Source organism: Engystomops pustulosus, chromosome 7, assembly GCF_040894005.1.
Source record: "Engystomops pustulosus chromosome 7, aEngPut4.maternal, whole genome shotgun sequence".
Lineage (NCBI taxonomy): Eukaryota > Metazoa > Chordata > Amphibia > Anura > Leptodactylidae > Engystomops > Engystomops pustulosus.
Genome location: NC_092417.1, coordinates 119,208,906 through 119,353,084, shown reverse-complemented (window position 1 = coordinate 119,353,084; position 144,179 = coordinate 119,208,906). Strand labels below are relative to the sequence as shown.

The following is a 144,179-nucleotide window of genomic DNA, read 5'->3' as shown; positions in this document are numbered from 1 at the left end:
GATTTTGGTCCACTCTTCTTCCATTCTCTTCCACAGTTCTGTGACCGTTGTTGGTTTTCTGGTCTTAACTTTGTCACTGGAATTCTGGGATGACCATTTAATTGTTTAATTGTCCTCAATGTTTCTGTTTCATGGAACTGTTTTACCGGTTTTGCTGTGTAAAATCATTTGATGAGTGAAGAATGCATGAAACCACGTGTTGTTGAAGAAGGTTCTGATACACACTTGCATTCACTATCCCATGTAGATGTTTGAGAGGTCTAACACCCAAATCATGTCATTTTCTCAATCCCCTTTTACAGACTTCTTTAAACACGTGGGTTCAGTCTTTCCTTGGTTGTCAACTAACATAAGTGCCCACATTTATCAAAGGCAGTGTGCCTCACTAAAGTGTAGAAGTCTTCATTAATCTGGCAAACCCTGCACCACTTTTTGTTGGTGCTTCTTTAACATAGAACACAATTCTGTCAAGTCACTATATTAAATGAGGCACACTGTCCGAATTGGCACTGGTATGCCCCTTTGGGTGCAGAATTTTGTGGCACGGTGGACACAGTACAGCCACGCCACCATACTGGCGCAGACTTTATAACCACATGTGCAAGCACTTTGCATGTTCTTTTCAATGCAAAGAAGGACAGAATACTGGTGCGAACACAACAATAAATGTGGGCCAATGTTTCCCAGTATAGATTTTTGTTTATTTCTGCTAATGAGAGGTCTGGTTGCTGCAGAATGAGCTTTCAGTCCAAATGCTCTTAAATGTTGAGACACTTACTACCAGGACAGATCCTCTTCAGTGTTGAAACAACTACTTACGGGGATTCTCTGCATTATCCTGTCCTCTCTCAGGGGTAACCAGCCTTCTTGGGTACTTGAATGAGTGTGTGATGTTGTATACATGCAATATTCTAGAAACTTGTAATGATCAACTTGTCTTGCTATGGCTTTTAGGGTCACCCCTTTGTCCGTCATCTAAACAATATGCTGCTGGAGAGTTTTTAGTCACTTCTGAATGGCACATCATTTTTCAATATCAGTGAAAACTGGAAAGTTAGGCTGCCAGTTAATTAGGGTTTGTTCTCGAATTTTGATAAGTGTTCTGTACAATTATCTCACTTGGAATATTCTGTACTTGCAATTTATAAAATAAGTGTAACATACTGCTATTTTATGCATGTTAGTATTAATTGACATAGAACTACACAATAAACTTGATATTTAGTTAATTGGGTGTTGTTCTCCAGCGTGTATATATATATTATATTGTGGGAGTTTTGGCCCAGTAGAGTCCGTGGTAGTGGAGATTTGTGATGCAGTTGAAGAACAGTCCAAAACAGGTCTTGCTTGCATTTATTCAAGTAGCAGGTATAAAATAAAACAGCCTTCACATTCAGGCATCAAACATAAACAACATCCTACCCATCTGGGTACCAGCTAAACGGAGTTCCCCTAACTCAACACTAACATATAAAGTCACCTGCAAGGCCAACGCTTGTTCCAAGCATAGAAGTCAGACCTCCTTTCAGAGGTATCAGTACATATCAGTAAATGTAAGCGAGTATAAGGGGCAAATGTAAGTACAATGTCGGTCTAATAAGACTAGGCACTAAACAAGACACATATAGTTGTAATGTCAACCCCATAAGGCCATACAGTGTTGTACCTGTGATTACCCTCATATTATCTATGAGAATGCTCCTAAGGAACTAGGTAAGCCCTTGGATACCCTAAAGCCAAATGGTGTAAATGTGGAATGACTTACCTGGTCATTTAGGACACCCACGCTTTTCCCTTCCCTAACCAAATTCTTTAGTAAAATAGCAATAGACTTTGTTGGGCCATTTTTAATGTCAATGTATATTTGTCTAAAAATTTTGTTGTGAGGTTAACATATAACGCCGAATCCAGGAAGACCACTGAAGCACCCTTACATGAGCCACAAACTAATGTACTCAATGTACTCAATTACAGCATGTTGCTAAGGTCCAAGGCTGTTTTTGGAGCAAAGTACTGTTTACTGCATGGGAAAATACAGTGACAAAGCAGGGTAACTGTCTCATAAAGTGTCTTAAACAATACATTGTTCACATCTTTAATACTCTGTTGAGTTTCCAAAGTCATCTCTCCAAACTCAAGGATTGCCAAAGAATTTACTTTGCTGAAACAAAGGAAGGCAAGAGGGTAAAAAAACAAAATACCAATATGTACTTGAGGACCCATGAGATAAACCTTACATATATAACCATTTCTGATGGACAGTGCACATAAGCGTCTAAATATGTATACAATTTGGTCATTTGTCTGCCAGTTCTAACAATATCTCACTTTGTACAGTAATTCATTTAGGAAAAAAGTGGAAATAGTTAAGAGAAAAGCTGATCATTCTTCATGAAGCTGATATGTTCAACCAAAGGAATAAAATGTCTTTTAGACACTAAGTGAAACTCTTCTTTTTTCTTTGTTTCATTTTATTATTTATGCTGTTACTTAAGAATGGTGAGAACATTTTGCAGACTTGTAAGAAAGAGATGCGGCTCTACTATTTCCCGTCTCCATAGTGGTTAATTAGTTTCTAATGACACCCGATACTTCTGTAAATGCAGGAGTGGGATTTTTGGTTTTCATTTTAGTGGATGCGTCAAACAAACAATGAGAAATAAGGCAAATTTTAAGTGGCTTATTAAAGGTTTGCATGGAAAATAAATGGAAATACATTATCCTGTTGAAGAAAATGAAATCTAAATGTTTAAAGCTTTTTACAACCAGTAAGCCTGGGAGGTCAAGTGTTGTTCTGTCTGCTTGTAAGAGGTTGACTAAAGCTTAGCATATAATTGTTACATTTTGTTCTAATGGTACATGATACTCTCCTTAATGTGCTCCACAGGCTTAGTTTAGGGCTGTCCTGTCCTACAATCTAGTCCTTACATGTAAATACAGTAAATAATCTTCTAAAGAGGGCCACACATTAAGATATTCAATATGTTCCTGATCTTTAGTGCATATATCTTATAATTATGGTAAAATACATTCATGAATGTTTAAATTTCTGCAATAAATTTTAAACTATCCAATTGCACTGATCATTTTTAATGGGTTCTTAAATATATATATATATATATATATATATATATATATATATATATATTTAAATTCAACATGATCACAGTCATCCATCTTATTGGATTTTGTGAACTGTAATTGCATTATTTTATGTTATGATTTTATAATTTTTTTCCAGTTTTGCTACTTGTTTATCAATTGTCTAATTGTAGACTATTATAAATTATTAGATTATCTATCATTTTGTTACATTCATTTCAACTATTACTTCTCATTACATTCAGAATACATATCATAAATACAAAACTGCATATGTATAAAAAAGAGGTATTAAATATACAAAGAATTGCAAAACAGCACCTACTTTAAGGGGAGTATTGCATTCCCCACAACACTTCAAAATTAAGGGATTGTAAAGACTGCTTATAATATTTAAAGGGAATCTACCATCAGAATCCTGTAATATAAACCAAAGACACTTGCAAAATAAGGCCATAAGAAATAAAAATATGTCTCCAAATTATTCACATCCCTTTGCAGGGTTTACTGCCCACCTGCCAAGAGTGCAAAGGGGTGTGATTATTTACATAATAATAATATATATATATATATATATATATATATATATATATATATATATATATACACAAAATACGCTAGGCATCCCTATTAAGGTAGATCCGGTGGTAGGTGTTTTTTAATCTTTAATTGTGGTAATATACTAATTTACCAAAGAGCCTACTCCACACCGCAGTAGCCTCCTTGATCCTCCTACACAGATATCTTCAGCGCGCAGCTAAGAGGAGCTGCGCGCCTTCGTACGCAAAGATGGCGTTCTGGGCATGTACAGAATGCAGGCCACCTGCGTTGTCTTGGGTCTAAAGCCATAGCTACTGCGCATGTGCAGAATGCCGGCTTCATGGACGACGGCATGCAGCTACGAGGAGCTGAAGATATCTGGGTAGGAGGATCAAGGAGGCTACTGGGGCATGGAGTAGCCTTGCTACTGTGTAGGAGCCTCGGCTCCAGGAACTCCATTCCCCAGTAGCCTCTTTGGTAAATTAGCCTATTATCACAATTAAAGATTAGAATAGATAAAAAGGGCTATCCTTACATACATTAGAGGCACCTACCACCTGATGGATAGGTAGATCCATGGTGTTGGGTTTCCTTTAAAGGGGTATTCCCACGAAGACTAGTTTCTTGAATATACTCAGCATAACATAGGCTCGAGGAAGCCATCTTGGATTTTTGTGCGATGGCCGTGCAGCTGAGATTTTTTTATATAAGGGGGAAAAGCACAGGAGATCTCATAGTGGGAGAACAGATGTGTAGCAGGGCTTACAGTGTGTAATAGGCATCTAATGGATCTCATCATCTCTCATCTCTGATCTTTCTCATCTCTCTATGTGTCAGATACTAGTGAATGTTCAGAAGGTAAATGAAATTGTATATAAACCTGTACCCTGTAAACCAACCACATTGTCAGCACACAGAACTATATGGATCATGAAGTGTTTAGAGAGTCCCCGTAAACACTCCAGAATCTTACACTGACCATCACATTATGGAGCTATTAACATCTGCAATCATATTTGAAACTTTTAGGGTGCATTGGCAGAATTGTGCAAAAATCTTTTTCACCTACCAAGCAAGTTTACCATGACTGGGTTTTCCAGTGTTGTGCAACTTTATTAAGCATCAACATTTGGATTCCATAGATAAATCAGGCGCATTTTAGCGCAACTGCTTCAACTAATTCCAAAATTTTATTTAAAAACTTTACTCCTCTACTCAAGGGCATAACTAGGAGATACTGGACCCAATAGCAAACTTCTGAATGGGGACACCACTCCTCCCTTAAAAAATATAGATATTTGTACAATTACCAAAATTTTATACTTGTGTACATACATATACAGTTCTTTGCTCATACACAGTTATACAATCTTACACACATTTATATACTCATGTGCACAGATACATACACTTATACATGAAGTATATATACAACTTATACACACGTATACTATATATACTTCTTCTACACACCTACAGTATATAAACTTCAAATGCACCATACAGTATAGTATACATATATACACATATATACACACAAAGCAGTACTATATTACTATATACAAACATACAACATCACCCTCCTAGATAAATCAAACAAGGCCAAAACCGTGAAAAAATACACATTTCCAGTAAATTTCTCATCTAAAGATTAATAACACCGAGAGAGTCAGGCACAAAATCTGCTCCTGATTCTCCAATGCTTAGCATGCTCTTTTTGTCACCGTTTACTCTCTACTTTATTGTTTTGAAGAGACTTATATCTATAACTAATAACTAGTTGATCAGAATCTAGAAGCAATGTGAATCCAATCAAGTTAGGAGCCATAATAACTCATTCCGCTACAAGGCTATATTATACCTTTAAATGACTCTAATTTCATTTATAAGACATGGGGGGTCATTTATCTTTTATCTTCATTTTGTTTCCTGTTTTTTCTTTTTTTTCTTTTTTAGAAATTGTTTGGTACATTGCAATTTTTGCGTCTTTTTGGAGACATTTATTTTTCGTCAGTAAGACACATTTATCTTCTATTCCAGATGTGCTAAATGTCGTAAATTACATTTATCATTTCAAATTGTCTAAAATTTGCAACATTTTTTGGTGCAAAAAAACTCCAGACAAAACCCTACTTAAGGAAAAATGACTCACGACATTTGTGCAACATTTCTGCGACATTTGTAACAAATGTCTCAAAAAGAAATCTGAAAAAAAAAACATTTAACACAAGGAAAAAGTGAGATAAATTACCAAGGTAGCAGATGGATAAAAGATGGGCAAAAACTAGCCAAAACAAACAGAGATAAGATAAATGACCCCCATGTAGTTGTTTTTGTTACTCTTTTTAGAAAGGAAAACTTGAGCGATTCTTGATGAGGGGTCACATTACAGAGGAATTCAAGAGGTGGAAACCTGCGAAACCTGGCCAGGTAAAGGTAATTTATGGTGCATATGATCATTTTGTTGTATTGCAGCGGAAAATTGTCAATTACCACAGTATTGCAACAATTTATAACAAACATATTATTTATTGAACATTTAAAGTAAATAGTAGCTTGGTTGTTCAATCAGATTTCTATTCTGATTTGCCAACAATTAGCATAGGTAGAGTTGGTTAAAACCCACAACAAATTGCAGTTAAGATATTTGTGTGGTTGAATGATAAAAAATAAGGGCAATCAGAATAATTGTGAAAGTCTTGTTTCATATAACAAAAACCTGGTTGGTAGTTACCTAGAAATATAAAAATCTGACTTGCATCCAGTATAAAAAAAATCCAACTTTACAACAAGCACAGAAAATCATTGAGAGCAATCACCTATAATGCTTAACATATGTAGGCAGCTCCATTTCCTACTAAGCGTTTAGTTTTCTACTTCCAGAGAGCCTCATTTTTACATTAATGTTGAGGCGCACATGTCCCAGAATACTTTTACATCACTTCATGGGATATGTTAAGGGTCAACACAAATGTGAAAAGAGTTATGTTGCAAAGACAGCCTCCACATGGCAATTATAGGGCTTGCTTGTTTCATCCCCACAGTTTTCACCTTTCTGGCAGTAATTCTGGAGCACCTAGAAATACCAAAGTCAGTGTATAAGGATTAGCGCTAATATAAAAGAAGTGAAGGTATGCTTATTAAGTTGATCTTGCCACAGGTGATGCCTTGTTTCACTGGGAGGTTCATGTAGCACAGCGCTAATTCAATACCAGTGTGTCTAGGTCTATAGAGGATACAGGTGGGAAGTAAAGTCCTGTCATAATATATCAATATTATGCAGTCAATAAAATGCACCAATGGTGCACAGAAATGTATTTAACTTTTGTGCATTAACTGTATATTCTCTTATTTAGTTTATGCACTTTGCTTTGAATATTATTAAATTGTCTAAATTATAAATATTCTTTTATCGTCAAAATAATACTTAGTAAAAAAAAAAAGCCCCATAGAGTTTCTGACAAAGGGTCCCACAGCCACATTTCCGTCGGGTTTTCCAACTTTTAGGTGATTGCGCACCGGGACAGGGATTTAGAATTTGGGGGCAGGCCATATGACGATCTGATGGATTCAGACAAACCACGGGATTTAACTGCAAAATTGTGATGCAAGCAAAGCACTAACATGCACCGGGAAGAAGATGGTGAACTCCAGCAGACCTGAGCAGGGAAACGACACATGCAGGGAATCGGGCTCACGATTTCAGTGAATCTCGGCAGCTGTGCATTCTCGTTGGGGAACACACCTCGGGAAACGTGCATGGACGGGTAAGTAAATGTGCCCCAATATGTTGGAGACAATGGGGCACATTTACTAAGAACAGTGCAAACTGCACTAAATGCAGTTTAACTGTGTATAGTGTAGAGTGCATCAGATTCAGGATTACTGTTGCATGTTCTGCATGAATCTGGCGCTCAATGCATTGCCCTGACAGAGTGCACCACTTTTCTTGGTGCACCTTTACATAGGGGGTGCAAAAAATTTCTGTGAAACTTTGCATGTCAAATCTGGAGCATGGCCCGACTGAGCAATGGATCGCCCCCTTCAGTGAATAAATTTGTGTTGAATGAAGCATAATGCAACTATGCCACCAAACGGTTGCATGCAACACAACTTGTGCAAGCAGTTTGCACCTAAAAGAATGTGCAGAGTCCGACAGAAAACTGGTACACGGCCCTTATTAAATGTGCCCCTATAGCTACAAATTCTGATATAATCTAAATGTGTCCATCCAGTTGAAGAAAGGTTCTAGATCCACGTTTTCTCTGCGCCAACGGTTTACAGATTAAGACTAGCATGCAAAACGCCAGTCTTAATAAATTCTGTGATGGCTGAAGAAAAAAAGTATAATGGAATGAGGCAAGCGGCACCTATTAATTGGTGGTTGGTAGATTTAAATTGGGTACCAGATAGTAAGCAACCAGAATAGGATAACAGTAGCTTTTTAAAAAATATATATTGTAGCAAAAAATACCATATCAAGTATTTAAAATACAATGTCTGTACATTTATTTTATCTACAGTGGCCCAGTTTGCCTCACGTACAGTTTGCCTCAATAATCTACACCAGGCGACACATTCATGAAGACCAGTGCACGCGCCAAAGTACATATTTTTTCTGGTGCACTCAGTTCAAGGGGCATGTGTCCCATTTATTTCAGACTTGCAAACATAAATGTGGTGGCCGATGCAAATACTCACCTGAATGGCCCTTTCAGTGCAAAGGATAGTGTTGCGGCGTGCATAGTGCATAGATTGGTGGGCAGGACATATACTATAAGAGCAGGATTACACATCTAGACATCATTACACACAGGAGACAGCCAGGGAGAGTTGCTTATCATTATAGGTTCAATAAGATAGACAGAGACTTGTGAAACAGCAGCAATTGCCTTTGTCAGGGCACTGGGGTATATAGAAAAGACTACTATTATTATGGAAAGGGGGAAATCTGAAATAATTGCTGTTATAACAGCACTCTAAAGAATTGCATGAGTGTGGGGATAACCTTACTATGATGAAACACAACTGTGGCTTGTGCAGATGTAGAAGGGGAGCAGCAGTAGATTTGGTGGTGGAAAAGCAAGGGGTGTTGATGAGGTTCTAGACCCTAAATGGATAGATGACAGTTATAATTCAAATAAAGAGGTGGTGGCCAAGAAGCTACAAGAAGCCAGCAGAACATTTGAAAGGAGGCCAAGGCACAGCGGTCAAGCAAAAAACATGTTGTCACCTGCTACTGCATAACCAGAAAACAAAGACCATCTCGCAGGGTGTCTGCAGTGTGGCATTCCCGAAACTTCAACTTCCAATTTTTCAGGTCTGCATTTCTGAAACGTCAACTTCACATTTTTAAGTTCCACATTCCCAGGACTTCAAATTCAATTCCTTTTCTATTCCGGATTAAAGGAACTTCAAGTTAAATTTTTCAGTTATGGATTAATGGAAATTCAATTCAATTATTTTTCAATTGCAGAATAATGGAACTTCAAATTAAATTTGTTTTCAATTCCGTATTAATGGAATTTCATAAATTTTTCAATTCTGCATTCAAGTAACTGGTTCTGAACACCTTGCTTCTTTTAATGCAGAGAAAATGACTTAATCGATCTGGACACTCAGAGGACCTTCAACCGCAGTGAGAGGAAGGGTGTGTGGTTTTTCCACTGCCAATTATAGGTTTTTTTTCGATGAAACAATTTAGGTCCTGTACACTGGATAGGGCCTAACTTGTTAATTGGTGGGGGTTTCAGTGATCCCCCCCCCCCCCACAGATCAGGGGTCCAAGGCAGCTCTGTCAAACCCCTCTTTGCTTTGCGAAATGAGCAGAGCCAGCTCTATGGAGCTTGTTGGACCCCATTGGACCCTCCGTTATTGTGATCTTTGGGGGTCTCATCACTGAGAACTCCGCTTATCAGCAAGTTAGACCCTATCCTGTGAATAGGGCCTAACTTGTTTTGTCAGAAAAAAACCTTTAAATCCTCAATATAAATATAAAAATTATTTCTTTGTTTAATTTTAAAGGTTATATGCACAGTACTTAGCCCATCGTGGGTAGAGCAGCTGTCCTGATATTCCAACCATTACTCAGCCCTCTAGCCCCTACTAGTCCTATTTTTTAGCCATTTTTGAGTGTTAAAATGGTGGTCCCAATTGACTTCAATGTTCAGGTCAAAGTTGCCCAAAGATGGGTCCTTGACCAAATTCTGAGGGGTTTGTTAGCGATGCTATCCTGTAGTATCTCACTGTAAATAACCATGCATTAGCAAGGGTTTATAATGGATTGGTTCTGTCAGACTTATTTGGTCGGCTTCTATGAGGAGCTAATTTCTAGACTGGACCTGGGGGAGGCTGTGGATGTTGTGTATCTGGAGGCATTTTGTACAGTGCCACACAGAAAGTTGGTACATAAAATGAGGCATATCGCACTAAGGGAAAATCGTGTACTTTGTTAAGCTTAAGCTTGTACTTCGTGATAGAAAAGAGAGGGTCTTAATGGCACATTCTCAGATTGGGCAAAGTTACGAGTGGGGTGTCACAGAAGTTAGTATTGTGCTCCCTTCTTTTTAATATTTTTATTAGTGACCGCATAGAGGGTTTATACAACAGAGTTGTATAAAGTTCTGTAAAGTAATTAATACCTAGGCTGATTGTAGAACACTACAGAGTGATTTGTGGAAGCTTGAGGATTCAGTGGAGAATTGGCTGATGAGGTTTAATTTAAAAAAAATGTAAAGTTATGCACTTGGACCATGGAAACAAAAAGTATAATTATGTTCTAAAGAGTCAATTGCTTGGTAAAACTAGAGCTAAAAAAGACTTGCAGGTATTGTTGATGGTAAACTTAATTTTAGTGATCAGAGCCTAGCAGCTGCTAATAAAGTAAACTAAATTATGGGATGTATCAAGCGAAGAATAGATTCTCATGATAAAGACATAGTTTTGCCCTTAGCAAATTACAGGTCAGACCGCACATGAAATATCGTGTACAGTTTTGGGCATCAATGTGGCATAGTAAACATATGTGACTATAATATACTAGTGGTATATAGTAGAACTGCAACAGGTGCAGAGAAGAGGAACCAGCTTATTAATGGAATGGGGGGACTAGAATAAAATGATAGATAACTAAACCTCAGGTTATTCATCTTAAAAAAAAGGGGGGAGATATCATTACAATGCACAAATACCTAAATGGTCATTGCAGAGGTCTCTTCAGAGAGCTTTTTTATACCTGGGCCTCTGATCAAAACAGGAGGGCATCCTCTATGCCTAGAGGTAGAGGCTGTTCTACCATTGCCATAGACAGGGATTCTTTACTCCAAGAACAGTGAGACTGTGGAACTTTGTGCCAGATTCTTTGTACAAGTTCTACAGAGGCCTGATTGCCTTTCTTGAGAGCAAAAATATCACAAGTTCTGGGGAAAAAAAAACATTTCTTTAATTCTTATTGGTTGAACATTGTTGGACCTTCGTTTTTTCCAACCTTACATGCTATGATAATATGTTCTTACATACTATGATACTATGCATTCTCTATATTTGCTTTGCATTGCAGTTATGCCTGCATACGAATCTCTCTCTCTGTATATATACATATATATTTACATTTTTAGGAGGAGTTTTCTTACTTTGCTTATACATATATTATATGTATATGTGTGTGTGTGTGTGTAGTATATCACTGATTTACTCAGTGAAAGACAATCTGATCAAGTGATAATGTAAGCACTACCCCACAAGCGCTAATGGTTTTACTGGTAATCCTTTGTGAAAGTAAGAAATGAATATTCAATATTTTCCATTTCAGGCTCTTGACACTCTATTGATTAACTTTATTTTCCCAACAATTTTCAGACGGCTTAGTCGCTGTGGATTACATTTTTGTTTGATATCTATCTGGAGATTGGCTTTGAAAATCATGTAGAAAACCTTTGAAGATTATTTTTGTCAATTGCTTCAGAATGAAAGAGTCTTTTGTTATTTTTTTCTAAAGTAATGATGGCTTCACATCTTTTGAATTAAAATTATTTGATGTCTTTACTGTAAATCCTCCTGGCAGGGTAAATCATAGTGCTAAAAGCAACTAATGTGAAGGTGAGAAAATAATATAAATTTCGATCAGAAATGCTTATTGATTAAAAGACAGATATGTATTGTATAAACCAGTAATTCTGTAACCTCTTCCCTGCTGGGTCCCATATATACCAATATTTCATTTGTAGGAACATATGAAATATCTTCAATTAATGGGTACTTCTTTGTTAAGTTAAATGGTTTTCTAAACTGGAATTATGTTCAAATGTATGGGATTTTCAAGAGATTTCAAAACTTCCCCCTGCATTTATATAAACATTTGGATTTGGAATAGAAAATAGTATATGAGTTTTAGAAAAAAATAGAAAATCTCCTTTTAATCTGATTGAAACTTGCAGAAATACATGTGCTTGCCACTAAACCATCCACATTAGATGAATGCAACTGATTTTCAGTTGCTGATATTTCAGTGAAAGATGTACCTGTGTGTGAAGGTGTCTTGAGAAACAACTACTTACAAGCATGAGCTGTTCAGAAACAGACTGGAACCAGGAACTATGCACGAGTGAGCTTCCTAAAATGAACATTGAACAAGCATATGAAGAAACTTTTGGATAATATAACATCTTGACATTACTTAGCAGTTACTGGTACATCTATAACTATTTGTTGATAAATTAATCGTAGGAGTGTTGTTTTTTTTTTATATTTTACATAGCATAATAATTCTACATTCCACTTTATTTGATAACACAATAAAAAATTTCAGAGGTGATAAACTCATATTCATGGGGGGAGGGGGGGGGCATATCTCACAATTAACCCTCTTGGTAGTAACAATTTCTTCTGAACCTCTACCCCTGCTACCAGAGCATTTACACTCTGTTTCTCAGGGAAAAGCCCCAAATGGCTTTGGTGATTACTAGAGATGAGCGAGCACTAAAATGCTCGGGTGCTCGTTATTCGAGACGAACTTTTCCAGATGCTCGAGTGCTCGTCTCGAATAACGAGCCCCATTGAAGTCAATGGGAGACCCGAGCATTTTTTTAATAAAACTGAACAGTAAAAGAACAGTGCAAAAAAAAAATTCCAGATGTTTGCAGATGTTTTACTTGTAAGAACACATTGAAATAACACTATTCTTCACTTTGCAGGTGTTCGCGCGTGTCTCCCGCTAAGTTAGGAGATGTGCACAAACATCTGGAATGTGAAGAATAGCGTTCTTTCAATGTGTTCTGCACTTAAATGGTCCTGTGTTCTCTGTGTTCACTGTTTTTAATGTTTTAATTCTATTCTTCACATTGCAGGTGTGCGCGCGTGTCTCCCGATAGGTTCGGAGATACGCGCGCACAGCTGCAAAGTGAAGAATAGAATTAAAACATTAAAAACAGTGAACACAGGACCATTTAAGTGCAGAACACATTGAAAGAACACTATTCTTCACATTCCAGATGTTCGTGCACATCTCCTAACTTAGCGGGAGACACGCGCAAACACCTGGAAAGTGAAGAATAGTGTTATTTCAATGTGTTCTTACAAGTAAAACATCTGCAAACATGTGTAATATTTTTTTTTTACAATAAAAATACTTTTATTCAATTTATTTTATTAATTTAACGCTCAAACTCGAGCCGGCGAGATACTCGTCCGAGTAACGAGCCGGTCCGAGTATGCTAATACTCGACCGAGCAGTATACTCGGACGAGTATACTCGCTCATCTCTAGTGATTACATAAAATAAGACAGTGGGCCACATTTGTAATTGCCATTTATAAAATAATCAGTAAGAATTATCTATGGCAAAATATACTAAGATTTTTCTGGCAGAGAAGTCACATAAATTTACCCCTCTGTTTTGCTTTTCCCGATTTTCACACCACTTTGGAAAGCGAAGCGCAGGGCAGCCCCAGCCACATTTACTATAGTAGACTATAGTAAATAACCAGAGTTTAGCAAAGAATGCTGCCAGTTTAAACCTGAGCCCCAACAAAGTATTAAGAGCCAATTTGGTCAACATTTCTGTGTTTAAAAATGATTTATTCAGTTGGTCTTATATATAACTGTATTATCATTTATTGAGATATAGATATATTAAAACCAATGAACTTTACCATTGAATGTCCCTTAAAAACCACAATTTCCATACACATCTTATAAAGTACAAAAAATCACAAAACCCCCCACATAATTGGTATTCCCACATCCGTATAAATCTGAACAATAAATCAGAAGCATTATTGGACCTGCTCGGTGAGCGCTGTAAAAAAAAATCCTAAAAAGCCCATTGAATCCCTTTACAAAAAAAATTCTAAAAAGTGATCAAAAAAGTTAAGATCAACAAAATGGTACCACTAAAAATATCAACTTGTCACACAAAAAATAAACTGTCAACTAGCTTTGTCAACCAAAAAATATTAAAGTTATGCCTTAGATATGTTATACAGCACCTTTCAATACCATGTTCTGAGAGACTAGGCACCAGGAACCTGGGAGTGGCTGTAGAGGAGCAGGGGGTGTCGCTAAGCCAGATGAGGGGTGTTTCATATATTTGAAAAGGACACACCGATGTGCGGTTTGAAACTGCTCCTCTATAGAACCTCCCAGGGGACAAGTGCCTAGGCAGAGAGCACATGCCATTGAAAGGTATGATATAACATATCTTTATTTCTGTGAAACCTTTTTTTATACAAAAACTCTTTGTACTATGCTTTGTGGGGACTGAGGGGGTACTAAATTATTTTAACTTCTGGCGCTAATAACTTTTTTATACTTTGTGCCCAAAGCTGTGGGTGAAGTCATTTTTTGCATCTTTTGACAACATTTTCAATGCTACCATTTTTAGGACCTTTTGATCACTTTTTTTTGCATTTTTTTAATTTTTTAAAATGGCAAGAAAGTGCCATTTTCAACTTTGGGTGCTATTTTCCGTTATGGGGTTAAACGCAGTGAAAAAACATTATTGTATTTAGACGCAGCCATACCTAATGTGTTTATGATTTTTACTGTTTATTTATATTTATATCAGTTCTAAAGAAAGGAGGGAGATTTGATTTTTTATTATATATATATTTTTTCCTTTTTTTTTCCATTTTTATTATTTTTCAGACTCACTAGAGTACTTTAACCCTAGGTTGTCTGATCAATCCTATCATATACTGCCATACTACAGTATGGCAATATATGGGGATTTTCCTACTCATTCATTACAATGTGCTGATCGCACATTGTAATGAAAGGGTTAAAACGAGACAGCCTCTGGTCTTTGGAAGTCCGATTGCCGCTCCTCAATGATGTCACGGGGAGCGAAGATCCTCGCCAAGATGGCGGTGCCCAGCAATATGCAGCAAAGACTTACCGGCTATGAGCCCTCTCCATGCACCTGCACCCAGCATGTGACGTACTATGATGTCACATGTCGGTAAGGGGTTAACAAAAAATTATCAAAACGTTATACAGTCCCCAAAATGGTAGCAATATAAGCATCATCACATCCTGCAAAAAAAATTAGACCTTATAAAGGTCTGTATGCTGAATGCGTATTTTTCTACAATTTCATTTCATTTGGAATTTTTTTCACCTTCCCAGTCACCAGCATGGAATATGAAATGTTGTCACTAGGAAGTACAGTTTGTTGCACAGAAAACAAACATCTCTGTAAATGAAAAAATAAAAATTATATGGATTCTTAAAGATGGAGAGTGAAATATAGAAACTCAAAAAAAGAAAATAGCTTGTTCCTTAAAGAGAAGACAACTGCACTGAAACAACAAAGGTATGCAAAAAATGTTTGAATTATGGCTTTAGAAAATGTAATGTTTTTCTATTCTTTAAAAAATGCATTAAATAATAGCATTTTACATAATCTGATAAAAATATAAGGTTCTAACTTTTGTACCCCACCTTCCAGCCAATTTTGCCTAGTTTGTTCCAGCACATGTTGCTCTGTGTTGACTTCTGGGGCTCCTGTTGATTTGGTAAAATTTAATGAGCCACACAGGGCAGATCAGTAGCATAGATGAGGGTGTCTGGAAATATGGATTTCAGGTTGTTATCTTTCTGTAAAATAAAGGGTAATTTGCATTTAATTCCTCTTAGCATTTCATAATGAATTTTCCATTTCATTGTCCTGTATTTGGATAATAAAGCCAGAAAATTTATTTTGGTGAATGAATGCTGTAGTTTAGGGTTAGATTGATGGTGGAATGGAACTCATAAAACCTAATTAGCTGATGGTCAGAATGGATTTATGTCCGTTTATGACCCAGCAACTTCATGAGCCAACTAATATCTAAAGGAGGGGCTAGTATAGTTCTTGCTAAGTGAAAGTTTAGAGAAATACCGTATATAATTATGTATAAGCGGAGTTTTTCAGCACAAAAAATGTGCTGAAAAACGTCCCCTCGGCTTATACACGAGTCTATTACAAAAAAAAATTACCCACTTAAAAAAAATAAACTTAAAAACTCACTCTCTGAGGTCGGCGCAGCTCCCCGATGTCCCTGGTGTCGGTGCGTCCCGTCTTCTTTCTTCTCTGTGGCTCCTCTTCTCTCTTCTTTCTTCTGTCATGGACGCAGCCATGTTTTCTTCGCGTCTTAGTATGCGCCTGCTAGAAGAAAACATGGCCGCGTCCATGCCGGAAAAAAGAAGAGAGAAGAAGAGCCGCGGAAGAAGAAAGAAGACGGGACGCGCAGACACGGGGACATCGGGGAGCCGCGTTGACGTCAGAGGGTGAGTATTTAAGTTTATTTTTTAAAGGGCCATGGGGGCAAGCTGGCTGTATACTACTAGGGGCTTGCTGTATACTACTAGGAGCTTGCTGTATACCACTAGGGGCTGCTGTATACTACTAGGGGCTTGCTGTATACTACTAGGGGCTGCTAAATCCTACATGGGGGCTGGCAGGCTGTATACTAATGGGGGCTGATAGGCTGTATACTAATGGGGGCTGATAGGCTGTATACTACTGGGGGCTGGCAGGCTGTATACTACTGGGGGCTGGCAGGCTGTATACTAATGGGGGCTGATAGGCTGTATACTAATGGGGGCTGATAGGCTGTATACTACTGGGGGCTGGCAGGCTGTATACTACTGGGGGCTGGCAGGCTGTATACTAATGGGGGCTGACAGGCTGTATACTACTAGGGGCTGGCAGGCTGTATACTACTGGGGGCTGGCAGGCTGTATACTACTGGGGAGGTTTGACCAATGCATTTCCCACCCTTGACTTATACTCGAGTCAGTAGTTTTTCCCAGTTTTTGGTGGTAAAATTAGGGGTCTCGGCTTATACTCGGGTCGGCTTATACTCGAGTATATACGGTATGTTTGTAATCTCTGTTCTGTGCCTCTATGGAGACTTCTCAATTTGTCCAATCCCATAATACATAGCTGACATTTTTATATATTCTTTACATACAGTAAAGGCCCTGCAATAATGATGAGCCTTTATCGTCACATTTTTCTAAGTAGCAATGTAACCTTGTCTTGTTACTATAACTAGTTTATTATAGAGTGTTTTTTATCTCTCTCTGAGACATCACACAAAGCTATGAAAATGCAGGCACCATTTACACTTCTTATCAAATATTGATATCTTCACTTATATATAAGTAATTCATTACATGCAGTTTCTGGGGCAGAATTTCTAATTAAATTTCTGTAAACTGGCTTCCAGTTTCACAGACGTGACAGATAGCACTTCAGAATGTTTCACTTTGTCTGTGAAATGCTTTGCAAATATGTTCTGTGCAATAGAGCTGTGAAAGGGTGATATTTTTTTTTACGCTCCATATATCATTAAAACCCAAGTTATATCAAATGTTTATTAGTTATATCTGAATCTAAATGGGTATAACTCTGTGTGCTCATCTTGCTGTTACAGATTGCTATTAAGCCTATGCACTATAATAATATTCCATGCAGCGATAAGGTTGTAAATAAACAAAGAACATAGAAAAAGAAATAAACAAAGAAAATAAATAAAAATACATTTTTCAGTCTTTAATTGTGTCCTCTCAAGTCAAACTTTATAACATTATTTTCATGTATTTCTATAAAGCTAGTGGTCTGTCAGCACTTTCTTGTGGGTGCTTCTTTATATCTTGTATATGGTGTTGTCTCTTCCTTGTGTCTTCAAAGGGTATAGTTTATGGGGGGCAAATGGTCTGGTACAAATAAAAATGGAGACTGACTGCCACTGTAAGGTTTACTGGGCCTTTGCAACATTTTTGCATGTTTGTCATTTCGACTTAGATACATAAGGAATAAATACCAGATGCAGCAGAAAAAAACCATAGCTGTAAATTAATGGATAATTCCTCCCTCTCTAAAAATTTTGAAGCAATGTATATACAGTATTCTGACCTGGACATGTAATATGATGTGAAGATGTCATTAACACTTGTAGGTGTGTGAAGTGGCTGGTGTGACAAATTAAATTTATTAGAAGAATAAAATCACTTCAGCTAACCACCGGTATAGACAAAAAACATGAAAATGTCCAGAAGTTAACTAACCACTTCACCTCAGTCATCTGTATATGTATTTCCTCAATTCTTGTAAATGAGGAAATATTATATGCTTAAGTCTGGTGAAGTCTCATTACATGGGCCAAAACATATTGCTCTCACCAATAAATATTTACATTGCTATGATATGATAGTATTGCCTATTATCTTCAATAGAATCAGAGATTCTTCAGATGATTCAGATGGACACAGATGGCTATATTATATAGTGTTTAACTCATTACCTATTGAACTTAGGTGACTGTTTACTTTGATTCCATGTAATCATCAGTCCATAGACTTGTAAAAAGTATGTAACCCCGCTGCACAGGCACTGGTGGATTTATCTGTCCCATATACTTCTGACCCGATTATACAGAATAGCAAATATCACCACAAAAGTTTCTCAAACCCAAATAAAGGCTAATGGAAGAAAGGCAAGACAACTATTGACATCCCTAATTTTAGATTATTAGTGGGTACAACTATACTCAATAAATCCCTTGCATAGGTACTGAAGTTCTGAGTGTCCTAAATAAATCAAATTATAAAGTGTTGATTTTATACTGCAGTGATTAGAGATGAGCGAGTATACTCGTCCGAGCTTGATGCTCGTTCGAGTATTAAGGTACTCGAAATGGCTCGTTGCTCGGACGAGTATTTCCCCTGCTCGAGATCGAGCATTTAATTAAAAAAACACAGTGAAGAACAATGAAGAATAGAATAAAAACAGTGAACACAGTGAACACAGGATCATTTAAGTGAAAAAGACAGTGAAGAACACAGTGAAGAATAGATTACAGATGTTCGGCACATCTGCTTACTTGTCGGAAGATACGCGCGGAACGGCAGCAGGGAGGCATCAAGCAGCAGGGAGACATCAAGCAGCACTAGGAGACATCGGGCAGCGGGGAGACATCGGACAGCACGGGGGAGACATCGGGCAGCACGGGGAGACATCGGGCAGCACGGGGGAGACATCGGGCAGCACGGGGGAGACATCAAGCAGCAGGGAGACATCGGGCAGCGGGGAGACATCGGGCAGCACGGGGGAGACATCGGGCAGCGGGGAGACATCGGACAGCACGGGGGAGACATCGGGCAGCACGGGGGAGACATCGGGCAGCACGGGGGAGACATCGGGCAGCACGGGGAGACATCGGGCAGCACGGGGGAGACATCGGGCAGCACGGGGGAGACATCAAGCAGCAGGGAGACATCAAGCAGCACTAGGAGACATCGGGCAGCGGGGAGACATCGGGCAGCACGGGGGAGACATCGGGCAGCACGGGGGAGACATCGGGCAGCACGGGGAGACATCGGGCAGCACGGGGGAGACATCGGGCAGCACGGGGGAGACATCGGGCAGCACGGGGGAGACATCGGCCAGCACGGGGGAGACATCGGGCAGCATGGGGAGACATCGGGCAGCACGGGGGAGACATCGGGCAGCACGGGGGAGACATCGGGCAGCACGGGGGAGACATCAAGCAGCAGGGAGACATCAAGCAGCACTAGGAGACATCGGGCAGCGGGGAGACATCGGGCAGCACGGGGGAGACATCGGGCAGCACGGGGGAGACATCGGGCAGCACGGGGAGACATCGGGCAGCACGGGGGAGACATCGGGCAGCACGGGGGAGACATCAAGCAGCAGGGAGACATCAAGCAGCACTAGGAGACATCGGGCAGCGGGGAGACATCGGGCAGCACGGGGAGACATCGGGCAGCACGGGGGAGACATCGGGCAGCACGGGGAGACATCGGGCAGCACGGGGGAGACATCGGGCAGCACGGGGAGACATCGGGCAGCACGGGGGAGACATCGGGCAGCACGGGGGAGACATCGGGCAGCACGGGGGAGACATCGGCCAGCACGGGGGAGACATCGGCCAGCACGGGGGAGACATCGGGCAGCATGGGGAGACATCGGGCAGCACGGGGGAGACATCGGGCAGCACGGGGGAGACATCGGGCAGCACGGGGGAGACATCGGGCAGCACGGGGGAGACATCAAGCAGCAGGGAGACATCAAGCAGCACTAGGAGACATCGGGCAGCGGGGAGACATCGGGCAGCACGGGGGAGACATCGGGCAGCACGGGGGAGACATCGGGCAGCACGGGGAGACATCGGGCAGCACGGGGGAGACATCGGGCAGCACGGGGGAGACATCAAGCAGCAGGGAGACATCAAGCAGCACTAGGAGACATCGGGCAGCGGGGAGACATCGGGCAGCACGGGGGAGACATCGGGCAGCGGGGAGACATCGGGCAGCGGGGAGACATCGGACAGCACGGGGGAGACATCGGGCAGCACGGGGGAGACATCGGGCAGCACGGGGGAGACATCGGGCAGCACGGGGAGACATCGGGCAGCACGGGGGAGACATCGGGCAGCACGGGGGAGACATCAAGCAGCAGGGAGACATCAAACAGCACTAGGAGACATCGGGCAGCGGGGAGACATCGGGCAGCACGGGGGAGACATCGGGCAGCACGGGGGAGACATCGGGCAGCACGGGGAGACATCGGGCAGCACGGGGGAGACATCGGGCAGCACGGGGGAGACATCGGGCAGCACGGGGGAGACATCGGGCAGCACGGGGGAGACATCGGGCAGCACGGGGGAGACATCGGGCAGCACGGGGGAGACATCGGGCAGCACGGGGAGACATCGGGCAGCACGGGGAGACTTCAGTGGAAGAAGAGGAGCGATCCCGGGACAGCGTATCACCCCGACAAGTAAGCAGATGTGCCGAACATCTGTAATCTATTCTTCACTGTGTTTTTCACTGCGTTTTTCACTTAAATGATCCTGTGTTCACTGTGTTCACTGTTTTTATTCTATTCTTCACTGTTCTTCACATCTGTTAACTTGTCGGGAGATAATATACGCGCGGAACAGTGAAGAATAGATTGCAGATGTTTGCATACATCTGCTAACTTATCAGAAGACATTCTTTTTCAATTAAATAACACATTTTATTCCTGAACCATGGTCCCTTTGAAAAATGCTCGGGTCTCCCATTGACTTCAATGGGGCTCGTTATTCGAGACGAGCACTCGAGCATCTGGAAAAGTTCGTCTCGAATAACGAGCACCCGAGCATTTTAGTGCTCGCTCATCTCTAGCAGTGATCATTTCTGAAGAACCTTCAAAAAGGCTACTGCTAAAGGAAAGCGATCATTCTAAGTAGTGCATATAAAAGTAATGAAGAAGTGGCCAGCATGACTCACAGCACCACACTTACCCACAACCCTGAAAGACTGACACCATTTTTACTTGCCTCAGTGAAACACAACTCAGTCAGCCAGTAGCCTACCACCAGCTCTTGTTAGATATACTATAAGCCCAGTCCATGGCAGGTTTATATTAGGAAAGAACCCAAACCAGGTAACATATATATAAATCGATATCACAGAGATGTTAATTCATAAGAGATTATAGGTTCCTATAGATTCTAGCTAACTTAGAGGTTCCTTCTGTGTGTGATACCCAGGAGGGTGCTAGCTCCCCTCTCAATGGGGTCCAGTTTCTGTAACTTTAGAACCCAAGAGGAGTCAACACTTCTTAATGAAAGAGCATAGAGCAATCGTACTGCCTTCGGTTTTGAAATTTGGACCATTCTAGTGTTTCGGTGCACTTTGAATAGCAAATATGACCCATTGAGATTTCTGCATATGACCTCATTAGAGGGCTTTTGAACTTACTGGGGCAGATTTACTTACCCGGCCCATTCGCGATCCAGCGGCGCCTTCTCTGCACAGGATTCGGGTCCGGCTGGGATTTAAGAAGGTAGTTCCTCCGCCGTCCACCAGGTGGCGCTGCTGTGCCGAAAATAATCTTAACGCCCCGGAATGCACCATCCCATAGCAGGTGAAGGTGAGCGCTTCCCAAGCGACACATTTCGGTTTTTAAATGCGGCGGTTTTTCCGAATACGTCGGGTTTTCGTTCGGCCACGCCCCCCCGATTTCTGTCGCGCGCATGCCGGCCCCGATGCGCCACAATCCGATCGCGTGCGCCAAAAACCCGGGGCAATTCATGTACAAGCGGCGCAAATCAGAAATATTCGGGTAACACGTCGGGAAAACGCGAATCGGGCCGTTAGTAAATGACCCCCACTGACTCATGAGGACCTTTTTTCTGCTCCCTACATTCAAGAGATGTACCCATTAACATCATAACTCTCTTATGAATTCTGTCTCTTTGGGTAGCTTGTTGCCAGACAGCCTTTCAGACCTTCCCCCTTTTGGTTAAATGGTTAAACAGCTTGCAAATAAGAAAATATAGGTGGATAGGGTTGTCTTGTGTGTGATGCTCACGTAAACCTAACATGTGACTCCCCGCCCCCACCCCCTCCCCTGCCTTGCTTTATTCTGTGGCAAGGCGCATGCCCAGCCTTCCAATTCACCCATTAGTGAGAATGGGATCCATAATTGCATTTCCCTAAATGCTGTGGAATCCCTTCTCATGGGATCCCTACTGTCAGACCCTCACTGAATAGAAACTTATCTTTTCAAGTTGATGTAACCCTTTTTATAACACTCACCGGCCACTTTATTAGGTACACCTGTCCAACTGCTCGTTAACACTTAATTTCTAATCAGCCAATCACATGGCGGCAACTCAGTGCATTTAGGCATGTAGACATGATCAAGACAATCTCCTGCAGTTCAAACCGAGCATCAGTATGGGGAAGGAAGGTGATTTGAGTGCCTTTGAACATGGCATGGTTGTTGGTGCCAGAAGGGCTGGTCTGAGTATTTCAGAAACTGCTGATCTACTGGGATTTTCACACACAACCATCTCTAAGGTTTAGAGAGAATGGTCCGAAAAAGAAAAAACATCCAGTGAGCAGTAGTTCTGTCGGCGGAAATGCCTTGTTGATGCCAGAGGTCAGAGGAGAATGGGCAGACTGGTTCGAGCTGATAGAAAGGCAACAGTGGCTAAAATCACCATCCGTTACAACCAAGGTAGGCAGAAGAGCATCTCTGAACGCACAGTACGTCGAACTTTGAGGCAGATGGGCTACAGCAGCAGAAGACCACACCGGGTGCCACTCCTTTCAGCTAAGAGCAGGAAACTGAGGCTACAATTTGCACAAGCTCGTCGAAATTGGACAGTAGAAGATTGGAAAAACGTTGCCTGGTCTGATGAGTCTCGATTTCTGCTGCGACATTCGGATGGTAGGGTCAGAATTTGGCTTCAACAACATGAAAGCATGGATCCATCCTGCCTTGTATCAACGGTTCAGGCTGGTGGTGGTGCTGTCATGGTGTGGGGAATATTTTCTTGCCACTCTTTGGGCCCCTTGGTACCAATTGAGCATCGTTGCAACGCCACAGCCTACCTGAGTATTGTTGCTGACCATGTCCATCCCTTTATGACCACAATGTACCCAACATCTGATGGCTACTTTCAGCAGGATAATGCGCCATGTGATAAAGCTGGAATCATCTCAGACTGGTTTCTTGAACATGACAATGAGTTCACTGTACTCAAATGGCCTCCTCAGTCACCAGATCTCAATCCAATAGAGCATCTTTGGGATGTTGTGGAACGGGAGATTCGCATCATGGACGTGCAGCCGACAAATCTGCGGCAACTGTGTGATGCCATCATGTCAATATGGACCAAAATCTCTGAGGAATGCTTCCAGCACCTTGTTGAATCTATGCCATGAAGAATTGAGGCAGTTCTGAAGGCAAAAGGGGGTCCAACCCATTACTAGCATGGTGTACCTAATAAAGTGGCCGGTGAGTGTATAGTGTAAATGCGTTACCATTTGAACCAGCAATTTCCTTCTAGACCAGCAGTACAGATAGCTTACGACTTGAAAATCTCTATCAATATTTACATCCTTTGGTCTCATTTCAATCTCTAGCATCATGCAACCAATTAAAATGGTGATGACTAATTAGTATAGTATAAGTATACCAGTACATGAGACTGTGGATGAGGGTGAGTGGTATAAATGGAATTGTGAAGGTAATGGGCAATTATTGCAATGACTGTCACAGAGTGGAGTCAACCATGTTGCATCTTGGATTCATAAACAAATCTTGCTGCCATGTTTGGAATAGAATACAATGCAATTCAACTTTATTGATCCTTGGGAGTGGAGAAATTATTTTCTACATTGTGCCCAGCATAAAGTTACATACATTTGACAATACCATACATTTATACAACAGATATTTCCAAATTACTAGGCTTACTTACTACTTTGTTAAGATTCCTCCTTACTAGAGATGAGCGAGCACTAAAATGCTCGGGTACTCGTTATTCGAGACGAACTTTTCCCGATGCTCGAGTGCTCGTCTCGAATAACGAACCCCATTGAAGTCAATGGGAGACTCGAGCATTTTTCAAGGGGACCAAGGCTCTGCACAGGGAAGCTTGGCCAAACACCTGGGAACCTCAGAAAAGGATGGAAACACCACGGAAATGGACAGGAAACAGCAGGGGCAGCATGCATGGATGCCTCTGAGGCTGCATAATCGCACCATTATGCGAAAATTATGGGCAACAGCATGGCCATGACAGAGTGACAGAATGAAGCTAGATAGCATCTAAAACATGCAATAATTGACCCTGACACTATAGGGGACGGCATGCAGAGGCAGCGGCAGCAGGCTAGAGAGTGGCATGGCGACATACCCTAAATGGACTCAGGTCCGACTGATGGCGCCATGCCCACGGATGGTAATTCGGAGGAGGAGGAGGGTTGGGAGGAGGTATAGTAGGCCTTTGAGACCTGGACCGAGGTAGGCCCCGCAATTCTCTGCGTCGGCAGTATATGACCAGCCCCAGGGTCAGACTCGGTCCCAGCCTGCACCAAGTTAAGTGTAGTAGCGTTCTTATAAGTTTGGGATATGGCGGGTGAGGGGAATGTAAACAGATGCGCAAGAAGCGGCTGATGCGCATGGAGCTGGCGCTCCGCTGCCAGGCGAGCTTTCGCCAATCCAAGCCCCTGTCTCTAGGCTACTCCCTAAACAGCACTTCTAAGAACCTTTTGTATAAGATCAAGTGTAGTAGCGTTCTTATAAGTTTAGGATATGCCGGGTGAGGTTAATGTAAACAGATGCGCAAGAAGCGCTGAAATAATATTGGTAAATGATAAAAGTTTGCCAGTATATTTTGTGGATAACACAGCAGGGTGGCGACAAAGTTAACAACTTTAATGTGGAATCCATGAAAACAACCCAAATTTCTGCCTGACACACCTCGTTTGATAAAGGGACGATGTATGGAGGCAGCTATATGGAGGACTTTTGGAGGTAGCAATGGAGACAACGTGTGGAGGCTGCTATGGAGACAATTTAATTTGGATAGTGCCTGTATGTGGCAGTCCCCAAAATTTTTCAAACCAGAGGAGCAGGTAGGTGGCCCTCCAGTAAAATGGAATAGATTGAGTGCCTGTATGTGGCAGTCCAAAAAAATTTTCAAACCAGAGGAGCAGGTAGGTGGCCCTCCAGAAAAATTGAATAGATTGAGTGCCTGTATGTGGCACTCCCAAAAATTGTTTAAAACAGAGGACCGGGTAGGTGGCCCTCCAGAAAAATTGAATAGATTGAGTGCCTGTATGTGGCACTCCCAAAAATTGTTTAAAACAGAGGACCGGGTAGGTGGCCCTCCAGAAAAATTAAATGCATAAAGTACTATAGCTAGAGCCAGTGGGCCCTGTCAAAAAATAGCCAGTTTCCTCTGCTTTACTGTACAAAGAGGAGGAGAAGGAGGAAAATGAGGAGGAGGAGGAGTGGATCAATTATTCAGGTTGAGCTTCCTTCACCTGGTGGAGATGGGAAATTATGAGAAATCCAGGCTTTATTCATCTTAATAAGCGTCAGCCTGTCAGCGCTGTCAGTCGACAGGCGTGTACGCTTATCGGTGATGATGCCACCAGCTGCACTGAAAACCCGCTCGGACAAGACGCTAGCGGCAGGGCAGGCAAGAACCTCCAAGGCGTACAGCGCCAGTTCGTGCCACATGTCCAGCTTTGAAACCCAGTAGTTGTAGGGAGCTGTGTGATCATTTAGGACGATGGTATGGTCAGCTACGTACTCCCTCACCATCTTTCTGTAAAGATCAGCCCTACTCTGCCGAGACTGGGGACAGGTGACAGTGTCTTGCTGGGGTGACATAAAGCTGGCAAAAGCCTTGTAAAGCGTACCCTTGCCAGTGCTGGACAAGCTGCCTGCTCGCCTACTCTCCCTCGCTACTTGTCCCGCTGAACTACGCACTCTGCCGCTAGCGCTGTCAGAAGGGAAATACTGTTTCAGCTTGTGCACCAGGGCCTGCTGGTATTCATGCATTCTCACACTCCTTTCCTCTGCAGGGATGAGAGTGGAAAGATTTTGCTTGTACCGTGGGTCCAGGAGAGTGAACACCCAGTAATCGGTGCTGGAATAAATTCTTTGAACGCGAGGGTCACGGGATAGGCAGCCTAGCATGAAATCTGCCATATGCGCCAGAGTACCAACGCGTAAGAATTCACTCCCCTCACTGGCCTGACTGTCCATTTCCTCCTCCTCAAACTCCTCCAACTCCTCTTCTTCTGCCCATACACGCTGAACAGTGAAGGACTCAACAATGGTCCCCTCTTGTGTCTCGCCAACATTCTCCTCCTCTTCCTCCTCATCCTCCTCCACCTCCACCTCCTCCGATATGCGCTGAGAAACAGACCTGAGGGTGCTTTGGCTATCAACAAGGGAATCTTCTCCCCCCGTCTCTTGTGACGAGCGCAAAGCTTCCGACTTCATGCTGATCAGAGAGTTTTTCAACAGGCCAAGCAGCGGGATGGTGAGGCTGATGATGGCGGCATCGCCACTGACCATCTGTGTTGACTCCTCAAAGTTACTCAGCACCTGACAGATATCAGACATCCACGTCCACTCCTCATTGTAGACTTGAGGAAGCTGACTGACCTGACTACCAGTTCTGGTGGAAGTTGACATCTGGCAGTGTACAATCGCTCGGCGCTGCTGGTAAACTCTGGATAACATGGTCAGTGTTGAATTCCACCTCGTGGGCACGTCGCACAACAGTCGGTGAGCGGGCAGTTGGAGGCGGCGCTGCGCTGCCCTGAGAGTGGCAGCATCTGTGCTGGACTTCCTGAAATGCGCACAGATGCGGCGCACCTTCGTGAGCAAATCAGACAGATTGGGGTATGTCTTGAGGAAACGCTGAACTATCAGATTTAACACATGGGCCAGGCATGGCACATGTGTCAGTCTGCCGAGTTGCAGAGCCGCCACCAGGTTACGGCCGTTGTCACACACAACCATGCCTGGCTTCAGGTTCAGCGGTGCCAGCCACAGATCAGTCTGCGCCGTGATGCCCTGTAATAGCTCTTGGGCGGTGTGCCTTTTATCGCCTAGGCTCAGCAGTTTGAGCACCGCCTGCTGTCGCTTAGCGACGGCACTGCTGCTGTGCCTAGAGCTACCGACTGATGGCGCCGTGCCCACGGATGGTAGTTCGGAGGAGGAGGTGGAGGAGGGGTGGGAGGAGGAGGAGGCATAGTAGGCCTGAAACACCTGGACCGAGGTAGGCACCGCAATCCTCGGCGTCGGCAGTATATGACCAGCCGCAGGGTCAGACTCGCTCCCAGCCTCCACCAAGTTAACCCAATGTGCCGTCAGCGATATATAGTGGCCCTGCCCGGCAGCACTCGTCCACGTGTCCGTGGTCAGGTGGACCTTGTCAGAAACGGCGTTGGTCAGGGCACGGATGATGTTGTCTGACACGTGCTGGTGCAGGGCTGGGACGGCACATCGGGAAAAGTAGTGGCGGCTGGGGACCGAATACCGAGGGGCGGCCGCCGCCATGAGGTTGCGAAAGGCCTCGGTCTCTACTAGCCTGTAGGGCAGCATCTCCAGGCTAAGCAATCTGGAGATGTGCACATTAAGGGCTTGGGCGTGCGGGTGGGTTGCACTATATTTGCGTTTCCGCTCCAGCGTCTGGGGTATGGAGAGCTGAACGCTGGTGGATGCTGTGGAGGATCGTGGAGGCGACGATGGGGTTTTTGTGGCAGGGTCCTGGGCAGGGGGCTGACTATCAGCTGACACAGGGGAAGGAGCAGTGGTGTGCACGGCCGGAGGTGAACGGGCTTGTTGCCACTGAGTGGGGTGTTTAGCATTCATATGCCTGCGCATACTGGTGGTAGTTAAACTAGTAGTGGTGGAACCCCTGCTGAGCCTGGTTTGGCAAATGTTGCACACCACAGTCCGTCGATCATCCGGTGTTTCCTTAAAGAACCTCCAGACTTCTGAAGATCTACCCCTCGCCGCAAGAGCCCTCGCCACGGGAGCTTCACTAGTTGACACATTTGGCGCTGATGCACCAGCTCTGGCCCTGCCTCTCCGTCTGGCCCCACCACTGCCTCTTCCAACCTGTTCTGGTCGAGGACTCTCCTCCGTCTCAGAAGCACTGTGTTCACCCGGCCTCTCAACCCAGCTTGGGTCTGTCACCTCATCATCCTCCGATCCCTCAGTCTGCTCCCCCCTCGGACTTCCTGCCCTGACAACAACTTCCCCACTGTCTGACAACCGTGTCTCCTCATCGTCGGACACCTCTTTACACACTTCCACTACGTCAAGAAGGTCATCATCACCCACAGACTGTGACTGGTGGAAAACCTGGGCATCGGAAAATTGCTCAGCAGCAACCGGACAAGTGGTTTGTGACTGTGGGAAGGGTCCAGAAAACAGTTCCTCAGAGTATGCCGGTTCAAATGCCAAATTTTCCTGGGAGGGGGCAGACTGGGGGGGAGGAGGCTGAGGTGCAGGAGCTGGAGGAGTGGCGATTTCGGTGACATGGGTGGACTGCGTGGAAGACTGACTGGTGGACAAATTGCTCGAAGCATTGTCAGCAATCCACGACATCACCTGTTCGCACTGTTCTGGCCTCAACAGTGCTCTACCACGAGTCCCAGTAACTTCAGACATGAACCTAGGGAGTGTAGCTCTGCGGCGTTCCCCTGCTCCCTCATAAGCAGGTGGTGTCTCACCCCGGCCAGGACCACGGCCTCTGACCCCTGCAGTAGTTGGACGCCCACGTCCCCGCCCTCGTCCTCTACCCCTAGCCCTCGGGTTAAACATTTTTAAAATGAGAGTTATAGCTTTAATTTTTTTTTAACTTTTTTTTGTGTTTTTTTTTTTTTTTTGTGTTTTTGAGTTTTTAAAACCAAACGATGCTATCCTATTGCTATGTCTATTTTCTAGCCAAGTATGAAAGCACACTACTATGCCAGATGAGATGACACTGAGTTATTAAACAAAATAAACGTAAAATAAAAAAGGACAAATGGCAGACTGTGCCTAATTGAAATCCAACCCCTACTAAATTTTCCCACTTCGGTCTTTGCAATGGATATGTGCGTCACTAAGCGCAAAACACAGCGGTCGCAAGTCTCACTACAAATTGCTCACAATTGGCTAGTAGATGCACTGCAGCAAGTACAGCCACCAGCAGATCAACCAGAAATCAAATATATAACGCTACTGTAGGCGTAAGTAAGCCGTTTGGATTCTCCTATGGCTATTTTCTAGCCAAGTATGAAAGCACACTACTATGCCAGATGAGATGACGCTGAGTTATTAAACAAAATAAACGTAAAATAAAAAAGGACAAATGGCAGACTGTGCCTAATTGAAATCCAACCCCTACTAAATTTTCCCACTTCGGTCTTTGCAATGGATATGTGCGTCACTAAGCGCAAAACACAGCGGTCGCAAGTCTCACTACAAATTGCTCACAATTGGCTAGTAGATACACTGCAGCAAGTACAGCCACCAGCAGATCAACCAGAAATCAAATATATAACGCTACTGTAGGCGTAAGTAAGCCGTTTGGATTCTCCTATGGCTATTTTCTAGCCAAGTATGAAAGCACACTACTATGCCAGATGAGATGACGCTGAGTTATTAAACAAAATAAACGTAAAATAAAAAAGGACAAATGGCAGACTGTGCCTAATTGAAATCCAACCCCTACTAAATTTTCCCACTTCGGTCTTTGCAATGGATATGTGCGTCACTAAGCGCAAAACACAGCGGTCGCAAGTCTCACTACAAATTGCTCACAATTGGCTAGTAGATGCACTGCAGCAAGTACAGCCACCAGCAGATCAACCAGAAATCAAATATATAACGCTACTGTAGGCGTAAGTAAGCCGTTTGGATTCTCCTATGGCTATTTTCTAGCCAAGTATGAAAGCACACTACTATGCCAGATGAGATGACGCTGAGTTATTAAACAAAATAAACGTAAAATAAAAAAGGACAAATGGCAGACTGTGCCTAATTGAAATCCAACCCCTACTAAATTTTCCCACTTCGGTCTTTGCAATGGATATGTGCGTCACTAAGCGCAAAACACAGCGGTCGCAAGTCTCACTACAAATTGCTCACAATTGGCTAGTAGATGCACTGCAGCAAGTACAGCCACCAGCAGATCAACCAGAAAAAATGGCAGACTGTGCCTAATTGAAATCCAACCCCTACTAAATTTTCCCACTTTGGTGTTTGAGGTGGATATGTGTGCCACTAAGAGCTAAACACAACGGTAGCAAGTCCCCCTGCTAATTCCTCACAAAATGGTACTAGATGCAAATAAAAAAAAAAAAGTAGAATGTTATTGTAGCCCTAAGAAGGGCTGTTGGGTTCTTGGAGAATCACTCCTGCCTAACAGTAAGCTAATAGAACACCCTAACGCTTTCCCTGACCAGCAGCAGCTCTCTCCCTAGCGGCATCCAGACACAGAATGATCCGAGCAGCGCGGGCAGCAGCTAGTCTATCCCAGGGTCACCTGATCTGGCCAGCCAACCACTGCTATCGACGTGTAAGGGTACCACGTCATGCTGGGTGGAGTGCAGAGTCTCCTGGCTTGTGATTGGCTCTGTTTCTGGCCGCCAAAAAGCAAAACGGCGGGAGCTGCCATTTTCTCGAGCGGGCGAAGTATTCGTCCGAGCAACGAGCAGTTTCGAGTACGCTAATGCTCGAACGAGCATCAAGCTCGGACGAGCATGTTCGCTCATCTCTACTCCTTACGTGATGCTTGTTACTAAAAATACATACAAACATACAAGAATTACACAATACAGGGTTTCATACATATGTACAGGATACATCCAGTTTACAAGTTGACAAAAACACAGTAGACACATAGGGTAATATAGGATATGCCAGTTACTTCAGGTATAGATGGTGGTGTTGGTGTTTGCATCGGCAAGGCCAGGGGCAAATGGATTGCAGGGCCTGGTGGAGGGCCCTGGTAGGTCTTGGGACCTGCTATGTTGCTCAATCTGGTTGGTCACTGGCCCTGGTGGAAAGGGCCTGGAAGATCAGAGTAGAGGGGCCTGTCTGGTCACAGGGGTTGGTAGGATAGGCCATGTGGGTCACAGGGCCTTGTGGAAGTCCCTATATATCACCTATGTTACATGTCACCTATGTTTTGCCGTAATGCAGGGCTGATTTTACATGCACAATTAAAAAGTTGGGTATCATCATCATAGAGATGCTACTGAAAACCAAATTTCTTTATGGTTTGTTTGGAGGTATAAATGGGAAAGAGCAGAGCAGCTAGGACTGAGCCCTGAGGAAACTTCAATTGACAACGATATACTGAAAGTTCAGTCAGACAACTATAAATAAAGCCAAAGGGGCACAATGTCCATCAGACCTATGGAAAGAAGTATCCAAAGGAGAATCTGGGGTACCACAGTGTCAAATGCTGCAGAGATCCAGCAGAATGAAAAAAAAGTCAACTTAGGATAGGGACGCAGGAGCTATAAATGATTTTTAAGGATACCCAGGTACTAACCTTTTGTGCCGCTTAGGCGTGTTCACATGTTGTATACTGGGAGTATAGTATATAGATTTGTTTGATGGGGGTAAGAGTCATATTGCTGAAATAACGATTGTGATGGGAACAATAGTGTTTGGACACAATAGGGCAGATTTATCAAGCAGTCTGAAAGTCAGAATATTTCCAATTGCCCATGGCAACCAATCACAGCTCCCCTTTAAAATATTCATGAGCACTGGTGAAATGAAAGCTGAGCTGTGATTGGTTGCCATGGGCAACTGGAAATATTCTGACTTTCAGACTGCTTGATAAATCTGCCCCAATATGTAGTTTGAGCCCAGTCTTGATTTTTTTTCAATGGGTGTTCATTCTTTCTCGAAGTGTATGGGATGTCCCACCTATGTACTGTAGGGAGCATGGCATTCCATAAGGTAAATTACATACTCAGATGCACAGTCCATAAATGTGCTGATTTTAAAACTCTCTCCTGTAGAGGTGGAGGTGAATTGAGAAGTCCAGTGTTGGATTATTGTGCAGGTAAGACAATGACTGCTATTGCATCGGAATGCGTTGTCTGCCCACTGTTGAAAAATAAAAATCATCATACAAACAAAACAGAATAACGAGTTCATATATTCCTGTTATTTTCTTTTGCTTCTTATACTCTTTTATCCGGATCCTTTGGATTCCAACCACCAGTGGACCCTGCAACTCCGGAAAATAATATTTGATATTTCTATTATCTTTATATATATAATTTTTTTACTAATTGTATTTATCGCATTGTATTATTTGACAAATAACTGTGGTGTGACATTTTTTATATGCTGCATCTATGGTTGATAGGGTCAGTCCTTTGGCCTTTATCTGGACAACCTGCTTCTGGAGTGTTTCAGTCAGTTTGGATGGGCACACCATTTTGCAAAGTCAGTGAAAACTGAAAAGTTAGGCTGCAGTTAAATAAGGTTTGTCAGATAATTAAGGAAATGAGCACCAGGTGCAGATTTACACCAAAAAATAGCAGGTATTTGAAAGTGTTTTCTAATTTTGATGTGTTCTTTTTCAAATATTTTTTTTAAATAAGCTTGATCTCCAGTATACTATGTATACAGTATGGGTATATGGGGGAGGCATCCTGCCAGGTGTCTTACTCTGCTCTTTTCTTTCAAAATGAAGGCTATCTATCAATAAAGAAAGTTGCAACGAGCAATCTTCCCAGTTAAATGACCATCTTTTCACCATGTTTGATATTATAGAAAACCGGAAGCGTACAGGTTAAATCTTTGTCTGCCAAGTGACATGACAACAAATTGTCAGTGGTCAGTGTCAGTAGACATCTGCCTAAATTGTATAAGTCATATAATAAAAATGCTAGGATCTACATTATTATTTTACATGTGATATGTAACACTGAGAATATCTTAATTGGATAACATTTGGGGCCTTTGTTTTCTTATATTGCTGGCACTAAACCTTCATTACATACAACTGACCACAAATGAGGCAATTTGCTCAATAATTTATGTGTGAACTCATTTCTTGTATCTTGGATCATACCCAAGATTAGGCTCATCAAGAGGGATTGTGTTACCGTTGACTAAAGGTACAGTTGTGGCTGTGAGTGTTCTTGTGAGCAGTTACCTGGAGAGGTTGTGAGGACACTTATGGCTTCTAGCTAAGCAGAGAAAATTGAAACAGTCTGAGAATTAAACCGAAGTAGAACTTTATCAGTGTAATCACGGTTACTTTAACATCTTATTATAAAGTGTAGCTACATTTTTTCAACTAAATGGGTATTAAATACCAAAAAGGCTTATATCTTCTCAAGGTCAAACAATAGTTGAACAATAGTTGAATCAGACAGCATCTGAAAGGAATCCTCCTGACCATTGTAACCAATGAAAAGTCCTTCAACCAATACTTATTTATAAGGCGCTATGCAATATGATGGCGCTATATAAATAAAGACTGTTACCGTATTTTTTGGACTATAAGACGCACTTTTTAGCAAGAAAAAAGCTTGCTAAAAAGTGCCTGCGTCTTATAGAGCAAAGGTCAGGAGGATCCAGTACTGGCAGACCCTCCTGACTGCTGTAATGGAGATCGGGTGATGCCCTGACATAGAGCTGCACCCGATCTCCCAGAGAGGAGAGGCTCCATACTGCTCTCTTCCTACAGGTACAGTACCTGTGGTGATGTCAGAATCATGTGACTGATTACATGATTCTTACATTACCACATGTTGCTAAGAATGAGGACATGCTGCCCTGGGACAGGGTAAGAAGAAGGGGAAGAGGTAAATAGGGGAAGTGTGTGTGTGTGTGCTGAGCTGTGTGTTCTGTGTGTATAGCTGAGCTGTGTGTGTGTTCTGTGTATAGCTGAGCTGTGTGTGTGTGTTCTGTGTGTATAGCTGAGCTGTGTGTGTGTATAACTGTATGGATGGAGCAGATCTTTGTGTGCTTTGCTTTAGTGCGACCAACAGGGATATTTTAATTGGTGTAAAATATATTTTTCTTGTTTTGGAAGCCTAAATCTGGGGTGCGTCTTATATTAAGAAGTGTCTTATAGTCTGAAAAATACGGTATTGAATACAACAAAAGGGCCATGTTTTGAGTACCCCCTCCTCCCCCTGAATACTAGATTGTTTCTATTACCTGAACCATGTTACAAGAAACCTCACATGAGTGGAACTTGTGGGTCTGGAATCCCCAAAACATGTCACAAGAGGACACAAACAGACAACTCGCACTGACCTGGATAAACAACTGTCTTTCCCACTAAGTAGACTATGAGCTAACAGAAGGTAATCAGTTCTGTGCAACAATAACCACTATTGCTTGTAAACTACTACAGCAACAAATTAACTGACAATACACAGATCTCAAAGAGATTCAGTATTTAAAATAGTTATTTATGGACCAACAAATCCCAGCAGAACAAATGACTGGGTGTCAATAAGATCCAAATAGTCTTCCCAGTGACTTCTACCTATATATTTTGGAGACCAATCATTTGTGTTCATATTTTGCAACTTGATGAAGCAATTTTTTTGTTACCAGTAACATAAGTCACAGTTGACTTAACACCACAGGAGATAGCCAGGCTCTGATATATAAAACTCTGGTGGGAAGTAGAGGTGGAGCTGAGCTGGTAACAGTGTCCTCCGTCTCCCCCTTCATCTGGGTCTTTCCAGTATCTAGTAGCTGTTTGAAAGTGTTGTTAATATGCAGACTCAGCCTCTGACTCTCAAAGACTGTGTACTCTTGTACAGTGCTATATCTCTTTTTACCCATTAAAAAGATTTGCCCATGAAAAAAGGTCTCAAATTTTAATCCTCTAGCAATATTTACATGATAAAGATAATTTTTAACCCCTTACATTACAATTTTACTCATAATTGTTCTGTGCTATTGTGTGCTGACATTGTGTGCTGACAATGTGCTTAGATTATCAGTTTACATGTTTATGTACACTTTTATTTAGCTTATGAGAATTGTACCAGTATCTGACACATAGAAAAAGAGAGATGAAACTGATCAAAGATGAGATGAATCCAAAAGATGAATATAACACACAATGACACACTGTTAGTACTGCTACATGTCAGCTACACACACACAATCAGCCCTGCTACAACTTCTTCCTCTGCTATAAACATCTTATCTGTCTTTAGCTTGTAGATTAAGTCTCTTCACATTTCTGCTTGCCGCTAGGAAGTGTCTGTGAGTTTGCCTGTGTGTGAGCTCGTCTTGGAATGCAGAAGGGCTAGGCGTAGCAAAGGCACTGCAGCCATCAGAAACTATTCATAAGAAGAATCTGCCATGCCAGATTACAGTCGGATCCTGGGGCAACCAGTATTGTATACACCAGGATTGATAGAGACAAGTTGGAATTATATCTGTGAAATGCTGTATTTTTTGTTAATAACAATGAAATAAAGAATTTGTTATTTTGTTATCCTAAATATATTTAAGAATCTTGTCATTAAATATACTGTTGCAATGATACAGTAACAAATACAGATACACTATATGACAAAGGAGGAGGGATTTCTAATGTTTAGTGTAAGTTACTTTTCAAACTGTCCTACATAATTTTATTGTAATGGATTGATGTTGTCAGCATTCCGAAAAATTAAAAATAAAACATTCCTCCGACTTTGCTGATATGTTTCTGCTCCTTTTTAAGCCATATCCAAAAGTAATAAGATAAAGAATGGCTGCACCTCTCTTGTGAATCCATTGCTATCAAAGAGTGTATCCCAGTTATAGATGCAAATTTCAGTTTCCGAAAATGCTTGTCTAGATTAATGAAGCAAAATGGCAGTATGAAGTAACCTACTATATGTAAGAATAGATATTATGAGATTGCAATTTCTAGAGGTAAAATACTGTAGTTTATTAAGCAAATCAATAATTCTTAAAGATTGAGAAGATTGAAAAATATTCTAAACTATTCCTAGACTTGATAAAAGTAAAGTTGAGGTCACAATATCAATGTTATTTTTTTTTTTATATATTGTTTGTTTATACTCGATGACAACTAAAAAAGATGATGGAACTTGATGGAAATATCCATGGATTTTAAATAGGATACAATTTGATAAAAGAATATAAATTTGAATCTGTAATTCAACCAGAATGCTTGTGAAGAGGATTAAAAAAAAATCTAAGATCAGTTTAGACCTTTTTCACATTACATGTAGCAAAAAGACTCTGGTATGAGCAGCACTGAAAACTGCTTGAAAAACTAAACACGTGCCATAGGGATGGAGTCAGGGGCAGACAGGAATGCAGAGTTCAATGTCGTGAAACATTCTACTCAATAGCTGTGTGTTGTAGTCACTGAAATCATTTGCAGTGTGTTAAGGGTGAAATATTCTTCAAAATAATTAAAAAAATAAAATAAAAATATTTTTAGGACCTTCAAAAGTGTATTAATAGGATTGGTAAAAAAAAAGATAAAATAATAATAATTATTATTGTATGGATTGAAACAAATTTGCTCTGAATATTAACCATTTGACACTGCGGAACATTATTTCTTTTTATAATTGCAAAGTAAATGCTTTTCCATATGTGACTATAATAAAGCTATTATTTTGTGATATGGAGCTAATGGTAACTATTATTACCATTTGCACTTAAAAAAGTGTGTATTTTTAAAATGCAGTACTTTTATCTTTTTACCCTTTCAGGACTGAATATTGAAAATCTCTATGCATCATCATATCATCTGTGTTTGATCTGTATTGCAATAGTAATATCTTATTAATATTTCATACTAATTGGGTCAGTTTCTTTTTTTGTAGTTGTCTAATGTGTTTTTCCCTAAATAACAGTCTATCAGTATTAATGGTCTGTAAGAATAATGCAGTACTAAAGCTGTACAGATAACAGAACTGAAGCAATGTAATTATATGTAATATATCTGGTATTCTAGACATTAACCAGTATAAGCTTAGAACTGAAATGTCTTAGTTTTTTAAGTTCATTTAAGAAACCTTACTATATGATTTCACGGTATTCCTATAACCCATCAGGACTCTCTTGCTGGAAAAGTTATCCAAATTCTGGTGGTTGTTAGTACCCTCCTGACGTTATTGATATGGACACAACAATGCAATTTTGTTTTCAGGGTACAGTAGGCTGAATTTCCTCAGGCAAAGACTATGACCAAAATGTCCCTCTGGGGGTTCAGTTGGCTGTCATATCCTCCTTTACAGTATTATAGCAAAGAAATATAAGGTGTCCTTTCTACTTAACATTGCACCCAACCAACATCTCACTGAGTCACATAGTTGAGTTTAAAGCCAAGGAAGCAGTTCAGTGGCTTATCCAGATGTAGAAAGCAGCAGGAAAATCTGGACAGTAGCAAATACTAAAGCCTTGCTTTTAGAGGACAGACCAGCAGATGGCGCTGTGCTGCATCTTATCAAGTACATATCAGGAAGGATATTATCAGCTCCTAAAAGTTTTTCTGTGCACCAATTCTTGAGCTGAAACAAATGTTTGTTGAATTAAGTACTGATTTCCTTCAGTCTCGAGACTGTTTTACAGGCTGTGTTTTCAGACTGTTTGCATATGCCAACATGTACCCCAACCACATCCAACCGTTAAACCCTCCTACACTTGCTGTTTAACTGTTTGCATGTTCCTTAAAGATTTAGCAACACGCCTTTCCTTAGTTTGCTAAAAATGCTAGAGAAGACACAGAAGCCCTGAAAATGTAAGTAAATCTGTTTGCTTGCTATTTTGCCACAATAAATAATTTAGAGAATTTTCATCACCCATTACAAATATAACAAATCAAAGCTGAGCCAACACAGAAAACAAATAAAACTATCAACACTTAAGCTAAATAAACTGTTTGCATGATGTCTCTTGCTGTCTGATCAGATATAGGCAGGGGACATATAGTGTTACTCAAGTAGTTAATGAAGGCAACGCATAGAACAGATCACAAGTGCTGGACAATATGAGTGTGTATATTCAAGACCGAGACTAGGATTTCTATTCAAATTATGGCAAAAGCTGTCATTCCCAGCGTAGCTGCTCAATAGATGCATGCGATTGCAATGTGCCTTATTCTGAATTTAACCTCTGCTTGCCTTATACAAACAGCCAATACATTCAGTCATCATCTTTTAATATGTAATATAGGGGCTTCTAATTGGACTGTTAAACTAAGCAGATCAGGACTGTCAGTTTTTATTTTCTTTTTCTCCCTTCCAAGTGCTTTATTTTATATATTTGTTAAACCTCTTTTATACAATCTATAAAAGTTTTATTAATGGGGCTAATTTGGAACGCACTTTTCATGCTACTTTATTAAAAGATCACTATGATTTGCATGGAACCTTTTTTTATATTTGCTAGTTTTAAAATAAACGTAATATATATATATATATATATATATATATATATATATATATATATATATATATAACAATACAGCTTTTATGTATTTAAATATAAAATTCAAGAAATGAAGATTAAAAAATCTAAAATGATAGCAATGTTGCAGTAATCTGCCTGCTCTTACTATGTGGACTTTTCATGCTGATAATGTTGCATGTATTTGTAGAATAGGTGCGTTATTAGTTCTCATTAGCAGTCAAATGTTTTGTGATGGATCTTAATTAAAGGGGAAAGACTCTTGTTATACAGAGCTGGGATGAACTTGGGCTGCTGGCTTTTAGAGGAGAGAACACAAGGAAACCCAATCTAAACAAACAGTGAAGGGCAGTGCTGCAGATAAACTATCATGTTTGGACAGACTTGATGCTGCATTTTACTGCAAATAGAAACAAAACGCATCATTATTTTTACCAGTACAAGATAGAATTAAGGGCAGAGAAATGGATTGTCAAAATGCGTTTTGGGCTTCAAATGTTTTTAAATATTTAAGAGAAAATTTCTTATGGCATAAAAATATAAAGAGAATTATAAGTTATTTCATAAAAACGTTTTGGGGACAGGTACCTGTTATGATCTACATATATTTTATTTTACATACAATATATTACATCAAACAAATATACCTTATATATAATAATGTACAGTGTACAAATAATAATAATTATTATTTATACAGTGTGCACAGATTACGCAGCGCTGCACAGAGCTTGCCAAATATAACTATGTACATAATATGTACCTATCGAACATACTGGTTATTATTATTATTCTCTATATTATTTTATATAATCGTGATTTTTTATTATATCCATATAAAGTATCATACATACTCTATTACTTTATATATGTAACAAACCGCAAACCTATTTTAGTGCACGCACTGTATTTAACAAATTGTTCATTGATATGAATGAATAAGAAGGTTGATAGTCTGCAGATTATAATTCACATATGTACAATACATACTGTATTTATTCTTCATATCTAAGCATGATTTGTCTTATTTACTTAAAATACTAAATATGTATTTAGTATAAGTGACTGAGTGAAATTTAGTAAATTATATCATGTGTAGTTATAGAAGCTATACATTTTCTCATAGTCCGTGTATTGGAATGTAATGTTTACTGACGTAAATTCAGGCCTGTGCAGTCACACTTTCATTATCAATGTTTAATGATACAGCGCCATCACTGTCTGTGTCATTGAGCTTATGGATACTAGATGTTCCCTGCACAAAGAACATTGGATGTAAAATGTCAAAACTTCAGTAAATTTACATTAGATGTGGGGCAATGTGAATATATACAATATTCAATATTCTGACTGTGGAAATTTATTAAATAAAACAATAAAACCCATTATTCTTGAGAAAGCAAGGGAAAAAAAATGTCTGTACGTATTTTATAGGCCACTCTTGGCATGAGTTATCTATCTGTGGTTTGCAGTTTACAAAAAGCAAGGCCAAAATTCACCAAATATAGCATCTCTTATTTTTTCAGTATGTATATTGTCCAATTACATATTGAGGTATCTTAGTATATTGAATATTATATATATATATATATATATATATATATATATATATGAGAATCAGTAAACGTATTCACTTCTATACAGTAATTCAGTAGAGTATATATAGTAGTACTGTTAATTTCCCCATGAATCCTATTGACATAAAATAACTGTGCATTGCTGATTGTGAATCTAAATATATGCTGTAGAGGTGTGTACAATTTGTGTTACTTCTGAACAAAGATAACATGCAGAGCCTCAAGATTGAAGTATTTATTAAGTCAAATACCCCCTCCCCCACACACACACATAAAATGGGGGGCTGCTTTCACCACACTGTGGAAACGTCTAATTTTGTCACATGATTTCCTGCCATATTATGGTCTGTCAGTAAATTAATTCCCTAACTTCTAAATATGGTGGACAGCTTTATATGTTCACTGAGACTTGGGTAAAACTGGCCTGGGTCTGCAGAAAACATTAATCATGGCATCTCTCAATAAAACACTTTCAAGGTTTTCAGCATTGTTTCATATATTTAATAAATTGCTTGTTAAATAGAAGAACATTAGCATTTAATTAACAGACAGGATAAAAGAAAATTTAATGCAAATCTAAATCATTTTAAACTGCAGCTTTTACATTCTAAATGGACCATGGCTGATACTAGAAGATAGAGATAGATAGATAGATAGATAGATAGATAGATAGATAGATAGATAGATAGATAGATACTGTGGATAATTTGATGCCAAGTCTTAAAAATAATAAAACAATACAATAAACATTGGTTAAATGATAAATAGATAAATAATAGAGAATCAAATCAAACATGTTTTCCATTGTCATAAATAAAATTGTTTTCAGTATTAAGAATTAATGTCACTGGAAAAAAACATAAATATTCATTGCAATATAATGCCATACTACTAATAATAATTATGTCATAAAATATAATACCTGCAGCTTATTTTTTTATTCAGAAAATATGAGTGAATTCATAAAACCCAGATGGTTATCTAGCAGACAGCAATGGAATAATAAGCACAGGCTCCATGACAAGATGCTTCAGATTTCACAGGTAGGGGACGCGGCGTTGTAATGTTTTTTCTGTGTCACGTAACCTTCTGGCAAGCCCTTGCAGCCTATGTAACATCCTCACACACGTCTCGCGCACCTTCCCAATCATTCTGTCTATTTTTAATTTAAGTGGATTACTTTCCTAGCCCTATCCATCCGCAGCACTCCCTCGGATGCTCTATATTATTAGGTACAATAAGTTCAGCTTCACAAATCTGTTAATACAGAATATAATCCTCTTATGTTTAAACCAGGTTAGAAGGAAGACATAAGATTTATATTTGATCATGCAGAAGTGCCCTTAATCAGATTTACTTATTTCTCTGCGTTAGTGTTTTTGCAATTATGATAATTGTTGTTCTAAATATGTTTGTCTTAATGTCTGACTTTGGGTATAATCTTCTCCCTACAAGCTGTCTTCATTGCAGCCACAGAAATTCCTGTACAAAAAGACCTAATTAATATTAACATGGCGTCTCTAATGCTTTTACAAGCAGCTGAGCTGACTGTAACGTTTCAAGCACACAGCCCTGTAGTGATCAAGAATCCTCTCTCACAGACACACAACTCAATAATCTCTTTCTCAGAAAGTCAAAATTCCCTGAGAGATAAGGAGAAAATCAAAGCTGTACATCAGAAGGAAAATGACTGTCTCGGCCTCTCTATTAAAATGCAAAAGTTATGGATTTTTGGAAGGGTGATGGGAACCTTTGCTGTTCCATTGATTACATTTTATAGTTTTGTGATTTCCTTAAGATCCGCTTAAGAAGAAAGACATTTTATAATACAATTACCAAAACTGAAATCCAAAAAATGCAGGGGTGATAGCAGTTGGTTGCAATATGTCACTGCATTCTACTGTCTCCTGTGGTATCCTATAACTGAAAGAATTAAGGATTTCCATTGTCTTCCACATGGAGTAAGGTTTTAGAAAGTTTAGTAAAGTGTGGTTTAGAAAAGCCCATTTTTAATATTCTAAGGCCTCATTTGATAACTAGACAGGAGAGCGCTCAAAGAGGTCTGTACTGGAGGAACTAACCTGCACATAAACTCATTGGGGCACATGTATCAAAGTTTTTCGCCTGCCACTTTTTCAAGTTTCCTGAAGTTGGCCTACTTAATCGTTGCAATGTATCTTAAGTTTTTTCCCTTTGTGATACAGTTGATGAGTTACCCGTTTAGTCTCACTTTTGTAACTTTTTTGTGGTGAGCACCTTTTTAGTTCCAAAAAGAAGCTCCCTCAAGTAAGTCTGGATATAGTATGCTTTGTTTTGGGATGTATTAGGTGCAAGAATGGGACAATTTCAGAGCCCAAAAGCCTCACAAGTTGAACAAACATCTGGGCTATAAAGATAAATATGTGCAATGCCCTTTCCAACGCAGAGGCAAGGTGATTGTTGCGAATAGCTGCCTCTCCATGTCAGGAGCTGTTAGGAAGACTAATCACCTCTATAGGAGGTCTCTAAGTACTGGAGAACTTAGCAGCTGTAGCCACTGCCTGGTAATTCTAGAGTTAACAATGCTAAATGATTATAGAGTGCTACCACCAGAGCAAGGTAGCATATAAACCCCTGGTGGGCGGGAGCACATGGTCAGAGAGAGGCCTCAGCAGGAGAGTGAGAGACTCCATCTGGGAGCACATGTCAGTGCTGCCACAGCCAGTGAATCTGCTGCTATTGTTTGGCCATTGCCTGCTGTTGAATAAACTATAAGTTGATTTGCACAATGTTGCCTTCATCTAATACCTGGATAAGGCAGCTTACCATCACAGGATCCCCATCCATCACCCAGGGATTTCTCCTACAGACACCTCAGTGGTTGCTCCAGGGAGAACCAGTACATCAGCCTCTCCCTTCATATTTCTTGCACACACCACCTGCTGGAGACCTGCTAGACTGTAGGCCAGTCCTCTGGTCACCATTTCAAGCACAGCGTGCCCAAGGCCACATAAGCTAACCACTCCGGTATTATTGGCCCCGGCTGCCTCCAAGCCACAAGAAAAGGCAATTCCCCGGTGGGGGATGTTGCATACGGCACACTGCACTAAATCCTTGAGGCAGCTAACTTTGGTATGCTGCTTGATTCCGCACCTAACAATTCTCAAAATGTGAAAAGTCTCACAAAAAGTTGCACAAAAAAAGAAAAAGAAAGCAATAGGAGTGATACATGTCCCCTCATTTAGACAAATGTAATACTTAATTTCTCCTTATGGGGCACAGATTAAAGAGCAATAAAACGCCAACAGGCAATTTTTAGCTCCAACAACGTATCTTTACCTTGAGAAGGGAGAGCACGGATCCTCATTCCATGTTGAGGGCTTCAAACAATATAAGCAGTACGTTTCCAACGGATTAAAGATCATTGATTAGGCTCCCATCTGCAGGATTCCTAACTATCCACTTTGGATTTCAAGTAAAGTGCAACAACTCTAGTTCAGGGGTTGCATACTCTGAAATCCAGATTAAAAGGGCAGATTTAAAAGAATAAGCAACTGTTCACACAAAAAGTTAAATATTATATATCCCTCTTGAATTATCAGTTGTGATTGAGAAGGTGGGTTGAGACAAACTACAGTCACAATTCGCCCATTATCACCGACTACATGTAATTTGATATTGAAACCTTTGAAGTAAACATTTCAAATATTTTTTTTAATTGTAGAAATTAATAGAGCAGGTGATAATTGTAAACTGTTCTCTATGCTTCATTAGGTAAAAGTTTTGCTGTGACTTTTTTCTGCTCCTTTTTCTTGCAGGGAACAGAGGATCTGAAGTTTAATTCATAGCAGGAGTAAGGAAAACAGGTTAAAGATTATTTCACGCCATATCTAGAAAATATTTCCATTGATGTATGTAATGAGATAATGATGTTATGTAATTATATAAGACTATCTAATGACTTTTTGTAAAGCGTTAAGTCATCAGGTTGCATCATCTCTCAGTTGTCAGTGAGTATGGGACAAAAAGCTGATTTACACAAAATTCCTAAATAAGTATGTAACAAAGTATTTAGGGATCTATAGAGCATGTCAAGGGGTGTGGCCTGATGTCATGTGACCAGGGTGATATCACAGGTCATTTACCCTCTTAACATGAGCAAACTGTACCCCATGCACATATCTGACCACATAGAAAATCACAGCATGTCGGCATGCCTGTATAGATTTTTTCTCCTCTTCTTGCAGGCTGCTGTGATTTCATGTGAAGTAATATGCTGTGATTTCATGAGATACATGCTTGATGTACAGTTCCCTGTTCCCTGTTAGAAGGATAAAGGACCTATGATGATGTCATCCTGGTAACATGACATTACTGCTACATGCAGAGAAAGCATGGGGAGAGTTGCTATATTCAGCCCGAGGATGACACGCCACCTCAACTTGCTATAGGCATCCTTACATACCAGGTAAAATAATAAAGTTAATTATATGGAAATCTGTGGGGAACAAGTTTTAGCTAAAATAGGAGTGTCAGTTAGTTACTAGGGCTCTATGGGAACCTGTTACTAGCTGTATTTATGAAAAATGTGGTGACAAGTTGACTGGTCACAACCAAAGCAGATTTAAAAGAGATTTTAGAGTGAATGAAGGGTTGGATAGAGGGGAATAAAAGTCAGATAAGAAGCATTTCACTGTAAATTTATACTACAGATTTTTTAATAGTTATTTTCACTATTTATACTGTATATGCAAAGTAATAGATAATCACTCTCTGAGTATAATATGGCATATAAGCCTACTGTTATTGATGTAGAACAATTTAGCCATTGTCTAATTTACGTAGACATCAAGAAGATTTTTCTTTTTATTATTATTTATAATGTGGTCATCATGAAAAAAAAACCTTTTGATCCGTAGCTAAAATGGTTATGAAAAAAAATTATAGGGTTGTTAAGCACTTGATCGGCCGTACCGCTTATAACTGTCAGTGTTTGATTGTATACAGAGCCTAGCAGTCACGTGGCAGTGACAAATGTAGCAGTCATGTGATTGCTACAAAAGTAGATACAGGCTGTAGTAGGCGCATGGCTGTCAAAGTGACATCACAGCCAACCTATGTGAATGGAAGAGCTTGACATGGTGAGTATCAGCATTTTATTATTTTCTTAACCCCTGCAGCCATGTATCAAGCTTTTTTATTAAATCTTTATTAACTTTATTAATCTTTATTATTCTTTATTAAGAAATTGATGCTTCCCTAAAAGGGAATTTGTACATTTTTGCTTACATTTAAAAGGGTGAACTAGGTGGTTCTTGCTCTGTGCTCTCTGCTTATGTCTAACATCATTGGAGCAAGGGTTAGGTTTTGAACTCTCAATAGTCAGATATTGATGGCCTATACTGTGGACAGATCATCATTTAGAATTCTTGGCTAATCCCTTTAAGAGAGCTGTGCATAAAGGGATGACCAAAAACTTCACTAAAATAAAGAAATATTGTAAAGATGAAAAGTCCAAACAGCTGTCTTACTCATTCTTCCAATATATAAGATGTGTCAGCAATATCTACACTTCCAGACATCCCCACTCCACACGTCTGATGTACACCACCTATATTACTACCTAGACCTCTCAGATACCTTGTCGATTAGCCAAGTGATAGAGAGTCTTTTTCGCATCTCCTCAGGAAGATATGTAATGACAATTGTTCACAGAGCTTTGTTGTGCAACACCAGATATATAATGTATAGTTGTAATTTTTTCTCCTACTGTACAACTACTTATATTTCTAAATAAAACTTTTTTGAAAACTAAAAAAAAAAGAAAAGTCCAAACAGATAGAGGAGATCCCTCACTAGTAACCCACAACTAGAAGCAAGTCTGGGAGAAATTGGTACGACAGGGCAGGTGTATACTAACAAGCAGCAATTACTGAAATTAGAGAATTTGGACCCAAAATGAGCAGTTGATCAACATTTCTTTAAGGGCTTGTCTTTATGGATTCATCTATTTTTATATTGTACAGGAGAGATGTAAAGTAGAAAAGAATAGAAAGAGTTGCACTCATAGGGTTAGTTAATTTGATTGTTTTTGTTAAATGTACAAATATTTTTACTCACCGTTGGTAATTATGCCTAGTGCTGCAGGCCTTCTGCAATTCCTGGAACCTTGTATGGGTCAGTTGCTTCCATATAGTTTGTACCTCAAACAAGCTTTCACCAATTGCAATTCTATTTTCTTCCAGGTTTATAAAAAATATTGTGATGAATCCCAACTTTCATATCATGTCACAGGGTCCACTTATGCTAGAGAGTCTCAAAATGAAGTACATAAAGCCAAGCCCACCTACTCAAGATGACACCTTACTTTCTAAGCTCTAACACCCACTCAAACCTTCACTGCCACCAGCTATACTTCTCATTTTAATTTATAGTAAATAAGGAAATTGGTGGCTGTCTACATAAATCACTTAATAATTTTGAAACCCACATTACAGATTGCTCAGTTAGGTAGTTGAATGTCATGTATCTCTGTGAGACCCATCTTAAAGCAAATCATCCACAGGGATTTAGTGGTTGGAGACTCAAAATGTTTGACCGCTGTAACACACTTGTGCTGTCTGACTAAGATGATAGTGCGCTGCATCTGCATAAACTACAGCAGCGCTACATATGATGCCTCCTCATTCTGACACTTGGTATTGATTGGCATTGGAGATATAAGAATGTGCGGTATGTGAGATCACTTGCTGTTTGCAGGTATAGATGCTAATACTATCCCTCAATTAGATGTCCCTCAACTATGACTATTAATAACAAAGTAGTGTCCCAACACGTGTTTCGCCAGGTCACCCTGGCTTTTTCGAGGGGTGGGGGTGGCTGGGTTCGGCCACTTTTTTATGTGGTAATCATAGATTAACAGCTTCACTGGCCAATTGGAATTCACCAACAATATGGTGATAGAAAACAATGTAACCAGAGTGTATGGAATGTTTGTAAATACCAAAGGACAATTTACTTAATATCACTAGCTTTAGCTATCATTAGCTGTATAATAATTCCCAGTGAGAAAGCTGTATAAATCTGTATTTTTTAATAACAAGCAAAGGCAAATGGACGGTTCCAAAAATAAAACAGCAAAAATCTATATATGTCATTTTTCAATACACTGTGACCCATCTTAACCATTCTCCACCAATCTGACAATACTGTTATGACATACAACTAGTCGTTGTATAGAAAATACTAAGTGGGCACATTGTTCAATGAAGGAAAAAGGAGGTACTTTAATCAGTGAACAGAATAAAATAGGTTACAGGAAACAACCAAATCCAAAGTTATCATTATATTATCATTAGTTATCAAAAGTTTTTAAGTGCAATTAAAAAAATATTTAAAGATTGAAAGTCCCCTGAAGTCCCATCCATATAAAAATCAAATACATAAAAAGTAATAAAATCACCCAAAACACTACATATTGAGTATCACCATGTCCGTAACAACCTGCACAATAAAATAAAATTGTCACTTAACCCATATGGTGAACCCCGTAAAAAAAAACACAAAAAAATCTCACAAAGGAATAACAGCACAAAAAGTGATCTCCGACATGATACGAAAAAAAAATTGAGCTTGTCCTGCACAAAACATGCCCCAAAACAGCTCTGTTAACAAAAAATAAAAATGTTATGCTTATTAATACATGGTGATGCAAAAGCAAGCAAATTTTTCACAAAATTAGTTCTATATTCTGTAAAACAAGTTACCGTATATACTCGAGTATAAGCCGACCCGAGTATAAGCCGAGACCCCTAATTTTACCACCGAAAACTCGGAAAACCTGTAGTACACAGTAGTATACAGCTTGCCCCCAGTAGTATACAGCCTACCCCCAGTAGTATACAGCCTGCCCCCAGTAGTATACAGCCTGCCCCCAGTAGTATACAGCACAGCCCCCAGTGGTATACAGCACAGCCCCCAGTAGTATACAGCACAGCCTCCAGCAGTATACAGCACAGCCCCCAGCAGTATACAGCACAGCCCCCAGTAGTATACAGCACAGCCCCCAGCAGTATACAGCACAGCCCCCAGCAGTATACAGCACAGCCCCCAGTAGTATACAGCACAGCCCCCAGTAGTATACAGCACAGCCCCCAGTAGTATACAGCAGCCCCTATACAGATAAAGAAATAAACTTAATACTCACCCTCCATTGTCCCGATGTTCGTCGCGGCTCCCGATCCCCATCGCGGCTCCCGGCGGCTTCTTCACTCTTCTCTGGCCGGGAGATCGCGCTGGCCGTCGCACACTGTGATGCCGCGCTGTCGCCGCTGATGACGTCATCCGCGGCGACAGCGTCGCATCACAGTGTGTGACGGCCAGCACGATCTCCCGGCCAGTGAAGAGTGAAGAAGCCGCCGGGAGCCGCGACAGGGTTTGGGAGCTGCCGGGAGCCGCGAGGAACATCGGGGACACCGGAGGGTGAGTATTAATGTATTTATTTTTATCACTGACTCGTGTATAAGCTTATACACGAGTATATACGGTAACCATAAAAAGCTGTATAAATAGGGCATAGCTGTATCGATGTAATCATGATTAACCATGATCGTGATGACCCATAGAATAAACTGAACACATTATTTATATGGTATGAACAGCAGGGAAAAAAATGCTAAAAGCCATAAAATTAAATAATTTTTTTTAACTACCACCAAGAAAGTCAATAAAATCTCATTATTAGCTATTGGACCACCCTTCCCCCATAAACGATGTACCTGAAAAGTGGATCTCATCTTGCAAAAAAAACCAATCCCCCACTGTCCAAATTACAAAGAATTAAACATTTTATGACCTGTAAATTGTGACATTGCAAACCTGTTCTGAATGGCACTCCTTCCCTCCTATGCCCGGCAGTGTGCACTTGCAGCAGTTAACCAACAAATGGGGGATCCTCATTCTCGGTAGAAATTGGGTATCAAACTTTGTCTTTTTCGTTTTTCATCATTTAATACTTTGTGAAGGTTTAATTTTTGGCCAAAATGAATGTATTGTCTAAAAAAAAATTACAGCTTGTAAATTACACCTCCATTTTGTTTTAACCCCTGTTAAACATTTTCATACATTGATGGGTTTAGTTTTTAAATTGGCATAATTCACTGGGTTTTTCTGTCATTAAGGCCTCTCAAAATCACTTAAAGCTGATCAGGTGCCTCTATATAAGGGTTTAGGCGATTTTCATGAAAAAGAGAAAAGTTGCACCCAAAACTCAAAAGCTCCTAACAACCTAGTAAAGAGAGAGGATGCATAAAAACCCATGCTAATATAAAGAAGACATTTGGGAATGTTAGTTATAAAGTTACTTGGGTTCTATGGCTATCTGTCTGAAAAGCAAAACATTTTGAACTTTGAAAATTAATACATTTTTAGATTTTTTGCCAAAAGATATTATAAAAATTAATTTGAAGTATAATTTTTAAAGAGAAAACAATCTCAAAATATCCTGGATATGTTAGTGTTACAAATGTATAACCTCCTAGAATGACACAGAGCAAATTTTAAAAATCCTACTTGGTCCTAAAGCCCTAAAATGGCTTAGACACAAAGGGGTTAATAATAATAATTCTAATTCAATATGAAATATAAAATATGTACTGTATCTCAAATGTTAACCTTTTTAACTGGTGAGATGCAATCACTAAATATGTAGAAGTAACATGTTAAGTTTAACTAAAATGTGAAACGACAAGGTAGGAGTCAACATATAAAGGTGATACAATACTGTACCAGACATATCTGTATTATGTGGGGCTGTTTGAACTCTGTGAGAATTCCTCAATAGTAATTATTATGCCAAGCGCCCCATTGGTACAATTACACTAAACCCCTAATTAACATCCACGAGATTAGATTCCCCACATGTTAAGTCTGTAGGAGCAAGGTTGAGTGAAGCATTTTAAACAGTTTCACAACATTGTATTGTCTTCATTACAATCTTTATACATCAGTAAAGATGGGTTTTGGATAAAATGCACTTAAAATAATCCAGCAGTGTCACTAAATATAGGAGTGAGAAGGTAATTGTAGTGTCTTTGTGAGATGAAACCTAGGTTATTTTTTTTTCGAGGTGACATTAGACAGTTAACATAAGAAGACTGTACATTTGACTAATCCATTATGTAACCTAAGTCTGTTTCTTCAGTGTATTTTTACAAGGATGGTGCTAATTCAATGTTTCTGAATATGTTTTCAAGGGGCTTGCGAGGATAACCCCTTGTCATATATACCCTGGATTGCCCTTTATAATATTTTACCCCAAGGTATATTTATGTAATATGATATCTAATGGTCAATATAAAAGGAATCATTAACAACAGTTGCATCTGTTCAATAAATATGCATGGGCTGGATTACAACAGAATCACCCTCAAGTAACCGTGTAGACTCCTACTGTATTTTATCTCAAAGCAACTAAAGTCATATACTACACCATGTTAAAATGTATTCTGATTTTATTTACGTATCTTAAAATGTCCAATTGACAAACACATAATATAAAATGATGATTCCAGACTTATTGCATGGTATGAACTAGACAAAATACACAAAAGGGCATAATGAATGCACAGTGAAATATACACTCACCGGCCACTTTATTAGGTACACCATGCTAGTAACGGGCTGGACCCCCTTTTGCCTTCAGAACTGCCTCAATTCTTCGTGGCATAAATTCAACAAGGTGCTGGAAGCATTCCTCAGAGATTTTGGTCCATATTGACATGATGGCATCACACAGTTGCCGCAGATTTGTCGGCTGCACATCCATGATGCGAATCTCCCGTTCCACCACATCCCAAAGATGCTCTATTGGATTGGGATCTGGTGACTGTGGAGGCCATTTGAGTACAGTGACCTCATTGTCTTGTTCAAGAAACCAGTCTGAGATGATTCCAGCTTTATGACATGGCGCATTATCCTGCTGAAAGTAGCCATCAGATGTTGGGTACATTGTGGTCATAATGGGATGGACATGGTCAGCATCAATACTCAGGTAGGCTGTGGCGTTGCAACGATGCTCAATTGGTACCAAGGGGCCCAAAGAGTGCCAAGAAAATGTTCCCCACACCATGACACCACCACCACCAGCCTGAACCGTTGATACAAGGCAGGATGGATCCATGCTTTCATGTTGTTGACGCCAAATTCTGACCCCACCATCCGAATGTCGCAGCAGAAATCGAGACTCATCAGACCAGGCAATGTTTTTCCAATTTTCTACTGTCCAATTTCGATGAGCTTGTGCAAATTGTAGCCTCAGTTTCCTGTTCTTAGCTGAAAGGAGTGGCACCCGGTGTGGTCTTCTGCTGCTGTAGCCCATCTGCCTCAAAGTTCGACGTACTGTGTGTTCAGAGATGATCTTCTGCCTACCTTGGTTGTAACGGGTGGCGATTTGAGTCACTGTTGCCTTTCTATCAGCTCGAACTAGTCTGCCCATTCTCCTCTGACCTCTGGCATCAACAAGGCATTTCCGCCCACAGAACTGCCGCTCACTGGATGTTTTTTCTTTTTCGGACCATTCTCTGTAAATTCTAGAGATGTTTGTGCGTGAAAATCCCAGTATATTAGCAGTTTCTGAAATACTCAGACCAGCCCTTCTGGCACCAACAACCATGCCACATTGAAAGGCACTCAAATCACCTTTCTTCCCCATACTGATGCTCGGTTTGAACTGCAGGAGATTGTCTTGACCATGTCTACATGCCTAAATGCACTGAGTTGCCGCCATGTGATTGGCTGATTAGAAGTTAAGTGTTAACGAGCAGTTGGACAGGTGTATCTAATAAAGTGGCCGGTGAGTGTATATATATATATATATATATATGTATATATATATATATATATATATATGATATATATAACAGGAAACTCCACTATTATATCCAAGATACCTATCTAATTGTATGAATCATGTATATCAAGTTTCCCCTATAATTAGCCACAATAGTCGTAGTAATGCTCTTATACCTTACCCATAGTGTATGGTGTGTAACCGGCTTCCTGACACACGTTTCTCAGGGGGTAGATTGCTTCCTCAGAGGGTATGGTTGCATTAGTCCAGCTCAGTCTTATATAGTACTTGGCGTCTGATGACATAAGCAAGTGCCAAAGCACCATTGTGAAGCCGCACCAGAAGTGGAGTATTACAATGCCTCAACTAAGGTGGAGATGCCACAGGAAGTTGTGAAAGCGCAGATCCAGCCGCACATGGCGGGCACGAATCCCCCACGTGTACGAGGATACAGACCAACCCACGTGCGCAATGCCAGACTGGGCCACCCAAAACCCCGCCCCCAGCAGCGGTGCAAGAAAATATGGGTGGTGATGGAAAATAATAATTGGAAAAAGTGACATGTGGGTCTGAAACCAGTACCAGACTTGACCTAAGGAGTCTATAAAGTGACAGTGTTATATAATTGTATATTCCCTAATTCTCCAGTTCTATATGATGTAGAAGAAACACCATTATTTACATAAATACATCCCACTGTATGAGCAACACTATAATATTCTAACAATATGGCAATACATTATTTTACAATCCCAATTTGTGTTTAACTCTTCTCGGACTGCTCGCTGACTTTAGACTTCAGTGGGTGGAGGTCCGGACTTTAGCAGGAGCAGGTCTTTAGACATGGCTGCAGTTTTTTGCTGCTCCTGAACTAGCCAAGACCCTAGGGAGAAGGTAGATGCAGTTAGTTACCGCTTCTCCCTTCTTCGCTCCTCACAGCAGCGTGCTTAAGAAGCGTTATGCATGGAGGAGCAGAGCCAGCACGGCTGCAGGCTCCATAGACTCTATAGACTGGGTCAAATCTGTTCAGTATCCCCAGTGACATTTCCCCTGTAACTGTGGCTTTATAGATGCCTCAGTTACAGGGGGAACCTTGTAAAAGAAAATAAATTAAATTAAAAGAAAAAAAAGTGAAAATTTCCACCAGGGGTCTTTTATGACCTCATGGGAGACATATAAAGTAAATGACAAACAATGACATCTCCCCATATATAAAAAAAAAAAAATCCCCCGCTACACTACAAAAAGCATATATACATATTATATATCAAATGACGGAAACAAAATTCATAATAACAACCAGAGGCCATACTCCACAAGTCCAGTGTGGTACTGGTTGGAATTATGGTTGTTTAGTTGGAATTATGGTTGTTTAGTTGTGATGGTTCGGCACTCGGTCACCTGCGCCTTGTGCTCGTGGACAAATTGTGCTTATAAATAGACAAGGAAAATCCCGGCACTTCGAGGTAGGTGAAAATCAAATATTCTTCTTTTATTTAACATAAATAAATCAAGTATAACATGCAAGGAAAACACGTTTTTTTGGCTCCACCTGAGCCTTCATCAGCTGGCGTCTTCCTGAACAGTGGTGTTTCTTAAGCAGATCAGCGTCCAATGAATGCGTTGCGAATCATTCTGCTGCGTCATCAATCATGTGATCACATCACGTGATCTAACATTAACCATGTGACCGATCACGTGATCAGTTTAAATGAAAAACAAACACTAGTGGATGCTATCGTCTTGCAGGGAGATGCAATCGAACAAAACATAAGGTATGTACGTAATAAAGGAACATTCATATAATAACCATTTTGGACATTACTGTTTTTAAGCATAGTTTAAATCATGTTTTATATTCAAAAAACAATTTAAGTACCAAATTCTCAAAATCGCTACATTGTAACATCTATTGTTAGTAGTATTTCGTATAATTAAAAGGAGAATTAGTGACGTCAATCTCCTATCTGGAGACAAAATAAATTTTTCACAGATGTTAGTATAAGGAAAAAAAAAGGTTAGTATTAAGAATAGAAAAATAATGGGTTTTGTTCTATACCATGTCTTCTCTCCCATTGTCAGTTGTACTCATGGGTTCTGTGTCTGTAAAAAGATAATGAAAGGGTCAGACTAGAGTTGGCCAACTTCATAGTCCCTATTTAAACCATGCGGTTCCAATGTTTTCAGTTCATGTATCCAAAAGGCTTCTTTTCGTAATAACAATTTGGTGACAACCCCCCCCCCGTCTAGGTTGATCCACTTTGTCAATAACTTGAAATTTCAATTGTGGTAATGAATGGTTGTATTTTTTAAAATGTGCAGGACCCCCTTCCCCGCTCACCTCTCCGTTCGCTCCGTCTCCGCTCTGCCACGCTCTGCCACGCCCCCGGAACTCCGCCACGACCCCGGCCACCCTGCGCCTTATAGTCCGATGCGCCTTATATATGGAATAATTCCATATATAAGGCACATCAGACTGATGCGCCTTATATTCCGGTGCGCCTAATGGCCTGGAAAATACGGTATGCTGAAAAACAGTATTGCCCAAAATGGTTATTATGTTCCATTATTATGCACATATCTTTATGTACATACCTTATGTTTTGTATGATTGCATCTCCCTGCAAGACTATAGCATCCGCTAGTGTTTGTTTTTCATTTAAACTGATCACGTGACATGATCACGTGATTGGTCACATTGTTAATGTTAGATCACGTGATGTGATCACATGATTGATGACGCAGCGGAATGATGACGTGTTCCGGTAAGGAACACCACTGTTCAGGAAGACGCCAAGTGATGAAGGCTCAGGTGGAGCCGAGAAAATGCGTTTTCCTTGCGTGTTATACTTGATTTATGATGTCTTGTTAAATAAAAGAAGAATATTTGATTTTCACCTACTTCGAAGTGCCAGGATTTTCCTGGTATTATGGTTGTGTCATAACTGGATCAAAATAATTTGGGGCGATTTAGTGTAGTGGACTAGACTATGCATATTTAACCTTTTGTGTTCCCCTAAAATGTTTAACCCCTTCCCGCTCTGCGTCCGATATATCGGACACTGAGTGTAGTGAATTAGCACCCACCGTCTGATATATTGGACGCAGAGCCGATGCCGGTTTAGCTCAAGATCTGAGCCGAACCGGCATTGGTGCCGGCTGTAACATATAGCGGGCACCAAAGTGTAACACCTGCGATTGGAATGTGCTCCGATCGCGGGTGTTTAACCCGTTAAATGCAATCGCCCACTCCCCAAACTGTTTTCGGGGGAAGCCGATCGTTCTTATGGCAGTGCTGGGGTCTGATCCGGTCCCCAGCACTGCCTGCAAGAACTGCCGGTAAGATGGCGTCTATGACCAGCCTATATAAGTGCATACTTTGAAACTGCTAATACCCTGCAATACATGAGTATTGCAGAGTACTATCATGAACAAGCAATCAGATGATTGCTTGTTCATGTCCCATGCTGGAAAAAGTGAAAAAAAAGTTATTCAATAAAAAATAAAGAAAGAAATCAATAAAATTGCCCAAAAGCCCCAAAACATATAAAGAGACATATAACGCAATAAAAGTCTAAATCATAACACAAACCCCACTTATATATTATCACCGCGTCCATAACAACCCGTAGAATAACAGTAAATAAATATTGAACCCACAAGATAAACGCCGTAAAAAAAACTGTTATAAACCCTCCAAAAATTATGATTTTTACCTACTTAATTACACAAAAAATGCTATAAAAGTAATCAAAAAAACATATCTACTCCAGAATGATACTGGTGCAAAGTACAACATGTCCCGCAAAAAAACAAGCCATCAACCTGCTCTGTAGCCAAAAAAGTTAAAATTTTTCCCATATTAGGGTTTTATTTGACAAATTTTGTAAAACGTAAGAAACAATATTCATGTCTGGTATCCCTGTAATTGTATCGACCCATTAAATAAAAATAACATGATTGTTAGGCTAAACGGTGAACACCAAAAAAAAATAAAAACAAGTAAAAAATCCAGTACAGATTTGATGCTTCTCTACTCTTGCCCTAAAAAAAAAGTTCCTAAACTTACTACAATAGGGGATACCAACCCCAAAATGGTAATACTGGATAAAGCATCTCATCCCGCAAAAAAAAATGCCACCACATGGCCCCAATAACGAAAAAGCAAAAATGTTATGGCCTACAAAAGGATCCAATGAGGAAACTAAAATCCTGGCAGCTGCAGGGCGTTCCTTCCCTTCTGCACCTCACTGTGCGCCCATAAATCAAGTCACGGCCACATGTTGGGGGTCTTTCTACTTGGAAGAAATTATAGAACAAATTTTATGGTGGGTTTTCTCTTTTTATCTTTTGGAAATGTGTACATTTTAGGGCTAAATGAACGTATATTTGAACAATCTAAATTTCACCTCCATTTTGATTCAATTACTATAAAGATCACAAGGGGTTAACAATCTTCTTAAAAGCTGTTTCTGATAGTTTGAGGAGGGCAGATTTGAAAATGGGTTGGTCATATAGGGGGTTTTGATGCTAAATATGTAAAATGTTATTCAAAACAGTATTTATCCCCAAAATAGTCAATTCTGAAAATCTGGAGAAGTGATATTCGATTTGTAAGCCGCGTGACATCAAAATAAATTATCCAGACATTTCAAAAATTATGAAAATGTAAATCCTTTTTATTTGCAAATAAATGCAAAACTTATCAGGCAAAATTTACCACTAAAATGAAGTTTAACATGTGGGGTAAAAACAATCTCAGAATCATTTTGATAAGTGACAAAAAAATCGGGCTGAGCCTTAAGCTACAAAATGGTTGCGTCCTTAAAGGGTTAATTGCTGCTGAGATATTTATGATGTGTTATTAGGACCTTGTTACAGATTTGGTATATGATAACTCCCAGTCCCAGTATCACACTGTTTGTTGTTTTTTTTTTTATATGTATCTCTTTTAATGGGGTGTTTTTAAATACATCAGTCGTACACAATGACCTGAAAAAAGTGATGAATAAAGATTTATTATGTGTACCATGTGAATTATTGGCTACACTACTTATTCAGTGCTATTTAGTTTTTTTTTTGTTAAACATATCTTGTTTAATCCCTGAGCTGAGTGGTTTTGCTGAAAAAATAATAATAAAATTATGATAATGTAAGAGGAAAAGTGCTGGATCAAGGGACAGAAGCAAAAGAGCTTCATTAAGAATGCACTGCTCCAGAGAATGATGGAGTTGTTGTGCCTGACAGGCAGGAGTAATCGCTGTACCATCCCCCAGCTGCTGTGTATGAGTGATCCAGGTCAGGTTTATTAGTCTGACTGTTTATTAGTCTTGACTGTTCAGAAAGCTCTATGTAATGTGTTTATCAAAGGCAAGCTACGACAATCCAGCTTTCCAAAGGTCCTAAATGCTATGATAGTTATAATTAAATAGTTAAAATGTTATAACTTTTCAGCAAAACAACTCAGCTCAAGGATTAAACAAGATATTCTTCGGCATTACTGTAGCTACAGCTACAGGGTATGTTTGGTTCATGATGCATGAAATCAATTGGTAGATTTGGATAAATAAATGTGGCCCATAGTTTCTGCACTTTTCAGTGCTCCTGTATAGTTGAATGGATAGTGACCACCATGTGTAATTTGATGACAACTGAAGATGAGCTTCAAAAGACATGTTGATAAGCTTTTTAAAAATAAAAGGAGACATTTTATTGCATATATCTCACTGATTACATCAAAAGATCCATTGAAAGTTCCAGAAGAAATACAAACAAAATGCTTAAAATAGACTGCAGGGGAAGAAGAGTGGCGGGTAGCAGGATACAGTTTTTGGATTACTTATAGGGTGTGAACACTTCACACAAAAGAGCAGACAGTGATGGCACTTATGGTTATAGGGAGGGAATTTTCCAATATTTGACTTCACCTGCTAATGTGCTTCCTGCCGATTCAATAAATTTATGATGGCCTTATAATTAATAATAGAAAAATGCACCAGCCTGATTTCTGTAACTTTAAGGCTGCATGCACACGAATGTGTGCCCACATGGCTACAGGCAGACACGGTGGCCATGGCACAGTACGGTGAGTACACGTTGTGCTAATCATACAGATTACAGGTGCCATAAACAACTATGGGGGATGTATATGCGGCCGTATATACGTCCCCCATACATTCATGTGAATGCAGCTTTAAGGTAGTTTGAAAATGTCTACAGTAATATGAATGCACTTGCACAAAATGAACAAAAACACTAGTATGATGTTTTCATTCAAGCATTCATAAACATAGAATATGGGAAAGGTAGGAGGAGATGGAAGAATCTCTTTGTACTTTCATTGGATAATTAATTGGATCTAAAAGAACAAAGTCAGATCAAGTGCTTAAACTTAGGAGCCTATTTAATTGATTTCAAAGCAATTGAAAACAAGGGAACACAGGCTTGGATCCATAAACAAATATATTAATGAGAAAGCAAGTCAGCAGGTTTACTTTATTTATAGATTGCTTACATTTGCAATAACACGCTGTAGCAAGTGTCCAAGTGGCGCAAATACACATCCATGTAAAGTTCCACCTATGATACTGTTATAATGCAGTCAACTTGTAGCATAGTCATAAAAACATTTAGTAATCTTTGTTGTACCTTCATTCTAACAATATGGTTATTTAATACAAACTTATTTACTGTCCTAGTATTATCTGTGTGTACAACAGATTTCAAAAAACCTATAGTAGTCAGCAGTCACATGTCTGGCGTTCCCCATGGATCACAAGCAAAGCTTGCAGTGTGCAGTATTCAGTGTGCTGTTCAGTTTGCATCCAAGACTTTAAGACCATGGATCTGTTGTTTTACAGTGGGTACAGAAATTATTCAGACCCCTTTAAATTTTACAGTGAGTACAAAAAGCAATTAGACCCCTTTAAATTTTACAGTGGGTACAGAAAGTATTCAGACCCCTTTAAATGTTTCACTCTTTGTTTCATTACAGTCATCAGGTAAGATTACAAATGTTTTTTTGGCTCATTTATATACACTCTGCACTATATCTTGACAAAAAAAAACTGAAATGTAGATATTTTTGCTAATTTATTAAACAAGAAAAACTGAAATATCATATGCTCATAAGTATTCAAACCCTTGCTCAGTATTGAGTAGAAACACTCTTTGAGCTAGTACACCATGAATCTTCTTGAGAAAAATGCAATAAGTGTTTTTACTCCAATGAAGGAGTAGAACCATCTTAAGTAGAAACAGAAGGAACGGGACAACATGTGAGTTAAATATGAGTGTCACTGGAAAGGGTCTGAATACTTATGGGCATGTTTAATAACAAAAAATATTTACATTTCTGTTTTTTTCTGTCAAGATGGGGTGCAGAGTGTACGTTTTTGACAAACACTGCATGAATACAGGTACAGTTTGCACATTGTTTTCGGTGCAAAGTCAGACAGAATACTGGCACAAACACTTTAATAAAAGTGGACTGTAGTGTTGAATGAGCACAATGTAGTGAATAGAGGAGGCGGCAGTACCACTGCTTTTCAAAATCCGGTGGTCATTTAATTGTTGGGTGTGAAAGAGGAAATTTGGGTCTCTTCAAACTTTGTGACACAGATTTCTGCCCACAGAGAGGGTAATTTCCCCCTGTAGCTGGGGCCCAGTTACAGTGGAAAAAAACGGAAAATGCAAATGTCTACAGCAGTGATGACGAACGTTTTAGAGGCCGAGTGCCCAAACTACAACCGCAAACCTGCTTACATATTGAAAAGTGCCAATACGGAAATTTAACCCAGAAAGGTCCTAAACTCATACATTCGGGAATGAGCACAACTTGTTTAGCATTGTTTGCATAAAGAACATGTGGTTCTTGTTTACGATTGGGTGTAGTTCCTCCCCATTGCGTTTGAATTCTGTTTAGACGCAACATCTAAACGCGGCCTAATACAGGCAGTCCCCAGGTTACGTACAAGATAGGGTCCAGAGGTTTGTTCTTAAGTTTTATTTGTATGTAAGTCAAAACTGTATATTTTATAATTGTAGATCCAGACAAAAAAAATTTGGCCTCAGTGACAATTGGAGTTAAAACATTTTTTTCTGTATTGGGACCAAGGATTATCTAGAAAGCTTCATTACAGACACCTTACAGCTGATTATTGCAATCTGGGACTATAGTAATGCATCCAGAAGCTTCACCAGAGGTCAGAGGGGTCTGTCTGTAACTATGGGTTGTCTGTTAGCCGGGTGTCCTTAAGTAGGGAAACGCCTGTATTGCCATTATGGATAACTAGAAAACCTGCAGTAGTCCTGTGTTATTAAAAAATAAATAGGGAGCAGTCCTGTTGAGCAGTCCTGTTTAAGTTTACACTAGACTGCTGCAAGTCCTATATAACAAAAGACAGGTGTCTAGCTGTAGCAGTCCTGTGTAAAATATGGTGCAATAGGATGAAGAAGTCGTTTTTTAGTTACTCACAGGGGTTTCCCGCCATGCCACCCTATATTCTACACAAGGTTGCTGCAGCTTGCTTGCTTCCTTTCTTACTGCTGTTGTGTTTCCCTCCATGTGACAGGACAGCCTGATATTTATGGGGGGAGAGGCAGCAGTCTTATTTAAGTCAGTGACTTAGGATTGCTGTGTTTTACACAGGACTGTCTGCTATGGCTTGGATTGCAGCAGTCTTGTGCAGATTGAGTGACTAATGACCAGGGATGTTAATGATGTTCAGGAGAGACCAAGAGGCATGGGGATGAGCAGCAGTTAAAGCTCACCAGTTCAGTTCTTCTGACGGCCAGCTTCATCTCTGTCTGCAGTTCGTTCCTACAACATGTGGAAAGGAATCAGGGGCTGAATGAGCAGACGCTGTGATTGCGTCGTACAACAGGGATTCCACCCACACTTAACATTTGACCTAAGGCTGGACGGTGTTCCTTGCTGAAGTTCTTGTGACTGTAAAGCTGGCAGCAGCCAGGTAGATCAAGAGCAGTAGGCTTTGCTAGCTGCACGCTCCAGGATCAGGAGCAGGACACATTGCAATGCTGAAGGTGGCTTCGGCCACTAAGCGCGTGCCGACAGAAAAGGCCCTGCGTGCCCATCCTGGCACGCATGCCATAGGTTCGCCACCGCTGTCCTACAGGGTTCTTTTATGACCTCTTGGGGGACATATATAAAAATACATATACATATAATATCAATACACATATCAATAAATATATGGAGATACATATTCTTATCTCCCAAAAAAACTTTGAAAGAGGTCCCTGTAGTTTACCCAAAACCACACATATTGGCCCACACTTACTAAGGTTGTTGCGCCAGTTTACTGAGCAGATCACATGATTAGATCACGTGATTAAGGAAATGGTCATGTGATCGGGGGATGTGTGATCGGTGTAATACATTGCAACTGTCCTACGGAGGAACGAATACAGGATCATGGATGGTAAGTATATAAAAACTGGGAAAAGATTAATGTGCCAAAGGGATCACATAATGGTTTCAGATACTTCATTGAGTCCGTTTGGGCTCAAGGTTTGCAAATAAAATGGTGCAGTGCAGAGGGCGCCAGATTAATGAAGAATGTGCACCACAAATCCTGAATCTGGTGCACCTTGAAGAGTTTCACCTATATTCTAGATAGTGAGAAAACAAAATGATTAGGAGGGGTGCAGAATGAACTGTATATTTGTGGTGGGAGTGTCATAGGTGGGTACACAAAACATTTGAGGGAAGCAAATATTGTATACATAGCATGTGCCATGAGTATGTTTTTTTATTGTCTCTAGCTATCTTCCACAATTATGCAGCTTCCCGTTACTTACATTGTGATAACTCCTAACTTACAATATTATGTCACCTAAATAATATATATCACTCACACAACCACTGACCATGTTGTGCTCCCAAAATGTATTATAGTTAATAAGGAGCGGAGCAGACATAGGACATTGGACTCAAAACCTCCCAAGTAACACCAGCAATTGGGATTGATCGCATGTATTAACTCTTTAAATGCCACTGGATTTGAACTGGCAAAGCTCAAGACAAATCACAATAAGAGTAAAAATAAGTGCTTGATTTAGTGTATTGTATGACATAGTCACAAAGAGTAAATTACCCTACTAGCACTGGCCGACTACATAGACCTGCTGCGCATGCGGCACTTGAGTGCACATTGCGAGAGCTGAGGTTGGCACATGTGCAGTATGCATGTAAAGCCAGCCTGCACTAGCAGGGTACGTGCAAGACCAATATTAAACTCACATGCAAACTGCACGAGGATAATGCTGAGGAGGACCGTGACATCTGGAAAGGGGACAGGGTTACGAGTTTAAACAGCCGGGTGGAGGTGGGGTAGCTCTTAAAGGTGCAAGGTTCAGCTTTTCCACTTCCTTGACTGTATCTCAAGAGAGGACATTAATAAAGGTAATTTTGAAAGAAATTCTTCAGTCATACAAGATATGAAGACCCCTAAGACTTGCATACTAGTCTATAAGGCACTGCTAGGAGTTTGTGGGTATTTCTGATGTGACAGCTTCTCTTTAAATCTTGAATGATTAGCTCATCTCTTACTGTGGGGCTCCATTAAGGAGACTGTAAAATCATGTGAGCTCACTTCTGCATTAAAAATATATGTAGTGTATTTTTTATAACCTGATCATTTTTATTATAATACATTTATCTGTGGATACAGAAGACTTATGGAAAATTGCGCAGTCCTTTCTTCACATAAACTTTTCAACTGTGTTTTACAGATAGATTATACCATAGAAAACATAATAATGATATTAATATTACAGTAATAATTTTCTGATCATATCTAAGTTAAGCTCACATTTCTCTTTGTGCAACCTGCAATTAAAACCCTATCATTGTTTTAACCTCAGTCAAACAGTTGCATACCATATTTTCTCTGTCACAGATACATTATTACTACTTGTCTTCAAAGCCCTTGTATAATTATATGCTATGACTCTGCTATTTCATGTATACTGGCTCGGCAGTTTGCATGGATCCAGCGATCTACTACGTCTGCTCTTTTTTTTATGACTGACAGAGCAATACGTAGATTGTTCCGATATTTATGCTGTCTGTGGCTTAGCAAGATAATTAAAGGATATAAATTAATCAAGTGCAATTAATTAGAAACTTTATGTTCGCAGCAGTCCTTCTTTGCATGTATAATTTATATTTATTGATTTCCTGGCTTTCATTAGCCTATGAGATAACAGCACAAATGCATTAGAGGAGAAAATGCACAATTAGCGCAAGGGTGAACTGTGGCATAATTGATAGATCAGAACATGTTTGGGGTAAATATAGAGGTTTGTTATCTGTCATAAGCAGTTAGAATGGATGAGCTGTGCGTCGCTGTTTTTTTTACATATCTCGACTGATTAATGTGAGGTTTAAAGAGCTGTCTTAATGGAAACCTGATAGGGTAGCTGAATTTACATTTTAATCAGAGTATTTATGACAGAGAAATCCATTGGCATAGAAATGTCTTATACTATATAATATAATTTACAAGTATCTTTTACGCATTTTGCATTGCAGAGGCGTAGAGGATATTGACTTGATTTGGAACAAGTGGCTCATTTGCACTTAACCAGATCTTTAACTGTACATAATAGCTGCATAGATCAGATACATTTAATTTTTAATTTCTGCCTAATTATAAGGTTCTGGCCTTTTGCTGTATTTGTGAGTAACCATTAAGTGTATCGTTTACCTAGGGTGAATGGAAATTTCCTTTTTAAATAGGCCCACTATGAAATATAATTACAATTATATTTCAAAGGATCTCAATTAGAGATGGGTGAATTTTTCAAAAATTCGATACGCCGAGTTTGCCGAATTTTCTGAAAAAATTCAATTCCACACAAATTGAATCATGATGAATCACATTAAAAACCGGGTATTTCCTGGGTGCAGATGGCCTGTAGGGTCTTGTAGAACGTTGTGCCATGCTTAAATATGCATAGGGAGCGTAGTTTTGTTTTCAAACAATGCTGTGTTTTAGTATGACATGCAAACGACAGCTGCCACTCTTAGAATCGCTTTACTCTTCAATTCCATGAGCACTTACCGGGGCCAACTTCCAAATAAGCAAAGCGGGAACACAGCCTGACAAGGTAACGTCTGTGCCAGCTCGAAAGGACCGAGCTGAGGGCCAATATCCCAATAAAAGATCAAAGAGTGCCCTTATTTACACTGACATCAGATGATTCCATAGATTACTACAGAACCTGTTCTGTAAAACGCTGAAACATTTAGAAACCCCCCAAAAGAGTGGAGAGGGTGTCGGCAATAATTTAGCATTGATGTCACTGATCATTTTGCCCTTCTTTTCATCCGTTAGTGTCCACTTTCAATTGGTCAATAATCCATCAGTATTGCTAAAGCCAAAAACAAACAGGAGTTGATCAAAAGCAGAGATGATAAGCAAATGGGATATTTGCATGTCCTCTGTGTTCTGTATCTACTTCTGCTCTTGGCTATCAATCCTGAAGCTTTTCATTCTTTCTTACAGATGAAATGAAGGGGAAAACCAAACCTAGTGGCAACATCATAGAGTGGTGGAGGGTGAAAACAACATTATGAAAATCACAGTGTGTTCAGGGCGTAACGGCATGACGTAGCACGCAGCACGTCACGCTGCACAGCCGCCCTCCACACCTCCCGTTCCCCCACGCTGACCTGGCCCTTGGACCCGGCTCGGGACGGGAAGGGAGGACCCGGGCTTGCCCGCCCTGCCCCGCGGCGGTAGCAGCACCGCCGGGCATGCTGATTTTTTTTAGCCACGGCACTCACCATTGAAGGAGGCTGGCCGCTCGCGGCACATCTTTGGCGCATCTTTGGCGCTCAGGCGCCGAAACAGCTGGGCGCCTGCACGGCTATGTGAGCTGAGCTGGGAGGACTGAGAAGACGAGCGGGGATCTGACGAAGTCCGGTGCCGGATGCACGCTGACCCGGAGGAGGGCGTTCTGAGATCGCGGCCGAGGCGGTGTGGCTGGAGTGCTATCCTGGGTGTCGGCGTGACCGGAGACAAAGGCTACAAGAAGTTCGTCGTGTTTGGTCCCTGCTCTTCAAGCCTGTGATGACTGCATTCTGAAGCCGTTCGTTTAGATGGGTGAGATGTACCTGGCCTGAGATGTCGGCCGCTCGCAGCAGTTCGTTTGGATGGGTGAGATGTACCTGGCCCTAACCTTCCTCTCCCATGTATTAAGCTGACTGCATATGGTACTAACTCTGCCTTTTTTCTAACCAACTTAACATCTGCATGACTTCTGCCTGCTATCTCTTTGCTATTTGTCCGCTATACGTCAGCCATTTGTACCCCTTTACCTAACTTTTTTAACATTGTCAGTCGCAAGCTATATCTCTGCAACTGCCTCCCACGGGGATAACATGCTATCAAGATCGCAGAAGATAAACTAATAACCACAACGTGGCATTTGTGTTATACTAACTCCGCACACAAAACTTTCTAACAATTGGACAATCCATTGGGGTGAACGGACCCTGCTTTTGGTTATGCCTGCCTTTTAGGACTCGTTTTCCTGGCTTGCAGAACATTCTGTGTTTTTCGATTAATCTAAATCTCTTTTGGTTTCAGCTTTCTATATTGCTTGCTATTTTTCAGTGGCTTGTATCTCGCCTACCGTACCAATTTAATACTGATCATTGTCAATCGTGCAGTATATGTTGTGATACCATTAGGTTGCTGTATTTGGGTCCTTGGTTATTTGCCCAGTGGTATAATACTTTGGTTTAGAGGGTATTTACTTTGATATCAGGTATGCCTCCTAAAAATACCTCAAGGAAGTCCTTGGGGGCAGCCTCCCCCAAGGAGAAAGAGAAAGGAGGGGCTAAAGGAGACAATTCCACAAAGTTGGATAAATTATGGAAATCCCCCCCAGTTAAAACACGTACAGGTTCGACTATACAGAAAAATCCTGAAAATGAGGCTCAAGACCCCAAAAATAAACCACAAGGCTCGAGATTGGCTACGGTAGAGGGGGAGGAACAGGACGGGGACGAGTCAAATATGGGGGGAGAAAACGTAATGTTAAAAGAGATCTTAGACTCCATAAAAACATGCAACGCAGCAATACTGGGTCTGACAGATCAGGTTGGGGCCTTGAGAGGAGATGTCTCTCTTATGAGAGAAGAGCTGAATAGGGTAAGAGATAAACAAAAAACAGCAGAAGACAAAATTATTAATATTGAGAAGGAGGTGGGCACTCTCAAAAAAATCACCTCCCGTCTGGAGGTAGAGAATAAGGCCCTTAAAGGAAAAATTGCGGATATGGAGGACCGCTCAAGAAGAGCCAACCTAAGACTAATAGGGGTTCCAGAAAAAGCTGAGGGGGAGAACCCTGTAAGTTATATTAAAGAATGGTTCTTGAAGGAAATAGGGAAGGAGCATCTCTCCCCGCATTTTCACATTGAGCGGGCTCACAGAATCCCGGCAGGTCCCTATATTCCGGGGAATACTCCCCGCACCCTTATTTGTAAAACGTTACTCTCGAGAGATCGGGATATGATATTGAAACGAGCACGTGATTTAAAAGTTCTATCAATCCAAGGGGCTAAAGTTGCAATATACCCGGACTTTTCTAAGGACACCCTCCAGAAGAGGAAGAGTTTTCTGGAGGTGAAAAAAAGGTTGAGAGACAAGGGAATCATTTATTCATTAATGTTTCCGGCCAAATTAAAAATTATTTTTCAAGGCCAGTCCCAGTTTTTTAGTACGCCAGAACAAGTCTCGGACTGGTTAGATCTTAAGGGACTATGAATATGGATATTTAGGCCATCATATCTTGTTTCAGGTCAGCAATGGGGGGGATGGGGGTGAGGGGGGGCGGGAAAGTGGCTGAAGTAGGTAGAGTTGTACTACGGTAGAACAGGTGGGGGGATTTGGGGAGGGAGGGATGATCCGATGCTGGGGATGTTGTTTGGTCGTTATGTGGTTTTTTTCTTTTTTTTTTTTCTTCTTCTCTTTTTTTTTTTTTTTTCCTTTTGGGTCTGTTCGTGCTCCTTTTCCCCCGTCTTTTGTGCAGATATAATATATGGGTACTAGGTTTATATTATGGAACATAAGAGGTTTAAAAGATCGCCTGAAACGCTGCATTATTTTTGATTATATTGTTAAACAACTACCAGCAATCGTTATTTTATTGGAGACACATCTCGATAAGGAATCTTTGGCTCTTGTAGAAAGGAGGTGGGCCAGTCAGGCGTATAATTCAGTTTTTTCATCATTTTCTAGAGGAGTCTCCATCCTGGTGCATAGATCAGTTGGCTTCCAAGTATTAGAAGCAAGGTGTGATCCAGACGGAAGATATGTATTTTTGTTAGGTATACTAGATGGCATTAAATGTGTTGTGGCAGGAGTCTATATACCTCCCCCCTTTAGATATGACGTCCTGATAAGTCTACTACGGTTTATGGAAAAGGTGGGTGATTGCCCGGTTCTGGTCCTTGGTGACTTTAATGCTGTTATGTCGGATAAGAAAGATCGTATAGGGAAAAAAAACCCGGCAAGTATAGAGAAGGGAGACACCCCCTTCGCTAGGTTTTGCCAGGAAGTGGGTTGGAGAGATGTGTGGAGATCTTTAAAGGGGGATCAACCGATATTTTCATGTTACAATCGCTCCCATAATACTTTTTCCCGGATTGACTTAGCGTTGGCTAATGATCTTGCCATCGATTGGGTGGGGAAAATTCGGTACGATAACCGTTCCATCTCTGATCACTCCCCGTTGGTTCTTGAGTTGTCCGGATCTGGGAAACCTGCTCTTAAGTTCTGGAAGCTCAATGCGCATTGGTTAGTGCTATTGACAGACGAGGATAAAATCAAGGAAGAGATATGTAGATTTATTGCGATGAATAGAACCGGGGCCAACCTTGGGTTAATGTGGGATGCTTTGAAATCCTTTCTTAGAGGGATATTAAATTCAGAAATTATATACCTGCATAAGCAATGGGCCAGAAAGGAGAGGCTATTAAAAAAGGAGGTAAAAGAAAAAGAGGGGGCCTTTCTAGAGTGCGGCTCGAGAGAGCGGCACGATAGCTTTATTAGGGTACAAGAGGAATATAATAGACTTATGGCAGTTAAGGCGACGCAGAAATTATTTTTTTTGGATCAGAGGGCACATTGTGAGAGTGGGGTACCCTCAAAAGGGCTTTTGCAGAAAGTTAAAAAACAACAGGAGGAAAATAGAATAACAGCCATTAAAAATAATTTTGGGGACATAACTTCTAATGCCGAGGAGATTAGAGATACTTTTTTAAAATTCTTTCAAGGTATTTACTCCTCAGATTTGGAGGTGTCAATAGGGGACATAAGACACTTTCTAGATAATATTCAATTCCCTTCTCTCTCGAGGGAAAGGTCAGATGTGCTATCGTGCCCTATTACGAGTGCAGAGCTTGAGGAGTCCCTCGCATCCTCCAGACGTAATTCCGCCCCGGGACTGGATGGGCTTCCCCTAGAAATTTATAGTAGATTTGGTTCTATTCTTCTACCTCTTATGGTGGAGATTTGGGAATCTGCGCAAAGGGAGGGTAGGTTGCCAGATTCGTGGTATGAGGCAAGTATAGTGCTGATCCAAAAAAAAAATAAAGACCCATTGGAAGCGGAATCTTATAGACCGATCTCGCTTATTAATGCTGATGCCAAGCTGGTGGCCAAATTAATGTCAAATAGATTAAAAGAGTTTGCGCCAGTACTGATACATGAAGACTAGAGATGAGCGAGCACTAAAATGCTCGGGTACTCGTTATTCGAGACGAACTTTTCCCGATGCTCGAGTGCTCGTCTCGAATAACGAACCCCATTGAAGTCAATGGGAGACTCGAGCATTTTTCAAGGGGACCAAGGCTCTGCACAGGGAAGCTTGGCCAAACACCTGGGAACCTCAGAAAAGGATGGAAACACCACGGAAATGGACAGGAAACAGCAGGGGCAGCATGCATGGATGCCTCTGAGGCTGCATAATCGCACCATTATGCCAAAATTATGGGCAACAGCATGGCCATGACAGAGTGACAGAATGAAGCTAGATAGCATCTAAAACATCCAATAATTGACCCTGACACTATAGGGGAAGGAATGCAGAGGCAGCAGCGGCAGGCTAGAGAGTGTCATGGCGACATACCCTAAATGGACTCAGGCTTCAAACCAATGGGTGGCAGAGAGGAACCAAAGGAGGTGAGCAAGAAGCGCTCAAATAATATCGGTACATGATAAAAGTTTGCCAGTATATTTTGTGGATTACACAGCAGGGTGGCGACAAAGTTAACATGGAAGCCATGAAAACAACCCAAAATTCTGCCTGACACAGCTCGTTTGATAAGGGGACCATGTATGGAGGCAGTGAACTAGTAGTAGATTAAAGGTGCTGCAGTTAAAACTATGTTAGTTGGATCTTGGCATGGAGCTGGCGCTCCGCTGCCAGGCGAGCTTTCGCCAATCCAAGCCCCTGTCTCTAGGCTACTCCCCAAACAGCACTTCTAAGAACCTTTTGTATAAGATCAAGTGTAGTAGCGTTCTTATAAGTTTAGGATATGGCGGGTGAGGGGAATGTAAACAGATGCGCAAGAAGCGCTGAAATAATATCGGTAAATTATAAAAGTTTGCCAGTATTTTTTGTGGATTACACAGCAGGGTGGCGACAAAGTTAACAAGTTTGTTGTGGAAGCCATGAAAACAACCCAAAATTCTGCCTGACACAGCTCGTTTGATAAGGGGACCATGTATGCTTACAGTTCATGCCAGTAGCTGCACTGGCTGCCAGTCTCCTTTCGAATAGTTTAAAATAATAACCCTCATCCATAAAGCTCTGTATAATGCTGCACCCCCCTACCTCTCCTCTCTTATCTCAGTCTATCGCCCAACCCGTGCTCTTAGATCCGCCAGTGATCTTAGATTAACCTCTACCCTAGTGCGGACCTCCCACTCGCGTCTCCAAGACTTCTCTAGAGCTGCACCAATTCTATGGAATGCTCTGCCCTGAACTATCAGACTAATACCTAACCTCCAAAGTTTCAAACGTGCTCTTAAAACCCATTTCTTTAGGCAAGCCTATAACACTCATTAACTGCATGAAGTTTTAACTCTTCTACTAACCCGTCCTGTGTCGTCCTCCCATCTGTTATCCAGCAACCAACAGGCACCAGACTTCTCTACAGTCCCATTCACCCTGGACCTGGTATATAAGATGACGGCTGAGTGGTTCAAGCGACAGCAATTCCATTTATTATATTTTGTTCTATTCCCTAAGAAGAATGGCTTGACCATTAAATATTCTTTTACCTCGTGTTACCCCATCATCTTCATAAACCGTAAGCTCTGGCGAGCAGGGGCCTCACTCCTGTTGTTCCATACAAATGTTGTGCTCTGTTACATTACATTTGTATTTGTTTCCTATGATTTGTAAAGCGCTACGGAATATGATGGCGCTATATAAATAAAGATTATTATTATTATTATGGAGGCAGTGAACTAGTAGTAGATTAAAGGTGCTGCAGTTAAAACTATGTTAGTTTGATCTTGGGATGGAGCTGGCGCTCCGCAGCCAGGCGAGCTTTCGCCAATCCAAGCCCCTGTCTCTAGGCTACTCCCCAAACAGCACTTCTAAGAACCTTTTGTATAAGATCAAGTGTAGTAGCGTTCTTATAAGTTTGGGATATGGCGGGTAAGGGGAATGTAAACAGATGCGCAAGAAGCGCTGAAATAATATTGGTAAATGATAAAAGTTTATTAGTATATTTTGTGGATAACACAGCTGGGTGGCGACAAAGTTAACAACTTTGATGTGGAATCCATGAAAACAACCCAAATTTCTGCCTGACACACCTCGTTTGATAAAGGGACGATGTATGGAGGCAGCTATATGGACGACTTTTGGAGGTAGCAATGGAGACAACGTGTGGAGGCTGCTATGGAGACAATTTAATTTGGATAGTGCCTGTATGTGGCAGTCCCAAAAATTTTTCAAACCAGAGGAGCAGGTAGGTGGCCCTCCAGAAAAATAGAATAGATTGAGTGCCTGTATGTGGCAGTCCCAAAAATTTTTCAAACCAGAGGAGCAGGTAGGTGGCCCTCCAGAAAAATAGAATAGATTGAGTGCCTGTATGTGGCAGTCCCAAAAATTTTTCAAACCAGAGGAGCAGGTAGGTGGCCCTCCAGAAAAATGGAATCGATTGAGTGCCTGTATGTGGCAGTCCCAAAAATTTTTCAAACCAGAGGAGCAGGTAGGTGGCCCTCCAGAAAAATAGAATAGATTGAGTGCCTGTATGTGGCAGTCCCAAAAATTTTTCAAACCAGAGGAGCAGGTAGGTGGCCCTCCAGAAAAATAGAATAGATTGAGTGCCTGTATGTGGCAGTCCCAAAAAGTTTTCAAACCAGAGGAGCAGGTAGGTGGCCCTCCAGAAAAATGGAATCGATTGAGTGCCTGTATGTGGCAGTCCCAAAAAGTTTTCAAACCAGAGGAGCAGGTAGGTGGCCCTCCAGAAAAATGGAATCGATTGAGTGCCTGTATGTGGCAGTCCCAAAAAGTTTTCAAACCAGAGGAGCAGGTAGGTGGCCCTCCAGAAAAATGGAATCGATTGATCGATTGAGTGCCTGTATGTGGCAGTCCCAAAAAGTTTTCAAACCAGAGGAGCAGGTAGGTGGCCCTCCAGAAAAATGGAATCGATTGAGTGCCTGTATGTGGCAGTCCCAAAAAGTTTTCAAACCAGAGGAGCAGGTAGGTGGCCCTCCAGAAAAATTGAATCGATTGAGTGCCTGTATGTGGCAGTCCCAAAAAGTTTTCAAACCAGAGGAGCAGGTAGGTGGCCCTCCAGAAAAATTGAATAGATTGAGTGCCTGTATGTGGCACTCCCAAAAATTGTTTAAAACAGAGGACCGGGTCGGTGGCCCTCCAGAAAAATTAAATGCATAAAGTACTATAGCTAGAGCCAGTGGGCCCTGTCAAAAAATAGCCAGTTTCCTCTGCTTTACTGTACAAAGAGGAGGAGAAGGAGGAAAATGAGGAGGAGGAGGAGTGGATCAATTATTCAGGTTGAGCTTCCTTCACCTGTTGGAGATTGGAAATTATGAGAAATCCAGGCTTTATTCATCTTAATAAGCGTCAGCCTGTCAGCGCTGTCAGTCGACAGGCGTGTACGCTTATCGGTGATGATGCCACCAGCTGCACTGAAAACCCGCTCGGACAAGACGCTAGCGGCAGGGCAGGCAAGAACCTCCAAGGCGTACAGCGCCAGTTCGTGCCACATGTCCAGCTTTGAAACCCAGTAGTTGTAGGGAGCTGTGTGATCATTTAGGACGATGGTATGGTCAGCTACGTACTCCCTCACCATCTTTCTGTAAAGATCAGCCCTACTCTGCCGAGACTGGGGACAGGTGACAGTGTCTTGCTGGGGTGACATAAAGCTGGCAAAAGCCTTGTAAAGCGTACCCTTGCCAGTGCTGGACAAGCTGCCTGCTCGCCTACTCTCCCTCGCTACTTGTCCCGCAGAACTACGCACTCTGCCGCTAGCGCTGTCAGAAGGGAAATACTGTTTCAGCTTGTGAACCAGGGCCTGCTGGTATTCATGCATTCTCACACTCCTTTCCTCTGCAGGGATGAGAGTGGAAAGATTTTGCTTGTACCGTGGGTCCAGGAGAGTGAACACCCAGTAATCGGTGCTGGAATAAATTCTTTGAACGCGAGGGTCACGGGATAGGCAGCCTAGCATGAAATCTGCCATATGCACCAGAGTACCAACGCGTAAGAATTCACTCCCCTCACTGGCCTGACTGTCCATTTCCTCCTCCTCCAACTCCTCCAACTCCTCTTCTTCTGCCCATACACGCTGAACAGTGAAGGACTCAACAATGGTCCCCTCTTGTGTCTCGCCAACATTCTCCTCCTCTTCCTCCTCATCCTCCTCCACCTCCTCCGATATGCGCTGAGAAACAGACCTAAGGGTGCTTTGGCTATCAACAAGGGAATCTTCTTCCCCCGTCTCTTGTGACGAGCGCAAAGCTTCCGACTTCATGCTGACCAGAGAGTTTTTCAACAGGCCAAGCAGCGGGATGGTGAGGCTGATGATGGCGGCATCGCCACTGACCATCTGTGTTGACTCCTCAAAGTTACTCAGCACCTGACAGATATCAGACATCCACGTCCACTCCTCATTGTAGACTTGAGGAAGCTGACTGACCTGACTACCAGTTCTGGTGGAAGTTGACATCTGGCAGTCTACAATGGTTCGGCGCTGCTGGTAAACTCTGGATAACATGGTCAGTGTTGAATTCCACCTCGTGGGCACGTCGCACAACAGTCGGTGAGCGGGCAGTTGGAGGCGGCGCTGCGCTGCCCTGAGAGTGGCAGCATCTGTGCTGGACTTCCTGAAATGCGCACAGATGCGGCGCACCTTCGTGAGCAAATCTGACAGATTGGAGTATGTCTTGAGGAAACGCTGAACTATCAGATTTAACACATGGGCCAGGCATGGCACATGTGTCAGTCTGCCGAGTTGCAGAGCCGCCACCAGGTTACGGCCGTTGTCACACACAACCATGCCTGGCTTCAGGTTCAGCGGTGCCAGCCACAGATCAGTCTGCACCGTGATGCCCTGTAATAGCTCTTGGGCGGTGTGCCTTTTATCGCCTAGGCTCAGCAGTTTGAGCACCGCCTGCTGTCGCTTAGCAACGGCACTGCTGCTGTGCCTAGAGCTACCGACTGATGGCGCCGTGCCCATGGATGGTAGTTCGGAGGAGGAGGTGGAGGAGGGGTGGGAGGAGGAGGAGGCATAGTAGGCCTGAAACACCTGGACCGAGGTAGGCCCCGCAATCCTCGGCGTCGGCAGTATATGACCAGCCCCAGGGTCAGACTCGGTCCCAGCCTCCACCAAGTTAACCCAATGTGCCGTCAGCGATATATAGTGGCCCTGCCCGGCAGCACTCGTCCACGTGTCCGTGGTCAGGTGGACCTTGTCAGAAACGGCGTTGGTCAGGGCACGGGTGATGTTGTCTGACACGTGCTGGTGCAGGGCTGGGACGGCACATCGGGAAAAGTAGTGGCGGCTGGGGACCGAATACCGAGGGGCGGCCGCCGCCATGAGGTTGCGAAAGGCCTCGGTCTCTACTAGCCTATAGGGCAGCATCTCCAGGCTAAGCAATCTGGAGATGTGCACATTAAGGGCTTGGGCGTGCGGGTGGGTTGCACTATATTTGCGTTTCCGCTCCAGCGTCTGGGGTATGGAGAGCTGAACGCTGGTGGATGCTGTGGAGGATCGTGGAGGCGACGATGGGGTTTTTGTGGCAGGGTCCTGGGCAGGGGGCTGACTATCAGCTGACACAGGGGAAGGAGCAGTGGTGTGCACGGCCGGAGGTGAACGGGCTTGTTGCCACTGAGTGGGGTGTTTAGCATTCATATGCCTGCGCATACTGGTGGTAGTTAAGCTAGTAGTGGTGGAACCCCTGCTGAGCCTGGTTTGGCAAATGTTGCACACCACAGTCCGTCGGTCATCCGGTGTTTCCTTAAAGAACCTCCAGACTTCTGAAGATCTAGCCCTCGCCGCAAGAGCCCTCGCCACGGGAGCTTCACTAGTTGACACATTTGGCGCTGATGCACCAGCTCTGGCCCTGCCTCTCCGTCTGGCCCCACCACTGCCTCTTCCAACCTGTTCTGGTCGAGGACTCTCCTCCGTCTCAGAAGCACTGTGTTCACCCGGCCTCTCAACCCAGCTTGGGTCTGTCACCTCATCATCCTCCGATCCCTCAGTCTGCTCCCCCCTCGGACTTCCTGCCCTGACAACAACTTCCCCACTGTCTGACAACCGTGTCTCCTCATCGTCGGACACCTCTTTACACACTTCCACTACGTCAAGAAGGTCATCATCACCCACAGACTGTGACTGGTGGAAAACCTGGGCATCGGAAAATTGCTCAGCAGCAACCGGACAAGTGGTTTGTGACTGTGGGAAGGGTCCAGAAAACAGTTCCTCAGAGTATGCCGGTTCAAATGCCAAATTTTCCTGGGAGGGGGCAGACTGGGGGGGAGGAGGCTGAGGTGCAGGAGCTGGAGGAGTGGCGATTTCGGTGACATGGGTGGACTGCGTGGAAGACTGACTGGTGGACAAATTGCTCGAAGCATTGTCAGCAATCCATGACATCACCTGTTCGCACTGTTCTGGCCTCAACAGTGCTCTACCACGAGTCCCAGTAACTTCAGACATGAACCTAGGGAGTGTAGCTCTGCGGCGTTCCCCTGCTCCCTCATAAGCAGGTGGTGTCTCACCCCGGCCAGGACCACGGCCTCTGACCCCTGCAGTAGTTGGACGCCCACGTCCCCGCCCTCGTCCTCTACCCCTAGCCCTCGGGTTAAACATTTTTAAAATGAGAGTTATAGCTTTAATTTTTTTTTAACTTTTTTTTGTGTTTTTTTTTTTTTTTGTGTTTTTGAGTTTTTAAAACCAAACAATGCTATCCTATTGCTATGGCTATTTTCTAGCCAAGTATGAAAGCACACTACTATGCCAGATGAGATGACACTGAGTTATTAAACAAAATAAACGTAAAATAAAAAAGGACAAATGGCAGACTGTGCCTAATTGAAATCCAACCCCTACTAAATTTTCCCACTTCGGTCTTTGCAATGGATATGTGCGTCACTAAGCGCAAAACACAGCGGTCGCAAGTCTCACTACAAATTGCTCACAATTGGCTAGTAGATGCACTGCAGCAAGTACAGCCACCAGCAGATCAACCAGAAATCAAATATATAACGCTACTGTAGGCGTAAGCTGTTTGGATTCTCCTATGGCTATTTTCTAGCCAAGTATGAAAGCACACTACTATGCCAGATGAGATGACGCTGAGTTATTAAACAAAATAAACGTAAAATAAAAAAGGACAAATGGCAGACTGTGCCTAATTGAAATCCAACCCCTACTAAATTTTCCCACTTCGGTCTTTGCAATGGATATGTGCGTCACTAAGCGCAAAACACAGCGGTCGCAAGTCTCACTACAAATTGCTCACAATTGGCTAGTAGATGCACTGCAGCAAGTACAGCCACCAGCAGATCAACCAGAAATCAAATATATAACGCTACTGTAGGCGTAAGCCGTTTGGATTCTCCTATGGCTATTTTCTAGCCAAGTATGAAAGCACACTACTATGCCAGATGAGATGACGCTGAGTTATTAAACAAAATAAACGTAAAATAAAAAAGGACAAATGGCAGACTGTGCCTAATTGAAATCCAACCCCTACTAAATTTTCCCACTTCGGTCTTTGCAATGGATATGTGCGTCACTAAGCGCAAAACACAGCGGTCGCAAGTCTCACTACAAATTGCTCACAATTGGCTATTAGATGCACTGCAGCAAGTACAGCCTCCAGCAGATCAACCAGAAATCAAATATATAACGCTACTGTAGGCGTAAGCCGTTTGGATTCTCCTATGGCTATTTTCTAGCCAAGTATGAAAGCACACTACTATGCCAGATGAGATGACACTGAGTTATTAAACAAAATAAACGTAAAAACCCCTACTAAATTTTCCCACTTTGGTGTTTGAGGTGGATATGTGTGCCACTAAGAGCTAAACACAACGGTAGCAAGTCCCCCTGCTAATTCCTCACAAAATGGTACTAGATGCAAATAAAAAAAAAAAAAAGTAGAACGTTATTGTAGCCCTAAGAAGGGCTGTTGGGTTCTTGGGGAATCACTCCTGCCTAACAGTAAGCTAATAGAACACCCTAACGCTTTCCCTGACCAGCAGCAGCTCTCTCCCTAGCGGCATCCAGACACAGAATGATCCGAGCAGCGCGGGCAGCGGCTAGTCTATCCCAGGGTCACCTGATGTGGCCAGCCAACCACTGCTATCGACGTGTAAGGGTACCACGTCATGCTGGGTGGAGTGCAGAGTCTCCTGGCTTGTGATTGGCTCTGTTTCTGGCCGCCAAAAAGCAAAACGGCGGGAGCTGCCATTTTCTCGAGCGGGCGAAGTATTCGTCCGAGCAACGAGCAGTTTCGAGTACGCTAATGCTCGAACGAGCATCAAGCTCGGACGAGCATGTTCGCTCATCTCTAATGAAGACCAATGTGGTTTTCTGACTGGTCGTCAGAGTAAGACCAATATAAGACGGCTCTTCGCGGGTCTGCAGATGGGCCGGGGTGGGTCGCGCTCCATCCTTTCACTGGATGCCTCTAAGGCCTTTGATAGGGTGGAGTGGGACTTCCTCTGGGAGGTCTTGTATAGATTTGGGTTGGGTGCCCCGTTCGTGGATTGGGTCAGACTTTTTTATAAGTCCCCGAGGGTCTGTATTAAGGTCAATAGCGACTTCTCCCCTTTTTTTACACTGTCTAGGGGTACTAGGCAGGGATGCCCCCTGTCCCCGTTGTTATTTGCGTTCTTTATAGAACCTCTAGCAATAAAACTTAGGGCAGACAGGGAGATAGAGGGGGGAGGATTAGCTGGTTTCGAGGATAAGATAATGCTATATGCTGATGATGTTCTCCTATTCCTCAAAGACTCCGAAATATCGCCCCCAAAAGCCCTGAAGGTCATTCAGGAATATGGCAGATTTTCAGGCTTTCAGATAAATACCCATAAGTCGATTTTGGTCCCTTTGGATGATGACCCTCATCCCAATTATTTGCAGTCTGAACTGAAGGTCTCCTCGTCATGTGAATATCTCGGCTTAAAGATCACGGCCAAGGTTGATGATTATATTACTCTAAATCTTGTTCCCTTATTAACAAAAATAAAAAATAAGGTGAATACATGGAATACGCTACCACTAAATCGTGCAGAGAGAGTTATACTTATAAAGAGTGTATTGCTACCTCAAATATTATATGTATTATCTAATTCTCCTTGTTGGATAGGTAAGAGATGGTTTGGGTTTATTCGTGCGATTTTAAATAAACTACTTTGGGGGAGAAAAAGGGTGCGCATTAAACAAGAAACTTTAATGCTTAATAAGGAAAGGGGCGGTCTTTCGCTCCCATCCTTCTATCATTATTTTTTGGCGGCACAGACCCAGTTTATCTTGGAAAACAGACAGTCTAACATATTCCATGCGATTACTTTGCAGTTGGAGCGAAGATTTGATTCAATGCTGGCTCTATTGGAGTCAGGCCAATTGAAGTGCCTTAACGTTAAAAGATTCCCCTTGGCACGGTTATTGGAGTATACTTGGAGAGATCTTAGGAGTTTATTCGGCATTAAGGGAGGATTTAAATTTACTCCTCTGTGGGGTAACCTTAACTTTTCGGAGCTAGCTAAAATGGAAGACGTTGGGTTCTGGGAAAGAAAGGGAATTAAGTCTTTGGAGCAGTTGGAAGAAGATGGGACAGTGCCCTCCTTTCAGGATTGGTGCCTCAGGGATATTTTGGAGGAAAGGGATTTTCTTAGGTATTGTCAAATTGTGCACGCATATAGGAAAGAATTACATCATGATAGGTTCACGATACACTTAGGGGGTAAATTTACGGAATGATTAGATTTAGATGTATCACAACTTAATTTATCAAGTATTTATTGTCGACTTAGGTCTATTATAGACCAGAAGTTTAGTCATGTTACTCAATTGAAATGGTCAAACCAGGTCGGTTTTATCACTGTGGCACAATGGCGAGATATTTATAAGAATGTGGTCAGATCAACGATCAATTTAAATCACAGATGCACACAATTATACATATTATATAGAATTTATTTTTCACCATATTTAATGTTTAAAATTGGTTTAAGTGAAAATTCTAACTGTAGGAGGTGTAACTGTTCCCAAGCCGATATCCTACATGTTTTATGGGACTGTCCGAAGATCAACCCTTATTGGGAGGAGATATTCAGGAGATTAGAGGATCAGCTTCAATGCTCTTTCCCGCGTGTCGCCACCTTTGGGGTCCTGGGCCTGCTCCCGATTTCCTTAGATGATAGATTAAAAAGTGACTTGGCCTTGAAGATTATCTTCCTCGCAAGACTAGTATTAGTCAAACATTGGTTAGATGATAAGTCCCCAACAGTGAATGAATGGAATAATTTAGTTAATCTTATAAAATCATACGAATGTGCGTACGAGAAACGTTATAGGAAGGGCAGCAGACTTAAGGATATTTGGAATCAGTGGAGTTTATAGAGGTTTTCTCTGTACTCCACTGTGTATCTATTGTGTCCTCTCAGCGTCTCCAGCATCGGTAGAGGGTGGGGAGGGAGGGGGGGTTTGGGGGGGGATTATGCTTATTGATTTTTGGACATTCTTTGCGATAGGATGATGGCTCTTAATATGATGTTATTTACAACATGACATGTAATGATTCAATGTATTTTGGATTTTGTGTGATATTGCAAAAGATGTCTTGTAACATGTATGGATAACTGATAATATAAAAAAAAAAAATCACAGTGTGTTCCAGGAAGACAGCTGTCAGTTGGCAGCAGAATAAGTAGGCCGCAGAGTGGCACAATGAAAAATTATGGAAGTGACAGCACCATTGTAGGGCACGGAGTGGCAGAATGACAAAGAGTGGAAGTGGCGGCAGCAGCATGAGGTCAGAGAGTGGCACAATCACAATCTGTGTAGGTGGGCGGCAGCAGTAGCAGCAGCATGAGGCTAGAGAGTGGCACAATGACAAATTCTGGTGGTGGCAGCAACATAGTATCCCACAGTGTGGCACAATGACAGAGGGTGGAGGTGTCGGCAGCAGCAGGAGGTCAGAAAGCGGCACATTGACAAATTCTGGAGGTGGCAGCAACATGGAAGGCCACAGTGTGGCACAATGACAGAGTGTGGAGGTGGCAGCAGCAGCAGAATGTTAGAGAGTGGCACAATGACAAATTCTGGAGGTGGCAGCAACATGGTAGGCCACAGAGTGGGACAGTGACAAAGCGTGGAAATGGCAACAGCAGCAGGAGGTCAGAGAGTGGCAAAATCACAGTTTGTGCAGGTGGACTGCAGCAGTAGCAGCAGCATGAGGCCAGAGAGTGGCACAATGACAAATTCTGGGGGTGGCATCAGCATGGTAGGCCACAGTGGGGTACAATGACAGAGTGGATTTGGCACTATGTCAAATCCACTCTGTGCCAAATCTACTCTGTGGATTTGACACTGATTTCTTGATATCTACTTTAGTACCAAAAAAAGAATTGAAATTTGGGGAATACAGGACCCCAAAAACTCACTCCAGCAAATATGTTGATTTGACACGGATTTCTTAATATCAACTTTAGCAACAAAAAAGAAATAAAATTTGGGGTATACAGATTGCTCAAAATGGACACCCTGGACTTTGAGCAAAAATCACAACATCAGCTACTGAGTACAACCTACATCTAGACGCTAGAGACCTCACATGCAGTGTGAAATGACGGGATTTGAAATGGCCGTCTGTTTTATAGGGCTGTGACATCACATAAGCCTGCCCGTCGCTGATTGGCCTACATGTCTGCACATGTGATCGAGGGTATTCCTTTCTTCTTCCCAGAGTTCTCTGCCCCATGTAGCAACTTGTGCTCGCAACCATTTTGCTAATAAAGGGGGGGGGGATTAGTTCCCACAAATCACCATAAACTTCATATACGTGCTGAACTAGAGTTTTCCTAAAATTCTAAATGAATTCCACTTTGTTAGAATCGATTCGACCATCTTTAATCTCAATATTATATTTCTATAGCCAATCATGCTTTCTACACAGCAAATTGGAATAATGATAGAAGGGCTTAAATTAATATTTTTTTTGCTTACTATAAAAACTGACTTTAAATACAGTGGGGTGATTCCTCATTTTCCATTAGCTTGTCCTGCAGGGCCCAAGCTACAGTAATTCTAACCTACAATATATATCAGAAAAGGTGCACTTAAGATTACCAAATAATGACCAGCCTCTTTATCCAGTGACTGTGACTGTACAATTTATAGGGCTAAGGGGGATACAATTCACTTGCTATACCCTGCTAATAACTTCATAAATACAATATAATTGAGTTTTCTACCACACATATAGCTGAAATGCTTTATCTAAGCTACAATTTTAAAGATAACTTTGTACATGTAGTTGAACTATTATATCTAAGCTACATATAGATTGTTGGAGGTTAGGAGGAAAAACGTTTATTTGGGCCTATACCTAATAATCACCGCAGGATCCTGGCAGTACGCTTTAGCCGGATCCCGCAGTAATAGCCGGGACCGCAACTATCGCAATCCCGGCTTTTAACCCTATAGACCCTATATATTGTACGTGCAGGGCACGGAGGTATCGATCGTTGCTATGGCAACCCTATAGTCTATGCCTATAGTAGCAGCCTGTTAGGATCGTACTGCTATTACATAGGCTGACTATGTATTATGCTACAATACATTAGTATTGGAGTATATTACAATGAGCAAGTGATCAAATGATCACTTGTTCATGTTCCACCCTGGGACAAAATAAAACAGTAAAAAAAGTTTAAAAAAAAAAGTGCAATTAAAAAAAAATATTAAAAAAGAACAAAAGTCCCCTGCAATAATCATATAAAACAAAACAGTGAAAATCACCAAATAAACCCAACATATTGGGGCACATTTACTTACGCGGTCCTGTCACCATCCCCTCTGTGCGTTATCCTACGATCATGGACTCCGGCATGATTCACTAATCACTAATTGTGCGCCCGATTTCTTGCATGTGTCACTTCCCCGCTCAGTTCTCCCGGAGTTCACCTTCCTCTTCCTAGTGCATGTAAGTGCATTGTCTTGCAACACAATTTAAATGTTAAATCCCACGCTCAGTCCGAATCCGTCGGTTTGTCCGACGGCCCGCTCCTCTATTTCTGTCGCATGAAAGCTTGCCCCGATGTGCCAAAATCCGATTATGTGTGACACAATCCCCTTCTAAATGCCTGTCCCGACGGAAATGTGGCCGTGAAACCATTAGTAAATAAGCCCCATTGGGTATCACCACATCCGTAACTGAACGCATACGGTGAACGTTGTGAAAAAATTAGGAAAAACACACAAAAATTTAGAAATTTTCACATCTGACCTAATAAAAAGCGCATAAAAAGTGAACCAAAAGTAACATTTACCCCAACATGATAACAAGAAAAAGTACAGCTTATCCCGCAAAAAATAAGCTCTAAAACAAAAAAAAATTTAAATGTTACGCCCATTGTTACATGCAGATACACAAACAAGCTAATTTCTCAAAAAAAGAGTTCTATGTTCTGCAAAATAAGTTAATCATAAAAAAGTTATATAAATGGGATATCATCATAATTGTGATGATAGAATAAAGACAACACATTGTTTTTATGGTACAGTGCATGTACAGGAAAATAAATGCTAAAAACCATAAAGAAGAATTAATTATTTTTTTTAAACCACCACCAAGAAATAGTTAATAAAATCTGATAATTAGCTACTGAACCCATCGGAAATGATGTACCTGAAAAGTGGAACAATTCCACCTCCATTTTGTTTTCACCCCTGTGGGTGTGTTTTCACATTGAGGGGTGTAGTTCTAAAATGACATAATTTATGGGGTTTAAATGCTAATTAGGGCTCGCAAAGTCACTGAAAACTGAGCAGGTGCCTCTAAATAAGGGTATAGGCGATTTTCATAAAAATAAGAAAATTTACACCCACAATTCTCTACCTCCTAACAATCTAAAAAAGAGGGGATGCATAAAAAGCCATAACAATATAAAGCAGACATTTGGGAAATATTAGTCATAGCACCCAAGTAACTTTATAACTATCTGCATGAAAATTTTTAACTTTGAAAATGAATAATTTATAGAAATTTTTGCGAAATGTCCATTTTTTTCATAACTTAACAAAAAAAAGATATCATCAAAAATTTTCTATTACTTTGAAGTACAATGTACGATGAGAAAGCAATCTCAAAGTCACCTGGATATGTTAAAGTGACACAGGACAAATTTTAAAAATCAGGCCTGGTCCTAAGGCTTAAACCTGAAGGAGTTAATAATAGATTGTAACAGGAGTCTGCTTCTTTGTGGTTATGGTGATTCCCCCAATGGAAATGGAGATGTGAGGATTAGGTTCAGTCTTAGAAAGATTAAGCTTCAGGTGAAGTGAGGTCATGATGTTCATAATGAGTCGGTAAAGAGACAATTTCTGTTGTTTTGCAGTAAAGTAGGTGTGATGTGATATGCAGAAGTACTGTAAATAGTTGGATATCATCAGCATATATTTCAGCGTGGTGCATGGGGAGAGGGACTGTACAAGATGTGAAGGTATGGGGTCACTGACGCAGGTTGAGGGGCGAGCAGAGGAAAAGAGCATGGACACCTCTTCCTTCGTTACTGGCTCAAAATAAGAGAGTAAACAGGGTGAGGTACAAGAGGAAAGCAGATCAATGGAGCTTGTGTATTGGGAAATTTGCTGTTGTATACAGTCAGGCCAGATGTTCAGCCCTAAAGTCTGTTACAGATGGCTTCTGATTTGGAAGTTGGTAAGGAATAAACAGTATCAGAGTGTATCAGATAGTATTAAACAATATCAAAGAGAATTAGAGAGAGGAGATTAGATTTGTGAAATAGACCTGTTTTATTAGAGTTAAGGGTCAATTTATTGGTTCTGAGGAGAAATTTGAAGAGGAGAAAGTCTGCAGATATGCGTGATTTTCTCCAAAGACGTTTATGTGCCAAAATTGCCTGTGTCTGTGTTGAAAATGTTTGATAGAGAGTGGGGCCATCTAATCCAGAGCTCTTTTGACAATGTGGTTATAATGTTTAAAAGCAAGGTTGGAACAGATGAAGGAGGAGATAGAGGACAGTGAAGACAAAGTTTCTGTGAGCCGGTAAGTATCAGTGGCATGTGGGTTCCTGTAAATAGAATGGTTTAATGAATTGTGAGAAAGTAATGAATTATGTACCCATAAGTTATAATAAACTTGGCTTTTAGTCCTACATCAATGGGTCTTTGAGATGCAAAGAGGAACTGTAAAGATATGTTATTTATTTTGTAATTTAAAGAAAATATTTTATTATTGTATTTATCTCTTTACTGTATTATATTTTAAATTATTTTAATAAATACATGTCTTCCCAAAGCAAACCTCTAATTGAAAAAAAGTGAAAATTGTTTAGTAAGTGTGACTTACCTTCTGTGTTTTTACAATGGATTTAAAATAAGGACATATGATATGATGCAGGTCAAACTACTTGCATGACAGTAATTTGAGTTGTGGTCCCCTTAAATCAATCAACCAATCAATCAATCAATCAATCGCTCTATGAATCTATCAGTAAGTCAAATGAGCTGTTAGGTCACAGGGGCATTGGGTTTCTTACTTAATATTATCCATTTATTTTTAAATCAAGTACTTATAAGTTCAAATAAGAATTGGGTCCAGACATTATAGAGGACATTTTCCATTGTCTGTTCAACATACATTGCAGTGTTATTTAACTGAATACTTAACTCATCAGCCTAATTAATTTCAGTGGCATTATAAAAGATTCAACAATCTAACAAAAAGAAATTATATATATTATAAATATACACTCACCGGACACTTTATTAGGTACACCATGCTAGTAATGGGCTGGACCCCCTTTTGCCTTCAGAACTGCCTCAATACTTTGTGAAATAGATTCAACAAGGTGCTGGAAGCATTCCTCAGAGATTTTGGTCCATATTGCCATGATGGCATCACACAGTTGCCGCAGATTTGTTGGCTGCACATGATGCGAATCTCCCATTCCACCACATTCCAAAGATGCTCTATTGGATTGAGATCTGGTTACTGTGGAGGCCATTTGAGTACAGTGAACTCATTGTCATGTTCAAGAAACCAGTCTGAGATGATTCCAGCTTTATGACATGGTGCATTATCCTGCTGAAAGTAGCCATCAGATGTTAGGTACATTGTGGTCATAAAGGGATGCACATGGTCAGCAACAATACTCAGGTAGGCTGTGGCGTTGCAACGATGCTCAATTGCTACCAAGGGGCCCAAAGAGTGCCAAGAAAATATTCCCCACACCATGAGACCACCACCACCAGCCTGAACCATTGATACAAGGCAGGATGGATCCATGCTTTCATGTTGTTGACGCCAAATTCTGACCCTACCATCCGAATGTTGCAGCAGAAATCGAGACTCATCAGACCAGGCAACGTTTTTCCAATCTTCTACTGTCCAATTTTGATGAGCTTGTGCAAATTGTAGCCTCAGTTTCCTGTTCTTAGCTGAAAGGAGTGGCACCCGGTGTGGTCTTCTGCTGCTGTAGCCCATCTGGCTCAAAGTTTGACGTACTGTGCATTCAGAGATGCTCTTCTGCCTACCTTGGTTGTAACGGGTGGCGATTTGAGTCACTGTTGCCTTTCTATCAGCTCAAACCAGTCTGCCCATTCTCCTCTGACCTCTGGCATCAACAAGGCATTTCCGCCCACAGAACTGCCGCTTACTGGATGTTTTTTCTTTTTCGGACCATTTTCTGTAAACCCTAGAGATGGTTGTGCGTGAAAATCCCAGTAGATCAGCAGTTTCTGAAATACTCAGACCAGCCCTTCTGGCACCAACAACCATGCCAAGTTCAAAGGCACTCAAATCACCTTTCTTCCCCATACTGATGCTCGGTTTGAACTGCAGGAGCTTGTCTTGACCATGTCTACATGCCTAAATGCACTGAGTTGCCGCCATGTGATTGGCTGATTAGAAATTAAGTGTTAACGAGCAGTTGGACAGGTGTACCTAATAAAGTGGCCGGTAAGTGTATGTAATTCTATATATGTATATTTAATAAAATTGTTTAACATGTATATTTTTAAATAATTCATTTTAATTTATTTCTCTAACAATGAGAAATAATTCTGTCTCTCTGAGTGTTTAAAGTTTTCTTTATGAAGCTCCTCCTACTCTGCACTCATTACCTATATTAAATGTACCTGTAACTTGTTTCCTGTATAAAAGACAAATTTCCTCAGACTGGGACTCCATGCAAGACCTCACCTTATGGGGTAGGGATGATTCTGTGAATTATCAGGAATAAGCCCAGAATTACACAGGAGGACCTGGTGAATGACCTGAAACCATCTACGAACGGTCTCAAAGATTACCGCTAGTAACACACCACCAACAATCCATCATGGATTAAATTCATGCAGGGCTTGAAAGATCCCCCAACAATGCCAGCATTTTTCTGGTCTGTTTGAAGTTCCCCACTGGGCCGTTTGGTGATCCATAGGAGGCATGGGAGAAGGTCATGTGGTCAGAGGAGACCAAAATAGAACTTTTTAGCATCAACTCTATTTGCTGGGTCTGGAAGAAGAAGAATGATGAATACAACCCTAAGAACACCATCCCAAACATGAAGCATGGGGATAGAAACATCATATCTTGGGGGTGATTTTCTGCAAAATGGAAAGGACGACTGCACCATATTGAAGGGAGGATGGATGGAGCTATGCATCGCAAGATTTTGGACAAAAACCTATTTGGTTGGGTTGTGGTTGAGTCTCCCAGTATGACACTAACCCAAAATACATAGCCAGGGCAACTGCAGAGTGGCTACGTATAAAGCATTACAAAGCCTTTGAGTGGTTTAGCCAGTCTCCAGATCTGAACCTAATCAGAAATCTTTGGAGTAAGCCCAGCAACAGCCTTGAAACCTGAAAGATCTGTAGAAGATCTGTATGTAGGACTGGGCCAAAATTCCTGCTACAATGTTTGAAAACCTGGTCAAGACATACAGGAATCATCTGACCTCTGTAATTTGTTTCTGTACCAAATATTACATTCTGTTTTTCTATGGTATCAAATACTAATTTCATGCTAAAAATGGGGCAACTGGAATCACAGTCCTCGAGTGTTGGGAGTTTTGATAGGTTAGAATTTTTTTAAAGCATTCTCTGCTAAACAAATATATCATATTTTGGGAGTGAATCATTTTCCATACCATAGAATTTGTTTTCGAAGAGAGAGACTTTAGGAGAGATACCTTATCCATGTGTTACATCAGAGGTTGCATTCAAAGCAAGGAAAGCTAGACTTTGTCTAGGTGATGTCACCACTCTAGTCCATAAAAATATTCTGGAAGGTGTTATCTGCTTGATAAGACAATGGGAGTGGTTTATTAGATTAAGTTCTACTGACATGTTCCCTTTAAAATAAATAGCTATAAAATGTAAGTATATACATAAAGTATTTATCCTTTATATAAAATTTCTCCATGCTTTTGTAATTTTAGAAAGAGAGGAAAAGATTAGATTAATGTACAGTGGATTTCAGGATGAATTATTATTCAGTTTAAGAAACATAAGGAGTCTACATGTTACAATAATAGGAATCATCATATTGTATGGCAGTTAAAATACATATATACTTCAGTTTTAACTATAGTAGAAGCCATTCTTTAAGGAGGAGAAGGCATGTCATCCTTAAGAAAATGATACAAAGCCAATTGTGTGCGGAAAGAGAATGCAACCTGATCTATATGGTGTTTTGACAAAGAATGCAGTAAATGTTCAATACTGGACCTTTGCATCCATTTAAGCTAATACACAGGGTCTTATTTCTATCAAGTAAATCACTATGTCTTCAGAATTTTCCATCTTGTATAGAAGTAAACTTTAGGATCAACTTGGAGGTTGAATCAATCTGCTATTTATTACCTTGAAATGTGACACGCCACTTAAGTGCCCTATTCCCTTATGGTTTAGGTTGAGTACTGCATTATGTCCAAACCATTAAGACACCAGAATTATTCATAGTGTATTGTTTCGACTTGAAGAATTTACTTTCATATAAAAAACTAAGTATCCATTGTTAATGCTTGAAAGAGTATTTGAAATGGGCAAATAACTGAGTAAGGAAAGTAGATTACATATTCGTTTTTTTTTTTTTTTTTTTTTTTACTTTTTATTGATTTACATTTAGTTTTTAAATGCTTGAGTGTGACTTTAAACTCTCTTTCAAGGGTCTGTGTATTTGAGATCCACAATGAAAAAATAAAGTAACACAAATGATAACTGTGCTGCAAAATGATGAATGCTATCATTTGTATCTAACTAATGGAACTAACGGAAGACTCTGTCTTGTCACGAGAGGGGTTACAGGTAACAAAGAAAAGTATCAATACAAAGGCCCACATTTATCAAAACTAGTGCAAATTGCACTACGTACAGTTTTCCTATGGAGTGTGCAGAGTACACCAGCTCAAAACTGGATCGAAGACTGCCCCTTTTTTTTGGTGCACTTTTTCATGCTACAGAATTGTGGCACAGACAGAATTGTGGTGCATGTCATTAATAAACATGGCACATGGCCCGACTAAGCACTAACACACCCATTTAGGTGCATATTTCATATTTTTTTCTGTTTTGTCAGACAGAGTGCAACCACACACACAAAACTGATGCAGACACTTTATAAATACATATGGTGCAAACACTTTAATAAATGTGGACCAAAGTCTTCTTGTGCTTCAAACTAATTTGGCAATATTTAGCAATATGAATGTCTCAAGTGTGCCTTACAATTATCCTGTGGTGACACAAGGCTAGTAAAAATATAAATCAAATGTTATTGACTTTATTTTGATTGATTCTTAAAGGTATATAATGAATGTATAATATGAAAAAAATAGGCTTCTAATGTGCTGTCTAGCGGTGAAGTATTGATTAAACATTACATCACTTCCAAAATTTTTTGCTATTGTTATGTTACTCTTTAGTCTAGGTGCTGCAAATCTGTGTAATGAAGACTCCTAGGTAAAAACAGCAGATTGCAAATTAATATTTTTGTGCAAAAATATATTTTTTTCCTCTGATAACAAATTATATTACAACAATTTTTATTATTACTTCTAGCCTTTCCACATGATAAACAATGCTGTGTAGCCTTTGCAAGCAAAAGAGGAAAATTATGCCAGTATGGTATTTTATTACAAAGATATAATGATATATTATTATTATTAATTTTTTATTATTATTATTATTTAAACAAGTTGAAATGTGAATTGAAACATGATTTACACAATGAAGATCATGATATTGGTCAGTGGATATTGGTCTGAATGTAACAATCTGTATTTATTAACCCCTTAAGGACGGAGGGTTTTCCGGCTCATTTCTCGCTCTCCAACTTCAAAAATCCATAACTTTTTCATTTTTCCGTGTACAGACCTGTGTGAGGGCTTATTTTGTGCGTAACAAATTTTAATTTCCCGTAATGTTATTTATTTTAACATGCCGTGTACTGCGAAGCTGAAAAAAAATTCCAAATGTGGAAAAATTGAAAAAAAACCGCACGTGCGTCACGTTCTTGTGGGCTCAGTTTTTACGACTTTCACTCTTCGCTCCAAATAACACGCCTACTTTATTCTTTGGTTCGGTGCGATCGCGGTGATACCAAATTTATATCGGTTTTATTGTGTTTTAATACATTTTCAAAAATTAAACGAATGTGTACAAAAAAGAAAAAAAATTTTTTGCCATCTTCTGACGCTAATAACTTTTTCATACTTTGGCGCACGGAAATGTGTGAGGGGTCATTTTTTGCGAAATGAGGCGACGTTTTCATTGCTACCATTTTGAGGTCTGTGCGACATTTTGATCATTTTTTATTTCATTTTTTATGTTATGTAAAAAGGTGTAAAAGTCGCATTTCGGACATTTGGGCGCCATTTCCCGCCTCGGAGGTCACCGCCGGCCGTAACCGTTTTTATATTTTGATAGATCGGGCATTTTGGGACGCGGCGATACCTAATATGTCTGTGATTTTTACTGTTTGTTATGTTTTATATCCGTTCTAGGGAAAGGGGGGTGATTTGAACTTTTAATATTTTATTAATTTTTTTTATTTTTTAAACTTTTTTTTTTCTTTTTTTTTTCACTATTTTTTAGACCATCTAGGGTACAATAACCCTAGATGATCAGATCGCTCCTACCATATACTGCAATACTACAGTATTGCAATATATGGCGTTTTTGCAGGTCTTACATTACAATGAGCCACTGGCTCATTGTAACGAACCTGCATAAACCATGTAGCCTCGTGTCAAGAGAAGACCCGAGGCTACCATGGTAACCGATCGACGCCCCCCGATGACGTTCGGGGGCGTGGCGATCGAAAAAAAGATGGCGGCGCCCGCGCGCCGCCGTCTTTTAAACGCCGCCCGCGACTTTGCGGGCGGCGTTTAGAGGGTTAATAGCCGCGATCGGTGCAAGCACCGACCGCGGTTATTAGCGGTGGGGGTTTTGTGCAAAATGCAAAAACCCCCACCTCTGTATGAAGAGGACTCAGCCCGTGAGCCCTCTTCATACTTCCCTTATACCTCTGCGCCGTAGAGCTACGGCGCAGAGCGTTAAGGGGTTAATGATGTTCTTATTGTTCTTATCTGGTTTCATAAAATATGGGAAAAATACTGGACAATTATGCCATTCACTTCTTAGGAAACTATGCAGACTTGGCATTTATGGTCAGTCCATTACACTAATAGATCTCCATTAAGGTGAAACATTTTAAATGCACATTCATGAATCCTGTACATTTCATGATGCCCTAAATAACATTACACAATTGACAAGAAGACTCGTCAAGCTCGCTATATCTATCTTCCAAACAGCTAAATATATCATTATAGAAATAACTCAAACCTGAATATATACTATACTTTACTATGAATAGTATTGTGCCACAATTAGAGATGAGCGAGCACTAAAATGCTCGGGTACTCGTTATTCGAGACGAACTTTTCCCGATGCTCGAGTGCTCGTCTCGAATAACGAACCCCATTGAAGACAATGGGAGACTCGAGCATTTTTCAAGGGGACCAAGGCTCTGCACAGGGAAGCTTGGCCAAACACCTGGGAACCTCAGAAAAGGATGGAAACACCACGGAAATGGACAGGAAACAGCAGGGGCAGCATGCATGGATGCCTCTGAGGCTGCATAATCGCACCATTATGCCAAAATTATGGGCAACAGCATGGCCATGACAGAGTGACAGAATGAAGCTAGATAGCATCTAAAACATCCAATAATTGACCCTGACACTATAGGGGACGGCATGCAGAGGCAGCAGCGGCAGGCTAGAGAGTGTCATGGCGACATACCCTAAATGGACTCAGGCTTCAAACCAATGGGTGGCAGAGAGGAACCAAAGGAGGTGAGCAAGAAGCGCTCAAATAATATCGGTACATGATAAAAGTTTGCCAGTATATTTTGTGGATTACACAGCAGGGTGGCGACAAAGTTAACATGGAAGCCATGAAAACAACCCGAAATTCTGCCTGACACAGCTCGTTTGATAAGGGGACCATGTATGGAGGCAGTGAACTAGTAGTAGATTAAAGGTGCTGCAGTTAAAACTATGTTAGTTGGATCTTGGCATGGAGCTGGCGCTCCGCTGCCAGGCGAGCTTTCGCCAATCCAAGCCCCTGTCTCTAGGCTACTCCCCAAACAGCACTTCTAAGAACCTTTTGTATAAGATCAAGTGTAGTAGCGTTCTTATAAGTTTAGGATATGGCGGGTGAGGGGAATGTAAACAGATGCGCAAGAAGCGCTGAAATAATATCGGTAAATGATAAAAGTTTGCCAGTATTTTTTGTGGATTACACAGCAGGGTGGCGACAAAGTTAACAAGTTTGTTGTGGAAGCCATGAAAACAACCCAAAATTCTGCCTGACACAGCTCGTTTGATAAGGGGACCATGTATGCTTACAGTTCATGCCAGTAGCTGCACTGGCTGCCAGTCTCCTTTCGAATAGTTTAAAATAATAACCCTCATCCATAAAGCTCTGTATAATGCTGCACCCCCCTACCTCTCCTCTCTTATCTCAGTCTATCACCCAACTCGTGCTCTTAGATCTGCCAGTGATCTTAGATTAACCTCTACCCTAGTGCGGACCTCCCACTCGCGTCTCCAAGACTTCTCTAGAGCTGCACCAATTCTATGGAATGCTCTGCCCCGGACTATCAGACTAATACCTAACTTCCAAAGTTTCAAACGTGCTCTTAAAACCCATTTCTTTAGGCAAGCCTATAACACTCATTAACTGCATGAAGTTTTAACTCTTCTACTAACCCGTCCTGTGTCGTCCTCCCATCTGTTATCCAGCAACCAACAGGCACCAGACATCTCTGCAGTCCCATTCACCCTGGACCTGGTATATAAGATGACGGCTGATTGGTTCAAGCGACAGCAATTCCATTTATTATATTTTGTTCTATTCCCTAAGAAGAATGGCTTGACCATTAAATATTCTTTTACCTCGTGTTACCCCATCATCTTCATAAACCGTAAGCTCTGGCGAGCAGGGACCTCACTCCTGTTGTTCCATACAAATGTTGTGCTCTGTCATGTTATATTATTTTTGTATTTGTTTCCTATGATTTGTAAAGCGCTACGTAATATGATGGCGCTATATAAATAAAGATTATTATTATTATTATTATTTTGTAAAGATTGTAATAATTTTGTGTAACAGTATCAAAGTTAACTAAATCAAAAATCGCACATTTAATTTCATCAACTCTAAATTGCATGCACCCCTCAATTCTAATGTATTGTGGCCCACAATACATTAGAATTGAGGGGTGCATGCAATTTAGAGTTGATGTTAGATGCATGTTAGATGCCGCGGTCGCGCTGACCGCGGCATTTAACGGGTTAAGCACCCGCGATCGGAGACAACTCCGATCGCGGGTGTTACACTGGGGTGCCGGCTATTAGTTACAGCTGGCACCCCGTGTTTCCCTATGCCGGTTTGGCTCTGATCCAGAGCCGAGCCGGCATAAGCGCCGTGGCGGATATATCCGCCACTGAGCGCTAAGTCACTGCGCTCCATGGCGGATATATCCGCCACGGAGCGTGAAGGGGTTAATAATTTAGATGTTATGCTTGAAAATAGCTCCATTGAGGAGCTGAAAAATTGTAACTTGCCCTTGGACGTTACGAGCTTTTCAATTTTTTTCATATATTTTCTGTTTCTCAGTTTTGTGTCTTATCGTTTTGCATGATTTAAGGTCCAGACTAAACTTGGTTGCCTTACATTTCCTGAGATTCTTTGCGTAGTCTTTTAATATAAGAGCCCAAAGCTGTTGGCGGTTTTCCATTATTAAGTTGAATAGTACTTCATCTTGTGTTCGCTTGTGGCATTCTTCCAGGGTTTCTAATCTTCTCAATAAGTATTCTCTGGTTTTATTTTTTACCTGCATTTTTTATCATTTAGGAAGTGTAGGAACCCTCTACTTACCATTTTATGTCTACTCCATAGAGAAGCAGCCAAATTCACACTACCTTTCAACAAGCTTGGCTTTTATTATGGGATCTGTGTTTTCATTTTGATTGTTTTGAACTAAAATATTGATTCATCTTATTATTGGCACACTTCGGACATCCCATGCCTTCAAATTAGCACCAGTAATACAAATCTACCAAATCATTATATACAGTAGTGCAAAAGATCCAACACCAGTAGACCAATATATGGAATATTCTCTTAAGTAGTGCCAATAACCAATGCAGATATTAATGAGATGCAATATTCTAACAATTCATTCAGGAGTATGCAGATATCAAACAACAAACAAGATATATCGAGCAGGCTCTGCCTCGGAAAGACCCAGGGGCCTTCATAAGGTACCTGGTTGCCCAGCAAAGAAGACGGCACCCCGTGATCACTTTGCGAGGTGCTGAGGGAATAGGGAGGGAGTCCCCTCCCTCACCAGGTATCTAGATACTGTGGTCACAGCATTGACTGCGGGATCTAACAGGTTAAACAGGCTGTTGGAGTATCATAGTATGTAAAGGGCTGGAAAAAGACGCAAGGCCATCAAGTCCAACCTTTAAGAATTAAATAAATGTTTTTCCCCGTAACGCATGATATTTTTGCTTTCCAGAAAGGCATCCAGGCCTCTCTTGAAAATGTACATACGTAGAGTCCGTCATAACAAACTCCTGCAGCATAGAGTTCCATAGTCTCACTGCTCTTACAGTAAAGAATCCCTGTCTATGGCAATGGTAGAACCGCCTCTACCTCTAGACGTAGAGGATGCCCCATTGTCCAGGTCACAGGCCTAAGTATAAAAAGATCTTTGGAGAGATCCTTGTACTGCCCATTCAGATATTTGTACATTGTAATGAGGTCTCCCCTCAGTCATCTTTTTTCTAAACTGAATAATCCCAAATTTTGTAATCTGTCATTGTATTCTAGTCCCCACATTCCCTTAATAATCTTAGTTGCTCCCCTCTGCACACATATTCCATGTGTGGTCTAACCAGTGATATCTATAAGGGCAAAACTATGTCTTTAACATGAGAATCTATTCCTTGCTTGATACATCCCATAATTGTATTTGCTTTAGCACCATCTTCCTGGCCAAGGTCACTAAAATTAAGTTTACCTTTCACCAATACCCCCAAATCTTTTTCAGCTTCAGTTTTACCAAGTAATTGACCGTTTAGAACATAATTATACTTTTTGTTTCCATGGCCCAAGTGCATAACTTTACATTTATCTACATTAAACCTCATCAAACCATTTCTCTGCCCACTCCTCAAGCTTCCACAAATCCCTCTGAAATGCTAAACCATCAACCTCAGTATTAATTACTTTACACAACTTAGTATCATCTGCAAATATTAAAACTTGACTGTGTAAACCCACTACAAGGTCATTAATAAAAATATTAAAAAGAAGGGGCACCAATACTGACCCCTGTGGCACTCTACTGGTAACATCAACCTTATCTGAGAATGTGCCATTAATGACGACCCTCTGTTTTCTATCACTAAGCCAATTACTTACCCAAATATATAGATGTACCCCTAGTTCTAGCAGTCTCATTTTATGTACCAACCTTTTATGCGGCATGGTGTCAAATGCCCTTGAAAAGTCCAGATATACAACATCCAAAGTGTCCCCCAGATCAAGTCTGCAACCTACCTCCTCAAAGAAGCAAATCAGATCTCTCATGAACCCATGCTGATGCTGGGTCATAAGGTTATGTACAGTGAAACACTCCAGGATTGCATCTCTAACAAACCCCTCAATCATATTCCCCACAACAGATGTTAGACTCACAGGCCTGTAGTTACCAGGATTGCTTTTTAATCCTTTTTTGTATATTGGTAGCACATTTGCTATGCGGCAGTCCTGTGGAACATAAACAGCCCTCAGGGAATCTTGAAATATTAAAAATAGGGGTCTGTCTATCACGCTACATATTTCAAGCAAAACCCGGGGTGTATGCCATCTGGGCCCGGTGATTTGTCTTTTTTAGTGATTGTGAGTTGGCGCCATACCTCTTCCTGAGTTAAACTGTTGACATTCCAAAGAGAATTTACATCATTCCTCATCTTGTCTTCCACCAGGGTATTTTCCTGGGTAAAGACAGTCGAGAAGGCGACATTCAGTAGATTGGCCCTTTCCTCATCTCCTGCCACCATGACTCCATGTTATTCCTCAGTTAGCCCACAGTCTCCCTTTTAAGTTTCTAATCATTTATATACTTGAAAAATAATTTGGGATTATTTTTGCTCTCCGTGGCAATATTCTCTCAGTCTCTATTTTTGCATCTTTTATCTGTTTTTACAGGATTTATTTTTCTCTTTATAATCCTGTAACGCCTCAAAGCTACAGTACCTTTGTGTTTTAGTGCCTTAAATGTTTTATCTTTCTATCTTATTGCTCTCCTTACAAGACTATTCAGCCACATTGGCTTTTTATTGTTCCTATTATGCTTTTTCCCATGCATTTCTCACAGCCCTTTTTTAGGATATTTGTGAAAAAGTCCATTTGTTGGGGTCTGTTGCCTTCGAGAACATTATTGCAGTTTATGCCTATAAGGTCTTCCCTTAGTTGCTAAAATTTTGCTTTCCTGAAGTTTAGAGTGTTTGTTGCCCCTCCACTAATGCTCTTAGTAAAGCGTTATAAAAAATCAATGATATCATGATTAATATTACTGAGGTTTCCCCCAACCTATAATTTTGATAGCCTGTCAGGTCTCTTGGTTAGGATAAGGTCCAGCAGTGCCCCCCTTTAGTTGGCTCTTGGACTTGTTTGCGACAGGTCTTTTGTTGTTGACAAAACTGGCGACCTTTGAAGGACCTGCAGGTTTCTGCTTCCCAGTCAATATTACAGTAATTGAAGTCCCCCATGATAAGTACTTCACCATGCCTTAAAGCCGCATCCATTTGACTTACCAGCATTTCCTCTACTGCCTCTATTATATTTGGAGCCTTATAACAAACCCCTAGTAATATTTTATTATTCCACATTTTCATTTGCATCACAGGACAAGCAAGATTTCACATATAAACAAACCCCTCCCACTTTTTTATTTATATGATCATTTCTAAAAACACTATAACCATCTATAGTAACGTCCCAGTCATAGCTATTGTCCAGCCATGTCTTGCTGATACCCACTACATCATATTTGCACTCCAACAAGTGTTCCAGTTCCTGCATTTTGTTTGTGAGACTTCTGGCATTTGTGTACATGCACTTTGTATGGTTTTCCCTATCCCTATTCCTTTGGTTCTTATTCCCCAATCTAATTCCAGTCCCCTTTCCTCCCCGATGGACTATGACTCTCCACAGTTCCCTATCTATACTGTCTTTTTGCCCTGCACAAGTGTAGTTGCCCTCCCCAAGGTCTCTAGTTTAAACACAATCCGCTAACCTACCAGCCATTTTCTCCCAAAACAGCTGCACCCTCCCTATTCAGTTGCATCCCATCCATACTGTAGAGCCTGTAGCCAACAGTAAAGTTAGCCCAGTTCTCCATGAACCCAAAGCCCTCCTTCCTACACCAACTTTTGACCCACCTCCCTGATCTTCCGCTACCTTTCTGATATGGCACATGGTATAGGTAGTATTTTGTAGATAACCACCTTTTAAGTCCTTGTCCTGAGCTTATGGCCTAAATCCCTAAATAATTTTTAAGGACCTACCTCTTACTTTGTCATTGATGACAAAGTGGATCATGACCGCTGGTTCCTCACCAGCCCCTCTCAATAATCTGTCAACCCGGTCCGCAACATGCCGAATCCGAGCACCTGGCAAACAACACATTGTTTGGGATGCACGGTCTTTGTGACAGATTGTCCTGTCTGCTCCCCTAATAAAGCAAGCTCCCACTACCAGCACCTGTCTGACCTTGCCTGTGCTCCCATTACCCTTCTTACTGGATCAGACAGTCCCCTGGTTGCTAGAGGCCGTGTCCTGCTGCAGCATTGCTACCCCTGAGCTGATATTCCCCTCACCCACCAGCCTGGAAAACTATTTGGAATGCACCAGATCAGGGCTAGACTCCCTGCAACTCTTCCCTCTATACTGCCTTCTACATGTTACCCAGCTAGCTGCCCCCTCACTCTGTACCTCCATACTTCCATCCCCACACCCATCTTCCCCAGAGAGTTTGTGCTCCAGGGGCAGCGAACTTCCCCGCTCCATATTGTCAATTGCCCTCAGCTTTAAACTTGCTCATTTAGATAGAAAATCTGGGCTTCCAGATGACCAGTTTTTCATACATCCCACACAGCAGTATTTCCCCTCGAATGGTTGTTCAAGGAAAGCATACATGGCACAGGATGTACACTGTGTAGCAGTGCCACTTATGATTTCCATTGTGCTAATGGGGAATACAATAGAAATACAGAAGAAAAGAAGAATTCACAGTTAAAGTAACACAAAAACACAACAGTTACCTGCTAAAGTCCCTCAAACTTATGTCCCTTAATCCTAAATCCCACTTTGGACACTGCACATTTAGGATTAATGCACTCTCACCAAAAAGCTCACACACTCACTTTTCTGATTGCTGATAGGTTATTTGACACACAGACAGCCAGGTCAGTGATTTTCCCAATACAGAACTTGGACAAGGCCTCTTAGTGACCGACATAGAAACCCATATAGGTGGTCACTAAGGGGTTAATAGAATACATTAAATAAATTTAATACATGTGCCTTTTGCTAAATTTTCAGATGGCAAAAGGCTACAGAATATTATGGTATAAAGGTCATTACTGTTATCATAGTCAAATAAAAGCACATCAAGTACACCTATATTCCTGTCTAATAAAAAATAAAATACAATCTATTTGCATACAAGCAATTGTCAATATACAGTAATTAACTAAATATATGGAAAAGAACAGCTAGATTGCATTTGGAGTCAATTGATTTCTCTATTTGTGTCCAGTGTAAAATTAACCAATTACATTTATTGACTACAGGCATTATTCGGAATATATATAGCAGAGCTGATGACATGGAGAAATGTAAAATTAGTTTTCAGTAAGCAATAAAGAAAACTAGTGGCAGACTGCAGCATAGATAATTATTGTTTGCTCCTTTGTACAATATATAGTGTATGCCAATGCATTAGGTAATTTCCAATACCCGCAATTTGATGTATAAATACATTTACGTGTATGTGTTATAATGGTGGTGTTCCATGGTTTCTTTATATTATTATTCAGAAAAGCAGCAAGACTTCATAGGCTAATTTTCTCCTATCCTTCTCCTGTCTAAACAGCCTTACTAGGAAATCTTGAATCTGTTTTGTTCACCAAGGCATTCAGTTCACAGAAGTTTACATGTGGCCACAGACACTTATAGAGAGAAAGGTAGTGGAAGAGATACCCAAATGGTACATATATAAAAATTTTGGCTTTCCTTTCACTTTAAGTTATGAGACCTTTCATTGTGCTTGTGCTCATTTGCAACCTTTTTTGCCCCTAACACAGTCTCCCTTCAAAGTTCGCAATTTTCAACTGAATCCAAATGTGAATTTTACGACTTTTTTAAAAAGTCGCAAATTGTGGCTGCCCTTGGCCAGGCATAGAATGTAGCTTGGAACTCATTACAACTTTTGGAGACATTTTGTGACTTTTTTTTTTTAAAAAGTTGCAAACTCACTAAAGACCAAATACCACATGTATCAATAAGGAAACAATTTGAAGATATATTTAACAAAGAAAAGTCCAAAAAACCAGACAAAGCAAGACTTATGATATTTATCCCCCAAAGAAACTACAGCATATACAAACATATGCCATACAAATCTGACAGGAAGGCGTCCTGCAAACATCACAGGTGTTCTGACAAATGCTATCAAAGTGTCTCAATCCTGCTACTGCTCTTGGTGCCCCTTAAAGGAGAATACTTCATCTGTTTTGGGAGGTTGTTAGGTGCCATGGAATGCTAACTCAGAGACTCTGTACTCTATAACACCATGATGTGCTATGCCTTGCTTTGCGGTGTAGGGGACTCGCACATGTACCTTATGAAGTTGTTTAAGGATACTACTTTTTTCCATAATTCACTTTGTCTTGAGGAGGGAGATTTTATATGTTCAGGACAGATTGATGTTAGACTGGGACAGCCAAGAGGTCAACAAGAGGATTAAACCACTCTCTTTGCCATCTCCCCTTTTTAATTTCATACTTTTAATAATGCTTTAGACCTAGTGATTTCCCTCCCTATCCCTTTCTTCCCACTTAACTTGACTGTAATGCTTTGTTGTTGTTTTTTATTATTATTTGACATTTTCAAGAATCTGAGAGTTGTTGTGATGTAGAGCAGTGTTCACCAACCACCGGTCCGAGACCCAAGACCTGGCCATAGAACACCTGGTACCGGGCCATGACTGACCTCTGTAAAAACACTCACCTAATAATGCGCTGCTCTATTGACGGCGGGCGTCGTGAACTCATCACATCATGTCTAGCAACAATGCGGAAGAGAAGTGAAAGAAGAAAAGCTGCAGGGGAATGAGGAAGGTGAAGTTTTTTTTAAAACTTTGGCTGGGAAAGGGGACATTGGAAGCAGAGGGTGGGGGCAACTAAAGGAAAAGGGACAGGGCATGGAAGGAGGGTATGATGCAGGAAAGGAGACATGGGAGGGGGCATGCTGCAGGAAATGGGACTTTGGAGGGGGCATGCTACAGGAAAGGGAACAATTTACTTGTGGGTGCTTCTTCAGGAAATGGGGCAATATAAGCTACGCACACAGGGGGTTATAGTGCGGCATGCAAATATACATTTTTGACTATGAAACTATGACACCAGCCCACATCCCCCTACCCACCGGTCTCTGGAAAAAATGTATGGTCCCTGGGCAAAAAAAGGTTGGGGAATAGAGATGAGCGAGCACTAAAATGCTCGGGTGCTCGTTATTTGAGACAAACTTTTCCAGATGCTCGAGTGCTCGTCTCGAATAACGAGCCCCATTGAAGTCAATGGGAGACCCGAGCATTTTTTTAATAAAACTGAACAGTAAAAGAACAGTGCAAAAAAAAATTCCAGATGTTTGCAGATGTTTTACTTGTAAGAACACATTGAAATAACACTATTCTTCACTTTGCAGGTGTTCGCGCGTGTCTCCCGCTAAGTTAGGAGATGTGCACGAACATCTGGAATGTGAAGAATAGTGTTCTTTCAATGTGTTCTGCACTTAAATGCTCCTGTGTTCACTGTTTTTAATGTTTTAATTCTATTCTTCACTTTGCAGGTGTGCACGCGTGTCTCCCGATAGGTTCGGAGATACGCGCGCACAGCTGCAAAGTGAAGAATAGAATTAAAACATTAAAAACAGTGAAAACACGAACATTTAAGTGCAGGACACATTGAAAGAACACTATTCTTCACATTCCAGATGTTCCGAACATCTCTGAACCTAGCGGGAGACACGCGCGAACACCTGGAAAGTGAAGAATAGTGTTATTTCAATGTGTTCTTACAAGTAAAACATCTGCAAACATGTGTAATATTTTTTTTTTACAATAAAAATACTTTTATTCAATTTATTTTATTAATTTACTGCTCGATCTCGAGCCGGCGAGATACTCGTCCGAGTAACGAGCCGGTCCGAGTATGCTAATACTCGACCGAGCAGTATACTCTGACGAGTATACTCGCTCATCTCTATTGGGGAACACTAATGTAGAGGACAGGTTAACCTGTTTATTGTGTTACATTAAATTGCTATGAACATATCTTCATTTATCGTGTGATGTATCTTAGTTTATGCTTTGACACAGTATTTATGATATGATTATAGAAAAGGTTATGTTTTATAAAAATATCAGGGGTCCCAATACTCCAGAGAGGTGATAGTCCCAGAGGTAGACTAAGTAAATAAACCATGCAGACCTACACTTATGATTTATGACTTATCCAACTACTTTATACCATTCCTTAGGACAATAATTAGTCACGGCTACAGGCAAGATGAAGAGTAACTGGAGTGACAGATATGAAGCCTGTAAAAAGCTCTAGTTTAATTTCACCAAAGTGGTGGTGCTGGGAATGGGTGAGAAATGGTACTTATCATTTTAAAACACTAACTGAGTAATATTTTCCCTGAAAAAAAAAGAAACATAAATATCAAATCAAGTGAATAGTATCAATAACATAAAACTCAGCAGATTAGAGAATATCAGCCAGAATATGGTTGAGAGCGAAGATACATAGTTGGATACATAAAATCAAATTTATTCTATATGGTTTTAGATGGTTTTATCATAATGTTATAATATTCTAACAGAACAAAACTGTATTCGAATAAAGCATGTTGATCGTTTTTAGCCAAGCCGGTAAACAAATATATTAATATCAAGGGATTTATATAAATAGAGGAAGACGGTAATATTTATTGTCTTGAGAGCATTTTATATGACATGGAATTGAAATTGGAAAACAAACCACATATTTACAGACTACAGCTGTGCCAGGGGATCAATACAGCAAAGAGAACACAGCTGACAGACATCTGTGAGACACTGAGCAGCAGCTTCTTGGAGGAGTTAGGTGACAACGCATCTCTCATCTGGTATTTACAAATCATTGGACTTTGCTGGAGGATTTTGTCTACAGACAAATGTAATTCTGTCTTTATCCAGAAGATGTGTGCTTTAATATGGCAAATACAGGCAGTCCCTAGGTTGCGTACAAGATAGGTTCTGCAGGTTTGTTCTTAAGTCGAATTTGTGTGTAAATCGGAACTGTATATTTTATAACTGTAACCCCAGACATAATTTTTTTGGTCCCTGTGACACTTGGATTTTAAAACTTTTGGGTTGTCATAACAGCCAGGATGAACAATAAAGCTTCATTACAGACACCTGTGATAACTGTTACAGCTGTGCATTGTAGCCTAGGGCTAAAGTTCAGTAAATTACCAATATCCAGAGGTCCGTTTGTAACTAGGGGCCATCTGTAAGTCAGGTGTTCTTAAGTAGACTGTGTGGCTGAGCGTTAGGTGCTCAACACACTCATAATGGCTGATTCATTGCAGCTTTCCTCCTATTTAATTGAGCTTATATGTAGAAACCTTACTTGACTACTACATAAAAAAGAGCTATTTCTTCCAGTATCATTCTCTTCTTTTGTGACACCACAATATCTCAGTTTTCTTTTATTTTAAGTCAAACTATGGTGGGCGGCGGAGCAGTAGTAAGTATGTGCTGAGCTGAACTTCCAGGAGACTCTTTGTAATCATACCATGGCAGTTTAACGCCGGCCCAGCAGTAGCTAGAGGAATGAGCTGGATGCCAGCATGCCGGCATCCAGCGGTTGCCCCTTGGTACTGCTGGGCATGTGCTGGGCATGAGCCGCCAGCAGTCGTATGATTACTTAGAGTCTCCTGCGAGTTCACCCCAGCCCATCTGGATGCACAGAGAAATACGGTGCCACACATTGTAGCAACATACTGCTCCGTACATGGGGAAAAGATAGAACATGTTCTAGCTTTCCCCATGTTACGAACCATATCTAATGCATCAATATGGAGAGGGGAGGGGTTCCCCTCCCTCCTCTCCTTCGTGGCGGATGAATGCCCTCCCGACGTGCAGGTATAAATCAGTGTGAAGGTAACCTAACAACTACTACAAAGGTTTCTTCAGTGCACCAAAAAAACACTTATGTGCTAGAATGCCGTCACAGTATTTAGGCGTAAACAAAATCAACTAATAGGATGTGGAAAGTACATTTAGACAATCTTAAAGTATGTGAGATTTTATATCCAGCATCAGATATTTAGAAAAATCTGTTGCAGCATAACAATGCAAAGTCCAACTTTGTCTCATTTATTGTTTGACCCATTTTTGGTAAATCTGTTGTATAGAATATTGTCCTATTTCGTCATCTTATACCATCATGGCTTATGTCAATTTAAAACTAAAACTGGTCCAGCGGTAAAGGGGTTAAAAAAAACTTTAACTTTAACAATGTTTAACAAAACTCTATATATTTGGTATCTCCGTGATTTGTACCTACAATGAAAGTTGTAAAAAGAAAGTGCAACCAAGGGTTAAACTTCTGGTACTATTGATAAACATTTTAATGTTTTAAATGTTTGTATTGTTCAAAATGACTGAAAGATGAAATTGCTAAATATTTTTTATTATCTTTAATTAGTGATGAATGAAAGTAAAACATTGAAGAAAACAGAACTGTATAAATAAAAGAAAAGATTAGAAAAGTTAATCAACACATATTATGTACACACATCTCATTCAGCAATAAAAGGAGCCCTCATACAGCCAAATGAATGAAAAACTATGATTGGTGTAAGATATAGCATTTAGAATTCCTTGAGGCCAACACAAGTCTGGTTTTGAGAGGTTTAATATAAAAAAATAACTACCATTATGATCATGAAACATGCATATGTCTAGGATGGCAATGGTATAAAATTCCCTTTGAAGCACATTGCATAATACATTGCCCACATCATGATCGCCAACCACAAACTGTGGGGCTTTTCTTCACCTGGTGGATCTATTATTATACAGGGATGAATCTGTCAAAGTGATTCTGAAGTGAAAAGAACCTGAAACCTTGTACTACTGTACATCTCATGAAATAACATTGTATCTCTTGATGATCTTCACATTTCTATGATTGTGATAGGATAATATTACATTATGCTACATGTTATGCTGGCAGTGAATAATGAATACCTAATGTCTAACTTTTGTTGCCAACATTTAGATACAATTCCCAGAATTCCTTTGTTGATAGGCAGGTGCAGACACAGGTCAATGCCTGGTCAAACATGACATAGATCCTATTAATAATTCTTAACTTATATGCAGGGCCAGCTGAACACAATGGGTTATGAAGCTGGAGTTCCAGACTGGGCTCAATTACAAAGGCCTGAAACAAATAAATGTATTTTATTTAATCTGATATAAATACATAAGCATCTGTTCATTCATCTATGAATGGTGCCAGTATTCCACAACACTGTAAACAGAATGCTCAGTGTGAATCTTAACATGAGGCATTGGATACAAAAAATATTTGCATGGTTGGCCAATGTCAGCTTATATTAGTCTCTGATATGTGTATGATGTGTTTGGTGCAATCTAATGGACAAAGACAAACTTTTTGTCAGTGCCATATACCTTCAACAGCTGTCATCCAAACAGATATTACTTTGATTTCCCCTTATGTATGCACCATTGGTGTGACAAATCAAACATGTGTTTTCAATTAAAAGTGTGGTGCAAGCTGCTGTTAGATACCTCTTGCGTAGAATATAATGGATGCATTGCCCACTATGATAATTTTATTGATAAAGAACAAATTTTTATTCCAAGTGATGAATATTTGGGTACAGACGGGCGGCAGTCTCTGGTGGCAGATTAACTCCCCCAAAAACAAAAGGATAGGTTTATGAATGTCAACATGTCCTTCTGATGACTAATGTCCGACACATCATTCTCCTTTCACATTTTTCGAGTTGGTTCTCTTAGAACCCAGTTGATTTATGAATTTGGAGTGTTAGAAAGAATCAGAGAGCTTCAGCGAAAAATTATCAGAACTGTAACTTAAAGCTACTGGGCCCCAAATAAAAATGTATGCTAGGCCCAGTAACTTTAATGTATTGTTTACAATACTGGTTTCCTTGTAAAGGCTCTCAAGACTTCACAGCCCAAAAGCTAATGTGTCACCTCCATATTCTCAAGCTACATCAATGCCATACCCTATACCTGTTCAAACCAGTGAGCATTTCCCAATATGTCAGAAGAAGTTTTTAAGGTAGATTTTTCTTTTTCTTTCAACATTTCTACATTAATCTTAAATTATATATACTCGAGTATAAGCCTTGTTTTCTGCTGAAAACCCAAACTCGGCTTATACTCGAGTAAAAGAAATATAGGTTTTACCACGTTTTTGTGATAACATTGGGGGCCTCGTCTTATACTTTGGTCGGCTTATACTCGAGTATATACGGTATGTTGTCAAATTGAATAAAACCATAAAGGAATATTTGTACAAACTGGGTTACAGAGATTCAACTTCTTATATTTGTACTTTGCAAATTACCTTTATAGATTTATGCAGGACAAATTACAGATAAATTACAGAGAACAAATATAAATAAGATAACCAAAATGTTCAACTTTATTACCCAAATAGAGCCGTATAACCCTTTCATAAATCTAAGAGAACATACAGAGTGAAGCATTTCTGGCTGCTACATTTTCCAACACTTCATTGTCATTTCCATTTGGAATTAGAAAAGATCTACAGCGAGCAACACTACAGAAATGATCACATGTATCCTCGCCTCATGGACATACAACAGCAGGAGCTACACAAAGCTGATTCGCAGATTAACTCGGATCACAAGCCATGTTTTTTAACATCTGACATCCAGACAGTAACATACCATATGCTGTCAAGTATATCTGCTGCTAGTTAATTAAATCTGTTGAGTGCACAATATGATAAGCAGTAAGTGTTTCCAGCAGATTACATTTTTTTCACACAACATCGCTGAATGGGTAATGATTAGGATGTATCTTGCTCTTCTTTGTTAGAAGTATCTGGGGATTTGTTCATACATTGTGTTGTAATGATCATGTGCATTTCTGGATAAGGCTTATAATCCATATTATATCCTATAATGCCAATAGCAGTCTGTTTTTGTAATCTTTTGTTTCTTATTTGTGAATATAAAACACAATATTAAATCTAATATTAAACATTTAAATAAAATTGCTTTGAGATATTTATATTTCTGGTAGAAGTGAGTTCTTTCGGTAGATATCAACCAATTATCTTCAGTAAAGGAGAACTGCACTGCTGTCATTCTATATTACTGAGCCTCCTCTTGCATTCTCCTATCTCTTTGCTCTAAATTTGAGGCCGTCCAGTACTTGAATGTTCGGAATCTGTAGGTTATACATTACATATATATTAGGTAAAGATGCCCACATGTGATTCTTTCTGTGGGATTATTTAATTATGTAATGGCGCCTTCTTCCTTGACACTAAATGGCAGAAAACAGAGAAGATATAATTCTTCTAATTGATCAAGAAAAACAATATTTAGGTTCCATTATATTGCTTCATGACCAAAAGAAGATGTAACCTGAAGAAGACAATGGGGCAGATTTACTTACCCGGTCCGACGAGGATGAAGTCTTGCACGATTCTTCAAGATCGTGCGTCCATTTTCCTGCATATGTCGCTTCCCCGCAGAGGTCAGCCGGAGTTTACCTTCTTTTTTCCCGGTGTATGTGAGTGCATGTCTTGCGACACAATTTGAATTGTAAATCCCGCGCTTAGTCCGAATCAGTCGGGTTGTCTGTCGGCCATGCCCCCCAATTTTGTGTCGCATGAAAGTCGGCGCAATTGCGCCAAAATCTGATCGGGTGAACAAAAAACCCCACTTAAATGTGGCGCAAATTGGAAATAATCGGTAAACCCGATGAAAATGCGCCGTGCAGACCCTTAGTAAATGTGCCCCATTATTCTGAAGTCCTATGAGTTGTTATGATTGTCCTTTCACACCACTCTGATCACTGAGCTTACCTAGACCTGATTGATCCCACCTAAGAGGAAGAAGCATCATCAAATAAACCACTGTAGATAATTTCTATGTCAACTTCATTTAATACACCATTTGGTAAGTGTTTTATTTTTGCTTTATAAAAAGGGAAGGGGCAGAAAATACCTGCACTTCACATGCCCGTACATCTTTTCTACTTTTCCCTGAGCAATGATACATTGTTTAAGCATCCTGGTATCAAGAAATGAATAGAAAATTAAAGGATTGCCGGAATGCTAAACATAGACAACAACAATTTAAAAACAGTAAAGCACAATTCAAAATCTTATCTGTGAAATATTTTATCCCCGCCACATCACAAGTAAGCCTAATGATTTACAGTTTCCAAAAAAAGATAGTCTTTACTCTGAAATTAGTAAATACATTATTAGGTTTATTTTAATGCCGTAAATAAATTGACGGTGCACTAAGAAGATTAAAGATTAAAGGGCTTTATCTTTAGATGCTTTCTTCCTAATCTAATAGTTCTTCATGTTAGAACTCTGTGTTTTACAGGACACTATATAACAAAGGGAAAAATACTTAAAAAATCATTCTACAAAATATATCATGCAAGCTTTTCCAACGAAAACTGTGGCAACTAAAGTATTGGAAGACATATGGCCTTTTGTACTTGCACTTGCCGTTAGGGTTAGGGTGTGAGTTTTTTTTCCCAAAAAAAGGAGGATGCAACATGAAAAGTGAAATATTTACATAAATAAGTAATTTCAGTGCCCAATATGCTGATGTTGTATCCAGGTTGTGTAAACAAAAAGACACACTCCAAATAGTGTTTCATGACCAAGATCTAAATCAATAACAAGCCAAAACATGCTTTTTCCCCTCTATTACTAGTAGCTATATTTGACCCACAAATCTTTCATATATTTTTTTCCAGAAATAAAGCTAAGAAGTAACAAGAAAATGGAATAACTATGGTATCCAGAGTATATAAAGTAGGGAAAATAATGATGATTACTAGGGAACTTTAAACAAGCCTAGGCATGTTCTGGCATCAGCAAGGGACCTTGCATGTCCTGCAGGATTTTAATCCATGATGGCAAAGTGTGTTACCTTCAAAGACGTAGCACCTCTGCCATCATCTCCTCCATGTGATCTTCATTTGGGATGAGGGCATCTATTTGAGTCTAATTCTCTCTTCTGTGACTTAGATAATTTTTTTGGTCACTACTTGAAGCTGTGTGCTCCCCCTCACCTTATGAGTAGGAAGACGTAGATGTAGTACACATTCTGCCCTGGGGTCTGGGTTGCCTCCATTTGTGTGAAATTTCTTAGTCTTGACCCCCTTAATTTATTTCTCCTAGACCTTAAGTGCCACATCCATCTCACCCTCATAGAAATATCCCATTTACTTGTTGTTATCTTTTGTTTAAGTTTATTCCTTAAAGCATTAAATTCCTAAGATAAAGCTTCCAAAGATTTCTTGTTATATTCCTTTATATATTCAATTGTATCAGTGATACAAGTGTTATATTTCTCCTCTCTCTCTTTGCTGAATACCTCCAGTTTGCCATGCTTTGTGCAACGCTGTATAATCTGTAGGCGCTATATAAATAAAGAATTATTATTACTGTTACCTCCTGCTCATATAATAGAAAGATCTGAATCTTCATACCTCTAGGGATCAGTTTCTTGGATAAATAATTTTCTAGAGAGAAGTGATTCCATAATAATTTTTATCTTTTGTATAACAGATTTTTCAGATTTTTTTTCAGTTCTCGTTCACTTCTGTGGATTGGATCATTAGGTTCTCTCAAGGCAAAAATGACATCTGCCACTTCGCGCTACAGTGTTTTGTGTTTTGTTTGGTGTTGCCTATTCTTCTGTAGCCCATCATAGTCATGCATAGGTCTACAGTATTGTTCCTGGTGTCTTTAGAAAGCTCTTTGGTCTTGGCCATGGTGGAGAGATTACTTTATACATGTAACAAGTTCAAAAAGCGCAATTGATATACTAATATATTACCGAGTGAAGAGTAGGAGTTGCTTCTTAAACAAAACTAACAGGCATGAGAGAGACAGAACTCTTGCTGGTCGGTGGGTGATCAAATACTTATTTCATGCAATAAGATACAAATTAAAATTACTGATCCATTCTTTGTAGGTGGGACAACATGCTATATTGGCAGTGTAATAAATACTTATTTTCCCCTCTCAAGTATACCCCAGCATACTAACTGCTAGGATATGGAGGACATTTAAAGCTATGCAGTCTAGTTCATTTTCTCAAAAATGCTAATACCGTTTATCCAATCTTGTTCTATATTAGTTTCTGTTTGACAAAATGAGACATCAAAGGTTAATAAAAAAAAAGTATTTAAGTCATCCGTAGAAAGAATCCAAATCTGCAGGTAGTTTTGCCCTAAATGATGATTTGGGTTTTTTATTGGTGGATAATAAAAGTCAAAATATGAATCCTTGTTTTCTTCTAGAAGGTTGTACATTTTAATGGGAATTTTCTGCAATTTTTTTACAGTCCAATTATGAGACTTAAAAAATCATCTTAGCGTTAAGTTTGTTAGATGTGCAAGATTTGTAGCAATTATTTGACATGAGTGTTTAAAACATGTAGAATATAGCTGTTTAAGGCACAGCTGTTTTCATGCAATATCTTTATAGAATTTTCTAAAATCCCTTTGCTTTGCTCCTTCTGTAAATAGCTGCAGGTTAGCCATGGAAATGTCTAGTCATTTGACCCCCAACTTAAGGAGCAGGATCTGAAACATTGCTTCTTTTAATGGGGATTTTTAAAATTTTCCTCTAACATGTGTCAATGTAGTTTTGGACCTCAAGTCGAAATAAGAGTTCTATTATGGTTGGTTTTAGCTTACAGGACACCTGTCACCAGCTTCCGGTCACTTGTCCTGTCACTACTACCTGTTGGAGGAGCTCACGAGGATTCCATCCCAACCTTTATCTAGTAATTTCATACATAAATCATTGTAAAATCATCTTTTCTTTATTATGTAAATGAGGCTGGTCACATGGTCAGAGACAGTGATGTCACTCCTGTTACCCCTCCCCTCTCCTCCCCCAGCTCATGTCTGTGTGTAATGTATAGAAAAGGATTGCTAATGCTTGTGCCTTATCTGCTGACATGCTTTCATCTGCTATACACACGTGTGAGACAAAGACATCAGCTACACAAGTACCTGACATGTTTTGCTAGAACATGGCTGCATGGAGCGGTTGTATCTCTCCTATACACACACAGGCTGCAGGGGGCATAGCCTCCAGAACCCGGAAACAACTGGAGGAGCCATTAAACTATTATACCTCACATCATTATACAGGCTGTGAGTCATGTGTATAGGAGTATCTCATACACACACAGGTTGCAGGAGGCGTGGCCGCCAGCACCAGGAAGTACATGGAGGAGCCATTACAACATTATACCTCACACCATTATACCGGCTGTCAGTCATGTGTATAGGAGTATCTCATACACACAGGCTGTAAGGGGGGGCCAGTACCAGGAAGCACATGGAGGAGCCATTACGTCGTTATACATCGCATCATTATACAGGCCGTCAGTGAAGCACTTGGGGGATGTGGCTGTGCTTCCTACTCATGAGTAAGCTGAATATGATAATGTCTCATTGGACATCTCTCAGGTCATTTGTATACAGATTTAGGAACTGATAGTTTGAGTGTACAGGCATGTAGAGGGACAATAAAGGAATTGGGGAAATGCTTTTAATGGCAGTTTATGAAAATATATTTAGTTTAGGGGGTTAATTTGCCTGGCAGGTTCTCTTTAATATCTCAGTCAATGTTATCTTTATTGAAAAAAAGTAGTCATAATAATAGTAGTAATCATAATACATCCTCAGAGTGGTATTCCCTTCATATGTAGTAAGCTGCATGCATAAGTCATGAGCTGGATACTTTGAAGCTTACTTTGTGGACTTGAAAATGAGGTCAGAGATAAAAAATTATAGGACACATTTAGGGTCTTGCGCCAGTTTTCTGGTGAACTTTGCATGTTCCTTTATGCGCAAACTGCTTGCACAGGTATTTAAGAAGTGTCTGCACCACAATTGTGTCACACCTGACCCTTTTGAGGCACAGCTGCACTAGGCATCATGTAACACAAATTAGGGGGGAGTCCTGGTGATCAGTTGAACCGTGTGCCATATTTATCATGCAAAGTCCAACAGAAATGTGTTGCACGCCCTATGTTAAGGTGCACAAAAAAGCTGTTGTACTCTTTTAGGGCAGTGCAAGGAGCGCCTGATTCATAAAGAACAGGCACCAGAAATCATGAATCTAGCACCCCATGCACATTACACAAGCAAACTGCATTTATTGCAGTTTGCCCTGTTCTTAGTAAATGTCCCCCTATATCTTTTAATCAGTTAATTTGATTATCTTTACATTACAACAGTTATGTTTTTTTCTATTTATATTTACATATTGCAATTGTTTTTTTTATTGTTACAGTTTACATTTATTTCATTTTTTTATAATGTAAAGATTTTTTTTTTCTTTTTGGCAAACCTTGCGGAATATTCACAAGCTTCTATTATTCTGCAATTATACTTGAGGTAACTTTGTCAATGCTTAAAATATATGACTGTGTTTCTTGTCCATAATGATTTCTACAGATAGCAGAAAGTCACAATGCACTACATTATTTTTCTTTACCATGAAGAGTAGATGGAATTTGTTGACTGCTGACTTTTTCCTATTAGAGAAGAAGGCGGGTACATTTTTTTAATAGAGACTCTGCTGTAAAGAAAGAAAGAAACAATAGCCAGCTGTCACAGCTAACTGATATGCACCTTTGATCAGCCAAATGAATGTTGCAGGCATTTCTTATAGGAAGGAGATTGCTTATCGATCTATATCAAAATATGCATGCTAATCCCAGACAGAAGAGAGTATTTTCAAGTGGAGTTAATAATCTGATTGTTGTCCTGTCTGCTGCAATTCACTGAGCTCCGACTTCTAATCAGTCTGAGGTTCTGCAGTCAAATGCACTTTGCGCTTTAAATTTGGATTTGTGACAGTGATTGAGGAGGCCATGTAAAGATGTTGACAAATCAAATTGTTTGTTCCAGCACTGTTTTGCCAGAGATCAAGTCCAAAGTAATAAGCTGTGAATTTGTTCATTACTTGTAGGGTGAAAGGAATGATAAAATTCACCTGAATGATGATCACACAGGCCCAGTACTAGTGCAGCACGTGCTTAGCTCCCAGTAATTGTACTTTGCGCACTGTATCAACTTTTCATTTCAGTGATAAGTCTAAAAGATGCAAATATTGGTGGAAACTATTGAATTACAAGAACTAGTTTATTTTGAAAACAAGAAGCAACAAAATTATATAATTGTTTTATTGGTGGCATCAGTAAATTTAAAAAGTCACTGCAGAGCAAGAAATGCTTTATATAGTAGTAGTAGTATTTAAGTAGTGGGTTTTCGGAGTGACTTTTTTTATTACTTATAGCACATAAGGAATAAACAACTTATGTGCTGCAGAAGTTATCTGTGATGAGACAGAGGAAACTTCTCTATAATCTCCAATTTCCACCCATATATTAAAAAAAATTCAATATAACATGATGGGGTTATTTTTCAGGGTTTCTATGCCAAAAAAACACCCTGAAATTATTGCAGATGCCTGGCAATCCACCAATATTTGCAATTGTTTCCCCTTTATGCCGGCTCCCCACTAAGGAGGCGTGGAAGTGTGACATGGGGGGATGAAGGCCGGCCGCAGAGTGAGCCTGCGCACAAACTAAAGTATGCAAACTTTCAAAGGTGAAAGCAGAATATTTCTACACCAGACTTGTATTATTTTGTTTATTTTGGTTTGTATGAGTTTGCTTACAAAAATATATATTAAAAAAAAACATACTTTACAAGCTGTGGAATTTATGGTTACACATTTAAGTTGCAACATTTATAGATTAAGCAATGTGCTGATGGGTATCGGTGCTGCTGTATACTCTTGACAGCACCTGTTCGGCAGCTGCTAGGAGTCTTATTTCGTTGCAGCTTTATGAAAATCAGAATTATCTAACTGTTATATTGTGAGATTCACTCAAATTACAGCTTGAAATTTAGTAAAGCAAAAGAGTCTATAACTGGAATTGGAACTAGAACTAGATAGTAATAGTAAATATATCACATTGTTGGTTCAAAATGGCACCTATGTCAAGTAGCCATAAGTTCTCTCTAGACAATAGCAAGAACAAGAATATCAAGATATTCAGCAAGAATTATTGTTGGGTCTGGGTCATGCTCACACAATTTTGACACGTAGGCCCACATTTCCTAAGGTCCTTGTGCCAGTTTTCAGCCAGACATTGCATGTCCTTTCTAGTGCAAACTTGTGCATGTATTTAAGAACTGTCTGTGACACATACGGTATGTATATTGGGAAATTGTATAACATTTCATTACACAAACAATATCAATTATTTGCTGAAAGTGGAAAATCCCTTTAAAGGTTCACCAAACAAAGTTGGAGCAGTGTAGGGAGCGTCCGATTCTTGATGAATAGGTACCACAAATCCTGAATCTGGCATCCTTTGGACACTTCACAGTGCTCCTGTTTCTGATAAATGTGGGCCATAGGCTTCTGTGCACTGCCATTTCTTGTGTCTAACGTTTTACGTAGCAAACTGAAGGCAGTACAGGGTGTACAGTAAGCTTGCACTTGCCTACTTGTCATATAAAGGGAGAGAAGGATCGTCCACCTTGGATAACAACAGTGCTTTGTTCTGCATTGCGTTAAGCAGTATCAAACATGACAATCAGTCATGTATTTATCTAATATATGTATTTATCTAATTTAAAGTCCTAGCATTTTTATTCTAATGGGCTAAAGTAGACTCTAATGCCTGTGCGGAATATACTTACACCTCTATTTCTTTCACTCTTTTCAAAATGTGAGTTTGATCATTGTCCTATACTTATATAGTAGAAATAGTATAGAATACTATACTATTCTATAGAACTACTATACTATAGAATAGTGTACTAGTAAGACTATTCTCTTTCAAGATGATATAGAGTCTATAGTTGTATCTTTTATACTCCATTTGCCTCCTAAATGTAATTTAAACTTTTGCATTTTGTTCCAGATCTGTTTTCAAACTCATACAACCAACAGCAAGGTGGAAAGGTGTGAGGTCGGGTGCACCCTTGGTCTGTATATACCTGTGTATGTGTCCCTTGATCTCTGTTATTCCTCTGGGTAATGTGTAACACTTGTTTGTAAGCTAATACCTTGAATATACCTTCTATACCTGTACACAGATCTACTGTGATCTTTTTTTCATGTATATTTAGTTATATTACCTTTGATGGTCTTTTTCTCTGTATGTTATCTTTTTAAATGGATTTGCTGTAATTGAACTAATAAAGTGTTATTTCATGCTTTCTACATTTTGGTTTTTGTTTCCTTTTTCTGTGGTGTTATTTGTTTTTAGGAACAATTTATTTAATTTAGTGTGGGTAGATTGTGTTTGTGCCCCCTAATAGTATTGGTGTTCATAGCTGAAAGCATTTTAAAACTATATTAATGATACCACAACTTATTACACACCAAGAATGGGGACTGGTGCAAGTCAATAACATTTTTATTATTATAGTCTTTATGGAAATATATTTTAAGGAATGAATGGCATGAACCCTGCAAATGAATGAAGACAACACTTGTCACTTCATTACATAGGTACAATAGATTGGAGCCTACCCCTGTTCAATTTGAAGCAGTCTGATGGATATCTGTGACCTTTAACCTTTGGCTTCTGTGCTTTTAAATCCCCTGCCCATTGTGTTCATGTTTGTATTATTCTGACTGGTGGCCTAAATCTGAATGCCTGTTATTTTTGACAAAACACTTTTACTTGTAAAAGAATGGGGGACTGAGGGCTGTCATCTCAATCACAATACAATAGAGTATTTTCATCTACATGATTGTGTTGTTGATGCTAAAGGAAAATAAATCAAATATAGGGAGATACAGTAGATAGATACTTTTGAGAATGATAGATAGATAAAAAATAGATAGTTTTGAGATAGAAAGAGACATAGCTTTGAGACATAAAGACAGCAGGGAACATTTATCAGGGTTTCTACGCCAGTCATAGAAGCCAGGAATTTAAAATATTATCCCCTTCATGCCAACTCCTCTCCATGTGGGCATGGAGGGGAGTAAAAAAGGATGCCTTCCTGCCCCGTATACTACTTAGAGCATGAGAATTTTCACCTTTACACAAAGTTTTTTTTACTATTGTTCAGACCCCATTTGTAAGACCCGTGTCTGTCATAGTAACCAATCAACGCTCCCCAATGACTTCACAGGGGACGGAGATCGAATCCAAGATGGCTTAATGGTTAACAATCAAGATAGGTGACAGCATCAACCCCAGGACTTACCGGTCGGTGTTTGCTGCAATAGGCAGCAAAAGCCCACCTTGTATGCAGAGGGCTGAGCCCGTGAGCCCTCCTTATCCAGGGGGAGCTGATGTGTGGTATACAAATAGGGGTTAAGGTGCATTCTATCAGGGTTCCCTCCTAATAACTAAGGGAATAGCCTTTGAAGATGTTAAACAAAACATTCACTGCTGTTGTTACCTGCAGAAGCCCCAGGCAGCAGATATTTGGGCACATTTACTAAGGGCTTTGCGCCACTTTGCGCCACTTAGTCAGACTGTTCACGTTCTTCATGGCTAAAATGGCCTGCACGGGTATTTAAGAATTGTGTGCACTGCAATTGTGTCTCACACAACCCTCTTGTGACACAGCTGTGCTGGCTTCCATGTAACACAAATTAGGGGGGTGACGTCAGACAGTCCAACTTATTCGGACCGAGGGCCGTATTTAACTTTGAAATTGTGTCGCACACCCTATGTTAAAGATGCACCACAAAAAAGATGGTGAGTTCTGTTGGACCAGTGCAAGGAAGCTCCAGATTAATGATTTCTGGCGCGCACAGCATTATAGATGGACAATACACTTTCAGTGAACTTGAGCAACAATGTAAGTAAATGTGCCACAGTGCGTCCAATATGTAACCAATTTTTGTCCCCCAAAAACTTCTAAAAGTCTAGCTTCTAGTAAATTAATACTTCTGCAACATTATCTGTGTTCACCAAGATATCCTGCATTAATTAATTGGCTCAACAACAGCCATGTAGTATTTTAGCTAGGCCAATTAAAAAAAAGCTTCTGATAATTCGGTGCATTGGAATGTTCAATTTCTTAGATGCCGAAACCAGGAGTACAGTTAATAAAGAGGTGGAGCAGTTTATCTTTGTGTTTGTATGTTTTTTGTTTAATAAAGTTTATTTATTATATCAACATTGTACAGGAAAAATAAATCATTACATATCAGGCAATGGAAATTGCGTTCTTCACATAAACAAATGAGTGAACATACACAAAATCGTATTTAATACATAGAAAATCACATATTAACATATTATCTCTTTTTGTTGACTATGTAGCGTCGTAATTTCTTTTCTGTCTTTTTGTATGTTTTGTTCGCTCAGTAAAATTCATATAATGCATTATTTAACCTTTTAAATAGTATCCCTTTTAATTCCCAACCCCCACCCCCTGACATGTCTGCTGATAAGAATGAGAGAAAGGAAAAAAAAACAAAAAAAACCTATGTATTCGGTTGCCATGAAGACCAGATTCTATTCCATTTATACACTGTGTTAGTCAGTTTAGAGCGATTGTATTCATATTCTCTGATTTGCATTGAAATTTTCCACCAGTTCTGCATTTTTGGAGGGGCTTTGGATCCCCAGTTTCGAACTATGATTACCATTGCTATGTTCGTTAACTTGATAATCAGTTTACCGTGTAGGTTAATCATTCCTAAATCATCCAGCAAACCAAAGATTGCAGTCGGGATAGCTAAGGGAAGATCAATTTTTAAAACATTGAAGTAAATAAACCTGTGATTCCAATTGAGTGAACATAATTTAGTATTTCTATGAATTGCTTTCCATTTTTCCTTACTCAGTGTTCCAATCACCCTCTCCCAATTACCTTTAGATTTATGTGTCATATTTCTTACATAACCATCCCTAAGAAACCTATATATTTTGGATGTAAGCTTCTTACTATTTCCCTCTGTTTTAACAAAATCAATACACTTATGTGAATCCATTTTCATTTCTATCCCGTGTTTATTATACTTCATAACTAGAGATGAGCGAGCACTAAAATGCTCGGGTGCTCGTTACTCGAGCCGAACATTTCCAGATGCTCGAGTGCTCGTTTCGAGTAACGAGCCCCATTGAAGTCAATGGGAGACCCGAGCATTTTTCAAAGGGACCATGGTTCAGGAATAAAATGTGTTATTTAATTGAAAAATAATGTCTTCTGATAATTTGCAAACATCTGCGATCTATTCTTCACTGTTCCGCGCGTATATTATCTCCCGACAAGTTAGCAGATGTAAAGAACAGTGAAGAATAGAATAAAAACAGTGAACACAGTGAACACAGTGAACACAGGATCATTTAAGATAAAAACACAGTGCAGAACACAGTGCAGAATAGATTACAGATGTTCGGCACATCTGCTTACTTGTCGGGAGATACGCGCGGAACGGCGCGAACAAAATAGCATGTGAAGAACAATATATATGTGTGTGAAGAACACATTGCAGATGTTTAAATACATCTGCAATGTGTTCTTCACACATATATATTGTTCTTCACATGCTATTTTGTTCGCGCCGTTCCGCGCGTATCTCCCGACAAGTAAGCAGATGTGCCGAACATCTGTAATCTATTCTGCACTGTGTTCTGCACTGTGTTTTTATCTTAAATGATCCTGTGTTCACTGTTTTTATTCTATTCTTCATTGTTCTTCACTGTGTTTTTTTTAATTAAATGCTCGATCTCGAGCAGGGGAAATACTCGTCCGAGCAACGAGCCGTCTCGAGTACCCTAATGCTCGACCGAGCATCAAGCTCGGACGAGCATGTTCGCTCATCTCTATTCATAACATGTTTTAGTTTAGAATATATAAGCCAATCTTCTGACCTTAATCCGTATAATCTTTGCATTGAAGAAAGTGTTATAAACTGACCATCAGTCATTATTTGTGATATGTACCTAATACCCATACCCCACCAAAAATTCTGTTCTGGTAAATTCATCACTCCTGTCAAATTTAAGTTAAACCAGAGAGGGGTGTCGTTTAAGAAGCCCTGCACTCCTAGGATCTTTTTTCCAGCACTCCAGACTCTTTACAGGACACTACCCAGGCGCTGATTTTTGTATGCCTCTCCATCGAGGAGAGAGCCTTCTAAAAGCTCAAAAATGGTTTCAACCTTGCCTTGTGCCATCTTCACGAGTTTGGTCATAAGGGAGTTCTCCCTCCATTTCTTTAATTGACCTATCTGTGCTGCTAGGTAGTAACCCTGAAAAAAGGGGGGGCCCAATCCCCCCTCTCCTATAGGTTTGCAAAGAAAGTTTATCTTCATCCTCACCCTGTGTTTGCATGTGTTTGCTCCGGGTCCTCTGGTTTCCTCCCACACTCCAAAAACATACTGGCAGCGCTGCGGAATCTGTGTGTGATATATAAATAAAGGAATTATTATTATCATCTCAGTTATACCTTTTCTTGTGATCCACACCTGCTTTTGGCTTCAAAAACTGCATATGAAAACCTGAATGTTTGAACGCACCCTAAGGGTTCTCTGATGGGAATGCAAAAACTGGAGGTTGCTTTATTTTTTTGTTTATGCTGTTTGCAAATCCAAGCCACTGCTTAGCAATTAGTGTATGATTGACATAATCCAAACGTTTCATTCTAATGGAGCTCTGGAGCTGTCATTCCTATTGAAATTAATTTCTTGTAACACTGTTTCTTCTAATTTGTTTAGCAATCCTATTACTGTGTACTATTTTGTAGAGCCATTTTGGGCAGTTATATTATGTCCAGAGCTGTAAAATGTTCAAGCACCATTCGAGTACCACCTTGTTTGATTGTTGGTATAATATTAATGTAACAGAAAGTTTACTTACAACTTGATCACAATTTTTTAAGAGTCATCTGGATTAACTTTTTCATAGTTGATATGAAAATTAATCTTACTCATGGGTAGCTATTATTCTAGTATTGATGCTGTACAGGGAATCACATGCAAAACTTTTATATTTTAAATGTCTTTTTATTATTTTATGTTTTATATAGAATTATATAATAAGCAAATAAACAATTGCTCAGATAAGTACAACAATTATGCTGTGAAATACATAAAGTAAAACAATTAGCGGACATGCTAACAAGGCAATAATAAGACTTAATAAATGTTGTGGATGGTGGGCGCAAGACACATCAAAGATCTATAGGGAAAGACTGTAATTGTGGCTAGGGAGTCGTTGTGTAGGGATGCTTTGGGTAAGAAGGGGTGGAAATGATGAGGGAATGGAAAGATAGGTGGATAAGACATTCAAAAAGGGAAAAATTATACTTTTATGTGGATGAATAGGGATAATTGGTTGGCAGAACAAGTTCAGGCTGGGTGATCTTCTAGAGCTTTGGATAAGTTGTATTCAGTAGGGGAGAGATTATCACAATTAAATTGTACTTAATTCGATTAATGTTGTGTTGGGGGAGTATAAGGAGACTTCAAGTAATGTAACCACAAGGACAAGATCCTGAGGAACTTCTGGTGTTTATGTACATGTTGAGGAAAGTTCTTTGAGGGGCCAGATTTGACAGGTTTGATTTCTCCAGTATAGGAAGGAGTGGGTTGTTCCGATGATCAGTAGAGGGGAATAAGGGTTGCAGCAGCAAGCAGTAGTTACATCCAGAGTTGTCTGTCTGAACAAGTGTTAGAGACGGGCTGGTATAGATTCAGGAGAATGGCGGTTAGTCACGAGGCAGCCAGGACAAACCTTCTGTATGGTTTGTTCGCCTATAAGCCAGTCACAGTTATACCAGGTATGGTTGGGTAGTATTTATAAAGTAATGCTGGGGTGATATTTATACTATCTGCTGACTAGTTTGCCGCTAGTTTCTTGGAGGCTAATCCGTTTTGAGTGGCCATTGCTGTCGCATAGTATTTGGGATATGCCAAACTTTTATTAATACATATGGTAAAGTCATGAGCGTTGACTGTAATTGAGGTTAGAAGGATAAATAAATAATTCTTATTTTATATAGTGCCTACAGATTACACAGTGCTGCCCAAAGCATGTAAAATTGTATCCTGTCCCCATGGGGCTCACAATCTAAACAACCTAACAGTATGTTTTGGAGTGTGGGAGGAAACTGGAGGACCCGTAGGAAACCCATGCAAACACAGAGAGAACATACAAACTCTTTGCAGATGTTGACCTGGGTGGGATTCAAACCCAGGACCCCAGCACTGCGAGGCAGAAGTGCTACCCACTCTGCTACCATGCCGCCCTGTGTATCTGGATGAATCTCTATCCACACGGCCGGCCACGTCCCCCCTTCATGCCCCACTTGCGTGTAAGTGGCGGATTGGGTTAAATAATCGCAAGTGCTTGGAGACAGAAATCTTGAACAAAAACTCACAGTCTCTTTAATGGCACACAGCTCAACGAAGCAGCAAGCTGTAAATGGTCCTCTCTGCAAACTTCCTGGAGGCAGTGGATTGGTTGGATGTTGATTTGTATTTTGGAAGTGTACCTCAGCCCTGATCAGTCTGAACCAAGGAGGGCAGCCATCTGAATCCAGTCTTTGTGATATTTGCCCACAGAGATGCTGGTCTCTCCTGGGAGAGATGGCCAAAAGACAGCTGGCCACACTCTGTCAGCTAGTTGGGAGGCTAAATGAATTAGCTTTTCTTAAGGACCCGTTCACCAGGTCAGTACATATCTACAGGCACGATATTTATTTAAAAAAATGACTGATATTTGAATAAAAAAGGATACCTCATTCATGATAAGTGATCGTTACTGCTCATCTTCTGTGCCATCCAACACAATGGGGCTTAGGTATCAAGACTGGCACTTTGTATGCCAGTCTTAATAATCAGGGCAGCTGGCGTGTGACAAGCCTGAACCATAAAGAGGTTTTAACTTCTTAATATTTTTGATGAAAGACAAGATAACTGCCCGCATAATCATGGATATAAGAAAGGAAATCTAATCACAAAAAATTCTAAAAAATTGATTTGTATAGATTGTACTTTTTTGGTGAAGAATGGCGAGCAATGTGAAGAATTATGGGAAATCTAAAATGGGCCATTAAGCCTTTATAGCATTATACACTTTATAACTCTTAGTCTGTACTAGTAAGTTTAATATTTTTTTTTACAGATTTATCTATGGTAGAATTGTTGAAAAGCAGAAAGTGGCTATATTAAAATATAACTTTTAATAGGTCAATCAATAAAAAATGTGACAAACAGGTAACACACAAACATAACATTGAATGACGCCGCTCAGCCATAGACTACCATTACTCGATGGAATATTAAATGTAGCCAAGACAAGAGTCACAAGAATTAGTACTCTTAAACACCGGACATTACTGGACCAGCCATAAGACACTACTATTTACACTACTGGTCGTGTATCGTAAGACCGATAGAGTATAGTGAGAGCAGAAGTGGCAAGCATAAAGGGTACAGTTTGATTAGCTAGTTACATAACGAACACTTTGTAACACAAAGCTTTTAGGCTATCCGATATCAAGTAAATCACAGGCGTGTTACAAAAATAACTGCAAATGACATAGAAAGTGAGAAAAAATGGAGTGGTCTCACCCAGTCTCGTAGCTTGATAGATAGTGGCTCAGTAGTAGTATCGGGATGACACGGGGTAGGTGGCCCCGATGAAGAGATAGCCCTAGTTTATTTACTACTCCTGTCACCCCCTTTGCTCCCGCCCCCCCTTTGGTATTGAATATGTGGGAAAGACGAGTATGCAGTTTAGAAGGAGGATTGGTGCCCATCTATCTGATATAAGAAATCACCATGATACCCCCATTGCAAGACATGTGTATGATCAACATGGAGGAGACGCCAAAGTTTTGAAATTCCATGGGATTACTAAAATTATTAGACCTGCTCGTGGGGGCAATTGGGATAATAAGCTGCTGCAATGCGAAGCAAGATGGATTTTCCGTCTAGATACGGTGGCACCAAAAGGCCTTAATGAGGTCATTAGCTATGCCTGCTTCTTATAGATGTCCAAGTTTCTCTCTTACTTGATTATACAGTGTTCCAAAATGTTGACATTTTCCCCTCTTAGCTCCGGTTTATGATACATTTTCTAGCCCTTCTTATAAACTCCGCTTAGTTAGTACTTTCTCTCTCTATAGGCTACTACTGTGACTAATGTCACTTGCTGTATTATGTTTGACAAGGGGTTACGATTAACTAGTTACCTTGGACACAGGTAAATTCCTGTATGTCTGGTTCATTCATTCCTGAGAGTATCCACCCACCCTCATGACGAGTAACGCGTCACAAGCAAGAGTACGCGTCATATGGGGGCGGGACCGACTATCGGAAGCACACTATTTGAATGGCGCATGCGCAATAGGACATAGCGCACGCCAGCATAGAGACCTGCACGCCAATGCCGGCCGGGTCTCTTGGAGGAACGGCCACTGCCAATCCTCATCTCTGCTTACCCCCGCACTCGGGGAAAGCTCTAGTCAGGCATTGACTTCGGTAACCGGACCTGGCACCGAGTCACTACGTGCTTGATTCCCCTGATGAACCCCGTATGGAACGGGGGGAAACGCGTTGGGAGTTAAAGACAATTGAACAACTGCCTGAAAGGCCCTTCAACACCTGATGGACATCTAGGGACAGCACAGACACCAGGGCAAGTGTGGGACCGCCCTTGTTAGGGCGGGAGCAAAGGGGGTGACAGGAGTAGTAAATAAACTAGGGCTATCTCTTCATCGGGGCCACCTACCCCGTGTCATCCCGATACTACTACTGAGCCACTATCTATCAAGCTACGAGACTGGGTGAGACCACTCCATTTTTTCTCACTTTCTATGTCATTTGCAGTTATTTTTGTAACACGCCTGTGATTTACTTGATATCGGATAGCCTAAAAGCTTTGTGTTACAAAGTGTTCGTTATGTAACTAGCTAATCAAACTGTACCCTTTATGCTTGCCACTTCTGCTCTCACTATACTCTATCGGTCTTACGATACACGACCAGTAGTGTAAATAGTAGTGTCTTATGGCTGGTCCAGTAATGTCCGGTGTTTAAGAGTACTAATTCTTGTGACTCTTGTCTTGGCTACATTTAATATTCCATCGAGTAATGGTAGTCTATGGCTGAGCGGCGTCATTCAATGTTATGTTTGTGTGTTACCTGTTTGTCACATTTTTTATTGATTGACCTATTAAAAGTTATATTTTAATATAGCCACTTTCTGCTTTTCAACAATTTAATTATAGTGGTCAGTACTTTGCAATCTTTTTTGGTATCCGCCATAATACCAATTTAGGTTCACAAACGGCGGTACCAATTGGAGACTACTTGGTATATACAGTGGACTGTCTGTCTTGGGGTCTCCCTTGTGGATTGGTTCTGTTGCTTATAATTGTTTTTATCTATGGTAGAACATTTATTTATGGTCTTTGGCAGCTTCAAGATGATTGATGATTTGTACCCCATATCATGATTGAGAAGAGAGGCTAGGGTGCACTGGTCGCTACACACTGCCTCTAGATATTATCTAACTCACTAATTGAGATGCCATATGCTTTTTATGGTTGTTGAGTACAGTGAGGATTAGAGATTAGATTTATCTAAATTCGTTTCGACCCGGTTCACCGAATTTTCATGGAAAATTCGATTCAAACCGAATCAAATCATAACCAATCACGTTATGTGACGTAACGGTATGTCACATGCCTGTTGCGGGTGCATGGAGATGGCTCACGGGCTGAGCCCTCTCCATAGCCGGTAAGTCTTTGCTGCACCGATTGCGGGTTTTTAACCACAGATCGTCGCCGGCGCTTTGCCGGTGGCTTAAAAAGAATGGCGGTGCATGGGTGCCGCCATCATGGGTGACGCTGCCTCAGTTTAAACCCTTTATTACAATGTGCGATCAGCACATTGTAATGAATGCAGAGGGAAATCCCCATATACTGCCATACTGTAGTATGGCAGAATATGATAGGATCGATCATATACTAACATACCTGAGGTACCCTAGGGAGTCTGAAAAATAGTAAAAATAATAAATAAAAAAAGTTTTAAAAATTATAATAAAAAACCTTAAAAATTCATATCACCCCCCCTTTCCCTAGAACTGAAATAAAAATAAACTGTAAAATTCATAAACACATCAGCTATCGCCGCGTCCAAAAATGCTCGATCTATCAAAATATAATAACATTTTTTCACTGCGTTTAACCCTGTAGTGGAAAACAGAGCCCAAATTCGAAAATGGCACTTTTTTGCCATTTTGAAGTATAAAAGTATAAAAAATTCTATAAAAACACAGTCTTTAAAAATTATAGCAATGAAAACGACATCAAAAGTCACAAAAATGAAACCACCCACAGCTCAGTATGCTTAAGTATAAAAAAGTATACATAAAGTGAGGAACACTACTGCAATACAGTGAGGAATACTACCGCCATACAGTGAGGAACACTACCGCCATACAGTGAGGAACACTACCGCCATACAGTGAGGAACACTAACGCCATACAGTGAGGAACACTACTGCCATACAGTGAGGGACACTATCTCCATACAGTGAGGAACACTTCGGCCACACAGTGAGGGACACTTCCCCTATACAGTGAAGAACACTACCTTCATACAGTGAAGAATGCAGCCATACAGTGAGGAACACTACCCCCATACAGTGAGGAACACTACCACCATACAGCAAGGGACCCTACTGCAATACAGTGAGGGACACTACCCCCATACAGTGAGGAACACTACCCCCATACAGTGAGGAACACTACCCCCATACAGTGAGGAACACTACCACCACACAGCGAGAGACCCTACTGCAATACAGTGAGGGATACTACTGCAATACAGTGAGGAACACTACCCTCACACAGCGAGGGACCCTACTGCAATACAGTGAGGGATACTACTGCAATATAGTGAGGAACACTACTGCAATACAGTGAGGATCACTACCGCCATACAGCAAGGAACCCTACTGCAATACAGTGAGGGATACTACTGCAATACAGTGAGGGACACTACTGCAATACAGTAAGGAACACTACAGCAATACAGTGAGGAACACTTCCGTCATAAAGTGAGGAACACTACCACCATACAGTGAGGAACACTACCCGCATACAGTGACGAACACTACTGCCATACAGCGAGGGACCCTACTGCAATACAGTGAGGAACACTACTGGCATACAGTGAGGAACACTACTGCCATACAGTGACGGACACTACCTCCATATAGTGAGGAACACTACCCCCATACAGTGAGGAACACTTCGGCCACACAGTGAGGGACACTACCCCCATACAGCGAAGAACACTACCTTCATACAGTGAAGAATACAGCTATACAGTGAGGAACACTACCCCCATACAGTGAGGAATACTAACCCCATACAGTAAGGAATACTACCGCCATGCAGTGAGAAACACTACCCCCATACAGTGAGGAATACTACTGCCATACAGTGAGGGATACTACCCCCATACAGTAAGGAACACTAACCCCATACAGTGAGGAAAACTACTGCCATACAGTGATGAACACTACCTCCATACATGAGGAATACTACCGTCATATAGTGAGGGACACTACCCCCATACAGTGAGGGACACTACCCCCATAAAGTGGGGAATAATACCCCCATACAGTATGGAACACTACGGCCATACAGTGAGGAACACTACCTCCATACAATGAAGAATACAGCCATACAGTGAGGAACACTACCGCCATACAGTGAGTAACTAGAGATGAGCGAACATGCTCGTCCGAGCTTGATGCTCGTTCGAGCATTAGCGTACTCGAAACTGCTCGTTGCTCGGACGAATACTTCGCCCGCTCGAGAAAATGGCAGCTCCCGCCGTTTTGCTTTTTGGCGGCCAGAAACAGAGCCAATCACAAGCCAGGAGACTCTGCACTCCACCCAGCATGACGTGGTACCCTTACACGTCGATAGCAGTGGTTGGCTGGCCAGATCAGGTGACCCTGGGATAGACTAGCCGCTGCCCGCGCTGCTCGGATCATTCTGTGTCTGGATGCCGCTAGGGAGAGAGCTGCTGCTGGTCAGGGAAAGCGTTAGGGTGTTCTATTAGCTTACTGTTAGGCAGGAGTGATTCTCCAAGAACCCAACAGCCCTTCTTAGGGCTACAATAACGTTCTACTTTTTTTTTTTTTATTTGCATCTAGTACCATTTTGTGAGGAATTAGCAGGGGGACTTGCTACCGTTGTGTTTAGCTCTTAGTGGCACACATATCCACCTCAAACACCAAAGTGGGAAAATTTAGTAGGGGTTGGATTTCAATTAGGCACAGTCTGCCATTTTTCCTTTTTTATTTTACGTTTATTTTGTTTAATAACTCAGTGTCATCTCATCTGGCATAGTAGTGTGCTTTCATACTTGGCTAGAAAATAGCCATAGGAGAATCCAAACGGCTTACGCCTACAGTAGCGTTATATATTTTATTTCTGGTTGATCTGCTGGTGGCTGTACTTGCTGCAGTGCATCTACTAGCCAATTGTGAGCAATTTGTAGTGAGACTTGCGACCGCTGTGTTTTGCGCTTAGTGACGCACATATCCATTGCAAAGACCGAAGTGGGAAAATTTAGTAGGGGTTGGATTTCAATTAGGCACAGTCTGCCATTTGTCCTTTTTTATTTTACGTTTATTTTGTTTAATAACTCAGCGTCATCTCATCTGGCATAGTAGTGTGCTTTCATACTTGGCTAGAAAATAGCCATAGGAGAATCCAAACGGCTTACGCCTACAGTAGCGTTATATATTTGATTTCTGGTTGATCTGCTGGTGGCTGTACTTGCTGCAGTGCATCTACTAGCCAATTGTGAGCAATTTGTAGTGAGACTTGCGACCGCTGTGTTTTGCGCTTAGTGACGCACATATCCATTGCAAAGACCGAAGTGGGAAAATTTAGTAGGGGTTGGATTTCAATTAGGCACAGTCTGCCATTTGTCCTTTTTTATTTTACGTTTATTTTGTTTAATAACTCAGCGTCATCTCATCTGGCATAGTAGTGTGCTTTCATACTTGGCTAGAAAATAGCCATAGGAGAATCCAAACGGCTTACGCCTACAGTAGCGTTATATATTTGATTTCTGGTTTATCTGCTGGTGGCTGTACTTGCTGCAGTGCATCTACTAGCCAATTGTGAGCAATTTGTAGTGAGACTTGCGACCGCTGTGTTTTGCGCTTAGTGACGCACATATCCATTGCAAAGACCAAAGTGGGAAAATTTAGTAGGGGTTGGATTTCAATTAGGCACAGTCTGCCATTTGTCCTTTTTTATTTTACGTTTATTTTGTTTAATAACTCAGCGTCATCTCATCTGGCATAGTAGTGTGCTTTCATACTTGGCTAGAAAATAGCCATAGGAGAATCCAAACGGCTTACGCCTACAGTAGCGTTATATATTTGATTTCTGGTTGATCTGCTGGTGGCTGTACTTGCTGCAGTGCATCTACTAGCCAATTGTGAGCAATTTGTAGTGAGACTTGCGACCGCTGTGTTTTGCGCTTAGTGACGCACATATCCATTGCAAAGACCGAAGTGGGAAAATTTAGTAGGGGTTGGATTTCAATTAGGCACAGTCTGCCATTTGTCCTTTTTTATTTTACGTTTATTTTGTTTAATAACTCAGCGTCATCTCATCTGGCATAGTAGTGTGCTTTCATACTTGGCTAGAAAATAGCCATAGGAGAATCCAAACGGCTTACGCCTACAGTAGCGTTATATATTTGATTTCTGGTTGATCTGCTGGTGGCTGTACTTGCTGCAGTGCATCTACTAGCCAATTGTGAGCAATTTGTAGTGAGACTTGCGACCGCTGTGTTTTGCGCTTAGTGACGCACATATCCATTGCAAAGACCGAAGTGGGAAAATTTAGTAGGGGTTGGATTTCAATTAGGCACAGTCTGCCATTTGTCCTTTTTTATTTTACGTTTATTTTGTTTAATAACTCAGTGTCATCTCATCTGGCATAGTAGTGTGCTTTCATACTTGGCTAGAAAATAGCCATAGCAATAGGATAGCATTGTTTGGTTTTAAAAACTCAAAAACACAAAAAAAAAAAAAAAACACAAAAAAAAGTTAAAAAAAAATTAAAGCTATAACTCTCATTTTAAAAATGTTTAACCCGAGGGCTAGGGGTAGAGGACGAGGGCGGGGACGTGGGCGTCCAACTACTGCAGGGGTCAGAGGCCGTGGTCCTGGCCGGGGTGAGACACCACCTGCTTATGAGGGAGCAGGGGAACGCCGCAGAGCTACACTCCCTAGGTTCATCATGTCTGAAGTTACTGGGACTCGTGGTAGAGCACTGTTGAGGCCAGAACAGTGCGAACAGGTGATGTCGTGGATTGCTGACAATGCTTCGAGCAATTTGTCCACCAGTCAGTCTTCCACGCAGTCCACCCATGTCACCGAAATCGCCACTCCTCCAGCTCCTGCACCTCAGCCTCCTCCCCCCCAGTCTGCCCCCTCCCAGGAAAATTTGGCATTTGAACCGGCATACTCTGAGGAACTATTTTCTGGACCCTTCCCACAGTCACAAACCACTTGTCCGGTTGCTGCTGAGCAATTTTCCGATGCCCAGGTTTTCCACCAGTCACAGTCTGTGGGTGATGATGACCTTCTTGACGTAGTGGAAGTGTGTAAAGAGGTGTCCGACGATGAGGAGACACGGTTGTCAGACAGTGGGGAAGTTGTTGTCAGGGCAGGAAGTCCGAGGGGGGAGCAGACTGAGGGATCGGAGGATGATGAGGTGACAGACCCAAGCTGGGTTGAGAGGCCGGGTGAACACAGTGCTTCTGAGACGGAGGAGAGTCCTCGACCAGAACAGGTTGGAAGAGGCAGTGGTGGGGCCAGACGGAGAGGCAGGGCCAGAGCTGGTGCATCAGCGCCAAATGTGTCAACTAGTGAAGCTCCCGTGGCGAGGGCTCTTGCGGCGAGGGCTAGATCTTCAGAAGTCTGGAGGTTCTTTAAGGAAACACCGGATGACCGACGGACTGTGGTGTGCAACATTTGCCAAACCAGGCTCAGCAGGGGTTCCACCACTACTAGCTTAACTACCACCAGTATGCGCAGGCATATGAATGCTAAACACCCCACTCAGTGGCAACAAGCCCGTTCACCTCCGGCCGTGCACACCACTGCTCCTTCCCCTGTGTCAGCTGATAGTCAGCCCCCTGCCCAGGACCCTGCCACAAAAACCCCATCGTCGCCTCCACGATCCTCCACAGCATCCACCAGCGTTCAGCTCTCCATACCCCAGACGCTGGAGCGGAAACGCAAATATAGTGCAACCCACCCGCACGCCCAAGCCCTTAATGTGCACATCTCCAGATTGCTTAGCCTGGAGATGCTGCCCTATAGGCTAGTAGAGACCGAGGCCTTTCGCAACCTCATGGCGGCGGCCGCCCCTCGGTATTCGGTCCCCAGCCGCCACTACTTTTCCCGATGTGCCGTCCCAGCCCTGCACCAGCACGTGTCAGACAACATCACCCGTGCCCTGACCAACGCCGTTTCTGACAAGGTCCACCTGACCACGGACACGTGGACGAGTGCTGCCGGGCAGGGCCACTATATATCGCTGACGGCACATTGGGTTAACTTGGTGGAGGCTGGGACCGAGTCTGACCCTGGGGCTGGTCATATACTGCCGACGCCGAGGATTGCGGGGCCTACCTCGGTCCAGGTGTTTCAGGCCTACTATGCCTCCTCCTCCTCCCACCCCTCCTCCACCTCCTCCTCCGAACTACCATCCGTGGGCACGGCGCCATCAGTCGGTAGCTCTAGGCACAGCAGCAGTGCCGTTGCTAAGCGACAGCAGGCGGTGCTCAAACTGCTGAGCCTAGGCGATAAAAGGCACACCGCCCAAGAGCTATTACAGGGCATCACGGCGCAGACTGATCTGTGGCTGGCACCGCTGAACCTGAAGCCAGGCATGGTTGTGTGTGACAACGGCCGTAACCTGGTGGCGGCTCTGCAACTCGGCAGACTGACACATGTGCCATGCCTGGCCCATGTGTTAAATCTCATAGTTCAGCGTTTCCTCAAGACATACCCCAATCTGTCAGATTTGCTCACGAAGGTGCGCCGCATCTGTGCGCATTTCAGGAAGTCCAGCACAGATGCTGCCACTCTCAGGGCAGCGCAGCGCCGCCTCCAACTGCCCGCTCACCGACTGTTGTGCGACGTGCCCACGAGGTGGAATTCAACACTGACCATGTTATCCAGAGTTTACCAGCAGCGCCGAGCCATTGTAGACTGCCAGATGTCAACTTCCACCAGAACTGGTAGTCAGGTCAGTCAGCTTCCTCAAGTCTACAATGAGGAGTGGACGTGGATGTCTGATATCTGTCAGGTGCTGAGTAACTTTGAGGAGTCAACACAGATGGTCAGTGGCGATGCCGCCATCATCAGCCTCACCATCCCGCTGCTTGGCCTGTTGAAAAACTCTCTGATCAGCATGAAGTCGGAAGCTTTGCGCTCGTCACAAGAGACGGGGGAAGAAGATTCCCTTGTTGATAGCCAAAGCACCCTTAGGTCTGTTTCTCAGCGCATATCGGAGGAGGTGGAGGAGGATGAGGAGGAAGAGGAGGAGAATGTTGGCGAGACACAAGAGGGGACCATTGTTGAGTCCTTCACTGTTCAGCGTGTATGGGCAGAAGAAGAGGAGTTGGAGGAGTTGGAGGAGGAGGAAATGGACAGTCAGGCCAGTGAGGGGAGTGAATTCTTACGCGTTGGTACTCTGGTGCATATGGCAGATTTCATGCTAGGCTGCCTATCCCGTGACCCTCGCGTTCAAAGAATTTATTCCAGCACCGATTACTGGGTGTTCACTCTCCTGGACCCACGGTACAAGCAAAATCTTTCCACTCTCATCCCTGCAGAGGAAAGGAGTGTGAGAATGCATGAATACCAGCAGGCCCTGGTTCACAAGCTGAAACAGTATTTCCCTTCTGACAGCGCTAGCGGCAGAGTGCGTAGTTCTGCGGGACAAGTAGCGAGGGAGAGTAGGCGAGCAGGCAGCTTGTCCAGCACTGGCAAGGGTACGCTTTACAAGGCTTTTGCCAGCTTTATGTCACCCCAGCAAGACACTGTCACCTGTCCCCAGTCTCGGCAGAGTAGGGCTGATCTTTACAGAAAGATGGTGAGGGAGTACGTAGCTGACCATACCATCGTCCTAAATGATCACACAGCTCCCTACAACTACTGGGTTTCAAAGCTGGACATGTGGCACGAACTGGCGCTGTACGCCTTGGAGGTTCTTGCCTGCCCTGCCGCTAGCGTCTTGTCCGAGCGGGTTTTCAGTGCAGCTGGTGGCATCATCACCGATAAGCGTACACGCCTGTCGACTGACAGCGCTGACAGGCTGACGCTTATTAAGATGAATAAAGCCTGGATTTCTCATAATTTCCAATCTCCACCAGGTGAAGGAAGCTCAACCTGAATAATTGATCCACTCCTCCTCCTCCTCATTTTCCTCCTTCTCCTCCTCTTTGTACAGTAAAGCAGAGGAAACTGGCTATTTTTTGACAGGGCCCACTGGCTCTAGCTATAGTACTTTATGCATTTAATTTTTCTGGAGGGCCACCGACCCGGTCCTCTGTTTTAAACAATTTTTGGGAGTGCCACATACAGGCACTCAATCTATTCAATTTTTCTGGAGGGCCACCTACCTGCTCCTCTGGTTTTAAAACTTTTTGGGACTGCCACATACAGGCACTCAATCGATTCAATTTTTCTGGAGGGCCACCTACCTGCTCCTCTGGTTTGAAAACTTTTTGGGACTGCCACATACAGGCACTCAATCTATTCTATTTTTCTGGAGGGCCACCTACCTGCTCCTCTGGTTTGAAAACTTTTTGGGACTGCCACATACAGGCACTCAATCTATTCTATTTTTCTGGAGGGCCACCTACCTGCTCCTCTGGTTTGAAAACTTTTTGGGACTGCCACATACAGGCACTCAATCTATTCTATTTTTCTGGAGGGCCACCTACCTGCTCCTCTGGTTTGAAAAATTTTTGGGACTGCCACATACAGGCACTATCCAAATTAAATTGTCTCCATAGCAGCCTCCACACGTTGTCTCCATTGCTACCTCCAAAAGTCGTCCATATAGCTGCCTCCATACATCGTCCCTTTATCAAACGAGGTGTGTCAGGCAGAAATTTGGGTTGTTTTCATGGATTCCACATCAAAGTTGTTAACTTTGTCGCCACCCAGCTGTGTTATCCACAAAATATACTAATAAACTTTTATCATTTACCAATATTATTTCAGCGCTTCTTGCGCATCTGTTTACATTCCCCTCACCCGCCATATCCCAAACTTATAAGAACGCTACTACACTTGATCTTATACAAAAGGTTCTTAGAAGTGCTGTTTGGGGAGTAGCCTAGAGACAGGGGCTTGGATTGGCGAAAGCTCGCCTGGCTGCGGAGCGCCAGCTCCATCCCAAGATCCAACTAACATAGTTTTAACTGCAGCACCTTTAATCTACTACTAGTTCACTGCCTCCATAATAATAATAATAATAATCTTTATTTATATAGCGCCATCATATTCCGTAGCGCTTTACAAATCATAGGAAACAAATGTAATGTAACAGAGCACAACATTTGTATGGAACAACAGGAGTGAGGTCCCTGCTCGCCAGAGCTTACGGTTTATGAAGATGATGGGGTAACACGAGGTAAAAGAATATTTAATGGTCAAGCCATTCTTCTTAGGGAATAGAACAAAATATAATAAATGGAATTGCTGTCGCTTGAACCACTCAGCCGTCATCTTATATACCAGGTCCAGGGTGAATGGGACTGTAGAGAAGTCTGGTGCCTGTTGGTTGCTGGATAACAGATGGGAGGACGACACAGGACGGGTTAGTAGAAGAGTTAAAACTTCATGCAGTTAATGAGTGTTATAGGCTTGCCTAAAGAAATGGGTTTTAAGAGCACGTTTGAAACTTTGGAGGTTAGGTATTAGTCTGATAGTCCAGGGCAGAGCATTCCATAGAATTGGTGCAGCTCTAGAGAAGTCTTGGAGACGCGAGTGGGAGGTCCGCACTAGGGTAGAGGTTAATCTAAGATCACTGGCGGATCTAAGAGCACGGGTTGGGCGATAGACTGAGATAAGAGAGGAGAGGTAGGGGGGTGCAGCATTATACCGAGCTTTATGGATGAGGGTTATTATTTTAAACTATTCGAAAGGAGACTGGCAGCCAGTGCAGCTACTGGCATGAACTGTAAGCATACATGGTCCCCTTATCAAACGAGCTGTGTCAGGCAGAATTTTGGGTTGTTTTCATGGCTTCCACAACAAACTTGTTAACTTTGTCGCCACCCTGCTGTGTAATCCACAAAAAATACTGGCAAACTTTTATCATTTACCGATATTATTTCAGCGCTTCTTGCGCATCTGTTTACATTCCCCTCACCCGCCATATCCTAAACTTATAAGAACGCTACTACACTTGATCTTATACAAAAGGTTCTTAGAAGTGCTGTTTGGGGAGTAGCCTAGAGACAGGGGCTTGGATTGGCGAAAGCTCGCCTGGCAGCGGAGCGCCAGCTCCATGCCAAGATCCAACTAACATAGTTTTAACTGCAGCACCTTTAATCTACTACTAGTTCACTGCCTCCATACATGGTCCCCTTATCAAACGAGCTGTGTCAGGCAGAATTTTGGGTTGTTTTCATGGCTTCCATGTTAACTTTGTCGCCACCCTGCTGTGTAATCCACAAAATATACTGGCAAACTTTTATCATGTACCGATATTATTTGAGCGCTTCTTGCTCACCTCCTTTGGTTCCTCTCTGCCACCCATTGGTTTGAAGCCTGAGTCCATTTAGGGTATTTCGCCATGACACTCTCTAGCCTGCCGCTGCTGCCTCTGCATGCCGTCCCCTATAGTGTCAGGGTCAATTATTGGATGTTTTAGATGCTATCTAGCTTCATTCTGTCACTCTGTCATGGCCATGCTGTTGCCCATAATTTTGGCATAATGGTGCGATTATGCAGCCTCAGAGGCATCCATGCATGCTGCCCCTGCTGTTTCCTGTCCATTTCCGTGGTGTTTCCATCCTTTTCTGAGGTTCCCAGGTGTTTGGCCAAGCTTCCCTGTGCAGAGCCTTGGTCCCCTTGAAAAATGCTCGAGTCTCCCATTGGGAAAAGTTCGTCTCGAATAACGAGTACCCAAGCATTTTAGTGTTCGCTCATCTCTATGAGTAACACTACTGGCATACAGTGAAGAACACTACCTCCATACAGTGAATAATACCGCCATACAGTGAGGAACACTACCCTCACACAGCGAGGGACCCTACTGCAATACAGTGAGGGATACTACTGCAATATAGTGAGGAACACTACTGCAATACAGTGAGGATCACTACCGCCATACAGCAAGGAACCCTACTGCAATACAGTGAGGGATACTACTGCAATACAGTGAGGGACACTACTGCAATACAGTAAGGAACACTACAGCAATACAGTGAGGAACACTTCCGTCATAAAGTGAGGAACACTACCGCCATACAGTGAGGAACACTACCCGCATACAGTGACGAACACTACTGCCATACAGCGAGGGACCCTACTGCAATACAGTGAGGAACACTACTGGCATACAGTGAGGAACACTACTGCCATACAGTGACGGACACTACCTCCATATAGTGAGGAACACTACCCCCATACAGTGAGGAACACTTCGGCCACACAGTGAGGGACACTACCCCCATACAGTGAGGGACACTACCCCCATACAGTGAGGAACACTACCTTCATACAGTGAAGAATACAGCTATACAGTGAGGAACACTACCCCCATACAGTGAGGAATACTAACCCCATACAGTAAGGAATACTACCGCCATGCAGTGAGAAACACTACCCCCATACAGTGAGGAATACTACTGCCATACAGTGAGGGATACTACCCCCATACAGTAAGGAACACTAACCCCATACAGTGAGGAAAACTACTGCCATACAGTGATGAACACTACCTCCATACATGAGGAATACTACCGTCATATAGTGAGGGACACTACCCCCATACAGTGAGGGACACTACCCCCATAAAGTGGGGAATAATACCCCCATACAGTATGGAACACTACCGCCATACAGTGAGGAACACTACCTCCATACATTGAAGAATACAGCCATACAGTGAGGAACACTACCGCCATACAGTGAGTAACACTACTGGCATACAGTGAAGAACACTACCTCCATACAGTGAATAATACCGCCATACAGTGAGGCTTGAGATTCATAAGTATCATAAGTATTCATAAGTACCACCATATAGTGAGGAACACTACCGCCATACAGTGAGGAACACAACCGCCATACAGTGAGGAATGCTACCATTATGTAGTAAGGGACACTACCCCCATACAATGAGGAAAACTGTCTCCATATAGTGAAAAATACAACCATACAGTGAGGATCACTACCACCATACAGTGAGGAACAGTACCCCCATAGAACAAGGAAGAGTACTGCCATGTTCCTTTCTTCTTCCCAGAGTTCTCTGCCCCAGGTAACATGATGTGCTTGCAAAGACAAATAACTAGCCTTCTTAGAGAAATTTGAACACTCCAATGATCACTTTACCTTTGCTCACTAAATGACCAACACGAGTACTATTGGCATTCAAATGCCGCATGGTACTATGGTCCATGTTTGATGTAAATTTTGTCCTTGTAGACATGGTATCATAGCATAATCATAGTAGCTTATGTTGAATGAAGATGCAGGGCCATGTAGACTAATTTATAATTCTACAAGGCAAAAAAATTATATAAATATTATTAATATTAGAAATATAAATATTAGAAATATAAATAACAAAAGGTCTGGTGTCATATGGATCATATAATGGACAAAAGTTCTTACAAATGTCCAAAATGTTCTTTCTAAATAATAACTAAAAAAGCAATTATCAGGATGCTTGAGATTCATAAGTATTTCCAGTAATACTTCAAAAAGACATAAATCCATGTTATTCAGGAATTTCTAGAAAACTTTGTGCCTGGAATGTTTTTGTATTCTAGCCTAATAAATATCATTTGGCTTCTCAAACTATTCTGTCTTTTTCTGTTCTCCGTTTACACAGAAGTCTCTATAAAATAAGGAAGGGGATTGCCTTACAGTCCAGCAATATGTTTTTTTAACCACAATAACCATCTGTTGTTGCAAAATTCCTGCTGTTCCTTTCATGTTTTGTGGAATAGTTTGATAAAGACCCCTTCCTGTAAACAGAGGTCTATATCTTTTCCTGAAGAAAAAACACACAACTCCATGGCATGTCTGATATTCCGCTAATTCATACCTCTGAAATTGTTGAGACAAATTAGGTTTTATATGTTCTTGTCTAAACATATGGCTTAACTTGTGTGCAACTGCAGTTTACTGTGTATACTAACCTCATAGGATATAACTCCTTTCAATTATTCCATGCCTTCACTCGAACATTGTTTTAACTATTTCCAGATAGTCTTTGAATATTCCCAGACATTGTAGGATAAAAGATCCCCAAAAAGGACTGGACATTCAATTAGGGATCATAGTTATCAAAAGTGAAATGTGGGAAATGGGGTACTGGGGAGAAAATAATCTGGATGCTCTAATAAGAATCATAAGGATAACTTACATACAATTATGTATTCACCCAAAAATAATAAATATGAAAATTACAAAAATGATACTGTGACAATTTAGAGGACCTGGTGTGGTAAACTGCCTGTGGTGAATTCTATCTACCTGCCTAGATTAGTCTCCAGTCACCATACTATACAAGGCACATGTAGAGATGCATCAGGCCTTCTCTATGCTTCTGTCAACCTGCAAAAGGATTCAACTTTTATCTGATTCAATCCTGACATTTTGTTTGCTACTATGTAATGTATATAAGCTTAGGTTAGCTGGATACATTGGGGCTTATTTACTAAGGGTCTGCGGATCGCATTTCCGTTGGACATCCCGACATTTGCACCACTGTGACAGGTATTTAGCAGGGGATTGTGTCGCACGCGATTGGATTTTGGCACAGTGCTGCTGGCTTTCATGCAACAGAAATCGGGGGCCGTGCCGTCGGACAATCTGACTGTTTCCTACAGAGCATGTAACATTCAATTTGAGTCGCAAGACAATGCACTTACATGTACCAGGAAGAAGGAGGTGGACTCTATGGGGCCTGAGCGGGGAAGTGACACATGCAGGATATTATCATAAATCGTGGTAGATGTGCATTCCGGTCAGACCATGGACTTTTGTCGAACACGCAGGACGGGTAAGTAAATGTGCCTCATTATGTTCATTTATTTCCTAGTACAACTTATTCTACAGCCCCATACATATAAAAAAGAGTTCACGTACAAGTTGTGCCATAAACACAAAATACCTGAATGAATAATGGGTATAAAGGGGGAGAGGATCCTTTTCACAAAGGCTGACAGTCATGAATGTATGACCATATAAATGACAATGTCATTTAAAGGGAGTCTATCATGATTATAAATTGCCTCATAGATGGCCTTACACCATTTTGGATTGACTAATGAGATGATTTTGAAGGTGATAGGCTCCTTTGAACATTTCTTTCTGAAATGCAATTTTACCTGGCTGTCCAGATCTAAAACAATCGAAGTCACAGAAACTACATTTTTGTGACCTACCCAGGTTATAATATATATGTATCTGATCCATCATCACAGAGAATTTAAATAATCCCATTTAGTGAGATATATAATGAAAGTTAAGCAGGAAATTACCTCATCCAAAACTGCAAAATTGAGGTATGAAGATTACATTGCTTCTCTTATCTTGAGGAAAATCGACTATGAAAATCAACCATGATAAACCACTGGCACTTACTCATAGATACAGGCATTGTGACTATAGTAAATGTCTTATATTTGTTATCCATGGCATCTTTTTTTCTAAAATCAACTTTTACAATCATTCTAATGTGCCAGAGGGGCTCTGGGGGGAATTACCAGAGCTAGTCCGTGCTATAGCTTTATTGGCTGTTTTACTGTGCAAAACACTAAAAAACTCACACAATGGGGCAGATTTATCAAGCAGTCTGAAAGTCAGAATATTTCCAGTTGCCCATGGCAACCAATCACAGCTCAGCTTTCATTTCACCAGTGCTCATGAATATTTTAAAGGGGAGCTGTGATTGGTTGCCATAGGCAATTGGAAATATTCTGACTTTCAGACACTAGATAAATCTGCCCCAATAAGTGTGTGAAACAACCCATGGCTTGAAATGTTACTATCCCAGATACCCCTAATGTATTCTCAGGGAAAATAGCTCAATATACAAAATGATGCAAAGAAAAGTAACAAAGATCATAAATAGTGCCTGCACAATGACAAGATGAAATATCCTACCAAGAATTGGTCCATAAACAAATATGTATGTAAGCAGGTAAGCAGATACAGAGGAGAGGGGAAGAGGCAGACCCCATGCCTATCATCATTAAATTGTGACTTCCTCAGGGTAGATAAAGAGCAAATGATACCTGCCCACAGAGCCCTTTCAGCTCAGTAGCATACTGTAAAAGTTTATTTTAGAAGGAAGGAGGCCGTGGATAAAAAATATAAGACAATTACCACAGTCACGGTACCTGGATCTATGAGCAAGTGTCCCTGGCTTAACATGCTGAATTTTGATGGTAAAGTTCATTTAAGGTTTCTATATACTGGTAAAAGCTGTCAGCTGAACATTCAGACCGTATACATACATTCTCCCAAGTACATATTGATAAGGCAGTTGTCAAATTGCAATTTGTTAATCATTGTTTACATCAATATTAGCCATCAGAATTATAGTCAGAATTATAATATTATATTCTATAAAAAAGTTGAATTGGAGGCACATGATTGTACACTATGTACACTAAGGTACACTATGGTTCTAAAGTCATCTGTTGGAAGAGATAACCTAAGTGTGTCATAAAATTATTGAATGCCATATTGAAGTGACTTTGAAGTGAAGCTGGTTGCAAAATGAATAATGCCTAAGGAACTCCATACAACAGCAAAAAGAGATTTAGAGATAGTTCTAGAGGAAAGTCTCTACAATCTTTGGATTTGTAGTTTGACGAGATAATATTTACTCATTACTCATATATAATTGCATAATATCTTCCATACTATTGCTAGCTTTCTCCTTTATTATTATGCCATTCTCAGAGCTGCATAGATGTTGCAGATAATAATCTTGCTCTAATATTCACATGGATAAGGATGTGATTGTGCTTTGATGAGACTAGTTAAGAGAGGAAATTAAGAATAATTGGTGGTCAGGGGCAGAATCATAAAACTTGTTAAGCAAAACCAAAAAGCTTTCACATGTATAGAATGTGAGATTGGGGAATGGGGGGTGAAACATTGACTTGGATCACTAGAATAAGGGAAGAATTACAGAAATCAAAGTGCAGAAACATGCTCAAAGGACTGAAAGACCATTGCTTTATATACTGTACTCTGGTCATTGTGGATGTGTTGAGAACAAGGAAACATTAAAAGGATAATTGAATATCAAAATTGATATAGCATGGAATTCCATATTTGGAATGATATTCAGAATCAAATTAGTGTATGTGGTTTCCACATACCTGTATGACCTCCTTACAATGCATGGGCATGCCCCTGGTGAGGTATTAAATGTTCTCCAGGATCTCCTCCTCTTGGAGAGAGAATTTCAATGTCCTAGTTCACAACATAGCATGCTTAGTCGTGCTGAGAGTTTTCATAAATTTCCCTCCAAATAATACAATGTTAATATGGAAAATAACTTCATATACCAGTTATATAATTATAGACCACCCCAGCCAGATACCAGGTACATTTCTGGGATTGGGGTAGCTAGGGCAAGCACACAACTTTGTCTTAATCTATTTTGGTGGCCTCAGATGAGGAGATACAGAACTCTCAATGGGAACATAATAAGTGGGTCATTTTTTATCTTAAAATATATGGGATATACAGTACTTTCACTTGATTGCTTATACTTGTTGCACTCCACCAGTAACTTGTAATCTGCTAATTGTACATTTATTCCCATGTGTGCATTATTTTGGCTAGTGTGCCCTTAAGGCAGTTAAATATGTAAATTTCGCCTACTTTTAATTAAATCCAAAAATCCATACATCTACAGTATGTCTCAGTTATATATATACTTCCTGGGTGGGCTTCTGGCCCAATATAATCCCATTATGGACTGGTCTTTATTAAGAGCTGGTGGTAGAAACCACTGTTTTTATCAAGACTCTGTTTCACTGAAGTGAGTGAAATTGGACTGTCAGCCATCTAGGGCTGTGGGCAAGTGTTTTATCGCACCGGAGGTTGTGTGGTCAACTCTAGATCACTTCCTGTGCCTCCTGGAACCCATGTGTCCAGGGAGTGTCTATAAAAAACAATAATTAATTGACATTGTAGGTCGTTAAGGGGTCCGGAATGTCTCTGCAGGCCAATCCATGGCATCAATGCTTTGATCATGCAGGAATTGCTGACAACTCTATGAGGTCTAGCATTTTGATGCATGCAAGATTGTGAGGCCCATTGTGAGACCATATGCTGATGCAGTACCCGCTGGGTTCCTTACCCAGCGGGTACTGCATCAGCATATGGTCTCACAATCTCATGCGGGTACATAATGGCAGTCCGGTGGTGAATGGTGAAAGTGGTGAAAGCAATGACAAAATGCAAAAGTGACTGAAACAACAGTGAAGTAGATAAAAACTGTGAAATGGCCTAAGGTCCCCACCTACAACAAAACTACTTTATAGGAGTTGGCTTGTTAAGGGACTTCTACCTGTTGTCAGTTCCACTTGCACAACATCAGGAGAAATAGATTTACAACCACTATTGAGTAATAACTGAACAGGTTCACAGAAATTATATTGTGTTGTTTAAAGTATCCCCTTTATTTTTGAGCTGTGTAGGAACATAATAGTAATAAATTCTGCACTTCCAAAGCACTTGAGATAGCTATGATAGTATGTGTTATTATTGCAGGCCAATGCCACCTTTTTATTGACACAACACATAGATAACTATACATGTGTAGGCAAAATATTTGCTACTAATGGAATGGTCAGAAACATTTTAATTTCCAATACTGACTGAAACCCAAACTATGTTAGAAAGTAGGTGGCTTTTAGCTTGGACAGGACTTAGACACATATGAAATGTTACCTTTTTAAACAAAATAATTAATGCTGCATTTATGGAAACATAAAAATGCCAGTAGGGAAGCGAAGAACAATGATTTTGCCACTAGGGGAGAAAGGGGACAATGTTGCTGCCAGTTGTAGCTGGATGGAAAGAGCGGTATGGGTGCTGAAATGTCATATTTAGCATTTTATGTGGAAGTAAATACCACAATGCAAAATACTTCCCCAAAAATGTCATACAACAAACTACAGCAAAATCCAAATCCCAATGACAATTGAATACAGCAATGCAAGAAAAATCTTCTAGAATTTTCATAATTATGGTAGCTATTTTATCTAACAGATATACCATAAGAGTGGGATATTAATGACAGATGTGGATAAGTAAAGCAATTTCAGAGCAACATGAAATCTAAGTCACTTCATTTGTAGCATAAGAAAGGAAAGGAACCATATTAAATGTGCTTATGTAGGTTGCCAAAACTTAATTTTAATTCCAATCTGGACTTGCAATTCAGTTTTAATATGCCACAATATGTGTGAAGAAAGTATATAATAGTACCATAATTAGTACTGAAATAAAAAAAACAAATACTGCATATACAATTGTGTATTGTGTAATTGTCAATTTAAATGTATTTAAAAGAAAAAAAAGCTGAGCTGTGATTAGTTGGACAAGGGCAGTTTTCATAAATGATGCCCTCTTTTTCTGCAAACATAAGGATCTGCTGAAGAAGCTATCATGTCATTTTTATTATCTAGAAACTTCCTCTTCAAAGTTATCATTAAATCATTAATAAAAGCTAAACAATGCATACAGAAATCATCCAAATATATAGTTCTCAACAATGTGTATATTGATAGACAGATATCAATTTTACATCCTGATGTCCAAAATGGGCTGCGTCCCATAAAGGGTTAAATATCACAGAAGTTGTATTCTTTGGACCTAGAAAAGTAAGATATATAAATTGGTCAGGGCAACCCAAACTCTTGCTTATGATAATATTGTGACAAATATGGCAAATTCAACTATATTTTTCTTCTATAAATTTGTACAGACATAAATATAATATCTGATCAAAAAAATAGCCATTCTTAAATTGCTGTACTCTTCTAGAACCATTTTAGTCAAATTCTTTATGTCCCTTCCAAGGTTATTTGTCAGTTGTTCTCTACTAAGTTATCATTAAGACTCACATCTCTAGAATTTATTATTACATCCTTCTCCATTTGTATCCGACTTAATTGACTTGATACAATTAAGATAAAATGTCATACTTATAACAAACCATATTTAGAGGCCCATAGTTCTGTCGGGCACACATATAGTTCTTAATTTGCACAGCTTTATCTGAATCAGAAAGCTTTCCACCTCTAAATTACATAACATAAAAGGGTTTCTTTTCAACATTAAAATTGTCCATGTCAAGACAATTTTCCTTTTATTGCTTCACAATTTAAATTTATTTGTGGATTCAGCACTTTCATAAATAAAGAAGTAACAGTTGTGACAATATATTTAATGCTGAATTGTTTCAAAGAGGGGAAATTTGCATTTATAAGCCTCTTGCATATTTTTTCTTTCCACATGCAGATAATTTGATGGTGTGTGTATTAAACGATATTAACAATTGTAAATCAAATAACAAGATAGGCTGGGAGATGGGTATTTGCTCTTTTCATTATAAGGAACCTAATAGATTGTAGTTGTTACAAGAACACTCAGCTTTCATGAAAGCAAATGGACAACATAGAACAAAATATAAAAGAATTGATGCTTAGTGAACTTTTATGTTAGGGTTGACTTTCAAGAATAGGTTGGAAGCCAAGGAAACAATCTATAGTATTAACTGTTTTACCAAATCAGTCCAAAGCACAAATCCTATGTTTTGAGCCAATGTCAGATCTGCTACAGCTCTCTTGTATATTCCATGACTAGCTCACACCCAAGTTTTTACTCTGCAGATGGCTTTATTACATCTTGGAGCTGGATGTGTTTTTCAGGGTTTTTTGATTGATGGACAACCAAAAATATTAGTGGAAAGGACAGCATCCAGGAACTCCACATATATCCATTTCTGACTCCAATCAATCCTGATTATACTGGTCTCTTGCAGGGGTGGATTAAGATGGCCCTGGGCTTTACAAAAAATGTTGGCAGTTAAAAGTCTAATTTTTTAATGGCATTTACTTGGGAAAGGTGGTCCCTTCTGTCCACTATTAGTTCTGCAGTTTGCATATCTTTGAAGGACCTTCAAATGTCCTGGAAGAACACTTGCATAAGTATTTGTTGAAAGCATGTGATTTCATGGCTGTAGGCCCTTCTCTTTATTATCTCTACAGGATAGTATCAAACTTGGAGATTGGTTCAGGTGGTCATGGTCCCCCTAGAAGCCCTGGGCAGCCTTCCAAACCACCTATACTTTAATCCACAACTGGTCTCATGCAAGTTTTTGTACTACTTAATCTATTTAACTTATTGCTGTGTACCCTAGCTTATTGAACCCTTGTTTTGTTATTTGATTTTTCTTTGCCTTACAATTCTGTACCTCTTCGCCATCTTCCTTTTGACATGAATTGCTTCACTATGCTTGTGTCTGTCTGTAAGTCTCAAATTTTTTTTTTGTCATCTGTTTTGTACACAAACACAGAGTAGCAAACGGTGTCCAGTTTCT

The 144,179-nt window shown here is 40.8% G+C and overlaps 1 long non-coding RNA gene across 1 annotated transcript; it reads left to right on the top strand.

Annotated features, from left to right (window-relative positions):
- Positions 1-38,088: 38,088 nt before the first annotated feature.
- Positions 38,089-114,532, top strand: LOC140068947 (uncharacterized). Its single transcript, XR_011848646.1, has 4 exons — positions 38,089-38,219; positions 41,410-41,507; positions 44,262-44,309; positions 114,231-114,532. It is a non-coding gene; the product is annotated as an uncharacterized lncRNA (long non-coding RNA).
- Positions 114,533-144,179: the final 29,647 nt, after the last annotated feature.